The 123,647-nt window shown below is 42.6% G+C and overlaps 1 protein-coding gene across 7 annotated transcripts; it reads right to left on the reverse strand.

Moving 5' to 3' along the window:
- Nucleotides 1–18,959: 18,959 nt before the first annotated feature.
- On the reverse strand, nt 18,960–119,464 carry GATA3 (GATA binding protein 3). Of its 7 annotated transcripts, none has more exons than XM_067469315.1 (6): nt 119,230–119,464; nt 86,365–86,959; nt 74,660–75,202; nt 33,344–33,489; nt 22,640–22,765; nt 18,960–20,395 (listed from the first exon to the last, which is right to left on the reverse strand). In XM_067469315.1, exons 2-6 carry the CDS (start codon nt 86,603–86,605, stop codon nt 20,111–20,113), a joined length of 1,341 nt encoding a protein of 446 aa, XP_067325416.1. In that variant the 5' UTR covers nt 86,606–86,959; nt 119,230–119,464; the 3' UTR covers nt 18,960–20,110. The 7 variants fall into 7 exon arrangements, with proteins under 7 accessions (XP_067325416.1, XP_067325417.1, XP_067325420.1 ...); XM_067469316.1 differs by lacking the exon at nt 119,230–119,464 and adding an exon at nt 110,565–110,951; XM_067469319.1 differs by lacking the exon at nt 119,230–119,464 and adding an exon at nt 87,212–88,040 and having other exon boundaries at nt 33,344–33,486; nt 74,660–75,199.
- Nucleotides 119,465–123,647: the final 4,183 nt, after the last annotated feature.

Below are 123,647 nucleotides of genomic sequence, written 5' to 3' on the forward strand. Positions count from 1 at the left end.
TGCAATATGAAAGAAAGAGAGTAAAAAACATCTTCTCACAACTCTTGATTCAACATGAGTTGTTTCCAAGCCAAACTTTGCAAACATTGCCTTCAGTTAAGTTGAGAACATTGCAATTCAGCAAAAAAAAATCAGTCAGGAATTTTTGAAAAACTATCTTCAGCATGTGCCAAGTCCCTACAGACCTGGTGAGGAGCAGAGCTAAGAAAGTCTCCATTGATCCTCATCACCTCTTGGTGCCAGGCCAAGGTGTTTTGGTCCCAAAAATAAAGCTCACGTGCCTCTCCCATACCCTAACTTTGAGCCAACATTTTTAAAAACAGCTTGAAATAGTCATTGGTGCCAATCCTTACTTGAATCTCCTCCTTTCCGAACATGATTCCATCTTTAATAGGTTGACCAAGAACTCGGATCATGCTTCACAGGGTACATCTATACCAGCGTTCCTCAACCTAGAGGTCAGGACCTTTGGGAGGGTCATGGGGGGGGGGGTCAAAGGGGTCACCTAAGATCATCAGAAAGCACAGTATTTTTTGTTGGTCATGGGTGTTCTGTGTGGGAAGTTTGGCGCAATTCTAGCGTTGGTGGGGTTCAGAATGCTCTTTGATTGTAGGTGAACTATAAATCCCAGCAACTACAACTCCCAAATGTCAAGGTCCATTTTCCCCGAACCTGACCAGTTCACATTTAGGCATGTTTAGCATTAGGGCTGGGTGGTTTTGTTTGTTAATTTCGTAATTCGTTATTAATTCGTTATATTTTTTTTTATAACGAAGCGATATTGAACCATTCAGGAGCAACTAAAAATCGAAACGAATTTTTAAAATTTATTTCGTAATTGTTTCGTAATTGTTTCGAAATTGTTTTGTTATTGTTTCGTAATTATTTCCGTATGTCTGGTGCAAGTTTTATGGTTGTTGTTTGTTTTATCAGTGATAAAAAATAAATTATCACACCAACAGTCAACAACAGAGGGAGAGGGAAGCTTCAGAAGTTCCCCCTGTCCCATTTGGAGGGTTTTTAGCATATTGCGCAATCGCGTCCGCCATTAACGAATCGATTCGTTATTGTTTCGAAATTGTTTCGTAATTTACGAAATTTCGTAAATATCGAACTTTTTTAAAGAAAAATTCGGAATTCTTTTAAAAAACAAAACGCAAAAACCCCCTAAAAACGAATCGAGTTTAGAAACAAATTTTTCCGTGGTTGCCCAGCCCTATTTAGCATTCATGCCAAGTTTGGTCCAGATCCGCCATTGTTTGAGTCGACAGTGCTCTCTGGATGTAGGTGAACTACAACTCAAGGTCAGTGACCACTAAACCCTTCCAGTATTTTCTGTTGGTCATGGGAGTTCTGTGTGCCAAGTTTGGTTCAATTCCATCATTGGTGGAGTTCAGAATGTTATTTGGTTGTAGGTTAGTTAACTACAACTCCCAAAGCAACTACAACTCCCAAATGAAAAAGAAATCCCTCCTTCCCCAACCCCACCAGTATTCAAATTTGAGCATATTGGATATTTGTGCCAAATTTGGTCCAGTGAATGAAAGCACATACTGCATATCAGATATTTACATTATGATTCATAACAGTAGCAAAATTACAGTTGTGAAATAACACCTAAAATAATTTTATGGTTGGGGGTCACCACAACATGAGGAACTGTATTAAGGGGTCGTGGCATTAGGAAGGTTGAGAAACACTGATCTACACTATAGAATTACAGCAGTTTGATACACTTTAGCAACTATGGGTCAATGTTATGTAATCATGAAAGTTGTAGTACTTCCAGAGAAGATAGTACTTCCAGAGAAGATTAAAAACCCTGAAAAACAATAGCTCCAATGATTCCAAAGTATTGCACCATGGCAGTCAGAGTGGTGTCAAACTTCATTAATGTCATAATGTAGATATACTCATAAAAATGGATGTGGAAAAGATATAAAAATTTCCATGAAGGAAGAAAATACAACAATTCACAATGTGAATTCCAACAAAGCACAGGAAACTCGATCACACTAACATGCCTTCAAACTGTCCTGATTTGATGATGACAGTTCCAATTTCCATTGTTTTTCCAGTTTTTCCATTTTAAAAAAAGCTTCCAGTTTTCTTCTTCTTCTAGTTTCCTATGCCTTAGTTCAATTACTGGAAACTGAATTCAGAAAGCAAAAGTAATTTGCACTTAGTTACCACAGTACTGGTGACTAACCATATTGTTTAACCAATGGTGTATCAGTGAATGTCCCTGATTATTGTCCTATAAGGAATATGAGGTGGATGTTCCTGCAATTTCAGGTAATCAAGTGGCACACTGAAAATACCTCAGTGTTGCCTGAAAACTGGGGAAGGTTCCTGTCCCTTGAATGGTTGTCTAGAAAAGGGAATTTCTCCATATATGGCTGAACAGGCAACACCCTCTGAAATTACCTCTGCTACACAACCTAAAGGGACAGGAGCATGCTGGAAACACTAGATGACAAATCTTTGGAATGGGATTAAAAAACTACCCCTAATGAACAATCATAGAAAGTTTCCATTTTCTGTCTTTTAATCTCAGTTAAGAACTTTCTCAAGAACCAACTTCTGGATTGGAAAGAGTTTGAGGAAATAGATTAGGGAAGAGTTAAGGATGTTTAGGGATTGTGAATACAAAACAGTTACAGCTGAATAAGTGTAGGTAACTGTTCCATATTTATTATTGTTGCATAGTCACAATTATGGCATTATTGCCACAAACATAATGTTATTTATTTATTTATTTATTTATTTATTTATTTATTTATGTCATTTTTATCCCACCCATTTCAGCCTGAAGGCGACTCAGGGCAGCGTGCAGACCGGCAACCATTAGATGCCATATATAAACATACATATGTATATACACACTCACACAAACTTTTATGGGACATCGGCTGCATGGGGAAAAGGAGGCCTAATCCATTGCTGATTGAAACATGAGTGAATGACATTTCCATCAGTTTGGCCAGGAGAGAATAACTGATATTCTCATATTGTTGACATGTGCCTTCAAGTAATTTCCAACTTATGGCAACCCTGAAATGAACATCTCACAGAGATTTCCTGACAAGATGTTTTCAGGGTGCAATGGCATCAAAAGGAGGTGCATCAGTGGTGTCATCCAAATGTGCAGTATTTAAGTCTGATTTCCATACATGGTTTTATTACACCTATAACATTAAACTCTGCGAGAAATTACTGTTTTGAACTTTGTAATGCACTGTCATTATTATCAATTGCAATCATGCTGCAAATCACATGGTTTCATTTGCACACTCTACAAGCTGCTGGGTTTTGATGGTTGCTGGTTTTGTCGAAGGTTTTGGTATTTTAGCTACAATATTGTGGTATAGTGTGGTATGGAAGGAAGTCCATAGCAGTGACGCCATGAGTTACCACACTGGGTGAGACAAACTCTAGTGATGCCACCGCCGAGGGGGATTGCCTTTGCCTTTTTTCTGAGGCTGAGAGAGTGTGACTTGTTGAGGTCACCCATGGAGTTTCCATGGCCAAGCATGGATTTGAATCATAGTCCCCATAATCCTAGTCCAATGCTCCAACTACTACTGTGCTGTCACGCGCTGGGCCTGTGAAAAGGTCTGTAGACAGGACGTGTTCTGTATGCCCAACAGGACGCCGGGGATGCCTCGGATTAGAAGCCCTATAGATTTCCCTAAACAAAGTCTTTAGAAACTTGGAAAGTTTAACAAAGTTCTTTATTAGTGCTTAGGTCTTCAATAAATCAAACAAATACTTCAAGGCTTTGAATCAACTGGTAGCTTTCTTAATCTTGTCCACAAGGGACAGGCAACTATCTTCATGAACTATATATTGTCGAAGGCTTTCATGGCTGGAATCACTAGGTTCTTGTGGGTTTTTTCGGGCTATAGAGCCATGTTCTAGAGGCATTTCTCCTGACGTTTCTTCATGAACTGTTTCTTCTCTATCAGGGAAATCCTTGGCCTCTACCTGGGCAATCTGTCTTAGGCTCTGCTGGCATGGGCCCCTACACCTGGTCCAAATTGCGTTATGGCTGCCGTGAGTGGTCCTTACCAAACAGAGTCCTTTTGTAGATTTCCAAGAGGAAAGAAGATCTTCAATTCCCAGCAAAGGTAGGCTGTAAAGCTGTGAGACTGGATTCCCCCAGCAAAAGCTATGCTTCTCTGTAGAGCTGTGGGACTGAATTCCCCCAGCAAAAGCTGGAAAAGATGAAACTTTCTATAGGTGGAACTGACTCACGCGCTGTACGAAAGGCTTCTCTGTGAGAACTGAACTAAAGGTCCCCTTTTTCCCTCCTAAACCCAGAAAAAGGGGTAGAACTAAAGAACCTAATGATGATTGATGGATGATTGGCCTTATAATTGCAAACCAAGGGAAGCCACCTTATTGCAAAATGCATGGAACTTTGAAATACATGCAAACACTCAAAGAAAGAAAAAGAAGCTGGAGCTCATGGTACAGCCGTACCAGAACAACTACACTATGTTAGCTCTCTGATAAAAAAAAAAACAAGGATTGTTCTGTCACCACTGGGCCTGTAATTGGTTGGCTTTAAAAATAGGATGTGTAACCTTTGCCCAGCGGGAAGCCAGGGACCTAAGGAGACGTTCTCAGAGGTTTCCTCTACAAAAAAATCTTCAGATGGCTTGAGAAGTACAACAAAGTCTTTTATTAAGGAACAATCAAACAGGAACTTCTTTTATCTTTAGCAAAGTAAAGCAAATAATTCCAAGCTTCTAGGGAACTGGTGAATTCCTAAACTTGCCCACAAAGGACAGTCAACGATCTTCAGTAACTTCTTCTTTAAAGGAAAAACCACTTTTTAACTTCTCCCAGACTGACTGAAATCCAACCCTCACTGATGTGTGCTCCGCTACCGGGCCGAACTGCTTCTCGGTCGCTGAGTGGACCTACCAGCAAGGCAGTGGATATTCTCCAGCTGGAGTTCTTTAGTCTTTAGGGCTGTTTCCTGGAAATTCCCAAAGCTGTGGGAATGCTTCCCTGGAGTTCTTAGGAGACTCTTCAAGCTGTTCTCCTCTGGATTTCTTTCCCTTCTGTTTCTGTTGGAATTTCTGTGACCCTGGAAATTCTTAAAGCTTGAAGCCTTTGTACAGGGGAAGTTACACACATCCTATACAAAAGCTAACCTGGCTGAGACTGACTAACAAAATGGCTCACTTCCCTTCCAAAGCCCAAAAAGGGGGCGGGACTAGGGAACCTAATGATAATTGGCAGGTGACCTGCCCTGTGACTGCAAACTTTAACAGGAAGCCACCCTTCTGCAAAATCCCAAGCCTTGGGCTGCAAACAAACACTTGATACAAAGCAAATAAAGTGGGAGCTTCTGGTATAGCTGTACCAGCACAAGGATATGTGTGTGTGTGTGTGTGAATTTCCTTGTATTAATATATTATACAAGGAGATATATATGTCTCCTTGTATAATGAATGATGAATTATATATATATATAGAGAGAGAGAGCAATGTTGTGAGGTCACTTGTCAAAAACTCTCTGATGTGGCAAGGTGACTCAAGGAGTAGACGAAAGGCCCAAGATTTGTTCTGTCAACACATTTCAATTCAGTATATTCTCTTCTTATTTGGCAATGCGTTTTTGCATGAAAGGGCTTTCTAATACCCCCAAACAGTGTGAACACATCTAGCGCACAGTTCCTCATCTGGATCAAAGGATGCCCTCTCCAGTTTAACCTTCGAGTAATTTGTTTAAACTTGTAGGGCTCTCAGAGGGCAATCTGCTTTCAAGCTCAGCAACCCTACCTGCCTTCAGTGCCACATTAACTCCTGGCATTAAATGCCCTTTCTCGCAAATCCCATCCCATAGGGTGACCTCATTTTCCTCTTGAACAAAGAAATCTTTATGCAGAGGTGGATGCCAGTGAAAAAGTGGAATGAAAACTGAAACAACTCATTAGTTAAATAATATGACCTTCCTCTCCCCGCCCTGCATTCCCATCACTTTTAATCCCAAGTCTGGGCATATAGGTTATGCTTCTGACTGACTTTTTTTGGTGTGGAATTTTGTCAACAGCTTTGGATTTCACCTTCTAATAGAAAGCAAGTAAAGTCATTCACTGAAATCCTTTACATTCCCCTAATTACACTAGAGTTGATATCGTTGTTGTGTTCTTGCAAGTCACTTCTGACTTGTGATGACTCAAAGATGCAGATTTCATGGGCAAACCCTTTCTGAACAAATTTGCCAAGAAATCTCCATTTTAGATGGACCTTGTGGTCAGAAATGATTTAGCTGCATATGCCCCATTTTTCCTCTCACAATCATTCTGTGAAATATTAAAGAAACCTGTTGAAACACAGAATGGTACCCCATACATGATTTCAATAAGACCTTCAACAAGGTCCTCCGTGACCTTCTGGCAAACAAACTAGTCCAATGTGGGCTAGGCAAAACTACGGTTAGGTAGATCTGTAATTGGTTAAGTGGACGAACCCAGAGGGTGATTCTCACCAATGCTTCCTCTTCATCCTCGAAAGAAGTGACGAGTGGAGTGCCATCAGCAGGGCTCTGTCCTCAGCCCAGTCCTGTTCAGGATCTTTATGCATGACTTAGATGAAGGGTTAGAAGGCATGATCATCAAGTTTGCAGACGGGACCAAATTGGGAGGGAGAGCCAATACTCCAGAAGACAGAAGCAGAATTCAAAATGATCTTAACAGATTAGAGAGAGATGATGGGACAAAACTAGCAAAATGAAGTTCAACGGGGACAAATACAAGATACTCCACTTAGGCAGAAAAAACGAAATGCAAAGATACAGTCACTTCTGGTTGCTTCTGGAGATGCAGAATGGGGGACAATGCCTGGCTTGAGAGCAGTAGGTGTGAAAAAGATATTGGAGACCTCATGGACAACAAGTTAAACATGAGCCAACAATGTCATGCATCAGCTTAAAAAGCCAATGGGATTTTGGGCTGTAAAATAGAAGTCTAGTGTCTAGATCCAGGGAAGTCATGTTACCCCTCCATTCTGCCTTGGTCAGACCACACCTGGAATCACATTGTGTCCAGTTGTGGCCACCACAATTGAAGGGAAATGTTGATAAGCTGGAAGTGTTCGGAAGAGGATGACTAAAATGATCAAGGGTCTGGAGAACAAGCCCTTAAAGAGCTGGGCATGTTTAGCCTGCAGAAGAGAAGACTGAGAGGAAGTATGATAACCATGTACAAATATGTGATAGGAAGTCATAGGGAGGAGGGAGCAAGCTTGTTTTCTGCTTCCCTGGAGACTAAGACACAGAACAATGACTTCAAACTACAGGAAAAGAGATTCCACCTGAACATTAGGAAGAACTTCCTAACTGTGAGAGCTGTTCAGCTGTGGAACTCTCTGCCCTGGAGTGTGGTGGAGGTTCCTTCTTTGGAGGCTTTTAAACAGAGGCTGGATAGCCATCTGTTGGGGGTGCTTTGAATGTGATTTTCCTGCTTCTTGGCAGGGAGTTGGACAGGATGGCCCATGAGATCTCTTCCAACTCTATGATTCTATGATTCGAAGTCTCTATTTGCAGAAGCCAACCAGACTGTTGAATTTTTAAACAGTTGCATTTTGAAACACAAGACAAGATCCTCTGCATGTTGGAGGGCAGTCATGGCATGTCCTGACCCACAGGATTCTGATGTTTGTTTTCAGCCTCTTGCTGCTGCCTCCCACAATCTGCTGCCCTGGGCAAGTGCTTCATTTTACCTAATGATAGGGCTGGCCTTGCTTTATGCAGGCTTTAAACTCCCTTTTCACAAGTTTTGGGCTTGACCTTTAGCCTCGAGAAATAAATACACCACAAAGACTGAGGCCGTATAGTATAGAAAACATCTTTCTCCTAACCCCCACCCTGTCTGAATGCTCCTTTTCTAATACTTCTTGCCGCTGTGCTCTGGTGTGAAAGACCGTCAGAAAAATTCCACTTGTGGTTTTTCAGAAGCTGAAGCAAACATTTGAAATATACCTCATTTTGAAGTTAACTTTGTTGGAGTCAACACTTTTTTGTTGTTATGGTATTCTTGTATTTTTAGAGAGAAAGAGCTCTGTTTTTAGGATTAGCATGCCTTGGGGGTCTTCTTCCAACCTCTCCTTGCTCAAAATGCACCAATTCTGCCTGAAGGAGGGGAGAAACAGCTTGCATGATATTTATCACCATCTCTTTCAACAACTCTCCCAGTCCTCCATTTCTGAGAGAGTACGGTTGAGGGGGAAGTCACCTGGAGGTAGTGAGATGACTACTCTGCAGATGAAAAAAGGGTGGTGGAAGGAAGCTTTGAGGACCTTACTCTTTTTGTAAGTCGGAGCATGATATGAAAATGGAGGAAAGTTAAAGCACTGAGAAGATGGGAGGGAGATGAAACAAGGGAGATAAAATAGGTTGTAGGATGGAACTTCAACTCTGAGTTCATCCAGATGACCATCTGTGTCCTACTCAGGCAGAATGTTATGTAATCTGATTAATTACAATTATATCCTATATTTCTTCCAATGAGCTCATAAGGATATGCAATATCATCCATTGGATGTCTTTCCACAGTTTTACCTACCTGTGGCTGCCACTCTCAGATGTTGATGGGTATTTCTCAGCATTCCAGCACAATTCTATGGTATGCTCCCACTTTCAAGGATCTGAGCAAATATTTGGGGAAGTGATGAGAGGAAATTAGGAGCCCAGTAGCAAGTGAGCAGGGGAGTAGAGACTCTTCACAGCTATGGGAAGCATTGATTCCAGATCTCCTTAAATGCTTTACCAAATCCCGATTTTGGACCTCAGTTGATTACTTTTTTTTTCATGTCTGGAGCAACTTGAGAAACTACAAGTGATTTCTGGTATGAGAGAATTGGTCATCTGCAAGGACGTTGCCCAGGGGGTGCCAGGATGTTTAGATGTTTTACCATCCTTGTGGGAGGCTTCTTTCATGTCCCTGCATGGGGAGCTGGAGCTGACAAAGGGAGCTCATCTGCACTCTCGTCAGATTCAAACCTCTGACCTGTCAGTCTTCAGTGCTGTCAGAACAAGGGTTTAGCCCATTGTGCCACCGGGGGGCTAAAACTTAGCAAATGTGAGTAGATCAATAGGTACCAGTCCGGTGGGAAGGTAACAGTGCTCCATGTAGTCATGGCAGCCACATGACTTTGGAGGCATCTACAGACAATGCCAGCTCTCCAAATCTAGAGAGCGGGATGAGCTCCCACTGTTAGGCCCAGCTTCTGCCAACCTAGGAGTTTGAAAACATGTAAATGTCAGTAGATCAATAGGTACCGCTCTGGCTGGAAGGTAACGGCACTCCATGCAGTCATGGCAGCCACATGACCTTGGAGGTGTCTATGGACAATGCCAGCTCTTCGGCTTAGAAATTGAGTTGAGCACCACCACCCAGAGTTGGACACAACTGGACTTAATATCAAGGGAAAACCTTTACCTTTACCTTATGTTTAATTAGGTAATTGCAGTCTGAAAATGTAATGTTTTCAGTACTATCTGCATTATCCTCCAGGTTTTTGGAATGTATCCCTCATGAATAAGGAGTCTAACTGTATCTGGTGCTCCTTCTGATCATGTTGATCTCACAAGAAGAAATCAGGCTGAGACAGGTGTGATTGGCTTCAAGTCACAATGTCATTTTCATGACACATTGAGGACTCGAACCCAATCTCTAACTATGATAGCACATTGCAAGCCTTATACCATTGACCATATCTATGCACATGAATGGAAGAAGGCAGTGATGGCCTAATCCACCCACATTCTAGGAATTCAGCTATGTACACATCATATTTTGGTAAGGGATCAACAGGTCCTTTCACACTCTGCAAAGAGTCCTTTACAGAGTGATAGCACTGTGATTCCACTTGAATCGTAGCAACATCCTGTAGAATCCTGGGGTATTTGTTGGATGAGCTACTAAATTCCATCGGCATCCCTAAACTATAAATCCCAGGGTTCCATAGAATAGAATCATGGCTGTGAAAGTGAAGTCATACTGTATCATTGTGTGATGTGCAAAGGCCCTCATGGTCATCTCTGAATAGGCTGTATTTCATTTCAAACATTCATTGTGGGCTCTGTGTGGGCTGGTGTGGTGGAGAGATGGCAATATAGCAACATATTCTATCCTAACCAATGCAGCTCATTACACTATGTGAACACTACCAAAGATATGGAACTGCATGCATGAAGGCCATTTCTGTGAGTTGAAGAGGCACACTTCCATTGATAATAATAAAAATAATATGCATAAACAGACAATGTTCTTGTAAGATCTGGAAGAGAGATTCCTCTTCAACCTCTGTGGGTTCTTTGAAACCTCTCTTCCAGATCCTACACATTTGACTCATTGGCCAGATTTCTCTTAGGAGTCCCAAAGAGATTAGATCTGGTGTCTTGGCTACTCACTCCTACACCAGTGAGCGAAGCAGGCCAGAGAAGGAGGCTCTAAAACTGCTGTCTCCCAGCTGCTCTTTGTTTAACATCTTTGCCTGCAAGAACAGGAGAAAGAAGGTGTCTTGGCTACTCACTCCTACACCAGTGAGCGAAGCAGGCCAGAGAAGGAGGCTCTAAAACTGCTGTCTCCCAGCTGCTCTTTGTTTAACATCTTTGCCTGCAAGAACAGGAGAAAGAAGGTGTCTTGGCTACTCACTCCTACACCAGTGAGCGAAGCAGGCCAGAGAAGGAGGCTCTAAAACTGCTGTCTCCCAGCTGCTCTTTGTTTAACATCTTTGCCTGCAAGAACAGGAGAAAGAACCGACTTCCGGTTAAGATGGCGGCGCGGTAGCAGCAACAAACTTTAGCTCCGGCAGAGTAAGAACTGTAACTATTTAAAATTTACTATCCGAGCCATAAAATCGCTCCCAAACTACTTTTGCCAAACCAGGGTCACGAAGGTGGCCTTGGGGAGGCAATTGAAGGAGCACAGGCAAACACAGAGCCTGAGGAGCTAGAAGAAGGAGGAGGAGGTAGAGCCGGCTAGCCGCCATTACAGCGTTGCGGGCTCACGAACTCGCTCCCTCCCGGTTCCCCGCTTCCCCGAGCTGCACTTTCATCAAGTGCTTACCTGCTCTGGCGTTGTGGCCGCTGCCTCGCGGCCGCCGGGCGGCGGAAACCGAAATCGAAACTGGGGGAAGCCGAGCGGAGGCCGACGAACTGCTGGGGTTTTCTATCGGCCTTTGTGTCTCCTGTGGCCCGGCGTAGCCGGGCGGAGTTTTTCCTGCGGCCTTTTCCACGCCACCGGCGGGCGCTGCTTGCTGGCCTCGCTTTGGGGGCGGTTTGGGGCCCTCCGTCGGCCTTTGTGTCTTCGTGTGTCTCCGCACAGCCGGGCGGAGTCCTTCTCTGCGGCCTTTCCACACTGCCGGCCTTTCCACACTCCTTGGGACCTACTGACGGCTCCGTGTCCTTGGCTGCACCCCAACCGCCTCTGCGCTCCCATCGTTGAGAGGCCTCGGCTTGGCCCCGGCGGGCGCCGGCGGACACTTCACGGCCTGCAGCTCCGGCGGCTCGGCGCCCCTAGGGTTCGATCAGGAGAGGCCTTGCTGCCTTCTGCGGTGCTTGCTGCTGGCGCTGGGGCTGGCTACAGCGGGACGCCACAGCCGGCCGCATTGACTCCAGCACGAGCCGGCCCTGTGCTGACCGAATTGTGTTACCATCATTGTGTTACCATCATCAGACTGAGTGCCTGCGTCGACCGAGCGTGTACCATCTCGCAGTGTATCCCACCAAACCCGGAAGACTGAGTGGGCCACCCTTGCTGGTTAACCATTTCATCTTTCAGCACCTCATTGTTTAAATTCTTGTAAGATATCAGCAATTATATGACTAGCACTTTAATTTACTATATCATTGGACTACTATCTCACGAGTTTTAGCACCTTAGTCCTTCTTAACTGTATCATCTAGCTCTGAGCGTGCTAATTACTCTGACGGTGCTAATTCCCCCGTTCGGATTGATTATTATTGCAACCTATGTGTGACCATCTTAAAATGTGCTGACCGTTCCTGATGATTGCTAATTAATTAATCTTGATTCCATGATCAATTGGTTACTTCGTGCACTTTATTAACTGCTGTGATCTTGCACTTTATACCATTAGCACTTTAAACTATTTCTTGTGCACTTAGCCACTATAGCACTTTAAATTCGATTGTTACAGCTAGTGCTGAATCAGGCCTCCATGACGCACTTTAATTAATATCCAGGGTCACTTAGCCTTCGCATTTTATTGCTGCTCTACTGTGTTGCTGCTCTATTGTGTTGCTCTGTTGTGTTGCTGCTCTTCACTGCTGCTTTATTGTACTGCAAAAACATCATCTGTATCCCAACAGCACAATCCCTTGTTCCCAACTGTGCTTAATAACTACGACCGATGCTATTACCTACTTCTTGGCACCTGTTAATCTGGTTGCTAATTGTATATGTAGGTAAGAAGAAATGGAATAGCACGAGGGATCCCGAATATGACCTAACGGGACTGAAGAATGCGTGGAGGGCAAAGCTATGGCAAACTGAGACTGTAACATGGCATGTACACCGCAATGATCCCTGGTTTATTGGTATAAGTACCAAATGCGTCATGGAGGAGGGAGAGGCTTCCGTTAACCGAGGAGCCCCCATAGAAGTCGTGGTGGGGAAGGGGAGATACGGGAAAAGGAGACCTTTAATTCGGCCTAGGGAACGTGGAACAACTCTAGTAATTCCAAATCGATCTCCTGATATGGTAAGTAGGTGTAACCAGGATGGCGGTCCCTCAGGATTGAAAGTGGTGCTGTTGAACGCCAGATCTGTCAATGGCAAAACAACTTTCATCCAGGACTTAATCCTGGATGAGCGGGCAGATCTGGCGTGCATCACAGAGACCTGGCTGGACGAAGCTGGAGGTGTAAACTTGACCCAGCTTTGTCCACCCGGGTTCTCTGTGCAGCATCAACCGAGATCCGGAGGGCGGGGAGGCGGGGTTGCAGTAGTCTATAGAGATTCCATTTCTCTGACCAGGACCCCCATCCCACAGTCAACAAATTTTGAATGCGTCCACCTGAGGGTGGGTGACCGGGACAGTTTAGGGATTCTGTTAGTGTACCGTCCACCTCGCTGCACTACAGTCTCCCTACCTGAGCTAGCGGGGGTAGTCTCGGACCTGGCATTGGAGTCCCAACGGCTGCTTGTGCTGGGGGACTTCAATGTCCACGCCGAGGCTGCCCTAACGGGAGCAGCTCAGGACTTCATGTCTACCATGGCGACCATGGGTCTGTCCCAACAAGTATCTGGCCCCACCCACAGTGCTGGACATACATTGGACTTGGTTTTCTGTCAGGGATGGGAGGAAGGTGGCGGTGTTGAGGAGTTATCCATCTCTCCGTTGCCATGGACCGACCACCACCTGGTCAGCTTTAGACTTACTGCACCCCCTAACCTCCGCAGAGGTGGAGGACCTATTAAATTGGTCCGCCCTAGGAGGCTTATGGATCCGGAGGGATTCCTGATGGCTCTTGGGGAGTTCCCCGCCACCTCGGTTGGTGATCCTGTTGATGCCCTGGTCGCTCTCTGGAATGGGGAGATGACTAGAGCAATAGACACGATCGCTCCAGAACGTCCCCTCTCAAGTAGCCGAGCTAAACCAGCCCCTTGGTTTACTGAGGAGCTGGCGGTGTTGAAGCGAAAGAAGAGGGAACTAGAGAGCGTGTGGCGTTCGGATCCAAGCGAGCCAAACCGAACACGGTTTGTGGCCTTTTTAAGGTCATATGCCGCGGCAATAAGAGCCGCTAAGAAAACCTTCTACGCGGCCACTATTGCGTCTGCAAAGAACCGTCCGGCTGAACTGTTCCGAGTTGTCAGAGGCCTTTTAAAACCCACCATTCAGGATGGGTGTCCTGATGACTCGGCTGCTCGCTGTGAAGCTTTTGCTCGGTTCTTTACAGACAAAGTCGCTTTGATCCGCTCTGGACTGGACGCCGCATTAACGGCAGTCTCTGAGGATGTAACACGAGCATCTGCTTGTCCGATTTTGATGGATTCATTTCAATTGGTTCAAACTGAGGATGTGGACAAGGTACTTGGAGGAATGAGAGCTACCACATGCATCCTAGACCCCTGCCCATCCTGGCTTCTAAAGGAGGCCAGAGGAGGATTGGCCGAGTGGGTTAAGGTGGTGGTTAATGCCTCCCTTCGGGAAGGCATTTTTCCAGCCAGCTTAAAGCAAGCTGTGATAAAACCGCTGTTGAAGAAGCCATCACTGGACCCCACTCAATTGGTAAACTATCGGCCTGTTTCCAATCTTCCCTTTTTGGGCAAAGTCATGGAACGTGTGGTGGCCTCACAACTCCAGGCATTCTTGGTAGACACGGATTATCTAGATTCGGCACAGTCTGGCTTTAGGCCGGGACATGGTACCGAGACAGCCTTGGTCGCCTTAGTGGATGATCTCCGTCGGGAGCTCGACAGGGGGAGTGTGTCCCTGTTGGTGCTACTCGACCTCTCAGCGGCCTTCGATACCGTCGACCACGGTATCCTTCTGGGACGCCTCGCGGGAATGGGTCTCGGAGGTACTGCTCTGCAGTGGCTCCGGTCATTCCTCGAGGGTCGGTCTCAGAAGGTGTCACTGGGGGACTCCTGCTCTACCCCACAACCTTTGTCTTGTGGGGTTCCTCAGGGTTCAATCCTGTCCCCCATGTTGTCTAACATCTACATGAAGCCGCTGGGCGAGATCATCCGGAGTTTCGGGGTGCGGTGTCATCTGTACGCAGATGATGTCCAACTCTGTCACTCCTTTCCACCTGCTACTAAGGAGGCTGTCGAAGTCCTGAACCGGTGCTTGGCCGCTGTGACGGTCTGGATGGGGGCGAACAAATTGAAATTGAATCCAGACAAGACAGAGGTGCTCCTGGTCAGTCGCAAGGCCGAACAGGGTATAGGGTTACAGCCTGTGTTAGACGGGGTCGCACTCCCCCTGAAGACACAGGTTCGCAGTTTGGGTGTGATCCTGGACTCATCGCTGAGCCTGGAGCCCCAGGTTTCGGCGGTGACCAGGGGAGCATTCGCACAGTTAAGACTCGTGCGCCAACTGCGACCGTACCTTGGGAAGTCTGACTTGGCCACGGTAGTCCACGCTCTGGTTACATCCCGCCTTGATTACTGCAACGCTCTCTACGTGGGGTTGCCTTTGAAGACGGCCCGGAAGCTTCAATTAGTCCAACGGGCGGCAGCCATGGTATTAACAGGGGCTGGGCGCAGGGAGCATACAACTCCTCTGCTGTACCAGCTCCACTGGCTACCGATCAGCTACCGAGCCCAATTCAAAGTGCTGGTTTTGACCTTTAAAGCCCTAAACGGTTCTGGCCCTACATACCTATCCGAACGTATCTCGGCCTATCAGCCCACCAGGACCCTAAGATCTTCAGGAGAAGCCCTTCTCTCTATCCCACCTGCTTCACAGGTGCGGCTTGTGGGAACGAGAGATAGGGCCTTTTCTGTGGTGGCCCCCCGGCTTTGGAATGCCCTCCCTACTGAACTAAGATCAGCCACATCGCTAATGGCATTTCGGAAGAAACTAAAAACTTGGATGTTTGTGCAAGTCTTCAATTGATTTTTGATGTGATGTTGTTTGACCATGGACTAGCAATCAAGGATAATGAATTGGACTACGATTTAAACGATGAGATGTCTCGATCTGTATTGGTGGCCCAATACTATGTATGTTTGTATGTTTTCTTAATTTTAATCTATATGTTTAAAGTGAATTGTATATTTTAACATGTTGTAAACCGCAATGAGTCGCCGCATAGGCTGAGATATTGGCGGTATACAAGCGTACCAAATAAATAAATAAATAAATCTGTGTCATCAGTAGGACTGACATCAATGTTGATTCGCCATTCAACAATGGATTTACCCTAAGTGGGACTAACTCATAGGACACAGAATGCATGAAATATGTCTGAAAAGGACTTCCTTCATTATCTTCAGATCAGTGCATTGTTTGTTAGAAGTATGTGCCAACCAACTGGCCATTTTTTACGTCAGCTCCAGTAGTTGCCAATCTGCTACCAAGCACAATTCAATATGCTGGCTTTAGCCTATAAAGCCTTAAACGGTTCTGGCCCAGCTTATCTGTCCAAACATAGCTCCCTCTATGAACCACTGTGGAGTTTAAGATCATCTGGGGAGACCCTGCTCTCAGTCCTGCCTCCCTTGCAGGTGTGATTGGCGGAGATGAGAGACAGGGCTTTCTCAGTGGTGGCCCCTAGGCTATGGAAGTCCCTCCCCAGGGATATTAGATCAACTCCCTCCCTCCTGACCTTCCACAAGAGAGTGAAAATGTGGCTTTGTAACCAACCCTTTAGAGAACTTGTGTAATAGATAGACTTGGAACAATGTGCAATGACCATTGGAATGACCCGGATTACGCTCATGGATTATGTGTTTAACTCTGAATGTATTGTTTTTAAAATGTTTAATTGTTTTAATGTACTTTTTAATTCTATTTTAATTTTTATTTACGTATACATTGTGTTTTAGAGCATTGAATTGTTACCTGTATGTTAAGCCGCCTTGAGTCCCTTCCGGGGTGAGAAAGGCGGGATAGAAATGTCGTAAATAATAATAATAATAATAATAATAATAATAATAATAATAATACAGCCTTATGATGTTTTACCATTAAGATAGCCATTTAGACTGCAATATGCATGACTTAGCATTGGGTACTACTCATTCTGAACATGGCACTATGCTATTCTGAGTCATTTAGTGTCACTGTTCCAGATGGACCATATTTCCATCAAAGCTCACTCGGCATAGCCAGTTGGGGAGATGGGGAAAGCAAAGCATCTGGTGATATCCCTATAGGGCAGTGGTTGTCAACCTGGGGTCCCCAGATGTTTTTGGCCTACAACTCCCAGAAATCCCAGCCAGTTTACCAGCTGTTAGGATTTCTGGGAGTTGAAGGCCAAAAACATCTGGGGACCCCAGGTTGAGAATCACTGCTGTAGGGAGATGTGAAAAGCTTACATCACTGAAATTTGTCAGGGTCCACCAAATGTCATAAACAAGACCATATTTCTTGACACATTAAATTTTGGATAACTAATGGGCATCCCGAAATGATGGGGAAAGAAATATCACAAGGCTGCAATCCATGTGGCGGCTCGTGTTGATGCATCATGCTTTGTTGTATGCACTTAACATTGTCTTAGGCTACTTTGGTTTCATATGAATCTTTAACCTTCAAATAAATTGTTCAGAATTTTCTTTTTTTCATGTTTGGAAAGTAAGAATGAAGACTTTTTAACAAAATTATAACTATAACTAACTACTCATGGCTTAGAATGATATTGTTGTGCTACTAAGTGTCTTCATGATGACTCCAACCCTTTCCTAGGATTGGTGACCCTCTCCTAGAAGTGTTTTGGGGTTTTTTGGCCAAACTTTCTTTAGAAGAGGTTTGCCTCTGCCTTCATCTCAAGCTAAGAGAATATGTCCAAAGTCACCCAGTGGGTTTCCATGGCTAAGCAGGCTTTTGAACCCTTCTCTTCCACAGCCTTAATCCATCCCTCATATCACTATATTGTCTTTGCTTTGAAGTATAACTGTAATTAGGTCCTTTAAAGAAGCAGTTTTCTCAGGTCTTAACCAATTAATGATGCCCTGAAATTTTTTCACCTAGGAGCAAATGCTGTCTTGAATCTATTCACACAGAGCAAGCATGGGCAAAATTCAGCCCTCCAAGTGTTTTGGACTTCAACTCCCACAATTCCTAACAACCTACTAGTTCTTTAGAATTATGGAAGTTGAAGTCCAAAATGCCTGGAGGGCTGAAGTTTGCCCATGCCTGGCATAGAAAATCCAAGCTCCAATGCATAGTTCCAACCAGAGTAGGTAACAGTAGATCCAATCAACTGCTGATTGGTAAACTAACACACAGTTATGTAGAAGGCTCAAAAATCAACTAAAATCTGAGTTGACTCATTGTTGGATCAAAGTGAATACTTGTCGAAAAAGGACTCATCTCCTTCTCTATGCAGAGTGGGAAAAGGCAAGAGCTTATTCCTATTTGAGGGAACCTAAAAGAAGCCCCAACTCCCTTTACTATAGCTATGGTGGCACCACCTCTGACTTTTTGGAATTAGATGGGAAAATGGCTTTGGTGGCCAAAGGTGGCTGTAACCCAGAGACAGCATTGGTGCTTTCCCCTCTCCACAGAATGACCCTCAACTTATCCATGGGTCAGATCAAAACCTTCCCTCAACTTATATATGAGGTCAACTTATACATGAGTATATATGGTATATAAACCCAGTACTTCAATGCGCCCCCGATGGTGCGGCAGGTTAAACTACTGAGCTTGAAAGGTCAGTGGTTCTAATTTGGGGAGTGGGGTGAGCTCCCATTGTTAGCCCCAACTTTTGCCAACCTAGCAGTTTGAAAACATGGAAATGTGAGATCCATAGGTACCACTCTGGAAGGAAGGTATCGGTGCTCGATGCAATAATGCTGGCCATATGACCTTAGAGGCATCTAGGGACAATGCCGGCTCTTTGACTTAGAAATTGAAATGAGCACCACCCCCCAGAGTTGGACACGACTAGAGTTAATGTCAAAGGGAAAACCTTTACCTTTACTTTACGATTTACTTCAGTGAGTTGAAATAAAACATTAGGAACATTAGGAAGAACTTCCTGACTGTTAGAGCTGTTCAGCAATGGAACTCTCTGCCCGAGAGTGTGGTGGAGGCTCCTTCCTTAGAGGCATTTAAACAGAGGCTGGATGACCATTGGTTGGGGGTGCTTTGAATGCAATGTTCCTGCTTCTTGGTAGGGGGTTGGACTGGATGGCCCATGAGGTCTCTTCCAACTCTGTGATTCTATGAGTTTACTGTAATTGATACTAGCAACTGGATTGAAGTCCCAGAGTTCCCATCCTTCCCAAAGTACAGGCCGACATCAAATCAACAGAATTTAATCTAGTTTATTCTCCAAAAAAAAGGAGGAAAAATATGAAAACAAAACCAAAAGCGCAGTTCTTAACACTAGCCGTAAGTAAATTTTTTACAACCATTCAGTCTGTATCATAGGATGAAATAAATCTACATCTTGTCTTATTTTGGTGCTTTGAGTTATACATACAAACAACAATTACAAGAACTTGTTCACAATGCGTAAAGGCCCGGACAAACTCATCGTGGCAAGAAGCAGAATGTCACATCAATTGCCCTGAAACCGTTCCAAAAAGATCCCCCTTAATTCAGAGGCCCATAACCTGGAATGAATGATTTGCCTACAACTTGGATTAATTTATTTTTAATGCATCAAAACAACTTGAGCCAGTAAGTGGAGAAAGAGAGAAAGAGAAAGAGAGAGAAGCAAAACAAAATAAAATAAAAACCAAAAAAACCCACAACTGGCAGTTTGTCCATTTGCCGGTTTGACCTCATTCCTCTTGGATTGTACCGTGAATTGTTCATCTCAGCATTTCATTTGTGGTGCTTTGACCAAAACCTCCGAGCTCTTTCTTTCTTTCTTTTTTTCCTTCTTTCCTTCTTTCTTTCTTTTTCTATACAGTGAACCAGATGTCAAAGTCTTCTCCAAAAATGTACATGATTACTTACAATATAAGTTATACAGTGTTCTGCATCGACCTGCTTGGGACTGGGGATTTCGGGGGGGAAACAAGGATGCCAGGGTGTCTGATTGTGTCATCTTCACAGCACTAGAAACCCAGTTCAAGAGTGACTTTGTGTCGGAATGGTTTATTCACAAATGGGATCCCAAATCAGTGGTGGGAAGAACACATAGACCTTTGAGAATACAGCAAACAGTTGCCTTTCCTTGAGACTGTTCATTTTAATGACTTCAACTTTTAACATTTTCTCCTTTTTGTTCCTTTTTTTTTTACTCTTCCTTAGTATATTATTATTATTATTATTCTGCATCCATTTCCCAAGGGCTTTGAAAGTTCCAAAGATGCTCTCTTCGCCAGCAACGAAGGCAAGTCTATCAAAAACCGTACCCCTCCTTTTGAGAACTTTAAAGAAAAGCAAGTCGAGCGGGGAAGTCTCTTTCTTTCTTTCTCTCTCTCTCCCAGGCGCACTCTTAGCCCATGGCGGTGACCATACTGGACGGGTGGTGAGGTCCGAACGACAGGCTGGAAGGCGGGTGCATCGGGGTCGGCGTGGTGAGCATGTGACCCGAATGGCTGAAGGGCGAAATGTGGCTGATGGAGGACATGTGTCTCGAGAGGGCGGCCGGGTTGAAGGAGCTGCTCTTGGGGAAATCGTCCAAGCTGTCGTGGACCTTTTTGCACTTTTTCGACTTGCTAGACATTTTTCGGTTTCGGGTCTGGATGCCTTCCTTCTTCATAGTCAGGGGTCTGTTAATCTAAACAACAAGTCAATTAATTTTTTTGTGGGGTCATCGCATCACACAACCCTGCTTTCCCAAAACAAACACTCATTTGACAAACATAGCAAGACCTGACCCAGACTTTCTCCTAGCAAAGTGTGGCCAAGTTGAAAAATGGAATAGCAATGTCTATTCAGTCCATGAATTTAAGTCTGAATAGTGGGTTGTTCTGGAATACCCTCCTGAAAGATATTAGATTCGCCCCCACCCTTGAATCTTTCCGACCCAGACTAAAAACATGGATTTTGAGCAGCCTTTTGTCCTCGAGTAGGCTGAAATGGGCCCATATGAGGTTGACACTCTGGCACTTTAGTTTGAATTGATGGAAGCTAGTTTTAACTACTGATAAAACTGAACATGAGGAGGAACTTCCTGATTGTGAGAGCCATTCAGCAGTGGAAGTAAGAGATCAGAACCTTGCAGTGTAACTTTTGGGAGACACCATCAGCCAGAATTCCTCATGGCCATGGTATCTGGAGTAACTAGTGTCCAAAAACTATTTTCCATGCTCTAACTCAGGCCTGCCCAACCTGTGGCACCAGAACCAACCAGAACCCTAACTAATCAGCTTGTTCAATGGTCAGGTATTCTGGGAACTGAAATCCAAAACACCTGAAGTCCAAAAAAATCTCCAGCTTCCTCCATTCTCCAAATGGATTACACTGCAGATTCTATCATCCCTAGCCAATGAGTGGTGTCTGCCTCAGATAATGGATGCTGTTCTCCAAGACAGCTGGAAGTCCCCAGGTTGAGGAGTTGCTTAATCTAACCCAGATAATGATGGGGAGTTTTTGTTTTTTGTTTTTTTGCAAAGGAAATTAAAACCAAGAGGATGTGGTTTCTTAATATATGTTTCATTCTAAACTCGAACTTGCCTGAAATTGGCTGAGTAGTTATGGGACATCATAGGCCAGTACAGAGACTATCCCAATAGCTATTAACTCTGGTTTTCAACTGGTTTTCAACTGGTGAATCATGTGTTTCACAAGAGTGGCACTCCTTTGTTTTGCTGTTCATGTAGTCCTATTTCTTTTAATGACAAAAGTGAGAACGCTTCTGTCCTCCAGCTTCCATTAGACTGAACATCTCAGCAGCTTTCACCAACATAAAAAAGGCGATCAATGCTGGGACATGTAGTCCAAAAAGATCCAGAAGACCATGGGTTCTCCTTCCTTTGTCATGAGAAAACAGTATACTTTCCAACATTTCACAGACAAAAATTGGCCATGTATGACCAAGCAAGATCAAAATGTGGTCTAGATGGCAGAAGTTGTTAATGATGAAGAATACACCAACTCGTTAATATAATTTGCTTGGCTACATGTATCCCAGTTTTCCTGTGAAATAATGGAGCATATGGAACAGAGTCCATAGGAGGGAATATATATGTATGTATGTATGTATGTTTCAATCCATGGCAAAGAATCTCTTCATCTCAAGAAAACCATCATGGAAAACACAGCAGACATTGGGGAGATTTTTCTGTGTTTCCTTAACTCGCCGTCGAGAGGAAACTGAGCAGGGAAACAAGGAGAGGGTAGCTAAACCATGCTTAAGTCAGAAATTATTAAATGCATTTAGAATAGCTACCCCCATTTAACCTCAAATGGCCGTGGAAGGGGTTTAAATGGGAATTTCTGCAGCTCAGAAAGTGTGACATAAAAATGGGAAAAAGTACAAGGGACATCAAAGCAGAGCTATTCAAATTAGTGACTGCCTGAGTCATCCAGTGGTATTATTCCAATGGAGCAAGGAGTGAAAATGTCCTTAAAAGGTCTTTTCAATTCATTACAGTTCTATAATCCAATGTGACACTATTCTAGTCTTGTTTGATAGGTTCCTTCTGTAATGCCTTGGCTACCTTTACATTGCTATACCAGGTTATGAGATGGAACTCTATCAGATACTCGTACCATATATACGAAAGCCAAACTCTGAGACCCAATTCTGATGGAACTGAAAAAGTTGCAATAGGACTGGAGGATGAGGTATGAGTTTCGTCCAGGTGAGGTGATACTCATCACCAATTTACACCTATTAGCAAAACTTCATTTAGGATGAATTAGAGTTCAATGAGGTGGATTGAAGTATTGTTGCATTTGGGGAGCCCAAAGGGGATGCTGCCCAGATGTGCTCTGCAATTAATTCAATTTTGCCATTGCACTTGTGCATTTAATTTAACCTCAGAGGCGTTAATGAGAAAGTGATCATCGCACTTACATTGTGGAGCTTGTAGTACAGCCCACAGGCATTGCACACTGGGTCGCCATTAGCGTTCCTCCGCCAGAGGGTCGTGGTGGTGGTCTGGCAGTTTGCGCATGATGTCCCTGCCCTTCTTGCAGCTGACTGGAGAGAAAAGAGAGAACACAAACACATCACAAAACCATCGGAAGTGGATGCTTCAAGAGCAGGAGCAGGAAAACTACAACCATCCCAAAGATGCATTGCAATTACAGTATAATTATGGACAACTTCTCATGTCCTTAAAAAAGGGATCAGAGCTGGATATAACCTAACTTAAAGCAGACCCATTGAACTTCCTGGGATTCAACTCAAATCCCATTGAATTCTCTATCTCTAGGTTGGATATCTCCAGATCCAACCTAGTCTTATGCAACAAGCAATATAAGATCTAAGTTAAGTGAAGCCAATGAAAGTGGCATTTTTTCAGCAGAAGTCCCACTGATTAAATTAATTAAAATTAAAAACATTGATATATTAATTGTTATTTTAACATGACACAAGTTTTTATCATTGATGCTACCATAATGTAACAAATAAGAGGAAATCTCCCTATTATTTTTCAATTTATATGAGAAAACACAAGCAGGCTAATAAAAAAATTAGAGTCAAGGAACATAAGAAGCAACAAGAGAAATGGTAGTCCCTCTAAACGTGTGCAGAGTGGTTTTCTTACATCAAAGGATCCCTATAGAAAGTCCAGGGGTGAAAAATATCCAGCGTCCATGTTAGAAAATGCCAAGTGTGAACTGTTATCTTTCTGTCTCTTGTTATAAAAAAAGCCAATTTTTATGCCTCAGTACAATCTTTGTTGAGTTATGAGCCAGTCATGTTGGACTGGAGATCCCATGATCTCCAATAACCATAGAAATTGGGCTTTGTTGTGAATGATGCAAGTCAAGTGGAGAGTATCCACCAGAAAGTGACCAAGAATCACACTGGAGGCCCTAAAGGTGTGTGCTCTCTACAAATCTCTAGGTCCTAGGAAAATCCTGCAAATCTCTTGGGAAGACAAGCGGACAAACGTCAGAGTGCTGGAAGAAGCAAAGACCACCAGCACTGAAGCGATGGTCCTCCAACATCAACTCCGCTGGGCCACCACGTTGTCCGGATGCCTGACCACCGTTTCCCAAAGCAGTTGCTCTACTCTGAACTTAAGAATGGAAAATGGAATGTTGGTGGGCAGGAAAAGAGATTTAAAGATGGCCTCAAAGCCAACCTTAAAAACTCTGGCATAGACACTGAGAACTGGGAAGCCCTGGCCCTTGAGCGCTCCAGCTGGAGGTCAGCTATGACCAGCAGTACTGCAGAATTCGAGGAGGCACGAATGGAGGGTGAAAGAGAGAAACGTGCCAGGAGGAAGGCGCGTCAAGCCAACCCCGACCGGGACCGCCTTCCACCTGGAAACCAATGCCCACACTGCGGAAGAAGATGCAGAGCAAGAATAGGGCTCCACAGCCACATGCGGACCCAGAAGGAAACCCATAATGGAAGACCATCTTACTCGTCCAACAAGGGATCGCCTAAGTAAGTAAGACGTAAGGTCCTCTAGTACAACTGTATGGTCAACTGCTGCCAGAAATTGACCAGAGAGTTGTGCTGGGGGAGCTAGAGATTTCTAGAGGGAACATATTAATCAAAGCATCAAATAATAAAATCTGATAAGTGAAACCCATAAATGTGAAGGACTGACTGTAGTGTTTTTGTAAATTCTAAAAACACTTCTCATTAATTCCGCCAATATATTTTTTATTTTAGAAAAAAATCACTGCTCAAAAAGTTTTTAAAACCCTGCACTTTAATGTCCATTTTAGAGATAGGTTGCCAAAGGAGAAGGAAAAGGCCCACTGAAACGTCAGGAGAGAATGCTTCTGGAAAAGGCCATACAGCCCAGAAAACTCACAGCAACCCAATTATTATTATTTTTTGTCGTGTCAGGAGTGACCTGAGAAACTGCAAGTTGCTTCTGGTGTGAGAAGCAACCCAAATGAAAAGGCTAGCCAACTGCTTGGAGATGAGAACAAGAGGCATTTAGCTAACAGCTGATGCCCTTGGCCACTACCTTATTGGAACTTGCTTTCGCTCACTAACAAAATATTGACTCTATTGCATCATATTCCAGAAGGGAAATTGTATTTAAGTGACAAGCTTCTTTGTTGGCCTGCTATCTGCCTGCCAGCTTTTCAGCTTGGTTTAAAAGCCAATTTAATGCTCTAGCCATGCCAAGGGAACATGGTGCTATATCTACCAGAGGTTTGGTTCAGCCTTGGTTTATCCAATTTTAATGCCACTTAGAAGATGCCAAGGATGGATTCTGAATAAATGGACCCGGCTGTAAATACTACAGTGTGTTGAAAATATACTCCATTCCCTTTGCCAGCCTATTTCCTCCTCCTCCTCACTTTCCAATGGTATTCTGCAGATTCTGATCATAGACAGTGTAAATTTGGCTCTTTGAGGCATTGTCTCCTTTCTAGGGTTTTCTTTTTCTTAAAAGGTTGAGGTTCTCCTGAGAGTGTTGATATATCTCTCATCCTTTATTGGCACAATCCTGGTATTTCAGGAATGGAGGTTATTGAAATATATAAGTTGTCAACAACTACTGTGGATCAAATTCTGCTATGATGAATTCCCCCCCCCCCCCCAAAAGTTAAAGGTTTGCCCCACAAAGCTTCTGTTCTGAGTGCATGGCTTGCAAGTCCAGTATATTTTTACTTGACAAGCTGAATGTATCATGTAAGTAAAGTACGTGCCTTCAAGTCATGTAGTAATAACCCCATGAATTGCATGAGACATTCTGAGGCAAAGAGTACTCAGAGGTGGTTTTGCCATTGCCTTCCTCTAAAGTGTTCCCTAGCAGTCTGCCTTCCAAGTACTAACTAGACCTGATCCAGCTTAGCTTTCAAGATCTGACAGGATCTGGCACTTTCAAGGTATTTTAGGCCCAAGGTATATTAGCAACATTTCATACCCTGGAAAAGTTTAGATGCATATGCATGCCCCACACAATTTTGGCATTCCGCATGGAAATTCAACAATCCTCCAAGTCATATGCGTGTGATTGGTCCTCAAATATCTATTGCATAACCACCTACTGTCCTGATTTGCCAGGGACTGCCCTGATTAATTCTCTGCCGTCGTGTTTTTTCAGCTGCTTTTAAAATGTCAAAGCTTCTGTCTTCTCCTTCCACCTTCCCAGTTTGTTCAAAGTCTACTTCAGTTGCCACAAACTTAGTTCAACTTATTGTGGGTGTTACGTTCCAGGATCACCCGCAAAAAGTGAAAATCCACAAAGTAGGGATGCTATATATGTATATTGAGTTCCAAGGGTGAGGCAGAAGTGAGGAGAGATTTAAAGGCACAGCACACCTTTTTTTGCTAGCTATCTCTGCTTTGCTTTGCAATCTTTCTTGATTGCTTTGCAATCTCTCTGTGAAACCCCTTCTCACACTCCATTGTTGCCAGGAGGCGAGATTAGAACACCGCTCTGGGCAACGGCAACCATTCATAAACTAGGAGGCAAAAACCTGCGAAACAGCAAATCTGCGAAAAGTGAACCGCCAAGTAGCAAGGGAACACTGTAGTTTGCATTCAGTCAACTCAAGGAGGGAGAGGAGAGGATGGAGCATTGTCCTTCTCAGTAGGCTCAGCACAAGCAACCAGGGCAGCTCCTATTAGCTTGTTCTTCCTCATTACTTTTGCCATCTTGACTGAACAGTAATGTTGTTTGCTTGCAAAGAACCTGATTTTGTTCTGTAAAATGTCAAGAACAGAGGACTGTTCCTTAATACCCTAGATAGGATCCCTGCATTATAAGGATTGTCTGCTTTAAGAATATCAGCTAAGGCTATCTTTCCATTTGAAGTCCATTCAACAAAAGTGAGTTACTCACTACTTTGTCATGAAATTGAGGGTACAGTTAATTTCCAGTGGTTTATGATAATTCCTTTTGATCACATTGCATCAATGGTATTGACACAACCAATATTCTCTACAGCAGTGTTTCTGAAACTCTGCTCCTCCAGGTGTTTTGGACTTCAGCTCCCAGAAATCCCAGCCAGCTTATCTGATGTTAGGAACTATGAGAGCTGAATCCCAGAACACCTGGAGGAGCACAGTGCTATATAGCAGTGGTTCTCAACCTGAGGTCCCCAGATGTTTTGGCCTACAACTCCCAGAAATCCCAGCCAGTTTACCAGCTGTTAGGATCTCTGGGAGTTGAAGGCCAAAAACATCTGGGGACCCCAGGTTGAGAACCACTGCTCTATAGACTAGATCTGAAGAACAAATGATCCACCAAGCTTAAAGCACACACCAGCAGCAGTCATGTACAGAAGCCCATGGATTCAATAACCTTATGGTTTTGCTGTATACATGGGCTGAAAAAAGTAAAAATCAAAGGAGCAAAGTGGGGGTTGGAAAGAGAAGTTTGATAAACACAGCAATTAGCAATGATTGGTGAACTTTGAAGGCAGAGTCAGTGTACTCATGGAAACACAACTACAGCACCTTTCCCTATGTCACTTAGGCAGTATTGGTCTACCAGAGTGGTTTTAGTCTTTAAGCATCAACTCCCATAAGCCTCCACCAGCCTGAGCAATTGTCAGGGATTCTGGAAACTGAATCTGAAACTAACAGGAGAACCAAACTAATGGTCGGAGTGCTCTATTTTGTGTAGAAGTTGCTTTTCTAGTTCTTGGGCAGAGATATTTCCCACCAACTCCTTACTTTATCCTCTTAACTAGAGATGCCAGAAATGTAAGGTGTGGAGGGACCTGCATATTTATTTGCTTGCGGCTCGCTCACTTACCCAATGGTTGCCAGATGTCACTGTGCCAGCTGAAATTTCACAGAATTACTGTGCCCAAGTCTCGGAGAGGGAGACATATCTCAAGGCGAGTGGCACTAGACGAGTGCAATGTTTGATTTTTATACGCTTGTTGGCTGTAAAGTCTAGGCACCCATCTCCACCCATTCTCCGCTGGTGCCAATGCTCTGCAGCTCAGCACAAAGGTGTCTCTATGCGCGTTCCATTTGTGAAGCACCGGGACACCAAAGGCTAGGACCAAGGTGATGAGACTGGGAAGGGAGCCAGTGGCTGCCCTTTGGAACAAGGTGGAGTGCCGGTATTTTGGCTCATGAGCCTGGCGTCAGTATTACTGGGTCTGGGGTGAAACTCCCCAAGAGCTAAGAGTGAGACCCTGCAGCAATGTAGGGGGGAAATGTCGCTGTGTCATGTGTGATGCACAGACAACTAAACATGATGTAATTGCTGAAGCACATGGATGCATAAAGCAACCCATGGACAGCATGTGGATCCTGGACCCCACTTCTGTGCCCCTAAAGTCCCCCAACTCCCCTTTTAAAAATCATACAGAAAGCCCCCTAAATGAAGAAATGTACATAAAAATACTCCCACCCAAACCCTATAAACACCCAGAACTCTCACTATTCCCAAATTCCTCAATTTTCTTCTGAAGTCCCTCTCAAAATGGTAGCAGGAAGTGATACCACGTTGCCATTTTGAGAGAGACTACAGAAGAAAAGTGAGTATCTGGGCTTGCTTATAGGATTGTGGAGGGATCTAGAGGGAGGGCAATTAACTTTGGCCCAAATGTGCCCGCAAGGAAAGCTAGCAAGCATGTCGGTTACTGAAAATGTTTTGCTTGCCTTTTCTCATCTACAAGTTGTCCTGCTACCTGAGTAGTTAGTTTTATCCAAAATCTAGGTCCATCTACCTTGACTGCCCTGATCTAACCTGTCTCCCAATCTTTGCCTGCCACTCTATGACACCATAAGCACCGGGATTGTGGTGCAACTGGCTGAGTGTCAGCTGCATTAAGATCACTCTGACCAAAAGGTCATGAGTTCGAAGCCAGCCCGGGTTGGAGTGGGTTTCCAACCAATTCTGTGTAGCCTGTTGTCGACCTTTGCAACCCGAAAGACAGTTGCATCTGTCAAGTAGGAAAATTAGGTACCACCTAAAAGTGTGGGGAGGCTAAATTAACTGATTTATGAGGCCATAAAGAAGACTCCAGCAAAGCATTCCAGCGGGGAAGCATGCGGGGAATGCGGAAGTACTTCATCATCATTGCAGATGGACGATGAAAGCGACAGCTCCCCTGGCAGCCAGAAAAAGTTAAATAGCCTCTGTGTATGTCTGTATATGTTTGTATGTCAAAAACTGGCATTGAATGTTTGCCATATATGTGTACACTGTAATCCGCCCTGAATCCCCTGCGGGGTGAGAAGGGCGGAATATAAAAGCTGTAAATAAATAAATTAAATTAATAAATAAGGACCTAACCCCTAATCTTAAGATCAGGCTGCAAAATCTAAAGAAATGGGAAGCTGCTGACCTAGCAACCGTGTTCTTTGTCTGCCTACACATAGACACAATGCTCTTGAGTGCTCATGTGTTGTGAAGGTCAAGCTGTAAATAAAAAAATTCTAAAACTCAAAAACCAACTGCTGTTACTTTGTTGGTCTCAACAACAGTACACCATGACGAATGAATGTAGTCAAGCAACAAACAAACAGCCCATATGGAGCTATTTTATTCCAAGTCAGAGGATCAGTCTTATCTTCCTTAAGTCCTCACCCTCACGAATGTTATTTTAAAAAATAACAAGGAATCTTATTTAAAAGGGACATGTTCAAGAAATGGGCAAGGGGGGAAATCACCAGAGGAACTCGAGTGAATAGCCGGCACATATTTAGAGAAAGTTGGAAAAGCTAAGGTGTGGACTGAGCGCGGGCTTGGTGAAGAGGCTAAAAGCCATAAAAGAGGCAAAAGAAGAACAAGAAAATGATATAGCCATGGCACAGAGGTAGGAGATAAATTCTATCAGAAAAAAGGCAGAACTACTTAACACCTTCTTTGCCTCTGTCTTCTTCCCAATGTAAAACAGTATTCAGCTTGGGAGAAAAGGAGCAGATGATGCAGCAAGGGAAATGCAGCACAGAATAGATAGAGAGGAACAATGGCTTCAAACTACAAGAGAGGAGATTCCATCTGAACATGAGGAAGAACTTCCTGACTGTGAGAGCCGTTCAGCAGTGGAACTCTCTGCCCCAGAGTGTGGTGGAGGCTCCTTCTTTGGAAGCTTTTAAACAGGGGCTGGATGGCCATCTGTCAGGGGTGATTTGAATGCAATATTCCTGCTTCTTGGCAGAATGGGTTGGACTGGATGGCCCATGAGGTCTCTTCCAACTCTTTGATTCTATGATTCTATGAGAGGCAGTACAGGAATATCTGGCTACTCTAAATGAACATGTGAAAGGGATTTATGAGTCTTAGTAAATCACAAGCTGAACATGCATCTACACTGTAATATGGCATTAGTAAAATAATGTTCCATATTGTTGTTGTTGGTTATTCGTTCAGTTGCTTCCGCCTCTTTGTGACCTCATGGACCACTCCATGCCAGAGCTCCCTGTCTGCCGTCGCCACCCCCAGCTCCTTCAGAGTCAAGTGTGTCCCTTCAAGGATATAATCCATCCATCTTTCCCTTGTTTTCCTTTTTCCGCAGCATAATCTTCTCCAAGCTTTCCTGTCTTCTCATTAAGTGGCCAATGTACTTCATCTTTGCCTCTAATATCCTTCCCTCCAGTGAGCAGTTGGGCTTTATTTCCTGATTTGATCTTCTCATGGTCTATGTTCCATATACAATTGCAAAATCAAGTTTTGCTTTTTGGAACATATTTTCAAATCATGGATAGTTGAATCCATAAATACAAAATTCATGGGGACAGAGGGCCAAGAGTACTACAGAAGGCTGAAGGGCGACAGGTCTATAAGTGGACCACGCTGAGTTGTATTCCATCCCAACTTCCCTCCAGAGTCCTCAATGCCCGCTCCTACCCTCAACTTCATTTAAAGTTCTTTCCCTGAACAGCCTTGTAAGCCATCCAAAAACATTTAGAGAAACAGATGTAGAAACAAACAAATGTCCCATTCCCTTAGGGCCAAACAACATGGTACACGCAGTCATGTGTAAATCTCCTCCAACTTTTTAACTAATACAAAACATCTGTGGAGGGGGGAAATTGGTGTTTTTAAGGAGAGCAGTAGTAAGGGGAGGGGGTTCTTAACCCTTTCCCCCTCAGGCTGTTGTTCTTCTCATTTTTGTCCCCCAAAGCAAGCTATTTTTCCCATTGATGGGGAAAGATCGTGAGGTCCCTGTATTGTTTTCCCTTGTATTTAAAGAAACCGAGAAAAGCGGAAAGGGTCAGCAGTGAACATAGGAAAAGGCTGGTTCTTCTCTTGTTCTAAAAACATGGTCCTTGCCTCTGATGTACAGGTGAAAGAGAGAGGCACAGATTTTCTCTACATAAAAAACTTCATTACTATTCTAAATAAATTGTGTACATTATACATCTGTAATCGGGCAGATACTGCAATGTTCCGATATGGCATCATTTTAATCTGCAGCTATTGGTGTTTTTTTATTGAGTATTTCTATTTAAACTAGAAGAGGTTTAATGCTGTTTTTATGTAAATTGACAATGTTGTGTGTTATATGTATTTTACTGTATTTTATGTATTCTGTTTGCACTTCTACGTGCTTTGTAATCCACCACGAATCCCTTTTGGGAGATGGTGGCGGGGTATAAATAAAGTATTATTATTATTATTATTATTATTATTATTATTATTATCTGTGTGTTTTTGAATTGTGTCATAAATGGCTTGCTCTTATTTATTTTATTATAGTGTGAGCTATCTGAGTGTGACTTACACAGGAATCTTGTAACATGTTGAAACTGAGTGTTGGCGGATTCAGTACATAAGATCCAACTGAGCTTGACATGTTGGGGAAAAACAGGATGTATATTTCACTCTCCACATTTGCAGGTTTATCTTTTGTTGATTTAGTTATTTGCAGATATGATTAATATGATCTTTCTTGGAATCTCTTGGGTGGAAACTAGAGATTCCTAAAGAACATCTATTTACTCTACTTTTTACATCATTGGCCTATCTAGACCACCGAAACCTAGAAACCTCCAGAATCAATAATTCACTTTTTGTCCCCCTGTGTTTCCAAAGCTACTTGATTTTAGGGGGTGTTTTGCTTTGTTTTGGGGAAAGGGGATATTCTGGGCAGCCTATGTACTCTTCAATGAGTCTCAGCTCTAGAAACCTGGTCATTAGGCATGACACACTTTTTAAAAGAATGTCCTGCATTTCTGCATAACTGAAATAAACACGTATCAAGGGATAAAACTCACTGTAACATTATTAGACACCAAATATACCCTATATACCAGGCATGGGCAAACTTCAGCCCTCCAGGTGTTTTGGACTTCAGCTTCCACCATTCCTAACAGTCAGTAGGAATGGTGGGAGTTGAAGTCCAAAACATCTGTAGGGTTGAAGTTTGCCTATACCTAATATATACTAATGGATAGATTGACTTCATGTATAACGTGAGGACAAGTTTGGGAGCCAAAGTGATGGGTTTTGATAAGTCAAGAGTCATTCCATGGAGAGCAGTAAGTACCAATGCTGCCTTGAGGGACCAACCATTCCTGGTTGCCAGAGGCATTTTTCCATCCAAGCATTCAAAAAGGCCAGAAGCAGCATGGTGAAAAGAGAGGTCAGCACTTCCTTTAGGTTCTCCCAGGATGGACTGAGCTCTTGCCTATTGCCACTTTACTCAGAGAAAGGTATTATTCCTCTTACAGTAAGAGTTCAGGTCCAGTACCCACATTAACACATGAATAAGTTGATCCAGGTTTCTTGGGTTGGTATTTCGAGTAAAAATTCTAGACTTAGGATAATTCCAAAGACCTGCATCTTTGGGAAGCCTTTGAGAAATCTATACCATCCAACATTTCACAGATAGAAGCTAGGACATTTGTAGCAAAATAACATCACCATGAGGTCAGGATGGCTAAAGTTATTAATGAGGAGGAACACACAAGCTAAGAGAAGCTGCAGCAGTTTGCTTTTGCCTACTGGGAAGGGCAAGATTTCCCCCACATACATGCACACTCTTTCCACTTGGGAGTTGAGTATCAACTACTTTTGCTCTATGTATTTAGTTTGCAATTTATGTTTGCCTCTTTGTTTGGAGAAGGAGACAGAAACTGGGACATTTTAAAAGCAGACGAAAAAGTGAGATGACAGGTGATCTCATCAGAACTATCCCTCTCAAATCTGGATATTTGGGATCAAATGGAAGGCAGCTCCAATGGAAAACAATGCAGCATTTTTAAAATCTGTTTACACTTCCATCTTTAGGAGGGGGGAAAAACAATGCCCAGACATGCCACCATTTTGCAAGGAATCCCATTATTATTTTGTTTCCATGCCTGCTGCATGCTTTTCCCTCCCCGCTCCCACATTCTTCAACCACCAACAACCCCAAAAATCCATTCAAGAAAATTATCCCTTACTTTTTTAACTTAAAAAATACTTTCAAAAGATATATAGAGAGACATAGAAATGGTACATAACTTGGCAGGCATAGTGAAAAAGGGGGGGTGACCTCTCTCAAAAACCCTCTTCTGTACAGACAGATAAGACTTTGGGCGGGTGGGCCCAGTTCTACTCCCTCCAGAAAGTTCTCCATCTTGGGCTGAGGAAATTCAAAAAACACAACATGACAGGGAGGGAGAAAAGAAAAAGGAAAAAAATAAGAAGTTAGTACAGTCGTGAGATTCGGAGTCACTTACCAGCCTTCTCTTGGGTTTTATCAGGGGGCGGTTCTGCCCGTTCATTTTATGATACAGTCCACAGGCGTTACAGAGATAATGCCCAGTGCCATCTCTCCGCCATAGCGGGGTCGAGGTAGCGCCACAGTTTACACACTCCCTGCCTTCTGGAAACAAGAGGGGACAGAGTTGATTGATGGATAGCAAGGGAAGGAATGGGGAGAAGGACATTGGAAGAGGAACCAATGGTTTCCCCCATCTAGCTCACCATTTGTAACATATCTCCCATCTAGTTCATCATTTCTCACCATTTGTACCACATCTTTCATCTAGTTCAACTTGTGAACCATATAGCCCTTCTCGCTCACCATTTGTACCATATTATCCATCTATCTCACCATTTGTACCATATCTCCCATCTAGTTCACCATTTGTATCATATCTCACCATTTGTACCACATCTTTCATCTAGTTCACCTTGTGTGCCATATCGTCCATCCAGCTTACCATTTGTACCATATCCCCCATCTAGGTTGCCATTTGTACCATGTCCCCTCTACATCACCATTTGTAATGTATCTCCCATTTGTACCATATCTCCCAATTTGTATCATATCTCACCATTTGTACCACATCTTTCATCTAGTTCACCTTGTGTACCATATAGTCCATCCAGCTCACAATTTGTACCATATCTCCCATCTAGGTTGCCATTTGTACTATGTCCCCTCTACATCACCATTTGTACTGTATCTCCCATTGTACCATATCCCCCAATTTGTATCATATCTCACCATTTGTACCACATCTTTCATCTAGTTCACCTTGTGTACCATATCGTCCATCCAGATCACCATTTGTACCATATCTCCCATCTAGGTTGCCATTTGTACCATGTCCCCTCTACATCACCATTTGTATGGTATCTTCGATCTAGCTCACCATTTACACCCTATCTCCACTCCAGCTCACCTTTTGTACCATATTTTCCATTTAGCACACCATTTGTAACACCATATCTCCCATCTAGTTCACCATTTATACTGTATCTCCCATCTAGCTCTCTGTATATAACCATATCCTCCCGTCTACCTCACCACTTGTACCATATCTCCCTAGACAAGTCTATTTGAGTTTTGCTGAATTCAATTTCTTATTACTATATAATTGATATAATATCAAACTACATATAAGATCAACTACTTATAAAAAGAAAAAAGGAATAATAAAACAGAGAACATACACATTTACTACTACAGTAATACTACCTAGAGCATATATACGTAAACAATTCTTTACTACATACATCTACATAAACAAATTATCTAGGATCTACATAAACAAACAACCACATTACAATTAAACCATATCTACATAAACACATTAACAAACACTGGAATTAGTAAACAAACACAGGGATATAGAGGACTTCCAACTTGCAGATTTGGTTATTTGTCGATTTCATTAAAATTTCCACCAAAAGTTGTCCATAGAATCACACCAGATATTCTCAGAGAGGTGTTCTCTAAGGGGTTTTTTTTTAAAGGCATTTAAAATACATTTTCAAACTATGAATAGTTGGATCCGAAGATACAGAATCCATGGATAAGCATGACTGGCTTTCCTTGTTTTAACATATGATGGGGTCCCTTTGGATCCAACTTGGAATAAAAGTGGGATATAAATGAAAAGTTTCTGAGACCAAAAGTCTCACATTGAGAGAAAGGCAGGATAGTTAATAAATATATGCCACCAGAAGGGAAATGGAGCCAAATAAACTCAATCAGTCTAGGGAAAATCTTGAACTAAACCTTTTCCAAGTTCAGAGTCGCCTCTAAAAAGAAAATTTTGATTTATTTTCAGCAGAACCTTCTGCCAGTTGGCTGAGATGACCATTAAGTTGAATGGGACTCGCCCCCATGGAAGTGAGGACCAGAGCTAAGCCTGCTTTACATTTCGTGGATTTAGCCATTCACTCTGTGTTCATTTGCAGGTTGATGAAACTACGGATTGCAACCACATTTGGTCATACTTTGCATAATGCCTTTGGAATGAATGGGGACTGTATGGGATAAGTCACACTGATTTCTATGGATCTGCTCAAAACATGGCTAAATCTGGATCCAATCCAATAAGTGGGGAATATAATGATTTCTCTGACTGGGGACATTTTTAGAGACAAATATACATATCATCCTGATCCGTTTCTTGGAAAAGATCAATGCTCCTGTCTGAGGGTGAAATCAGGAACACCTCTTGCAAAAGGTTGCCCATTTTCCTGTAAATGATCTACCTTTATTAACATGGAAAATTGACTATTTGGACTACAACTCTCATATTGCCTGGATGCTATTCTCCCAAAAAGTAATATTTCGGAGTTAGTATAGATGTCATGTGGAAAAGACAATGAATTGTTGTTATTGTTGGGATTCAGGCGGTTTACACATTTAAAATCATGCCAAAAGCAACATTAAAACTGAATTAAACCTCAGCTCATAATAAAAACATACATGAAAAGATCTTTAAATTAGTAAACAATACAATACAGAATGCCAAGTTTTTAAACTTTGTGTTTTCTCAAATACATTGGTTTGCTCCCGATATGATAAATATATAAATATATAAATAAATACAATATCTAAAGTTCCCAAGCAATTGCGGGCAGCATTTTAATCAATCAGAAGTAATCTATTAATAATAACCAACTGATCACTTAAATATCTCAGGTCTATAAAATGCTATCAGGTTCAACGAAAGAGAGTTTTTGATTGATCCAAAAATTCACATTGAATTTATTCATATCTATTTCCCTTCCTAATCTTCTTTATCATTCAAGGATTAGATCTATAAATGTGATATAAAACACATACAGTCAAGATAATAATACTAATAATAATACTAATACTAATAATACTAATAGGTTGATATGGTTGATAACATATAGAAATTCAGGGATAGCATATTTGTTGGAAATCAACACGATGTTGTAGGGGTTTTAGTGTTGTATTATGACTCTGGAGACCAAGGAGACTCTAAATTTATTGAGAACCATTCCTCTTAGCCATAGATGGTTGGAACTTGGGCAAGTCACATACTCTAAGCCCCAGAGAAACCTGTGGTAGGTTTGCCTTAGAGTCCCATTGCACTGAGTTTCTATGAAGTAAATACAACCGAAATATTAATACATACAGTTTTGTTCACTAACTAAACGGTTCTGGCCCTGCTTACCTGTCTGAACATATCTCTCCTTATGAACCATCTAGGACCCTAAGATCTTCTGGGGAGGCCCTGCTCTCGGTCCCACCTTCTTCGCAGATTTGGTTGGTGGGAATGAGGGACAGGGCCTTCTCAGTGGTGGCCCCTCAGCTGGGACATCAGATCAGCCCCCACTCTCTTAACATTTCGTAAAAAAGTTAAAACCTGGCTTTTTGAGCAAGCTTTCCAAAATGCAGTGTAGCAGACAAACTCTGATCTTCGGAACGACTGGACAATGCGATTGGATAATTATTTTAGTGATGAGACGATGAGGATCTATATTTTTATCAGTTTTATTACTTTATTGAATGTTATTTATGCTAAATGTTTTAATTGTTTTTTATGTTATTGCGGGCATTGGATCGTGCCATTTGTAAACTGCCCTGAGTCACCCTCGGGCTGAGAATGGCGGTGTATAAATATGGTAAATAAATAAAATAAATAAATAAATTGAAAAAGAAAGAGGTATGGGGCTAATAATTAATCCCTCCACGACAGATTGCTGGTGCTTTTTGTATCAATATCGATGCATTTCTTTTCCAATTATTTCAACACTTTGGGAAACCCTTCTAAAGCTTGGACTAGAATTACTTCAGTGTCTCATCATCACTCAAGCTACCCCTGTTCTAATGTTTCATAAGAAAGGTACGTTAAATAATGGGCCTAAATACCAGAAAGGCATTGGATCCCATATGATGAACAGTTGAAAGATAAGAAGTTGTATGGTTACTACAAGGGAACCATATTCTATTTATAACGGATTGGCTCATGAGTAGTAAAACAACTAAAATCATTAATAATTTAAGATGATTGTGACCAATTTAAGACCCATAGATTTCAAGGAGTCTTCTCTAGCCACAGTTCAGTCTGGACCCAGCCCAATGTTTTATGTATTAGTTCCTTAGTGCATGAAAAGTTCATTAGTTTCTTCTCTCTTTCTCTCTCTCTCTCTCTCTCTCTCTATATATATATAGGACTGCATTTCTTTATGCTCCAGTTATATCTATATAATGTCTAAAATATTATAGATACTCTATATCTATAATAATAGTTATATTATCAATAGTTCAAAATATATCTTGGGAGCTTCAGTCAGAAAGGGCAGATTGTGGATTAATAATAATAATAATAATAATAATAATAATAATAATAACTTTATTTATACCCCGCTACCATCTCCCCAAGGGACTCGGTGCAGCTTACATGAGGCCAAGCCCACAGTACATCAGTAAACAAAGGCAATAACAAAAACAATCAATACAAAACAATTAATATAAATCACATAAACAAAAAATAATAAATATTAACAGTAACACACAAGCATTTAAAAACCTATGGCCGGGCCAAATGTAATAATTTAAGATTTAAAAAATAATGCTGGGCATGAACAAGGTAGGATATAACTGGGATAGGGTTTTTCAAAGAGAGATGAGGGGACGCAGTCAGTCCCAAATCAGTGGTAAAGTGCATTTTGAGGGCATATTGCTGAGAGTTTTTCTTATTCTGGGAAGGCACACTGGAACAACCATGTTTTCAGGCTCCTCCTAAAGACTGCCAGAGTTGGGGCATGTCTGATGTCCTTAGGAAGTGAGTTCCAGAGTTAGGGGGCCACCACCGAGAAGGCCCTCTCCCTCATCCCCACCAATCCTGCCTGCGAAGGAGGTGGGAGCATGAACAGGGCCTCTCCAGATGATCGAAGAGATCGTGTGGGTTCGTACACAGAAATGCGGTCACGTAGGTAGTCGGGTCCCAAACCATTCTGGGCTTTGTAGGTAAGAACCTGCACCTTGAACTGGGACCAGGAAATGAACGGCAGCCAGTGGAGCTCCTTAAACAGGATTTGTATGATGCATGTTCATCCACAAGAATTAAGATATGTCTGTATTAAAAAGGCAATGGGAATTACCATGTACGACAGGTGATTCTATCATATTTGAGCCTGAATCCTATTGTTAGTTCACAGTAGAGTAGGCCCACCAATTCAAAGGATTTTACTTAAGCGTTGACATATTATTATTCATCAATTGATTCAATGCTTTTAGTTTGGTTGAGACTAAGTAATAGAATTCTGGTCCTGGCTTTTCTGAATGTCTAATTTTCAAGACTTTGTATATGTTTGAACTTTGATTCACATGCCTTAACAAAATTTGTCAACACAAGAGACATCCTTGTGAACATTTGTGTGCATTTTATGAACATTTCCAAATAAATCTGTTTTCTGTATGTAATATTTCACTTTTAGCTATCATTACTGTAATATCATAATGCTCTCTGCACCTCTCCCACTAATTAAATACCTTTTTTGTGCAATTAAAAATACTTTCAATTGCAAACTAGATTGCAAAATTCTCAAAAGTGAGAGTTTGTGCGTACAACTGTAGTCCAGGTCATCTGGTCCGAATTGGGTTAAAGCCACACAGAAATCCAGATCTAATTAATTTCTCCTTCCTCCTTTCCTTACTCAGAGATGCATCAGCTTGAGACCAGGATGTGAGCCTGAGCCCAGAAGAATGACAAATCTAAATACACACACCACAAAATGCTCAATGAGGCGTGTGTGCACACATCGGCACCAAAAACAACCGCAAGCCACGTACATGGATTTTAACAAAAGGCAGCAGACAGGAAATAGGGACTGGACAAATTTGGGAGGAGTATTAATTTGAGGCAACAGTTCCCAGAGTCTCGAGTTAAGGACCTGGTATTTTGAGAATGGCAGTACAGACGGTGGAGGCTCCTTCTTTGGAAGCTTTTAAACAGAGGCTGGATGGCCATCTGTCAGGGGTGATTTGAATGCAATATTCCTGCTTCTTGGCAGAATGGGGTTGGACTGGATGGCCCATGAGGTCTCTTCCAACTCTTTGATTCTATGATTCTAAGGTAACTTTTGGACACAACAGAAAGCAAGGGAAGCCATTGATATGCTACTGGAAAAGAGGAGAGAAGACAACATGGTTTACATAGAAATGGCAAGCGCAAGAGGGAGGAATTATCCAGCTAAAGTGTATTGATTTTTGATACGCCTAAAGTGCTGTGGACAGTCAGCCCTCCGTGTCCACCAGTTCTGCGCCAAGGGATTCCACCGTCCAGGGCTTGAAAATATTTTCCAAAGTTCCCGAAAGCAAACCTTGATTTTGCCATTTTATGTAAGAAATATCATTTTACTGTGCCATTGTATGTAATAAGACTTGAGTATCCATAACTTTTGGTATCTACAGAGGTCCTAAAACCGAACCGCTGTGGACACCAAGGCTCCACTGCATTTGCATTGTACTAGAAATGGTAACTGCACATTCCCCTGGTAATCTGCTTTCTTATTGTGGGGAAATAGTCTTGTTTAATGTCAGTGGATCAGTAGGTGCCGATTTGGTTTGATTCTAAAGTTAATGGAGCTTTCCAAGGTCCTGGATCTATTTGGGGAGTGAAGCTCAGCACAAAGAATGGCTCCTTTAAAGTTTGGATTAAAACCCAAAATGGATTTACCACTCCAATGACGGGGAAGCCATGGAAGAGGCCTTCTTTTTATTCATTTTTATTGTAAGTTATCTCAAGCAAAAGTTTAGCTTTCCTGCCATTTTTATTACAGTTTGAGCATTCCTTATCCAGAATTCCAAAATCCAAACTATTCCAAAACTCCAAATTCCCTTTGGAAATAGATCACTTTTTGCTTTCTGATGGTTCAGCATACACAAATGTTACTTTACCCATAACATTATTACAAAATATTTTTTGAAATTACCTTCAGACTATATGTGGGGGAATTATATGAAACATAAATGAATTCTGTGTTCAGACTTTGGTCCCATCTCCAAGATATCTCATTATCATATGCAAATATAAGACAACCCAAAATATGAAAAAAATGCAAAATCCCAAAACTCTTCCGGCCCCAAGTATTTTGAATCAGGGATATTCAATTTGTACTATAAAGAAGTTTTAACTATTCAAAGACTGCAGCATATGCCAAAGCCAGAGCCAAATAAGGTCTAGGCAGTTTTTTAAAGTGAAATTTGAAAAGTGCTTTTTGGCCTCGCATATATTATTGGAGCCACATGGCGATGTTGTTAATGTATGCAGGATGCAGAAGAATGCATACATTCTAATAATGTAAATGTCATATTTGCATTATAGATCAAATGATGTGTGAAAATGCCTGGGGTCAAACCAGGTTAACAGATGGCAGTATTCAATGGCTTCCATTCATTTATGAGCATAATTATGAAAATATATGTGAGTGAACGGTTTTCCCCAACCTGGTGGCCTCCAAATTATGTCGAACTGCACCCCCCATCATCCACATGCTGACTGTGGATAACAGAAGTCAAGACCAGCACATCTGGAACACATCAGTTCAAGGGAGGAAGTATTATGATTGTTACATCCGGAGTGATATTTTAATTGGAAAGGCACTAGAATACATATTAATACCATAATATTAAAAAGTGATTGACTTTCCTCTGGACAGATACCTTCTAAACTAATAAAATTCTCATCATGTACAGCTAGAATAACATCTTATCCAGAGGAAATCCTACTCATTTGCCTAAGAATATGTAGGATTGTAACCTAAATATGAAAATATCAAGGTCACTAGAGCAGCGTTTCATGTCCCTGGGGGAGTCATGAGGGGGTGTCAGAGGGGTCACCAAAGACCATCAGAAAACACAGTATTTTCTATTGGTTATGGCAGTTCTGTGTGAGAAGTTTGGTCCAATTCTATCGTTGGTAGGGTTCAGAATGCTCTTTGGTTGTAGGTGAACTATAAATCCCAGCAACTACAACTCCCAAATGCCAAGATCTATTTGCCTCAACCTCCACCAGTGTTCACATTTGGGCATATTGAGTATTTGTGACAAGTTTGGTCCAGATCCATCATTGTTTGAGTCCACAAGGCTCTCTGGATGTAGGTGAACTACAACTCCAAAACTCAAGGTCAATGCCCACTAAACCCTTCCAGGATTTTCTGTTGGTAATGGGAGTTGTGAGTGCCAAGTTTGGTTCAATTCCATCCTTGGTGAAGTTCAGAATCCTCTTTGACTGTAGGTGAACTATAAAACCCAGCAACTACAACTCCCAAATGACAAAATCAATCCCCTCCACTCCACCCCACCAGTATTCAGTATCGGGTATTTGTGCCAAATTTGGTCCAGTGAATGAAAATACAGACTGCATATCAGATATTTACATCAGATTCATAACAGTAGCAAAACTACTGTCATGAAGTAGCAACGAAAATAATTTTAGGGTTGGGGGTCACCACAATATGAGGAACTGTGTTATGGTGTTGTGGCATTAGGAAGGTTGAGAGGCAGAACCTAATTTGCCAAAGGTTTCACAAGCATCTATTCTGAATTCTGCGGCTCAAAATCACAGTAATAGAAATAAATATAAGAATATTGCTTCTGAATGCATGCAATGTTCTCATGGTTCACTGCCCAATATCAAGAAACTCCGAAACAACTGGAATAACGGGGAAAACTCTCTAAAGGTAAATTTATGAGGGCAAATGTATGGGATAGTAAGGCACACTGAAAACAGATTGTCATCTTTCCCCCTATCATGCCACCAGACTTGCCATAACTATCCAGTGGATTGCTAAAATGTCCTGGGTTCACTTACATCATGCCCAATGAAAGAAAGAAACACAAACACTTTAACACTTTATGATTGATGAGACATCCTACCGAAGCTTCCATGAAAGGTTAACATTTTTGCTCTGGGTTTTCATTTGAATTACAGAAGGCTGCAGCAATTTGCTTTTCCCTGAGTCTACTGGGAAGGGCAAAATCCCATTCCTTTCTCTCTTTTTCCACTGCTGAATTGAGTGTGAATACCTTTTTGAGCTCAGTGTCCATCTATACTGTAGAATTGACGCAGTTTCACCTTAATGGACTCAGTGCCATTGAATCCTGGGAGCTGCAGTTTTACAAGGTCTTCTACGAAAGAGTGCTGGTGCTACAACTCTCACAATTCCATTGCTACAGCCATTAAAGTGTCCACAGTGAAGTGATGTATAGAATCATACCTTTATGATTCTATACATGGAAAATGTACCATTAGGGACTAGGTAGAAGGTAGTCCCCTGACATTAAGTCCAGTCATGTCTGACTCTGGGGTGTGGTGCTCATCTCCATTTCTAAGCCAAAGAGCCAGCGTTGTCCATAGACACCTCCAAGGTCATGTGGCCGGCATGACTGCATGGAGCACCGTTACCTTCCCGCCGGAGCGGTACCTATTTATCTACTCACATTTGCATGTTTTCGAACTGCTAGGTTGGCAGAAGCTAGGGCTGACAGCGGAAGCTCACGCCGCTCCCCGGAATCAAACCTGCGACCTTTCGATCAACAAGCTCAGCAGCTCAGTGCTTTAACCCACTGCGCCACCGGGGGCTCCTACCATTAGGGACTACAAATCCCAAAATGCTCCAAGCAACAAGTCCACCTGTCAAAAAGAAAAATCATCTGCTCATCGGGTACATTATCCAGCTTAAGCTACAGTTGTTTCATAAGTGGAAGGACACTCAAATAGGTGGGCTTATAACTGAACTCATGTTTATATTATCCAGCTATTTTTGTATACTCATAGGAAATGGAAATGGAAACATGAATAGTGTCCAGTACTAGCCTTTCCTTCTAAGAATAAGTGATAGTTTTTGTTTCAAAATTCTTTTAAGTTTTCTCAGTCTTGGGAAGGGGGAACTGATTCAAAAGAGGGTTGTAACATGAAAGTATATTTATATTTCACCGATTTCATGTATCGGTTAATAGACTTCTTGTTTTTTGAGGGGGAAAAACCTTCACTATTGGGCCAAAGAAAACGACATGGAAATTACTGACATTTAGAAGACTTTTTGACAGATGTCAAGCCAAAGACCCATTGGGGCACCATTGTTTTCATAGCAACAATAACAGAACAGCGCACAAATACGGCAAAGCATAATTCAGACAGTGGTACAGGGAAGGCTCCTATTTTGGAAACAACCCCTTCCTAGGTTGGAGGAAACATTTACAACATATTGGTTAAGGGAGAAAAAAAACCTTTCTTGAACTGTTAGGATTGCTACTTGGCAACTCAAAGAAGCTTTTCCATGAAAAGGCATTGAGGAAACTGGCAAAGGTATGAAAAATGGAATATAGAGGCAAAAATGCTAACAGTGACAGAAAAGGCAGCCTCATATTGCATTATTTAACTCACTTTGCAGCAACTGAAGCAAGCTGAAGATAAAGGAGGAAAGGGGGGTGAAAAGAAAGATACCGGGACATTTTAAGCATCTGAAAAAACTGGGATGACAGAAGATTAATCAGGACTATCTCTGCCAAATAAGGACAACTGGAGGTTGTGGATGGAGTAGAGATACCTTGTTGCATAGGTAGCTAAGCATTTGCAGTGTCCTGAAAAATCCCTGCTGCTTCAACCAGCTTCTTGCATCTCCTTCCATTAAGACTCTCTTCTTAGCCACCTCACTACAAGGATGGGTATTGCCAGGGGCGGCTCAACCATTACGCAAAGTAAGCATTTGCAATATAGTTGATTTTCCCAGGGGCGCTCTTGAGGTGCTCTTGGGGGAAAATAGACCTTGACATATGTGAGTTGTAGTTACTGGGATGTATAGTTCACCTACAATCAAAGAGCATTCTGAACTCCACCAATGATGGAATTGGACCAAATATGGCACACAGAACTCCCACGACGAACATAAAATATATATCAGTGATTGGTTGGGGGGGGGGGCAAAATACTGTTTGCTTACCGTTGAAAATTACCTAGGGCCGCCTCTGGGTATTGCCTTTCCTAATATTACATCTAGCTTTCAATGGCAAATGGCTCTGCAACCTCCAACTCCATGTAACATGTAACCAAGTTAACAAACAAGATAGGTGCTCCACACACAGTGGTGTACTCTACCATAAACCAGCTTGATTTAATATGATATTCTTCCTACCTCACTGTTGTGGGGAATAACCACATGTTTCCAGATGGAATATTCATTTGACAGACCATCTCAGATGTGTGATGAGAAGGATTTTGATGGATAAGCCAAGTACTCTACTAGTACTACTCCATAAAGTCATCCCCTACTGTTCTCTAAAGTAATGCTGCAGGTACCCATGACACATAGGGCATAGCGAAGGAGTGGGTTACATTTTAAGCCACCAACTGGAACTAAATACAAAACTATAGTTCATACCAGAGGACGCAGTATTGCACAATGAAAGACAATCATAAGCCCAATTAAATCCATAGAATTAAACATCCTGCATTCCAGATTAGCGTCCTGCTTCTTTTCGCAGTCGACTCCAAGATTAAGGTGTTTTGAGTCAACTGAGTGGCTTGGAATTCAGTGCAAGAAGGCATGTGGAAAATGGCATTTGAGTGGAAAAAATCAGACTATCTTTGGACTAGGCTGTATCTAGTTCAGCTTTCCTCAAACTAATTTGCCTGTTTCTTTTTTCAAAGCCGCTGAAGTTGGCGATCTCTGTCATGTTTTGAGCTGGTAAATTCCATGAACTCACTGAGCAGCGTGTGAAATTGTCTTCGCATGTAGAGTCTACAGGACAGAAAGCTAGGATTCTATTTGCAATCTGTCCTTTGGGGAAAAAAACAACAACATGCATTACCTCTCCTGAATATTTTCACTTTATGCTCCATTATGGAATGCATTCCAAAATATTTCCAAATAAAAGCATTACGTTGATATTTGTCTTTTCATGTTCCAATCTCTACTCCTTTTTTTTCCACTTCTCGGATCACCTCTTCCTTTCCAAGAATTCTTGAAGGAAATCCACATTCTACAGTATTTGGGGCCTTAACATTTGAATATTTATCTTTTTCCCCTTCATCATTGCGGCACAACCCCCCCCCCCCCCCCCCAAAGAAACAAGATACAGTTGTATATCTGATTCCTACTCATTCTCTTCCTTGAAGGAGTATACAACTTCAAAGAAGACTAAGTCTCATTGTCTCAGTATCCAAAAATGTAATAAAAGGATCACTTAAGGATTGCCATAAGTTGGAAATGTCTTGAAGGCACACAACAACAAAACTATATTCTAGAACAGCATTTCTCAACCTGGGGGTTGGGAACACGAGGGGGTGTCAGAAAAGTCACCAAAGACCACCAAAAAACACAGCATTTTCTGTTGGTAATGGGGGTTCTGTGTGGGAAGGTTGGCACAATTCTATTATTGGTGGGGTTCAGAATGCTCTTTGATTGTATGTGAACTATAAATCCCAGCAACTATGACTCCCAAATGTCAAGTTTCTTTTCCCCCAAACTCTACTAATGTTTGTATTTGGGCATAATGAACATTTGTGCCAAGTTTGGTCCACATCCATCATTGTTTGAGTCCACAGTGCTCTCTGGATATAGGTGAACTAGAACTCCAAAACTCAAGGTCGATTCAATTCCATTGTTGGTGGAGTTCAGAATGCTCTTTGATTGTAGGTGAACTATAAATCCCAGCAACTACAACTCCCAAATGACAAAATCAATGCCCCTCCCTCAACCCCATCAGTATTCAAATTTGGACGTATCAGGTATTTGTGCCAAATTTGGTCCAATGAATCATAGAATCATAGAATCATAGAATCAAAGAGTTGGAAGAGACCTCATGGGCCATCCAGTCCAACCCCCTGCCAAGAAGCAGGAATATTGCATTCAAATCACCCCTGACAGATGGATGAAAACACATTCTTCATATCAGATATTTACATTACAATTCATAACAGTTAGCTAAATTACAGTTATGAAGTAGCAATGAAAATAATTTTATGGTTGGGGGTCACTACAACGTTAGGAAATATATTAAGGGTTTGTGGCATTAGGAAGGTTGAGAATCACTGCCATAAGAGCTGTAACATTAAAAACACAAGATTCCCCCTCCTCCCCACCACTATCATACACATTGCAGCATTAGGAAGGTTGAGAACCACTGTTTTAGAGTAACGGTAGCCAATATGTGGCCTTCCAGATGCTATCTAAAATCCCCAGCCATGATAGCCAACTGTGAGGAATAATTGGAGATTTAGGTTCACAACATCTGGAAAGCACAGATTTTAGCCATCCCTATTCTAGAGCAAGATGTAATTTGAACGTAATTGAGATCCCACCATTACCCTAGAATTATATTACAAACCAGCACTCAACAAATCAGCACTACCTTGAGTAGCACAAGTCCAAAGGGCAAGCATCACCATATCAGAATGCCTCTTTTGTTTGAACATTGTTTCTTTGGCCCATATATGCACCATTATTCTACTTTCCCTCCAACATATGATTATATTTTTCATCAATTATCGCAAACAGATCGTAGATGTATTGAAAGTTCATGCATGAAGCTTTGAGATTTGAAACCTGGGCCTTCTTGGTCCTAATCTGATGCCCTAATTACTTTATCACTCTGGAATTCATTGACTGTGGATTTCTCACTCAATGTACATGAGTTTATGAAGTTCTCTACCACAAGAGACAGTAGCAGCCATTAGTTTAGTTCCCTTATTAAAACAATATTAAAGTAATATCACAGATAATAGGTCAATCACAGCTTGTTAGTAAGAGTAGCTAAATGCAACCTTGGTGTTCAGAGCCAACACACCTCACAAAACCAAGTGCTGGGGAAAGACGGAAGTAAACAAGAATAAGATGCTCTCCAAATTCCTTATCACTATTCTCAGATGTGTCTAGCTAGCCACTATTAGAAACATAACATTGGACTGATTCATGGATCCCATTCTATTTTCCCTATCCTTAGCCCATGTCATAGAATCAAAGAGTTGGAAGAGACCTCATGGGCCATCCAGTCCAACCCCCTGCCAAGAAGCAGGAATATTGCATTCAAATCACCCCTGACAGATGGCCATCCAGCCTCTGCTTAAAAGCTTCCAAAGAAGGCGCCTCCACCACACTCCGAGGCAGAGAGAAAGTCAACCCAGCTCTTTTGGGGACTAAGTAGACCTTATGGTTCAGTCCAGCAGGACTCTTCTATAGAGGGGAAAGTCCCAGTTGCACAAGATGGAGGACAAGATGGTGAATCAAATAATCAGCATTATTATAAAGAGCATGTCACACTATGAAACATGCTTCCTATATCAAAATAGAGTGATCATGACAATGAAAATGCATGAGCAGTGCCAGACTCCTGCCTTCAAAGAACCAGAAACCAGCCTCATGCTACAAAGTGAATAGCCAGTGCTGCTTCAACACAATAGTTACTATATCTATCACAGTACTCAGATGCACATATCAACTACATTGATTATTCTCTGTGAGCCCCCGGTGGCGCAGTGGGTTAAACCCCTGTGCCGGCAGGACTAAAGACCAACAGGTCACAGGTTCGAATCCGGGGAGAGGCGGATGAGCTCCCTCTATCAGCTCCAGCTCCTCATGCGGGGACATGAGAAAAGCCTCCCACAAGGATGATAAAAACATCAATTCATCCGGGCATCTCCTGAGCAACGTCCTTGCAGACGGCCAATTCTCTCACACCAGAAGCGAATTGCAGTTGCTCAAGTCGTTCCTGACATGACAAAAAATATATATTCTCTGTGTACTTCCTCGGGTGTGCTCTTTCTACAGGCTTACTCAAGGCAGAACATATTTACTCCTTTTTTTTATTATTTCTACAACAACCTGATTGGACTGACTGTGCTTCTATACTATAAAATGAATGCAGTTTGATACCACTTTAACTGCCATGGCTTAATGCTATGGAATTCTGGGAGTTGTAGTTTTGCCAGGCCAAAGAGTGTTGGTGCCTCGCCAAACTATAAATCCCAGGATTCCATAGCATTGAGCCATCGCAGTTAAAGTGATGTCATACTCCATTGATTTGAAATATTTGGGTGCACTCATAGAGAGCAACTGACCTCTTTATGGATGAGTAAGGTGATTGAAATCATGAAGAAGAATAGCCCTGTTGGCTCGGGAATTCAGTGGAATATGTATATATGAACAGCACTTTCCCGAGCTCTGAATCCCCATAAACAATCTCTGTGATGTGTATGATAGTGATGGGGAAGAGGGGGAATCTTGTGTTTTTAATGTTACAGCCCTTATGGCAGTGGTTCTCAACCTTCCTAAGGCCACAACCCCTTTACGTTGTGGTGACCCCCAACCATAACATTATAATCATTGCAACTTCGTAACTGTAATGTTGCTACTGTTATGAATTGTAATGTAAATATCTGAAATATATGATGTATTTCCATTCACTTGACCCAATTTGACACAAATACCCGATAAAAATCAAATTTGAATACTGGTGGAATTTAGGAGGGGGATTGATTTTGTCATTTGGAAGTTGTGGTTGCTGGGATTTATAGCTAATCTCCCATCAAAGAGCATTCTGAACTCCAGCAACGATGGAATGGAACCAAACTTGTCACACAGAACTCCCATGACCATCAGAAAATACTGGATGGGTTTGATGGACATTAACCTTGGGTTTTGAAGTTGTAGTTTACCTACATCTAGAGAGCACTGTGGACTCAAACAATGATAGATCTGAACCAATCTTGGCATGAATACTCAATATGCCCAAATGTGAACACTGGTGGAGTTTGGGAAAAACAGACCTTGACATTTGGGAATTGTAGCTGCTGGGATTTATAGTTCACCTACAATCAAGGAGGACTCTGAATCCCACCAATGATAGAATTGTGCCAAACTTCCCACACAGAACCCCATGACCTGTGAAAATACTGTGTTTTCTGATGGTCTTTGGTGATCCCTCTGACATCCCCTCGTGACCCCCCTAGGGGTCCCGACCCCCATGTTGAGAAACACAGCATTATGGGATAGTTCAGCCATGGGAAAACTTGGGCCTTCCAGGTGTTTTTGACTTCAACTCCCACATTGTGGGGAGTTGAAGTCCAAAACACCTGGAGAGCCCAAGTTTGCCCACGCCTGGGATATTTACAATAGCTATTCTAGCCTATCCTTGCTTTTCTCTGCCCCTCCCTTACCTCCCACAACACTACCTGCAGGCTTTTCAAAGCATACTGAACAGCTCAATGGTGCTTTTTAGATGTAAAGTTGTCAAATTAAAATTTCATGATTGTCTGAAAGGCAGTCTGGATTGTGACAGGTCTCCTTCTCTTGTGATCACAAACAGCCGCACTGTCTCTGTCTCGAGAAGCCACAGAATGTGGTTTTGCAGTCAGGTAGAATCTCCGCCATCCTTGTCCTAAAGTACAAGAGACTTGTCTAAAACCTTTCCCCTATCAACATTTTGTCAAACAATGGCTAACCATAAATAAGTAAAATCAGCAAAGGAGTATGAGTAGTCAACACCTTGGCTCTGAGTATACTTGTTTTAAGACTTGCCATTTTCAAATGTGAAGTTATATTTTCTAACCTATTTTATTGAGATGGAGGTACTTTCTATAGTTTTGTTTCCTCACTCCCTTTCCCACACTTTTAATTATTATTTTTCTGGCTAAATGGGCTTCCTATTTGGGGCCTTAACACGACTCAGTATTCTGTCCAACAAACTGGGGTTATATCCACGAAAGCTCTTGTGAAACTAAAGAACAGTTAGTCTTAAAGGTGCTGACGCTGTTTTTCCCTCCCACTTACTTCCTCCTTTTTACACCGCAAGAGATAACTATTTCTTTGAAAAGCTCATCACAGCATTTTGGACAAGCCACTTCTCCCATCCCCAACCACCTTCTCTGAAATCGAACGGAGAAAGCAGACTTATGTGTGTATGCATGTGCCTTCAGGTTACCAGTTGGGAACTTATAACAACCCCATTGATTTCATAGGATTTTCTTAGGCAAGGAATACTCAAGAGGTGGTTTTGCTAGTTACATACTCTGAAATATTGCCTACAGCAGCTTGGGTTCATTGGAAATCACCTATCCAAGTGTGAACCTACTTAGCTTCTGAGATTGGGCAGGATGTGGTGCCTTTAGGGCAGGCATGGGCAAACTTTGGCCCTCCAAGTATTCTGGACCAACTCCCACAATTGCTAACAGCCTATTGACTGGGTTGTAGGTTTTCTTGGGCTATATGGCCATGGTCTAGAAGCATTCTCTCCTGATGCTTCGCCTGCATCTATGGCAAGCATCCTCAGAGGTAGTGAGGTCCTCACTACCTCTGAGGATGCTTGCCATAGATGCAGGCGAAAAGTCAGGAGAGAATGCCTCTAGACCATGGCCATATAGCCCAAAAAAACCTACAACAACCCAGTGATTCCGGCCATGAAAGCCTTCAACAAAGCCTACTGGCTGTTAGGAATTATGGGAGGTGAGGTCCAAAACACGTGAAGGGCTAAAGTCTGCCCATGACTACTTTTGGGTATTTCAGCTTTAAATAAGTAGACTTACAATGAGAATCTTTATTGTATGGCCATGTTTCAGAAGCATTCTCTCTGGATGTTTTGCCTGCATCTATTGATGGCATCCTCAGAGGTTATGAGACCTCACATCCTCTGAGGATGCTTGCCATAGATGCAGGTGAAATGTCAGGAGAGAATACTTCTGGAACATGACCATAAAGCCCAGAAAACTCACAACTACCCAGTGATTCCGGCCATGAAAGCTTTCGGCAATACACAGATTCTGAACTGTCAATACTGAAGGGGAGCTCTGGTTCTCTAGGGTTTCAGGCAGAAATTTTTCTATGTTATTCTCTGATGGTCACTTATCCAAGTCCTATCTCGGTTCAATCCTGCTTAGCTTCCAAAACCAGATGACATCCCATGACTTCGGCATCATATAGTGGCACAACATAAATATCCCTAGAGCTTGAAACATTTATTTTTCAACCTATTTAACATGATTCATTAAAAAGAATACCTTAGTAATGTGTTAACTTTTTAACTTACTTTTTCTCAAAACAATGGGTCAAACAACCACAAAAGGCCATGGTTTATGATTAATGAGCAAACACTAACACAGACTAAATGGGAGTCAGGAAGGAACACAGTATCTAGTTGCAAAGATACTTTTCAAATGGGTTGCTGTGAGTTTTCTGGGCTGTATGGCCATGTTCCAGAAGCATTCTCTGCTGAAGCTTTTGGAACATGGCCATACAGCCCAGAAAACTCACAGCAACCCAGTGATTCTGGCCATGAAAGCCTTTGACAACACATATTTTGGAAGTCATTCTATTCATTCTAAAGTTGTTCTAGTCCCGCTTCTACTTGCTTCTTTGAGTCCCATTTGTGGGAGAAAATTAGGATAAAAGTAAATAATATTAATAATACTCCCCGTTCTCTTAGCCAAAAGAGTAGTGTTAAAAGCACAGGTTGAGTAAGCCTTATCCAGAATTACAAAATACTCCAAAATCCATAATTGTCCACATGGGTGGCTGAGATAGTAATATCTTTGCTTTCTTATGGTTCAATGTGTCATGCACAACATTATTAAAAACATGGTATATAAAAATTACCTGCAGGCTAAGTGTATAAAGGTGTGTATGAAACATAAATGTATTTCGTGTTAAGACTTGGGTCCCATCCCTAAGATAGCTCATTATGTATACGCAAGTATTCCAAAATCTGAGGGGGGAAATCCAGAATACGGAACACTTCCCAGCCCAAGCATTTTGGAGAAGGGAAACTCAATATTGTTCGTTGTAAACTCTTACTTTCCAAACTTCTTATTCCTGGCAGAGTTGCTGTTAGAATTAAAAAAAGGGGAGAGTGGAGGGGAACAAATGCAATCAAAATAAGAGAAAATATCTAAGTCGCATCTCACATTAATAAAACATGATGCACTTTTGAAATGTATCAAAATCTGCTTCCCCACTTCTCTTGAAAAGATGGGCCAGTTTGCGGGAAGTATCTTAGCATACAGGAGCCCCTGATGATGCAGCATGTTAAACCGCTGAGCTGCTGAACTTGCTGACCGAAAGGTTGGCAGTCCGAATCTGGGGAGGAGGATGAGCTCCTGCTGTTAGCCCCAGCTTCTGACAACCTAGCAGTTCAAAAACATGCAAATCTGAGTAGATCAATATATACCACTCTAGTGGGAAGGTAACTGCACTCCATGCAGTCATGCTGGCCACATGACCTTGGAGGCGTCTATGAACAATGCCAGCTCTTTGGCTTAGAAATGGAGATGAGCACCACCCCCAGAGTCAGATGCAACTAGACTTAATGTCAAGGGAAAACCTTTACCTATACTAGCACACAGAGAGAGATTTTCACAGTAAGGTGATCATGCTAACAGGTCAAGCCAATTGGTGCAAACAAAATATATGCACACACAAAATTCTACCCATGAACCACCAGTTTCAGTTAATACAGCCATTGTGTTTACCTATCCTAGTGGAAGGGGGATCTCTGTTTGGGGGAAAGGTGAGCAAAATGGCTAACAAAGTAACTGGGTTGGAAGTAGACCAGTTGCATTAGTCCCAGTGCCTTGGGAAAGAAATTGTCAAGTTTCCTTAACGATGAAACCAAAATCCATGTTACACAACCTTCCACAATCACTATGTTGATCTCCTGTTTGACCTAAATAAACAACCCAGAAGCATCCTCCTCAGATCCAGCCTCGATCCAGTTTGATCCAACCCCTTCCTCCACCCAATTAATACCAGCACTTATTAATATGAGCACATGATCCAGTTTCCTTGCATGCTAAGCTTGTATGTAGGACTCACTTTACATAACTGGTCAAGTTTAATACACGTGGCTCTCCAACCATTGATAAGGTTGTAGCTCCTAGCATTGTTCACCATGGCTGAGGCTGGTAGGACCCGAAATCCAGCAACTTCCTAGAGCAGTGTTCTTCAACCTTCCTAATGCCATGACCCCTTAATACAGTTCCTCATGTTGTGGTGACCCCTAACCATAAAATTATTTTTGTTGCTACTTCATAACTGTTATTTTGCTATTGTTATGAACCATAATGTAAAAATCTGATATGCAGGATGCATTTTCATTCACTGGACCAAATTTGACACAAATACCCTATACACACAAATTTGGTGGGGCTGTGGGGAGGGGATTCATTTTGTCATTTGGGAGTTGTAGTTGCTTGGATTTATAGTTAACCTATCATCAAAGAGCATTCTGAACTTCACCAATGATGGAATTGAACCAAACTTGGCTCACAGAACTCCCATGATCAACAGAAAATGCTGGAAGGGTTTGGTGGGTCATTGACCTTGAGTTTTGAAGTTGTAGTTCACCTACATTCAGAGAGCACAGTGGACTAAAACAATGATGGATCTGGACCGACTTGGCATGAATATGCCCAAATGTGAACACTGGTGGAGTTTGGGGAAAATAAATCTTGACTTTTCGGAGTTGTAGTTCACCTGGGAGTTGTAGTTCATCTGGGAGTTGTAGTTCACCTATCACCAAAGAGCTTTCTGAACCCCACCAATGATAGAACTGGGCCAAACTTCCTACACAAAAACCCCTTGAACAACAGAAAATACTGTGTTTTCTTATGGTCTTTGGTGACCCTCCCCAAAGGGTCCCGACCCCCAGGTTGAGAAACACTGTCCTAGAGGGTAATTTTTTTTCCTACATCTGATTTAATGGATGGTTTCACTTTGAGAACCATGTTCTTGGACATTCTTGGTAACCTCGTGTTCCTTTTTCAGCTTGAACAGCATGTTCAGTTGGGTAACCCATGTTCCCTCCTCTGTGGTGGGACATCCTTTTCAAAGACAAATTGTGACCCGGCATTTCGGAATGAGTTCTAAAGGAATCTTGCGACTTTTGAGCTTGCCAATGCAAAACTAAAATAGACATTGGAATTTAATTTGCACTGTCATAAACACCCACTTCTCTTCTATCAGAAAAGACTATTCATCAATCATGCATCATTGCCAGAATAAGAAATACTAGAGCAGAACTTGGAAATGTTCCTTTTTTGATCTGCCACTCCTATTGCTTGTGGTGCTCAGTGGTTCTCACCCTGCGGGTCCTCATACGTTTTGGCCTTCAACTCCCTGAAATCCTAACAGCTGGTAAACTGGGATTTCAGGGAGTTGTAGGCCAAAACACCTGGGGACCCACAGGTTGAGAACCACTGTGCTAGGGGATTGTGGAAGTTGCAGTCCCTAAAAAAAGAACTATTTCCAAAATGTATAACTGGCCATTTTGTATTTATAGAATTAGACACCCAGTCTTTGATTTGAAAGAATTAAAGGGTGCATAAAGAGCCTTCCATTTCTGCATTTTGCCATCAAGTCCTCTTGATTGTAATTCTAAGTTATCTGCACATACCACTGACCATGCAGTCATGTTTCTCTGGGCATTTTAGGTCCTTCAGTGCAACTCCATGGCCAATTTCTAACAAATTAAATTAAGTCATGCTCGCAGTGGTTCTTAACCTGGGGTCCCCAGATGTTTATGGCCTACAACTCCCAGAAATCCTAACCAGTTTACCAGCTCTTAGGATTTCTGGGAGTTGAAGGCTAAAAACATCTGGGGATCCCAGGTTGAGAACCACTGTAGAGGATCCCTAGTAACAATTCTATGGTCAACTTCTGGAAAAAGTAGACCATCGTGTCATGCTGGAGAAACAGAAGTGTTTCCTCAGGTTAAAAAAAATACTGATTTTTTAAAAAATTGTGGTTTTTCCATTCTCATGCCAGTCCTGGAGCCCTCTCTCCTGTGAAAGTAGAGAACCCATTGTAATATATAGACAGGACCTAACATGGCTTAGTAGTCTGACCATTGGAGTACGACCAGAGAATTGGGTTCAAATCCCTGCTGGAACACCATGCTAGGTCTTAATAAACCATGCTGTAGGGTCTTAATAAACTGGAAACTACCTGTAGGCACACAATAACAATGTATTGTTGAAGGCTTTCATGGCTGGAATCACTGGGTTGTTGTAGGTTTTATTTGGGCTGTACAGCCATGTTCAAGAAGCATTCTCTCCTGACGTTTTGCCTGCATCTGTGGCAGGCATCCTCAGAGGTTGTGAGGTCCACCTCACAACCTCTGAGGATGCCTGTGACAAATGCACGTGAAACTTGCAGTTTCTCAAGTCGCTCCTGACACAGAAAAAAAAACCTAATTTGACATCTGGAAATAAATTGTGGGGGAAGAGAATTATTTATGTTGTCCTGAGCTTATCTCAAATGTGACAGAATATCTTCCCAATTATATTCGTTTGATTTCACTTGGTGACCGTCAGACCTCTTTTCCATGGATTCTGGATTTGTAGTTGGATGAATTTGCTGCTCAAATGCTCTGATGCACCACCATGAACGACAGCGGAGAATTCTAAGTCGCCTACTAAACTAGAGATCCGAAGTGGGATGAAACAGCTATACGCTGTGTTCATATAATTAACTACAACATATACCTGGCAGCTTTCAGCAGCATTGATTCTGCTTTCCATAAATAACTTATGTTTGCTGGCAAGTTCCTAAAAACAGGCACTCCGTTTCGGGTTCACCAGAATAAAAATAACGTTTGGGGAAGACAAGGGGCCTCCCTGTGCAATAGAGACACTCAGGCCCATTTTTACCTCTGGGAAAGATAGTCCCCAGGGAAGTTAGCATTGTTTCCAAATCCTGAAAGACCTGTTTGGCTGGAGACAAGACTCTGTGTGAATGCACAAAAGGGAAGTGAAACCCCTTTCTAACCATGTCAACCTCTCTTTAAAGCTATTGCTTTCCCCTCCCCCCCCCCCCCCCCGATATCACAAGGACCATCCAGTGCAAGAACACACAATCAAAGCATTCCTGACAGATGGTCATCCATCCTCTGCTTTAAAAGCTTCAGAATTCCACTGCAGAACAGTTCTAACCATCACCAAGTTCTTCCTACTGTTTAGGTGGAATTTTTTAAGCATTACAGGAGCAAGAATAGATTTTTAATGCAGTGGGGCTTTTTCCATCCCCAGAACCAAGAGGTCTTTCTTCCCTCCAAAGGTGCTCCAAAAGGAAAGCACCAAGTAAATATACAATATTAGAAATGTTTCACTATATCAGTGTTTCTCAATCAGTGGGTTGGGACCCCTGGAGGGGGTCATGAGGGGGTGTCAGAGGGATCACCAAAGACCTTCAGAAAACACAGTATATTTTGTTGGTCAAGGAGGTTGTGTGTGGAAAGTCTGGCCCAATTCTATCGTTGGTGTGATTCAGAATGCTCTTTGATTGTAGGTGAACTGTAAATCCCAGCAATTACAACTCCCAAATGCCAAGGTCTATATTCCCCAAACTCCCCAAACTCCACCAGTGTGGAGCATATTCAGGATTCGTGCCAAGTTTGGCCCAGATCTATCATTGTTTGAGTCCACAGTGCTCTCTGGATAAAGGTGAACTACAATTCCTAGGTCAATACCCAACAAACCCTTCCAGTATTTTCTGTTGGTCATGGGACTTCTGAGTACCAAGTTTGGTTCAATTTCATTATTGGTGAAATTCAGAATGCTCCTTGATTGTAGGTAACTATAAATCCCAGCAACTACAAATCCCAAATGACAATCTCCAACCTGACCAGTATTCAAATGTGGGCATATCCTGTTCCATTCTGTTGAATGGAAGCCAATCCTTGTTCACTACATGTAAGTTTCTGCTGCTTATGAACTGTGCATCTAGCACTCTGCTATATTTTTGGTGGAATCACCCCCAGAAAGGGTTATTTTGAGCCTAACAGCTCCTGATTCCCAATAACTACAACTCCCAAATGACAACATCAGTAACCCCCCCCCCCCCCCCCCCGCCACAACCCCACCAGTATTCAAATTTGGGCATATCGGGTTTTTGTGCCAAATTTTGTCCTGTGAATGAAAATACATCCTGCTTATCTGATATTTACATTACGATTCATAACAGTAGCAAAATTACAGTGATGAAGAAGCAATGAAAATAATGTTATGGTCGGGGGTCACCACAATATGAGGAACTGGTTTAAGGAGTCTCGGCATTAGGAAGGTTGAGAAACATTGCTTTAGATGGCTCCACAGGCTCCAAGCTAGGCAAGCAAAACTGCGGTGGGACCTCTTTGATGTCCCTGTGGGTTATTTTAAAAGACCTGACAATGATGAAACCGTTATGCAAAGCCCACAATCTTCTCTAGGTCTGTCTGAAATGCAGCTTTGTTGGGTTTGTGTTTTTTGCCATTCACCATTTCCTCTCATCCCACTCGACTCTAAGGAGTCACAGCAAAGAGAGAGGAGAACCTCAAAGAGCCACGAAAACGGTCCAAGGAACCTCCGCTGATCCTTTCCAGAAAATTTGGCTCTGGCCATGTTCGGTTTTTTCCATCCCGGTCCTTTCACCTCCGGCTTGGCTCGCGGCTCCTGCTCGGCCCAGCTCTCCTCAACTAAACAATGTTATGTCTGGCAATGGCTTTGTTTGGAACGTTTTCAGAGAACGAGACAGGGAAGATCTAGACCTAATCTGTTTTGAAAAATTCAGAGGAGGATTTTTTTATCCTTCTCCTCAAACCGAAAGACTGCTTTCTCCAAAGGCATTCAGGGGGAAAAAAATATGGGAAAGCCCTGGCTCTTTTTGTACCCACTGTCTTTATTTACAAAGGGTTTGCAGGGAACTCCTTGAGAATGGAAATAATTTAACTCATAAGGTTTGTTTAATTGCACAAAAACTTGTTGTGTGGCCTCCAAGTTGTGTTACCTGCTTAATGTCTGTGGTGGAGGCTCCTTCTTTGGAGGCTTTTAAACAGAGGCTGGATGGCCATCTGTCGGGGGTGCTTTGAATGCTATTTTCCTGCTTCTTGGCAGGGGGTTGGACTGGCTTGCCCACGAGGTCTTCTCCAACTCAATGATTCTATCATTCTATGACCAGGCATGGACAAACTTTGGACTTCAACTCCCACAATTCCTAACAGTCATAGGCTGTTAAGGTCATGCCAATGCTGTGTTAACAGATGACTTGAGGGTCCAGACACACATAAACACACACACTGTAACACCCCAAATCTTCCAAGTCTAGTCTAGTCACAACTTTGAAACAACAAGTCAAATTTAACTAGTTATTTGGTTTATTCAATTATGCTGCAATTAACACACAAGGAGCATGTTAAATCCAAAATATTTTTAAAGTACTTATTATGTGCCCATAAATCATTCCCTCCAATAGAATGAACATGTCACTTTGTTGATCGTGGGTTCTTATGATCGAAAGTGGGGGAGAAAATTAGTCATATGTAATACTTGTTGTTACATGCCTTTTCAAGTCAACTTATGGAGACCCGAAGGCACTCCTGTGAGGCAGGTGTCATGGCAAAGTAATTGTTTTTACCCTTCCTACAGCATGGACCATCTAAACAGCACTCAAAGCCTTCTTCAGTCGGGCGTTTTTCAGGTAATCTTATCATTACTAGAGAGTGCATAATAAATGCCAGAGAAGGCAACTTTATAAAAAGAGATACTGAAGAGTCTGATGGCACCATGGACTCCTTAAAAAGGCCAACAATCTCTTTTTTCTACTGCCTTCAGCTTTAGAGTATTATCATGTCCAATGAATCATGCCATGGTAGGTCCATAGAATTGAAATTGAAATTTGTGTTAAACGGGGTTACACTTCCCCTGAAGACACAGGTTCACAGCTTGGGAGTCCTCCTGGACTCATCGCAGAGCCTGGAACCTCAGGTTTCAGCGATGGTCAATGGAGCATTTGCACAACTAAATCTTGTGTGCCCATACCTTGGGAAGTTAGAGTTGGCCATGGTGGTCTACTCTTGTTACATCCCGAATGGACTACTGCAATGGGCTCTATGTAGAGTTGTCTTTAAAGACTGTTCAGAAGCTCCAAGTGGTCCAATGGGTAGTAGACAGATTTCTAACCGGAGAAGCATACAGGGAGCATACAACTCCCCTCTTGGGTCAGTTCCACTGGCTGCCTGTCAGCTACCAAGCACAATTCAAAGTGCTGGTTTTAGTCTATAATGCCCTAAACGGTTCTGGCCCAGCATTCTTGTCCAAATGTATCTCCCTCTATGAACCAACTCAGAGATTAAGATCATCTGGGGATGCTCTGCTCTCAGTCCCGCCTCTTTTGCAAGAGCAACATGGGGCCAAGAGACAGAGCCTTCTCAGTGGTGGCCCCTCGGCTATGAAACTCCTTCCCTAGCAAAATCAGGTCAGCCCCCTCCTTCCTGACCTTCAGAAAGCATGTAAAAACATGGCTTTGGAACCAAGCCTTGTGCAATAAGTGTTGATGGAAAATGTGCAATGACAATTGGAATGGCTTTTTGATCTTGGATTGCATGATTTTAATAATGTGTTTTAATCTATATACAATTTTAAATTCATGTTTTAATGTATATGTATATGTTGTATATACGGCATCGAACTGTTGCCTGTCTAAGACCACTCTGAGTCCACTTCAGGGTTGAGAAGGGCAGGGTATAAATACTGTAAATAAGTAAATAAATAGGATAACTGTTTCAATTTAGCCATTTTGGATTACAGGGAAAGTTTTGGATTTTGCTTGTGAACCTTTGTTTTTTCTAAGCAAACCATAGTATCCAGCACTACATTTCAAACACATCGATGTGCCTCCTATCAGCTTTTGTCATTGCCCAACTTTCATACACATACTCCGAAATAGTAAACATCACTGCATAGATGAGCCTAACACATCTCTATTATGAACTATTAATGCAACATATTACCTTTTCAGCCTTTGTGGCATTAACAAAGGCATTCATTTTCTTAGTTCCAACTATCGACATTCAAGGGTTAATTTTCTGCAGTCTAATTTTTTTTATCATTGAATAGGGAAAGCATTTTGTTACAGAGGTTCTGAAACAACTGAGCATCGGAAATGCTTGTTGCGCCGTTGCCAGAGCTGGTATTAAGGTCTTATATTATCAAGGCCTATTGAACAACCAACCCATTAGCATACAGTACAACCCCTCTATCTGCAGGAGCTACATTCACAGGCTTTATATGGACACATGAAAATATCAATAGCCAGCCCTATTGAAATGAAGAACTGCTGCCCAAGAATACTATAGAGTTGTGCTGAAGGTATAGAAAATGCCTAGAAGGGACATATTTGGGCAGACATGAGGAAATGAACCTGGGTACGGATTCTGTGGATGTTGAGGTTGTACTCTACAGCTTGCTTGAAGGTCCGTATCTCCCACTATAAACCTATTCAAGCTCTAAGATCCTCATTCGCACACCCACAATTAAACAAGACATATGTACATAGGCATGAACATGTACACAGACATGTGCACACAAGTATGTATCATTTCACTTATGTTTGTGTGCTGATATCTGCAAATCGGTTTTAAAACGTATACTTTTTATCATGTCGGAAGCAACTTGAGAAACTGCAAGTCGCTTCTGGTGTGAGAGAATAGGCCGTCTGCAGAGACATTGCCCAGGGAACACCTGGATGTGGGAGGCTTCTCTCATGAGGAAGAACTTCCTGACTGTGAGAGCCGTTCAGCGGTGGAACTCTCTGCCCCGGAGTGTGGTGGAGGCTCCTTCTTTGGAAGCTTTTAAACAGAGGCTGGATGGCCATCTGTCAGGGGTGATTTGAATGCAATATTCCTGCTTCTTGGCAGGGAGTTGGACTGGATGGCCCATGAGGTCTCTTCCAACTCTTTGATCCTATGATTCTATGATTCTATGTCCCTGCATGGGAAGCTGGGGCTGACAGATGGGAGCTCACCCCATCTTGCAAATTTGAACCTCTGACCTTCAGGTCAGCAGTTCAGCTGGCACAAGGTTTTAACCCATTGCACCCCCACAGCTCTTCAAAATCTGGCTCTTAACCACATGAAAATGAGCTCAGATTTGCTCCATCACAGAGAGATGTTTCAAAATCTCCTTTGATGCTTTTATGTGATAATATGTGACCCGGTATCATTGAATCCTAGAGCTGAAAGACACTGCAACTCTAGAGTTGAAAGACACTGCAGTTCTTGGGGTTGGATCCAGTCCAACCCCAAGAATACACAATCACAACAGAGTATAAAAGGGACCCTATAGCATCTTAGAATCAAACTGAGAGAATGAAGTTGCTAAGCACAAACTTTCGTAGACTGAGTCTACTTCCTCGGCTGCCTCAGATGTCTTTGAATTCTACCCCTATGTGACGGAATAAAATTAGTTTTGAAATCAGTAATGAAATTTGTGAAAGACCTGGGTGTGGTACAACTGGCTTACTGTGTTTTGAGCACCCTGCACCCACAAATATATTAAAAACCACTACAATATTGCAAAAAGTGTTTCCATTGCAGGCCCATGCATTTATTAACTGCTTTGTGCCCCATGTAGGAGAAAAAAGATGGGAAAGGAGTTGACTATATCTATATCCAAGTTTGGTCCCCAAAAGAAAGAAAGGTGAGCAAGGAACAAAAGCTAGAGCAGGAACAAAAAACCTCTGGCCCTCTGGGCTTTCTCCGATAGCCATGTCTCCTTCCCAAAGACACCACTGTCTGGTGGTTTCCCTGCTTTTGTTTGCAACCCCCACCCCGCTGTGAAAGGTTAAAATGTCTGCCCTGGGTTTAGTTTCTGACCATAAGACCTTCAAGCACAAGATCAGGTATTTTGAAGTCTGCTTTTTGGCTTGGGGGTTGCTCCAGCCAGACTGATATAAAGCCCCTCCAGTCTAACTTATCTGAAAATGCTAAGTTAGATAAGGTGTTGAAGCTTTGCAGGAGAAGAAGGACCAGCCTTGCTAGTCTGCTTTCCCCCCCACAAGGCAATGGAAGAAATTTCGAGTATCAGGAGCTCTGAGCAGAGAACAAAAGGAAGATATTTGTCCAAAGAAGGCTCTCCTGGAAACATGAGAGCACCAACTCCTAAGAATAAATCACCATGAGATCTACTTCCACATCCCTCACTCAAGAAGTCTGAAATCCAAAATACTCCAGCCTTTGCTTTCTGAAGTTTCCACGTACACTCACTTTGTTTCATGCACAACATTCTTAAAGCTGTGTGTGTAAAGAGCATGCGAAATGTCAATGACTTTCATGTTTAGACTTGAGCCCCATCTTCTAGAAATGTCATTATGGTTGTATATGCAAATACTGGTATTGCAAAATCCAAAACACTTCTGGTCTGAAGCATTTCCGATAAAGAATACTCGACCTATTGTCAAAGGCTTTCCTCGCTGGAATCACTGGGTTTTTGTAGGTTTTTCGGGCTGTATGGTCATGTTCTAGAGGCATTCTCTCCTGATGTTTTGCCTGCATCTGTGGCAAGCATCCTCAGAGGTTGTGAGATACTTGATCTGCACGATAACCTTTAGACCAGTGGTCCTCAATCTGTGGGTCCCCAGGTGTTTTGGCCTACAACTCCCAGAAATCCCAGCCAGTTTAACAGCTGTTAGGATTTCTGGGAGTTGAAGGCCAAAACATCTGGGGACACAAAGCTTGAGAACTACTGCTCTAGACCTAATACCATCCCCCGACATCCTTGGGCAGTCTAGATGGTCCCACCACCAATGACCACTCTATAAAAAGGGTCTAAGACAGGTATAGGCAAAATTTGGCCCTCCAGATGTTTTGGACTTCATCTCCCACAATTCCTAACAGCCTAGTTTGTCCATGCCTGGTCTAAGAGGTACAATTTTAATGTCTCACAGTTCTGCTAGAGTGGGTATGGTCCTACATCAGTGGCATTGGATGAAATGACAGCAGTGGCTAACTAGACGTTTTGGAGAAATCTTCCCACATAATGATATTTCACTTGTTTATTTACAAAATGTTGGATATGTACATTTTATCAAAAAATGATGCCCTTCTTTGTTCGCTTTTGTGGATGCTGTTAAGTGTTGTACAGTTCTTCTTTTTTGGCAATGTATAACCACCCACCCTACCTGCTTATGGAAGCTAACCCAAGACATTTCACTGTCTGAGGTGAAGGCTAAAGTCGCTCTCTACAAACACATAGACTACATGGAAAAACTAACTAGAGCACCAAGTTTGTCTTGTTCCACCCTGGCAAGGGGATGGCATCTTCCTCCACTCCTGAAGGAAGGCAACTATCTTAGGGGACCACACTACCCTCTGAGATGTCACCCATTGCTCCTCACTCTACAACATCTACAGCATTTGCAGTGGTATCAATGAATCCACAAATGAGGCTGGCCCCATCTCATCCCTCTCTGCTTTTGACACAGTAGGACTAGTGCTGTCTTGCTTAGCTTCACTGTAGGGTCATGAATGTTCTGACTCTGACAGTAAGGCTCTTAGCTTAATGGTAGGACCGTGCCTGATTTCACTTTGTCTTGTAGTAGGGCTAATGATAGCTCTTTTAACTCCATAGGAGGACTAGACCTGTGGTCTCATCCTCAGAGTAGGGCTGGGCCAGGCATGAGCAAACTTCAGCCCTCCAGGTGTTTGGACTTCAACACCCACAATTCTTAACAGCCTACCGGTTGTTAGGAATTGTGTGAGTTGAAGTCCAAGACACCAGGAGGGCCAAAATTTGTCCATGCCTGGGCTGGACCTTCTTTCTCATAACAGAACTGAGCCTAGTCTCCTTTTGCCTTACGGTAGAACTAATGCTAGATCATGGAGCCTCACAGTAAACCTAGTCCTGCCCTTAGCCTTACATTAGGACCTCCCCTGTCGCATTTTGACTTGTAGTTGGGCTAGTGATATTTCACTGAGCTTCTCAGTAAGGCCCATCTCCACAGCAGGATTGGGCTTGCCCTTTCATATCCTCATGATAGAACCAAACCTGGTCTCCTTCTGTCTTGTGGTAGGATGAGTGCTATCTCACCAGGCTTCATACTAGGTCCAAACCTGGTGTTAGTCTCACAGTAGGATGTGCCCTATCTCCTTTGCCTTATGGCAGCTGTTCCCAAGCTTTGGTCCTCCAGGTGTTTTGGACTTCAACTCTGAGAAATCCCAGCCAGCTTACCAGGTGCTAGGAATTGTGGGAGCAGAAATACGAAACACGTGGAGGACCAAAGATTGGGAACAACTGACTTATGGGAAGGCAAATACTATCTCACTTATCTGGAGCCCCCGGTGGCGCAATGGGTTAAACCCCTGTGCCGGCAGGACTGAAGACCGACAGGTCGCAGGTTCAAATCCGGGGAGAAGCGGATGAGCTCCCTCTATCAGCTCCAGCTCCTCATGCGGGGACATGAGAGAAGCCTCCCACAAGGATGATAAAAACATCAAATCATCCGGGTGTCCCCTGGGCAACGGCCTTGCAGACGGCCAATTCTCTCATGCCAGAAGCGACTTGCAGTTTCTCAAGTCGCTCCCGACACGACAAAACAAACAAAAAAATCTCACTTAGCTTCATGGTAGGTCATCCAGACCCAGCCTTAGACTCACAGTATGACCCATCCCGGTCTCCTTTTGCTTTACAAGACTGCGAATAATATCTCACAGTAGGGCAATGTTTCTCAACCTGGGGATCGGGACCCCTGGAGGGGTCGCGAGGGGGTGTTAGAGGGGTCACCAAAGACCACCAGAAAACACAGTATTTTCTGTTGGTCATGGAGGTTCTGTGTGGGAAGTTTGGCCCAATTCAATCCTTGGTAGGGTTCGAATGCTCTTTGATTGTAGGTGAACTATAAATCCCAGCAACTACAACTCCCAAATGTCAAGGTCTATTTTCCCCAAACTCTACTAGTGTTTACATTTGGGTATACTTAGAATTTGTGCCAAGTTTGGTCCAGATCCATCATTGTTTGAGTCTACAGTTCTCTCTGAATGTAGGTAAACTACAACTCCCAAAACTCAAGGTCAGTGCCCATCAAACCCTTCCAGTATTTTCTGTTGATCATGGGAATTCTGTGTGCCAAGTTTGATTCAGTTCCATCGTTGGTGGAGTTCAGAATGCTCTTTGATTGTAGTTGAACTATAAATCCCAGCAACTACAACTACCAAATGTCAAGGTCTATTTCCCCCAAACTCTACTAGTGTTTACATTCGGGTATACTTAGAATTCGTGCCAAGTTTGGCCCAGATCCATCATTGTTTGAGTCTACAGTTCTCTCTGAATGTAGGTAAACTACAACTCCCAAAACTCAAGGTCAGTGCATACCAAACCCTTCCAGTATTTTCTGTTGGTCATGGGAATTCTGTGTGCCAAGTTTGATTAAGTTCCATCGTTGGTGGAGTTCAGAATGCTCTTTGATTGTAGGTGAACTATAAATCCCAGCAACTACAACTCCCAAATGTCAAGGTCTATTTCCCTCAAACTCTACTAGTGTTTACATTTGGGTATACTTAGAATTCGTGCCAAGTTTGGTCCAGATCCATCATTGTTTGAGTCTACAGTTCTCTCTGAATGTAGTATGTAGGAGCTCTGTGTGCCAAGTTTGATTCAGTTCCATCACTGGTGGAGTTCAGAATGCTCTTTGATTGTAGGTGAACTATAAATCCCGCAATTACAACTCCCCCAGGACAAAATCAATACCCTCCCCCAATCTGTTACTATTCATAACAGCAGCAAAATGAGTTATGAAGTAGCAACGAAACTAATTGTATGGTTGGGGGTCACCATAACATGAGGAAGCGTATTAAGGGGTCGTGGCATTAGGAAGGTTGAGAAGCACTTCAGTAGGTCCAGGGTCAACCTCTCTTGGGCTAGCTCTGTCTTGCCCAGCCTTGCAGTGGAGCTAAGCCCTGTTTTGCTTATAGCTTTATCCTTCAGCCTATGTCAAGCCTGCTTGCAACACCACGTTCCTCTCTTTCCTGCCTGACATTAAAGGAAAGGGGGTTGTGACCGAAAAAGAAGGAGGCAGTAGCAGCGCCAACCTAAAACCGGCTTGCAGCAGGCCTATGTTTTCACTCTCTTGTGCGTCTTCTGCACCTCCTCCCACTCTCTCTGTGTCTCTCCTTTTCCTCCCCATTCTCGCTCTGTCTTTCTCAACCCGTCTGCTTGCCTGTACAGAAAGAGGCCGTTCTACGTTTACTTTTTTTTTTTTGTCACTGTTAACCGCATCCGGACTCTATTAAAGTTCCTGGCGCTGGATAAACAATGTAACTGTCGCGTGCAGCAGTCTGAAAATAATTGGATTAGCTAAAACGTATCAGCTAAATAGAGACAGTCCCTGATCAGACAGTCAGGGTAAATGTCACCCTGGAAAAACCCTGAAAACTGATCTGACTCATGCTGGATAACTCCACTTGTAGCAGCCTCAATAAGGGAGAGAAACAAAAAGAGTGTGTGCAGATATATATGTATCTTTTACCAATTTAGATCCCTTTCAAATTAGCAAACTGACAGATCCTAAAGATGGACATTATGATTTATTAAAAATGGAACATAGAAGCTACCACCAGAATATTTCCAATGGCCAAGTGACCAACTCTTGTGCTTTGAGTAACTATTTGAGATGTTGAAATGTTGCACTGCATGGAGTGAGCTTCTAATACTGTAGAGCAACGTTTCTCAACCTAGGGGTTGGGATGCATGGGGGGGGGGGGTCATAAGTGGGTGTCAGAAGGGTTCCCAAAGACCATCAGAAAACATAGTATTTTCCGTATTGTCGAAGGCTTTCATGGCCGGAATCACTGGGTTGTTGTAGGTTTTTTCGGGCTATATGACCATGTTCTAGAGGCATTTTCTCCTGACGTTTCGCCTGCATCTATGGCAAGCATCCTCAGAGCATCCAACTCACTACCTCTGAGGATGCTTGCCATAGATGCAGGCGAAATGTCAGGAGAAAATGCCCGGAATCACTGGGTTGTTGTAGGTTTTTTCGGGCTATATGACCATGTTCTAGAGGCATTTTCTCCTGATGTTTCGCCTGCATCTATGGCAAGCATCCTCAAAGCATCCAACTCACTACCTCTGAGGATGCTTGCCATAGATGCAGGTGAAACGTCAGGAGAAAATGCCTCTAGAACATGGCCATATAGCCCGAAAAAACCTACAACAACCCATAGTATTTTCTGCTGGTCAGGGGGGTTGTGTGGAAAGTTTGGCCCAATTCTATCCTTGGTAGGGTTCACAATGCTCTCTGATTGTGGGTGAACTATAAACCCCAGCAATTACAACTCCCAAATATCAAGGTCTATTTTCCCAAATTCCACCAGTGTTCACATTTGGGCATATTCAGGATTCCTGCCAAGTTTGGCCCAGATCTATCATTGTTTGAGTCTGCAGTGCTCTCTGGATGTAGGTGAACTACAACTCCAAAACTCAAGGTCAATGCCCACCAAATGCTTCCAGTATTTTCTGTTGGTCAATTCTATCATGGTTCAATTCTATCATTGGTGGAGTTCAGAATGCTCTTTGATTGTATGTGAACTATAAATCCCAGCAACTACAACTGCCAAATGACAAAATCAATCCCCCCCCCCCTCCACTTCAGTGAGTGAAAATACATCCTGCATTTCAGATATTTACATTACGATTCATAACAATTGCAAAATTAGAGTTGTGACATACCAACAAAAATAATTTTATGATTTGGGGGTCACCACAACATGAGGAGCTGTATTAAGGGGTCGCGGCATTAGGAAGGTTGAGAAACACTGCTGTAGAAGAAGAGTCTGTGAAAAGCACAGGTGCACCAGAGGACTAAAACATTGGTAACAGCTTATTATGCCCATTGAAATCAATAATACTAATCACAGAAATCAGGAGCTACTTTATATTAAAAAGGGCTGGATCCATCAATATCAGACATGGGCAAACTTGGGCCCCTTCAGGAGTTTTGGACTCCAATTCCCACCATTCCTAACAGCCTCAGGCCCATTCCTTAAGCAGCTGAGGGAGAAAAGGAAAGGGCCTGAGGCTGTTAGGAATTGTGGGAGTTGGAGTCCAAAACTCCTAGAGGGCCAAAGTTTGCCCATGCCTGATCTATATTCTATTATTCTATGACTCTCCAGCATTTCATACAGCATTCATTCCTCTGGTGCATCAGAGCTTGGATGTGGAACTTACTACATCAGGGCAGGAAAATACGCCCCTCTCCCGATGTTGTTATACTACAAATCCCAGCAGCCTTAGCCAGAATAGCCATTGGCAGGGGATTGGGCAAGTTATGATCTCACATCATCTGAAAGACTGCACATTTCCCAGCCATTTTCGACACAGACACAAAGCATTTCACCTCTCCCTCAAAACATATGAAGGAAGGAGGAAGTCTCTCCTTCATTTATTGGGGCTGATGTCGAAACAGAGAGTTTTTGGATTGGCTATAAATGCAAATGATTCTAAACTGGAATCAACTGCATTTAGAAAGGTGAAGTCCCAAACACAAGTATGTGAAAGTGGCTTTTGGAATGAATACTTCCGGTAGCGAAATCGCTTCTCACCAAATAGCATGCGGATCGTAAAATATTTGGAAGATAGGTCCATTTCAGGAAGCCAAAACTAGTTCTCCGCCTTGCCATCCAACCCAAAGTCTCCAACTTAATTTAAAATAAGGAGATTGCTCGAACCTGGGAAAATAATTGCAGGAAGTACAAAGACACTATTGACTAAGGGAAGTGGCGCTGGTTCTATCCATTGCTCTTTTCTTTGCACAGGAAAGTACCAGTAAATAACATTTCCAGAACACATTAGGTTTTTGTGGTCCCCCACGACACCGCACAGATGCGCACACACACACACACATACACCCATTGAATTGGCTCTCCAGAAAAATTCAAGTCACTGGAATAAAAGATAGCGTTTCCGAGCTTAACAAACACCAAAAACAAGGAGAGAAAACTAAATGTATGTTGTGGTTTTGTTGCCCTGTTTATAATAGATAATCCGCTGGGGAAAGAACTATAAGATGGCAAAAAGGGTATGGAAGAGTCAAGGTTAAAGTTCAACCTGTCAGGTCAATTCAAGTTAAAGCTGCTGTTTTTGAATCCCTAAATAAATCCCGGGATGTACTACAGACAGCAAACACCTGAGGAATCTGCTCTACTTTTGTACAAGGGAATTATCCTTTCAGATTGCCAGCTGACTGGGAAATAAAGGGGCTTGACCTGCTCTTGTACCTTTAAATGGTTCTGCAGAAACAGGCCAGAGAGGTTTTGTTGGGACAGAAGCATTATTCCCTGCAAGCATTTGTGGCTCAAGCCATGGCTAAAGACAGCGCCATGGAACTGAGTTAAAGAGGTGGCAACCCTGCACAGAGAGTGACTGAGCAATGATGTGTGTATGTGATTGAAACATTCCTATCTCTTCAAGTGAATATTTGTTGCACGCTGTCGACTGAGGCTTCCTACTATGTGTGTGTCCTGTACCATCCAAATACCTCTATTTGGCAGGGATGGTCCCTTTTAATCCTCTGCCATCCCATTTTTCAAGCTGCTTTTAAAATGTCCCAGCTCCTCACCCTGCGTTCCTCCTGTGTCCTGAGCTGACTTCAATTGCAAAGTAATTTATACCCAGTTAATTCAGTGGCAGGGAATGAAGAAAGGAGAGAATTTTGCCCTTCCCAATAGTCTTCTCGACCTCCGAAGAGGGACTCAGGTCGGCTAACAGGGCCTTCTTGGTGGTGGCCCCTCGGCTCTGGAATTCTCTCCTGTTGGAGATTAGATCTGCCTTTTCCGTCCTGACTTTCAGAAAGCTGGTAAAATCTTGGCTTTGGAATATAGCATTTGCAGAATGATGATCGAGTCAATAACAGCTGACCACACCGGCGGATGGTGATGAATTTGTGATTTTATTCTGACGACCTGGCTTTTGTAATTGTATGATATTGTATGATCTGTATTTTAATGTATTTCGTATTAATGTATTATGATGCTATTATGTTTACTATATTTGTGTTGAATTTTCTGCTGTTAGCCGGCCTGAGTCCCTCTTCGGAGGTCGAGAAGACCGGGTTATAAAAGCTCTAAATAAATAAATAAATAGTAAGCTGCTGCAATCTGTCCAAGCTCCAATCTGTCCAAGCTCCTGAATATTTCATATTAGGAGGGTTTTTATGAGGTTTCGTGTAAATTTGTTTATGTTAATTTTCATTGTTACCTTTATATCAGTGGGAGTCAGGGCTGCAGGGGGGGTCACAAGGGGGTCAGAGGGGCCGCCAAAGACCATCAGAAAACACAGTATTTTCTGTTGGTCATGAGGGTTCTGTGTGGGAAGCTTGGCCCAATTCGATCATTGGTGGGGTTCAGAATGCTCTTTGATTGTAGGTGAACTATAAATCCCAGCAATTACAACTCCCAAATGTCAAGGTTTATTTTCCCCAAACTCCACCAGTGTTCACATTTGGGCATATTGAGTATTTGTGCCAAGTTTGGTCCAGATCCATCATTATTTGAGTCCACACTGCTCTCTGGAGGTAGGTGAACTACAACTCCAGAACTCAAAATCAGTGCCCACCAAACCCTTCCAGCATTTTCTGTTGGTCATGGGAGTCCTGAGTACCAAGGTTGGTTCAATTCCTTAAAAAGGTAAAGGTAGTCCCCTGACATTAAGTCCAGTCATGTCTGACTCTGGGGTGTGGTGCTCATCTCCATTTCTAAGCCAAAGAGTCAGCGTTGTCCGTAGACACCTCCAATGTCATGTGGTCGGCATGACTGCATGGAGCGCTGTTACCTTCCCGCCGGAGCGGTACCTATTGATCTACTCACATTTGCATGTTTTCAAACTGCTAGGTTGGCAGAAGCTAGGGCTGACAGCGGAAGCTCACGCCACTCCCTGGAATCGAACCTGTGACCTTTCGATCAACAAGCTCAGCAGCTCAGTGCTTTAACCCACTACGCCACCGGGGGCTCCTTAGTTGATGGATTTCAGTATGCTCTTTAATAGTAGGTGAACTATAAATCCCAGCAATTACAATTCCCAAATGACAAAATCAATCCCCCACCAACCCCACCAGTATTCAAATTTGGGCTTATCGGCTATTTGTGCCAAATTTGCTCCAGATAATGAAAATACATCTTGTATACCATATATTTACATTACAATTCATAACAGTAGCAAAATTACTGTTATGAAGTAACAACGAAAATAATGTTATGGTTGGGGGTCACCACAACATGAGGAACTGTATTACGGGGTTGCGGCATTATGCAGGCTGAGAACCACTGCTTTATATGATCATGTATATGTATTTTATTGTATTTTGTGTATTTGTTGCACTACTAGTACTTTTGTCAGCCGCCCTGATTCCCTTTTAGGAGATGGTGGCGGGATGTAAACAAAGTTTTTATTTATTTATTTAATAACCTATTTTTTGACCACACTCTGATGTTGTTTGACCACATCGATCCCAGTTTTCATGTGTCAAATGTTAGAGGCTGTTGCCAGGCATGTAGCCGGGGGGGGGGGGGGGGGAGGGCTCGGGGGGCTTCAGCCCCCCCCCCCCGAAATTCTCATGGTGGTTTGCGAAAAGGCCTTACTGGTGCATTATTTAAACTGTTATGTTTATTCATATCATGATCTGATCACCATACTCAATATATCCCATATGCATGGGGGTATTGGGGTAATGATACAAAAAGTTTGCTAAGGTAGACCCTCTTTCACTCAGACTCAGCCCCCCCCCCCCCCGAAACTCAGCCCCCCCCCCCCCCGGAACCCCCTCCCGAAAAAAATTCACACCCCCCCCCCCCCCCCCGAAACAAAATCCTGGCTACGGGCTTGGCTGTTGCCATCTATGAAACAGAGGAGGCAGATGTGATGGTGTGTGATGGGGCTATATCACATATTTATAAAGGAGCGACATCACGAGTTGGTAATGTTAAGGTCCAGGCTTCTACACCCGGAACTATAGAAGCTATACTTCTCATTTCTTGGAATTCGAACTTTTCCCCACTCCGCGAGATGAATTTACCACATCAGGGTGTGGTGAATTCATGCCGCAGATTTGTCTATATGGAATTTGATACCCCTTTCCTCTCCACCCCGCCTTGTGAACTTCAAGGTTGCCCTGCTTGTTGAATGTGTGGGGCAAGAGGGGCCTGGAGGTGATGTTTAAAGTTAAATTTGATTCAACTCTCTGCTCCCATCTCCCAAGAGGCAAAATAAAATTGGAAAGGAAGGGAGTGACCTATAGGATATGGAAAACACGGCTAATGAGGACCACCTTTTCCAAAACTTTCTGAGAGCAAAGCAGGGCCATGTGTGTGTGTGTGTGTGTGCCTAAGAGAGCAAATTTGGATAGGCAGTAATAAAAAGGAGAAACGCGAAACCTTTGTCCGGTGCCTTTACACAGACCAAACTCCCAATTAATTTCACGTTCCTCCCCATACGTAGCTTTGCAATGGTGGCTTAAGCCAATGCCCACTTGAGAGTTAAGCTCCCATGAAATCGCAGCCATGTTCGAGGTCACAGCTGTGCCACCCTGTAAAAACCATTTCTCAAAAGTAAAAAAAAAAAAAATCATCTCCAACCCACAAGGCCTGCTTTTCTGCCTTCCTCCCGAGCAAACATGTTCAGAATCAAGTTACGAGACTTTGTAAACTTGTAGGACAACCTGCGTCATCCATCAGAGCTGTCAGTCAGTTTGAACAAGGTTTCTAAGCACACGGATGAACCCTTCGACATTTCATTTCACAAGTGAAAACTGGGACACGGGTGGCCACATGACATCAGAATATGGTCGAAAAGGCAAAAGTTGTAAATGAGGAAAAATAGGCAAGTAAGAAGAGGCTGCAACAGTTTGCTTTGGCCTGAACCTTTTAGGAAGGAGAAGATTCTGCTCCTTTTGCCCTTCTCCCACAACCAACTTACAAATTGAAAGCTACTTTTTGACTTTGGATTTAGCTTATATTAATTGGAGCCCACGGTAACACAGCAGGTTAAACTCCTGAGCCGCTAAACTTGCTGTCCAAAAGGTTGGAGGTTTGAATCTGTGGAGCGGGGTGAGCTCCCACTGTTAGTCCCAGCTTTTGCCAACCTAACAATTTGAAAACATGCAAATGTGAGTAGATCAATAGGTACCGCTTTCACAAAAAAGGTAACAGTATTCCATGCAGTCATGCTGGCCACATAACCTTGGAGGCACCTATGGACAACGCTGGCTCTTCGGCTTAGAAATGGAGATGAGCACCACCTCCTTGAATTGGACATGACTAGACTTAATGTCAGGAGAAACTTTTACCTTTACCTAATTGAAGTAAATTGTGAGCAAAGGGGATAAATGGGAAGATGAGAAAGAAGCTGGGACACTTCAAAAGCAACTGAAAAAGTGAAACAGCAGAGGGTTAATTGGGATTCTCTCTGGCATATATGGAAAGTTGGAAGTTATGCACTTAAACTGAGAATTCAGCTGAAATTAAGGGAGTTAAATTCTACAAGAAGGTAATTTAATGAGCAAAAATTATCAACCACTTCCTATGTGCTCACACAAACACACGCAAAGCAACTAATGTAATAAATACAAGAAGGTAACACCAAGAGGACATGAAAACCAACATTGAGTATTGAGATGTGTGGGTGGGGATCCCCAAGTTTCCTTATTATATGAGCACTTGTGAAAAAACAGAGGGCCCTTCCACACAGCTATATAACACAAAATATCAAGGCAGAAGATTCCTCAATATCTGCTTTGAACTGGGTTATCTGAGTCCACACTGCCATATATTCCAGTTCAAAGCAGATAATGTAGGATTTTATTCAGCTGTGTGGAAGGGGCCCAAGTCTTCTTCTCCACAGTGAGTAGAAAGTGTAAATCTTGTGCAGGTACCCCCAAATTATTCACAATCTTCCACCTCTTTCCATTTCCTGGATCTTTGCAAAACATCTCTTGTTCTCTTCACTGGGAGAACGTTGCTGCAAAGCACACATCATTTCCTCCAGTTCCTCTCTTTGAAAATCAGCAAGTATAAATGGAAAGGACTGGGAAGGGACTGTGAAGCTCTAGTAAATAGCCTGGGATCACTGGATACTCTAATATTGTTCAGGCTAAGCCCCTGGGGCTGTACCATGTCAGTGTGGGAGACCAAGTGGAGCCCCTCTAAGCTTGTTCAGTTCTTTCTAAATGGCAGAGCTAGAATAAAATCGGCACTGTGGAACACATTGTCCCTGTATTTTGAGCGGAAAGATTCTGTGCCCTCTCTTTGATTTCTTGGTGGCCTTTGTATTATTGAGTTTGATCCCTGTTGGAAAAGAAAACATGCCTTTCTCTTTGCTTTTTCTAATAATCCGTAGAGCACCCTAGCTGGGCCAAGCATGCTTTTGGCCTGGATTTCTACTCAAAACCCAGTCGCTCAACCAAATTATCCCCCTCCAGACCTCTTTTGCTCACATCCTAGAGTTAACTCATTTCCAAAGGAAAATAACGAAGAATCCATTAAGGACCCCTACCTGTGCTGGAACGTGCTTTAGGTCTGGATTTGCACCCGAAGCCGGTCGGCGATCCTCCTAGGAGGCTGCTAGGAGGGAAAAGTCCAGAGCCATATTCAGGGACGTAGGATGGGTAGGTGGTGATGGGGTGATGAGCTGAGGAAGAGGCGGCTCCTAGCGAAGCCATGCTGCTCCGGGAATGAGAAGACTCCAGCTTCATGGTGTCGGCCAAAGACACCTGGTACTTTATGCACTCCTTCTCCTCTTGCCGACTGGATCCCGTGGAACCCGGAGTGGAGATGGAGGGATCCGGGGAGACATCTTTGGGAGGGGTCGGCGGGAAGGTGAAGAGGTGTGGGCTGGAGTGGCCTGCCGACAAAGAGGAGGAGGAAGCCGGAGGGTAGACGGAGAGGGGTCCAGGCGAGCCGTGGTGGATGGGGGTCTTGGAGAAGGGGCTCAGGTTCCATGGGGAGGTGCCGTGGTGGTGGCTTCCCAGGGCTTTGCTCCCATCCAGCCAAGGGAGGGAACTGTGCAGCAAGGGCGGGCGGCACACCTGGCCACCTGCTAGGACAGAAGGTGAAGAAGGTCCACATTAGTTGTCTCCTCTCTTCCCAATGAGAAGATCAAGAGATTAACAGAATTCAGGTGGGGATCTAAGGGACAAACCCATTCTCTCATCCTTTGGAAGACTCAAGATCAGGGGCTACCCAAAGGGGATTTCATTTGACAGAGGGCTTCTCCTTCTCAAGTGGGAAGATCAAGAGATGAACAGTCCTCAGGCAGGGATCTAACAGACAACCCCATTCTCTCATCCTTTGGAAGACTCAAGATCAGGGGCTACCCAAAGGGGATTTCATTTGCCAGCTGACTTCTCCTTCTCCAATGGAAGATCAAGAGAGGAACAGACTTCAGGCAGGGATCTAATGGACAACCTCAGCGGCTGAAGGGGGAAAGGAAAGGGCCTGAGACTGTTAAGAGTTGTGGGAGTTGAAGTCCAAGTTTGCCCATGCCTATTTTGGAGCATCCAAATGCTGGGTTCCTTGCCTCCATGAGCCACTGCCACCATTGATATTATCAATATTGCTAATATTATTATTGCAACTACTATACTTGGGGCAGACATATATCAGTAGTAAATATGCTACATTTTGTTTTGTTTTGCTTTGCTTTGAAGGTTTTTTTGGATTTCAGTTTGAAGGTTATCTACTCCCGTTTGTTTTTAATATACTGACTCGGTTAAAGTCGCCCACAGAAAAATGATTTGCTTTTTTGATAAATATGCTTAGATCAGCGAGGTATTCAAAAATGAAACTGACTTTTTTTCAAACTATCATTGCATACAGAAGTCAGATGGATTGATCATCGGTTGCTATTTTGCACAAATTAAATTCAGATAAACAGGATGGGTATTATTGTAAAGCAGTGTTTCATAATATTTTCTGTTGGTCATTAGGGTTCTGTGTGGGAAGTTTGGCCCAATTCTATCGTTGGTGGGGTTCAGAATGTTCTTTGATTGTAGGTGAACTATAAATCCCAGCAACTACAACTCCCAAAAGTTAAGATCTATTTTCCCCAACCTCCACCAGTGTTCACATTTGGGCATATTGAGTATTTGCACCAAGTTTGATCCAGATCCATCATTGTTTGAGTCCAAAGTGCTCTTTGGATGTAGGTGAACTACAACTCCAAAACTCAAGGTCAATGCCCACCAAACACTTCCAGTATTTTCTGTTGGTCATGGGAGTTCTGTGTGCCAAGTTTGGTTCAATTCTATCATTGCTGGGGTTCAGAATGCTCTTTGATTGTAGGTGACCCATAAATCCCAGCAACTACAACTCCCAAATGACAAAATCAATCCGTCCCCAACCCTACCAGTATTCAAAGTTGGGCATATTGGGTATTTGTGCCAAATTTGGTCCAGTGAATGAAAATACATCCTGCATATCAGATATTTACATGACGATTCATAACAGTAGCAAAATTACAGTTGTGAAGTAGCAAGGAAAATTACTTTATGGTTGGGGGTCACCAACCATTAAGGGGTTGCAGCATTAGGAAAATTGAGAAACACTGTTGTAAAGTATCATGGTCTGAGTGCTGGACTATGCCTCAAGAACAAGGTTTGAATCCTCACTCAGCCAGGAAACATTCTCTGTCTCAGAAAACCCTATAGTAAGGTCACCGTAAGTCAGAAAGGATTTGAAGGCATGCAAAAATAGAAACATGTCTAAGTCCCTGCCAACACTCAAGTCTCATATTTCTTACGTCGGAAGTGTGTCTTACTGGAATAAAAGAAAATTAAGTCATATTTATATGTTTTAAGGTTCGGGGTCTCATGTAAATACCTGGCCATAAGCCCTACTTAAACCTCACCTAAACTTCAATGGGGAAAGACATTATTTCAATTTCCCTGGAATATTCCGATGGAATATATTCCTGCGGCAAACCAAACATTTCAAAGCACATTTTCCTAGTTCCAACAGACCTCACTACCTCTGAGGATGCTTGCCATAGATGCAGGTGAAACGTCAGGAGAGAATGCCTCTAGAACATGGCCACATAGCCCAAAAAAACCTACAACAACCCATTTCAAAGCACACTTCGAATATTTGATATTTCAGACTAATCTACTTCAATGGGACTTCCTTCACACTAGATATGCTTAGAACTTTGCTTGGAATTTAAACCTTTGGTCCTGTTATGTTTGACACAGAAACATAACCCATTCAGTGGGTTGCTGTGAGTTTTCTGAGCTGTATGTCTATGTTCCAGAAGCATTCTCTCCTGGTGTTTCACCCACATCTATGGCAGGCAGAGGTTGCAAGGTATATTGGGAACTAGACAAGGGAGGTTTATATATCTGTTGAAGGTCCAGGGAAAACGCACAAAAACCCAGTGATTCTGGCTATGAAAGCCTTCAACAGCACATAATCCATTCAAGTTTAATGGGTCCGATTTCGCTCAGAATTGCAACCTCACTTAGACATAACTGCTGCTGAAATAAGCTTTTCCTACACCTCTTTAAGAATACATTTACTTGAGGATATGATCCTCATATATTCTTGGATGTTTTAAGGCTTCTTTGTACCATAGGTTTGAAGCAAAATCGTAAACATTTGGAAGTTAGGACCGGAATGAACACCTCCCTTTTAGTAGTCGTGCCAACTTTTCAGCTAGATCAGGTAGCTGTGCTTTTTTAACAGCAGTGTATTCTGTAAGATCTTTACAAGAAGGCATTCTTGGGACATATTGCCCAGTTTGTAAGGAAGCAAACTCCATTTGCCAATCTCAACCAATCTGGTTGAAGGCAGAAGAGCACTCCAGATCACTATTCTTTCTGATCAGTTGGCAACCTAACTTTCCCAAAGGAGGGGACTACAGACTCTGTCTGCTTCAGAGAGGCTTTCCTTTCATCTGAGGTCTCTTTTACACTTATATCAGTGCGATCCCATATTAACATATAATAACATGTGTAGATTTAAGGGGACTTGAGTTCTCTAACTTTTAAATGCCCCAAGAAACTGCTATCATTGTATGGGGACAAAGTGATTTTCATATCTATGTAAAAATGACAGATTTTTTTCAAGACTCTGGACTAGAAGTGGATGCTGGTGGGATGCTGGGAGTTGTTGTCCTTTCTTTCAAATACCTGTTTTCAGTAGATCCACCCAACTTTTTAAAAACTGAGAATGATAAAAGTGACTCAAACTCAGGGCCCTTCCGCACAGCCATATAACCCAGAACATCAAGGGAGAAAATCCCACAATATCTGCTTTGAACTGGATTATCTGAGTCCACACTGCCATATATTCCAGTTCAAAGCAGGAAATGTGGGATTTTATTCAGCTGTGTCAAGGGGGCTCAGAGCTTAGTAAAACCCTGTAATTACTTGGCTCTTTCAGCCAGCTTGGTCAGTGGCCCCTGCCCTCATTTGTCTGAGGGAAACTGGGAGTTGTAGTCCCAAAAAAGAGCAGTATTCCCAATTCTGAATCCCATTCCCCTTCCCCAAAAAACATCCTAATTGCAGGTGCCCCACAAATTCAAATAGTTATATATCATGACTGTAGATAAATAGATAGATAGACATAAATACATAGAAGGCTAGAAGGATAGATAGATAGATAGATAGATGGATGGATGGATGGATGGAAGGAAGGATGGAAGGAAGGAAGGATGGAAGGATGGAAGGAAGGAAGGATGGAAGGATGGAAGGATGGAAGGATGGAAGGATGGATAGAAGAACAGAAGGATCGAAAGCTAAATGGATATATGGATTGGATAGAAGGAAGGAAGGATGGATGGATAGATAGATAGATAGATAGACAGATAGAGGGATAGAAGGATAGATAGATAGATAGATAGATAGATGGATGGATGGATGGATGGATGGATGGATGGATGGATGGATAGATAGATAGATAGATAGATAGATAGATCAAAAGATAGATGGATGGATGGATGGATGGATGGATGGGTAGATAGATAGATAGATAGATAGATAGATAGAGGAATAAGAAGGATAGATAGATAGATAGATAGATAGATAGATAGATAGATGGATGGATGGATGGATGGATGGATGGATGGATGGATGGATAGAAGGATAGATAGAAGGATAGATAGAAGGATAGATAGAAGGATAGAAAGATCGAAAGATAGATGGACAAAAGGAAGGAGGGAAGGATAGATAGATAATCAGCCCTGGTTAAATCTCTACACACACACACACAAATATCTATCCATTTGTTCATCTATCTATCTATCTATCTATCTAGCCATCTCCTGGTTAATTCCTCTGGTGTGAAACCCCTTTTGTGACCGGAAGTGGGAGCCAAGCCCAATTGTCGGGAGATGAAAGGGATTGCGTCCAGCTTGGAGGGGGCGGGTGACCCATCTCTTGCCCTGTGTCGCAAGGCCTCGAATAGCAGAATAGCAGCCGGGCAAGGCGAGGACGGGCTGGGGATGAAGGCTGCGCTCTTGCTCAATGCCTCCAACTCGGGCAGGAACTCCCGGCTTTTAACTTCCCAAGAAAACTTCTCTCCCTCTCCAAAGAATAGGTTTTTCCCAGCTGCTATTATTTCTCTGTAGCGACTTCTGTCTCCAAGGGTGCATCTACACGAGGAATGGGCAAACTTGAGCCCTCCAGGTGTTTTGGACTCCAACTCCCACCATTCCTTACAGCCTCAGGCCCTTTCCTTTCCCCCCCCCCCCCCTCAGCCTCTTAAGCGGACGAAGAGGAGGAGAAGGAGAGAAGGAAGAAGGAGAGAAGAACAGAGAGAAAGAGAAGGAAGGAAAGGAGGGAAAGATAAAGCAGGAGAGAAAGAGGCGGAAAGAATAGGACAAAGGGGGCTGGGAAAGACGAGAGAGAAGAGAAGGAAGGAGGAGAGAAAAGAAGAGAAAGAGAAAAGAAGAAAGGAGAGAGAGAAAGGAGGAGAAAGATGGAAATAAAGGGAGAAAAGGAGAGAAGAGGAGAAAGGAGGAGAGAAAGAAGAAGAGAATGGAGAGGAAGAGAAGGAAAGGAGAGAGAGATAAGGAGAGGAAAAGGAGGAGAGAAAGAGGTGGAAAGAATAGGAGAAAAGGAGCTGGGAAAGAAGAGAGAGAAGAGGAGGACGGTGGGGAGAAAGAAGGAAAGAAAGAGAAGGGAAGAAAGGAGAGAGAGATAAAGAAGGAGAGAAAGAGAAGGAAAGAAAGGGAGAAAGAGGGAGAGGGGAAAGGATGAGAGAATGAAGGAGAGGAGAATGGAGAGAAAGAGAAGGGAAGAAAGGAGGGAAAGATAAAGAAGGAGAGAAAAAGAGAAAGGAGGAGAGAAAGAGGCGGGAAGAATAGGAGAAAGGGGGCTGGGAAAGAAGAGAGAGAAGAGAAAGAAGGAGAGAAAGAGAAGGGAAGAAAGGAGAGAGATAAGGAAGGAGAGAAGGGAAGAAAAGGAGAAAAAGAGAGAGGGGAAAGGATGAGAGAAAGAAGGAGAGGAGAATGAAGAGAAAGAGAAGGGAAGAAATAAGGGAGAGATAAAGGAGAGAAAAAGAGAAAGGAGGAGAGAAAGAGGCGGAAAGAATAGGAGAAAGGGGCTGGGAAAGAAGAGATAGAAGAGGAGGAAGAAGGAGAGAAAGAGAAGGGAAGAAAAGAGGGAGAAAGGAGGAGTGGAGAAAGAAAGACAGAAAAAGAAGGAAAGAAAGGGAGAAAGAAGGAGAGGAGAAAGGATGAGAGAAAGAAGGAAAAGAGAAGTGAGAGAAAGATAAAGGTAGAAAGGAGAGAGAAAGGAGGTGAGGAGAGAATGGAAGGGCCTGAGGCTGTTAGGAATGGTGGGAGCTGAAGTCCAAAACACCTGGAGGGCCCAAGTTTACCCATGCCTGGTCTACACTATAGAATGAATACAGTTTGCCACCACTTCGGTCTGCCATGGCTCAGTGCTCTGCCACCCTGAGATGCGTAATCTTGCAAAATCTTGAGCCTTCTCTTCCCAAGAGTGCTGGGGTCCCTCACCAAACTACAATCCCCAGGATTCAAAGCAGTTCAAGAGGTGCCCAACTACATCCATTCTACAATGCACAGACCCTTTTGTTTTCCGCTTGGGAATCTATTCTTCAGCTGAGCTCCATGCCAAGGAAACAACCCTCTCGTCTCTTCTTTCTTTCTTTTTTTCCCACCCTGACATCTTTCACAATTCCAGCAGCCCCGAGGCCAAGACGTGACGCCTCTTTTTCCCCGAGTTATATTTTCAAACGGTCGCAATGTTAATATCCTGGGCTTTTTCCCCCCTCTTCTTTCTCCCTTCATTCTCCAATTGGCGAAACATTCTCTCCTTCCCTGCCTCTCCCACTAAGGTTTCCCAATCACTCTCCAAAGAGGCCATTGTGACTTTTCGCCGGTGATATTGTGAAGGGGAAGAACTCGAAATGACCGTTTTGTTGTCATTTCAAAAAGAAAACTCAAGGCGTGGAGGGGAAAAACAGTTTCCACGAAAAACAGTTTCCACGCGCTCCACGGCGGCTACGAAGGCAAAGCCCTTCAATCCGAAAATATGACTCCCTTAAGGAAAATCGCACCGGATTGCGCTAGAGAATGAATCCACTTTAAATCCGGTTTCTGCCTCCTGCAGAATTCTGGGGTTTGTGGTTGAGTGAGGCTCTTCAAGGCTCCTCCCTAAACTACAAACCCCAGAATTCTGCAAGAGGCAACAACCGGATTTAAAGTGGGTTTTTTCTCTAGTGTGATGACGCTGCACAACAATAGAAGGAGTTTTAATGCGCTTTCCTGTACTCGGATCTGGGCCCTTTACGTTTCCACCCGTGTTTTTATATTTACAGCAGCGAGTTGGAGGCGGCAACCTTTCCTTCCCCGGCTTGAACTGGTTTCCTCGAGAGTAAACCTCCTTGAGCCTCCCTTTGAGTCATTTTGGAGGATTGGCAACTCTTTTTAATGAATGGCCTCGCTTTGCAAAGTTTCCCAAATCCAAGATTTAGGATTTGCCTCCCTCCCTACACTCTTCTCTTCCAAACACACACACACTCGTATATTTTCACAATATATGAAACTGGGAGCTACACAACCCTGCACTGGGAGGCCCACGAATACATACATCGGATTGTGTATCGCCCTGTTTCATATATTTGGTTGTATATCTCTCAAATAGTTCTTTTGGCATTTCCCAAATCCAAGATTTAGGATTTGCCTCCCTACACTCTTCTCTTCCAAACACACACACACTCGTATATTTTCACAATATATGAAATAGGGAGCTACACAACCCTGCACTGGGAAGCCCACGAATACATACATCAGATTGTGTATCGCCCTGTCTCATATTTGGTTGTATATCCCTCAAATTCATATACATATATACACACAAAATACATTATACATATCTCACACAAGCAAATATGAATCTGGGAGATACACAGCCCAATATATTATATTATATTATATTATATTATATTATATTATATTATATTATATTACTAGCCATCCCCTGCCACACGTTGCTGTGGCTCAGTCTGTGTATATGTGTTTTGGGTGTACATATATATATATTTGTGTGTATGTAGCACATATTTTCACAATATATGAAATAGGGAGCTACACAACCCTACACTGGGAGGCCCACGAATACACACATCGGATTGTGTATCACCCTGTCTCATATTTGGTTGTATAGCTCTCAAATTCATATACATATATACACACAAAATACATTATACATATTGCACACAACCAAATATAAAACTGGGAGATACACAGCTCAATATATTATATTATATTACTAGCCATCCCCTGCCACACTTTGCTGTGGCTCAGTTTGTGTATATGTGTATTGTATGTACATAAATATTTGTGTGTATGTGGTTTTGCGCATGTGTTGTAACGTATTTATATATATATATATATATAGCTGTGTTTTTCAGTGTTTTTATGAGTGATGGTCACTCGTTGGCCTGAGAGGTGTATTGTGTCCAAATTTGGTGTCAATTCGTCCAGTAGTTTTTGATTTATGTGAATCCCACAAACAAACATTACATTTTTATTTATGTAGATATTATATTGTATTGTATTGTATGCGTGCACTTCCCAATTTAGGGTTGGATATTTCAAATGTTGCCTATGTATGTAACTAAATACATACAGGGTTGTGTATCTCCCTGTTTGATATTTAATTAATTAATTATGTAATTAATTAATTAATTAATTTGAACTGGATTATCTGAGGCTCCTTCCACACAGCTGAATAAAATCCCACATTTTCTGCTCTGAACTGGGATATATGGCAGTGTGGACTCAGGGCCTTTCCACACAGCCCTATATATATTCCGGAATATCAAGGCAGAAAATCCTACAATATCTGCTTTGAACTGGGTTATCTGAATCATAGAATCAAAGAGTTGGAAGAGACCTCATGGGCCATCCAGTCCAACTCCATTCTGCCAAGAAGCAGAATTGCATTCAAATCACAAATAAGGTGGGATTTTCTGACTTGATATTCTGGGACAAAGGCCTAAATACTCTGGAGCTGAGAATCATAAAATCCATCCTTTGGGTAAGTCTACCAGTGTTTGGGGGTCCTTTGATGGGAACTCAGACCTCCATTCTGACTGAAGCAACCCCATGGACTGAGAGAGGATTTAAAAAGTCTATCTCAGGACACTCCCTTGATCACCCCCCCCCTTTTAAATTTTACTAAACCTAGTTTGTGTTTTATGAGGTCTTACATATTATTGGTTTTACTGTTCTAATACAATTTACTGTTATATGTTTTTCAATGTGTTACTTTGTAACCTTTGTAAGTCCCCGGGAGTGCCTTGGAGGAAATGAAGGATATAATAATAATAATAATAATAATAATAATAATAATAATAATAGGTTAGAACTGCAAGCCTAACAGCCAACCTGAGCCGCCCCCAAAGCCTTTTTCTTCCCAGATCTTAACAGGGTCCGGCTGAGGTGGCCAGGAGCAGGGGAAACATAGCACACGCTCCCCTGTCCGTCCACACACATTTTAGTCACGCTCTGGTTCTCATTCCCGGGCCTTTCTCTCGGTATGAGCAGTTTATCAAATCGGCAAGAGCTGAGATTAGCAAAGCAGGGCAGGATGGATAGAAAAGGGCCAGGGAAAAAGATTCCAGGCACGGACAAACATGGGCCCTCCATGTGTTTTGGACTTCAACTCCTACAATTCCTAGCAGCCTCGGGCTCTTTCCTTTCCCCCCTCAGACGCTTAATTATTATTATATGTATATTTAGCCAGGTTGGGATAAACTAAGTCTAACATAGATGATGGATAAAGTGTGTGTGTGTGTATATATATATCCAGATTGTGTGCATCTATTTCATTTTTAATATATATGTATTTTACCAGGATTGAGATATAACTAGGGCTGTGCTAGATAGATCATAGATAGATAGCTCTCAATCCTAGTTATACTTCAACCCTGATTAAATATACACAAATTCAAACAGTCATATATATCACAACTCTAGAGAGAGAGGTAGGGGAACTCTGGTTAAATCTCCAGACTGTTTAATACACACACACAAAATATCTAGTATCTAGCCATCTGATAGATAGGTAGATAAATAGATAGCAACCCTGATTAAATCTCTAGACTGTTTAATATATACATACACACAAATATCTAGTACCTATCCATCTGATTGACAGATAGATAGATAGCAACCCTGATTAAAATTCTATAGACTATTTAATATATGCACATACACAAATATCTAGTATGATCCATCTGATAGATAGATAGCAACCCTGGTTAAAACTCTATACTGTCTAATATATACACATACAAAAATATCTAGGATCTATCCACCAGATAGATAGGTAGATAGATAGCAACCCTGGTAAAATCTCTGGATTGTTTAATATATATACACACACAAACATCTAGTATCTATCCATCTGATAGATAGATAGATAGATAGATAGATAGATAGATAGATAGATAGCAACCCGGTTAAAACTCTATACTGTTTAATATATACACAAGCACAAATATCTAGGCTCTATCCATCTGATAGACAGATAAAAAGAAAAAATATAGAAAGAAAGAAAGAAAGAAAGAAAGAAAGAAAGAAAGAAAGAAAGAAAGAAAGCAACAACCTGGTTAAATCTCTAGATTGTTTAATATATACACATGCACAAATATCTAGGCTCTATCCATCTGATAGATAGAAAGAAAGATAGAAAGATAGAAAGATGATAGAAAGATAGCAACCCTGGTTAAATCTCTAGATTGTTTAATGTATATACACACACAAATATATAGTATCTATCCATCTGATTGATAGATAGCAACTCTGGTTAAAACTATACTGTTTAATATATACACATGAACAAATATCTAGGCTCTATCTATCTGATAGGCAGATAGAAAGAAAAATAGATAGATAGATAGATAGATAGATAGATAGAAAGATAGCAACCCTGGTTAAATCTCTAGATTGTTTAATATATATACACACACAAATATCAAGTTATCTATCCATCTGATAGATAGATACCTGATTAAATCACTAGGCTGTTAATACACATATACCTAATACACATACACAAATACCTAGTGTCTATCGATCTGATAGATAGACTGAAAGATAGATAAATAGCAACCATGGTTAAATCTCTAGATTTGTTTTTATACACACTCACACACACACACATACACACAAATATCTAGTGTCTGTCCATCTGATAGATAGATAAACTGAAATAGCAACCCTGGTTAAATCTCTAGATTGTTTTTATACACACACACACACACAGATATCTAGTGTCTATCCATCTGATAGACAGACTGAAAGATAGACAGAAAGGTAGTTAGATAGATAAATAGCAACCCTGGTTAGATCTCTAGATTGTTTAATATATATATACACACACACACATACACACACACACACATACACACACACTGTATATATAGTATTTATCCATCTGACAGATAGATTGATAGAAACCCTGGTTGAATCTCTAGACTCTGAGGCTGTGGGAGTTGAAGTCCAAAACACCCGGAGAACCCAAGTCTGCCTGTGCCTGACTTAAACCTTCGGAAGACCTGTTCAATATGCCGGGGTCTCCTTCACAGGAGGTTTTGAAACAGAGCCTTGGATGGTGTGTCCCTGCCTGAGAAGGGGTCGGACTGGAGGGTGGCCCTTGGGGTTCCTTTCAACCTTAGGAGGGTGGCCCTGGGGGTCCCTTTGGAGCCTCAGGGTGCCATGCTTGGACTCACCGTGATGGGCGGGCGGGTACCTCTGGACGGTGGCGCGGACGGAGTTGCTGTAGTACGGCGGGACGTGGTTGCCTTGCCCGTCGATGTTAAAAAGTACATCCACTTCGTCGGGGAGCGGGTACTGCGAGGGGTCCATGTAGGAGTGGCCCAGGCCCGGGTGGTGGGCCTCCGGGTGCTGCCCGTTGAGCACGGCCGCGTGGTGGTGGCTCACCCAGCGGGGCTGCTCCGCGCTCACCTCCATCGCCTCCCTTTCCTCGGGGAGGAAAAGCAAGCCCCCAAAAGCCCAGGAAAGAGAGGCAAGGAGGGGAAAGAGAGAAAGAAAGAAAGAAAGAAAGAAAGAAAGAAAGAAAGAAAGAAAGAAAGAAAGGGGGGCTACAAGACCAGGAAAGGAGGAGGAGGAGGAAGAAGAAGGAGCGCCAAAGAGTCCGGAAGATTTGGCACAGAGAAAGGAGAGAGAGAGAGATCAGGAGGAAAGACGTTTCTTAAGAAGGGAGGAAAGAAAAGGAGGAAGGGGGGAAAGGAGAAGGAAGGAACCCCGGTCCTGAGTCTTGGCTTCCTTTTGAGGAGACGCCTCTTCTCTTGGCCTTTGCCTCACCTGCGAAGGTAGGAGAGAAAACAAAAGCGCAAAGAGGGAAAGAAAGAAAGAAAAAAGGGGGAAGTTTGGGTTACAATAATGATGAAGAGGAGGAGAATAATAGCAACCAACTAAACGAGGAAACGGTTTGGAAGGAGCTTTTGGGGTTACAATAATGAGTAGGATGATAACAAAACAATTTCGGAAGGCGCAACTGTTTGGAGAGGGAAAGTCCTTTTCGCTCTCCAAAGCTGGAGAGTTTGGCCCACTTACCTCTCCAAAAAGAAGCAGTTCCGGCTCTTCTTTCTCTTTCGATCTAAAGGCAACGGCTTCGGCATGAACTCGGGGTCCCAAAGCCCCGCCTGACTGCCTCCGATTTGGGGTGCAATCCCCCCCAAAAGGGAACAACACAGAGAGAACTCCTTCGGGGCTGAAGGCGCCTCAAGGAACAGCTCTGCGTAATCCTTCCGCTATCAATATTAATCGCTGATTAATTAATCATTGGCAGAATGGTAAGCTGGGGACGGGTTTGGGGGGTTTGAGGGGGCCCTCTCTCCTCTCCGCCCCCCTTTTGGGGGAGTTAAACCCCCTTCTCTACCCTCTTCCCCCTCCCTCCCAAAGTCTCCAACTTTGGCGCACTTTACGCAGCAGAGTTTATGTATCTCGGAGCATTTTGGAGCAAGACAAGAGGAGAAAAAGGGAAAGGAAGAGGAAGGGGAAGAGAGGAAGGGGATCAAAGGGCGGAAAGGCAGCAAGGGGAGCCTCCCAGCCCCCCGAAAAGACTCAGAAGAGGCGGAAGAGACTCAGAAGAGGAGAAAAGAGGCGCCCCGCCGCTGCGGAAAGCACTCGCTCGCTTGGGGATTGCTCCTCTCCTCCTCCGCCGCTGTGGCTCAGTCCTGTCTTCCTTTGCTGGCTCCCTCCTTCTCTACCCCCTCCTTCCCCTTCTTTCTTTTTTCCTCCTTTCCTCTTTCCTTTCTTTTCTTTCTTTTTTTTTTTTAAAGGGAAGGCATTCTTTCTGAAAGAACCAGGATGGCGCCAGCCGGCTCAGGCTTCACAGACGGCTGTGGCGAGACACAACTTTAAGGAGGTTCCAGTGTCATCAGAGAAGGTGGGGGGGGGGGGGAGTTTGAGAAGGAGGGAGGGAGGGAGTGAGAAAGGGGGAGGAGCCTTTCCTCCAAAGGGGAGGGGCAAGCGCACGGACGCCCACGCGTGGGGAGGGGGGGAGGGGGTGCGCGCATTTCGCTCTCATTGAGGAAGGAAAGGAGGCAGTTCTTCCTTTAAGCCCCTCCATTTCCAAAAGTCAAAACCCATCACCATTCCTGCCACATATATACCAAGCCCTGCCTTGTTTCTTATACTTTTTTTCAGAGCTGGGGAAAGAATGCTAGTATTGTTGGGTTGCTGTGAGTTTTCCGGGCTATCTGGTCATCTTCCAGAAGCATTCTCTCCTGACGTTCCGCCTGCATCTATGGCAGGAATTCCTCAGAGGTTGTGAAACTTCTGGAACATGGCCACAGGTAAAGGGAAGGTTTCTCCTTGACATTAAGACTTTGTGAAACTACAGTTAGGCAGTTAATATCACACTACAGTGTAGATTAATAATAATAATAATAATAATAATAATAATAATAATAATATACGAAATAATATACGAAATCCAGCATATAGATCTCGTTTGCTGTGACATACTGTGTTTTTGTGTCACTATAATAATAATAATAATAATAATAATAATAATAGGTTAAGTTGAAGGTTTCCCCCTGTCATTAGGTCCAGTCTGACTCTGAGGGTTGCTGCTCATCTCCATTTCTAAGCCGAAGAGTAGACACATCCAAGGTCTATGGCAGGCATCCTCAGAGGTTGTGAGGTCTGTTGGAAACTCGGGAAATGACTGGCAGTAAGCAGCCAGACCTTGACACTGCTGGGCTATTCAATGCTAATCAAGGTTGAAACATTCTCAGAAGCCTCCAACAGACAAGAGTTCTTTCTCCCACCCTGGACATGATTCCACAGATATATAAACCCCATTTTCCTAGTTTCCAACTGACCTCTCAACCTCTGAGGAGGACTGCCATAGATGCAGGTGAAATATCAGGAAAGAATGCTTCTGGAACATGGCCATACAGCCCAGAAAACTCACAGCAACCCAGTGATTCTGGACATGAAAGTATAACCCAGAATATCAAGGCAGAAAATCCTGCAATATCTGCTTTGAACTGGGATATCTGAGTCCACACTGCCATATATCCCAGTTCAAAGCAGAAAATGTGGGATTTTATTCAGCTGTGTGGAAGGAGCCTCAGAGATTGTGAGGTATGTTGGAAACTAGGAAAATGGGGTTTATATATCTGTGGAATAATGTCCAGGGTGGGAGAAAGAACTCTTGTCTGATTGAGGCAAGTATGAATGTTGCTATTGCCCACCTTGATTAGCATTGAATGGCCTTGCTGCTTCAAAACTTGGCTATTTTCTGTCTTGGGGATCCTTTGTTGGGATGTGTTAGCTGGCCCTGATTGATTCGTGTCTAGAATTCTCCTTTTTATGAGTTTTGCTCTTTATTTACTGTCCTGATTTTAGTGTTTTTTAAGTACTGGTAGCCATATTTGGTTCCTTTTCATGGTTTCCTCCTTTCTGTTGAAATGGTCCACATGCTTATGGATTTCAATGGCTTCTCTGTGTAGTCTGACATGGTGGTTGTTAGAGTGGTCCAGCATTTCTGTGTTCTCAAATAATATGCTGTGTCCAGGACCACTCTAACACCATCATGTCAGACGACACAGACATTGAAATCCACAAGAAGCATGTGGACAATTTCAACAGAAAGGAGGAAACCATGAACATGAACCAAATCTGGCTACCAGTATTTAAAAAACTCCAAAATCAGGCCAGTAACTAAAGAGCAACACTCAAAAGACAGGGGAATTCAGGACAAAAATTAATCAGAGGCAGCTAACACCTCCCAACAAAGGATTGTCCCAGGCAGGAAGCAGCCAGACCTTGAAGCTGAAAGGCCAGTCAGTGCTAATCAAGGTGTCCAAGTGGACAGTAAATAAAGAGCAACACTCAAAAGACAGGGGAATTCCAGACAAGAATCAATCAGAGCCAGCTAACACCTCCCAACAAAGGATTGCCCCAGGCAGGAAGCAAGCTAAAAGGCCATTCAGTGCTAATCAAGGTGTCCAATTGCAACATTCACACCTGCTTCAAACAGAAGAGAGTTCTTTCTCCCACCCTGGATATATAAACCCCACTTTCCTAGTTTCTAACAGACCTCACAACCTCTGAGGATGCCTGCCATAGATGTAGGCGATACGTCAGGAGAGAATGCTTCCGGAACATGGAAAAACTCCATGTTCTGGCCATGAAAGCCTTCGACAATCTGCTGTTGTTGTTGTTGTTTTTGCTCAAAAGTGTAAGTGCCTCACCAAACTACAAACCCCAAGATTCTCTAGCATTGAGCCCTAGCATTAAAAGTGGTGTCAAACTGCATTAATTCTACAATCTCCCCCTTTCCAAACCTTGGGGTTCCTTCCACACAGCCCTATCACCCAGAATATCAATGTATATATATTAATATATACATTAAATAGAAGGAAGAGTTTGAAAAGGACGGAGTGGATACTCCCCCAGCCAATCAGGAGAGAGAGAAAGCCCTGGGCTCCCCAAATCCTTCCCTGATTGGCTGAGTCCTTGCCATTGGGACTCATTTACTCCTCTCTCTATCTCTCTTCTGTCCATTGAGCCATTGCATCCCCTAGTGGCCTATTCCCAGCCAAGAGTGCATCTACACTGCAGAATTAATGCAGTTTGGCAGCACTTCAACTGCCAGGACTCGGTGCAATGGAATCCTGGGAGTTGAAGTTTGGTGAGGCACCAACACTGTTTGGAAAGGAAGGCTAAAGACTCTGCAAAACTATAACTCGCAGGCTTCCAAAGCATTGAGCCCTGGTGTCAAGTGGAGATTGAATCCCAAGAATTTAAGGGAATGGAAGCAAGATTTAATACTTTTTTAAGACTTCTATTTTTCAGGTGTCGTTTTCTAATCTTTTTTGTTGCAATCCTGGTACTTTCTTTATATAGTTCTGTTTTGTGACTACTTTAGCTATATTGGTAATGAGTGATTGTCTAAAAAAAAGATTATTTTCTTCTGTAATTGAATTCCACCACCACCACCACCCATCAATACTGCTTTTGTGGTTGTCTATACAATAATTAATTGCATTTACTCAGAAGTAACTCGGGATGGATCTTAGCATGTAGAATCAACGCAGTTTGGCACCACAATAACCATGCTGTGGCAATTCAGGAAATTGCAGTTTTCAAAGGTCTTTAGACTTCTCTGCTCAAAAAAAAGTGTTGGTGCCCCCAACAAACTACAAATCCCAGGATCCCATAACACAAAAGCGCTGATGCCCTAGCAAACGACAAATCCCAGGATTTCATAACAGAAAAGCTTTGATGCCCTAACAAACTACATATTCAAGGATTCCCTAACAAAAAAGCGTTGATGCCCCAGCAAACTACAAATCCCAGGATTCCATAACAAAAAAGCGTTGATGCCCTAGCAAACTACAAATTCCAGGATTCCATAACACAAAAGCGTTGATGCCCCCAACAAACTACAAATCCCAGGATTCCATAACACAAAAGGGTTGATGCCCCCAACAAACTACAAATCCCAGGATTCCATAACAGAAAAGAGTTGGTGCCCCCAACAAACTAAAAATCCCAGGATTCAATAACACAAAAGTGTTGATGTCCCAACAAACTACAAATCCCAGGATTCCATAACACAAAAACGTTGATGCCCCCAACAAACTACAAATCCCAGGATTCCATAACACAAAGCGTTGATTCCCTAACAAACTACAAATCCCAGGATTCCATAACATAAAAGCATTGATGCCCCCAGCAAACTTCAAATCCCAGGATTCCATAACACAAAAGCGTTGATGCCCCAACAAACTACAAATCCCAGGGTTTCAGAACAGAAAAGTGTTGATGCCCCAACAAACTACAAATCCCAGGATTCCATAACACAAAAGCGTTAATGCCCTAACAAACTACACATCCCAGAATTCCATAACACAAAAGTGTTGATGCCCCAACAGACTACAAATCCCAGGATTCCATAACAAAAACGTTGATGCCCCAACAAACTACAAATCCCAGGATTCCATAGCACAAAAGCGTTGATCCCCCAGGAAACTACAAATCCCAGGATTCCATAACAATGACCCAGGGCAATTAAACTGCATTAATTCCATGGTTTGGAGGCACCCTTCTCTCTGTAGCCAGGGCTACTCCGAATTGAGTTCATAATGGGCGCTTAGCTGCAATGTATCCCATTGAAGGAAAAGGGATTTATTGACATCCAAGTTTTTTGAAACTGTCCTGAATTTGAAAGCTTGGCTGTTTCAACTCAAGGGACCGTTTGCAAATAAAAAAGGCATTAAACTTCAACGGAACTCAAGCTCAAGCAGGAAAAAAACAGGAGCAAGGAAGTATGCAGGAGTAATAACAACATGAAATGCGTTGCTTTCTCTCCTGAAAGAGGATTCCATTTTTTTCCATTCCCAAGCTGGCAACTCTTGCCTTCCTTCTGCATTTCCCTACATCCATTTACACTCATTTTTGGCCAATTTAGCCAGTCTTTCCTTCATAGAATCCCCCTCGAAACTCCACTCTTTGGAAATATTACATCTAGGCTTTTCTTTGCCTGTCAATATTGTCGGAAAATCGGAGAGAGGGGATTCAAAGCCGCACTTTCCCCATTTCTACTCCTTTTCAGTACAAAACAGAGAGAGTGCTGTGAGTTTACAGGGCTGTATATGGCCATGTTCCAGAAGCATTCTCTCCTGACGTTTCGCCTGCATCTATGGCAGGCCTTCCTCAGAGTTTGTGAAACTTCTAGAACAAGGCCATAGGTAGAGGGAAGGTTTTCCCCTGACATTAAGAACTTTGCAAAACTACAATGCACTAAGTACGGCAGTTAGTGTCACACTCCAGTGTAGATAATAATAATAATAATAATAATAATAATAATAATAATAATAATATACGAAATAATATACGAAATCTAGCAATCTCATTTTCTGTGACATACATTAAGACTTTGTAAAACTACAGTGCACTAAGTACAGCAATCAGTGTCACACTACAGTGTAGATAATAATAATAATAATAATAATAATAATAATATACGAAATAATATACGAAATCCAGCAATCTCATTTTCTGTGACATACATTAAGACTTTGTAAAACTACAGTGCACTAAGTAGGGCAGTTAGTGTCACACTACAGTGTAGATAATATTAATAATAATAATAATAATAATAATAATAATAATAATATACGAAATAATATACGAAATCCAGCATATAGATCTCGTTTACTGTGACAATAATAATAATAATATGCGAAATAATATACGAAATCCAGCCTATCTCATTTTCTGTGACATACTGTGTTTTGTTTCAATAGTAATAATAATAATAATAGGTTAGTTAAAGGTTTCCCCCTGACATTAAGACTTTGCAAAACTACAATGCACTAAGTAGGTCACTTAGTGTCACACTACAGTGTAGATAATAATAATAATAATAATAATAATAATAATAATCGAAATAATATACGAAATCCAGCATATAGATCCCATTTGCTGTGACATACTGTGTTTTTGTGTCAATAATAATAATAATAATAATAATAATAATAATAGGTTAAGTTAAATGTTTTCCCCTGACATTAAGACTTTGCAAAACTATAATGCACTAAGTAGGGCACTTAGTGTCACACTACAGTGTAGATAATAATAATAATAATAATAATAATAATAATAATACGAAATAATATACGAAATCCAGCATATAGATCTCGTTTGCTGTGACATACTGTGTTTTTGTGCCAATAATAATAATAATAATAATAATAGGTTAAATTAAAGGTTTTCCCCTGACATTAAGACCTTGTAAAACTACAATGTACTAAGTACGACAGTGTAGATAATAATAATAATAATAATAATATACGAATCAATATACGAAATAATATATGAAATCCATCATATAGATCTCTCTCCTTTGCCGTGACATACTGTGTTTTTGTGTCAGTAAAATACTACTACTACTACTACTAATAATAATAATAATAATAGGTTAAGTTAAAGGTTTTCCCCTGACATTAAGACTTTGTAAAACTACAGTGCACTAAGTACAGCAGTTAGTGTCACACTACAATGTAAATAATAATAATAATAATAATAATAACAATAATATACGAAATAATATACAAAACCCAGCATATAGATCTCGTTTGCTGAGACATTAATAATAATAATAATAATAATAATAATAATAATATACGAGATAATATACGAAATCCAGCAAATAGATCTCGTTTGCAGTGACATACTGTGTTTTTGTCAGTAAAATAATAATAATAATAATAATAATAATAATAATAATAATAATAATAATAGGTTAAGTTAAAGGCATTAAATCCAGGCGTGTCTGACTCTGGGAGGTGGTGCTCATCTCCATTTCTAAGCTGAAAAGCCGGCTTTGTCAGTAGACACCTCCAAGGTCATGTGGCCGGTATGACTACATGGAGCGCTGGTACCTATGGATCTACTCACATTTGCATGTTTTCAAACTGCTAGGTCGGCAGAAGCTGGGGCTAACAACGGGAGCTCACCCCACTCCCCGGATTCGAACCCAGCCGGCGTTGTCCGTAGACACCTCCAAGGTCATGTGGCCGGCATGATTACATGGAGCGCCCTTACCTTCCCACTAGAGCGGTAGCTATTGATCTACTCACATTTGTATGTTTTCAAACTGCTAGGTTGGCAGAAGCTGGGGCTAACAGCGGGAGCTCACCCCACTCCCCGGTTTCGAACCGAGCCGGCGTTGTCCGTAAACACCTCCAAGTTCATGTGGCCGGCATAACTGCATGGAGCGCCGTTACCTTTCCACTAGAGCGGTAGTTATGGATCAACTCACATTTGTATGTTTTCGAACTGCTAGGTTGGCAGAAGCTGGGGCTAACAGCGGGAGCTCACCCCCACTCCTCGAATTCGAACCTGCAGCAAGTTCAGCAAGTCAGTGCTTTAACCTACTGCGCCACCGGGGTCCATACAGCCCCAAAAACTCACAACAACCCTGTGATTCCGGCCATGAAAGCCTTGGGCAATACATAAAACAGAGAGATATTGATCCCAACTAAAGCGGATTATTGGAGTGGGGATTCCTGTTAGGATTCCTCTTATGATGGAGGAGGAATACCAACGAGTATTGCAGTGATGTTGAACCCGGGTCGCCTCTGCTTCTTCCCAGACGCAAAGTAAACAGTTCCCAACCAGAGATGGTTGTCTGCATCGGGTTTGCACAGGATTAAATGGAGATAGATTGCGGTCCAATAGGTAAGACAAAACACCTAGGCATGGGATGTGTATTGTTATTGTTTTGTCTCAACGTTGTTCCCTGAGGGGAAATTCCTTTGCTTTGAGTTCTAGGGAGAGTAGCGCCTTCCAAAAGAGACTTTTTGCATATGTAGAGGATTCCCTTCAGAATTTCCATACCAAACATTGACATCTTTTGTTGTCTTTATAAAGGATGCCTTGATTAGATTTATATTCCACCTTTCTCTCTCTCTCTCTCTCTCTCTCTCAAAAACTATAGACTGGATGGATTTCGCACACAAAAAAATCACATTTTTCGTATTGTTTTGGGAATATTGTAAGAATCATTGAAGTGTTGGAATGGGGTCATTCCAAACCAATGGGTGACCTTAAGCAAGTCACACACTCTCAGCCTCAGAGGAAGGCAATGACCTCTAGAATCATAGAATGGGCCATCCAGTCCAACCCCATTCTGCCAAGAAGCAGGAAAATCACATTCAAAGCACCCCAGACAGATGGCCATCCAGCCTCTGTTGAAAAGCCTCCAAAGAAGGAGCCTCCACCACACTCCGGGGCAGGGAGTTCCACTGCTGAACGGCTCTCACAGTCCCCCTTTTAAAGTATCTTACCAAGGAAACCTTAGCATGATCATAAATGCCCACAGGCTTAAATTGCAAGGTCGCATATTATAATTATTATAATATAATTATAATTATTATTGATGACTAGCTGTACCCACCAGGTGTTGCTGTGGCCAACCTCTCCTTCTTTCTCTCCTTTCTTTCTTTCTTTCTTTCTCTCTCTCTCTCTCTCTCTCTCTTCTTCCTTCCCCTTTTCATTTCCTTCTCTCATTCTCTTACCCTTCTTCCTCTCCTCGGGTTTTCCTACCCTACCTATTCTTGGACTGCAACTCCCAGCAGTCCTCTTGATAGATCTATCCATCTACCTACCCACCTATCTCTATCTAATCCAGTGGTTCTCAACCTGGGGTCCCCAGATGTTTTTGGCCTACAACTCCCAGAAATCCCAGCCAGTTTACCAGCTGTTAGGATTTCTGGGAGTTGAAGGCCAAAAACATCTGGGGACCCCAGGTTGAGAACCACCAATCCAATCTATCTATCTGGAGGATTGCTGGGAGTTGCAGTCCAGGAATAGGAAAATTGGAAATATGCAGGGATTGGGATGCTCTCAAAGAAATCCAAGGAGAAGAAAGCATGCATCTTGGAAGCAGTGCATTTGGATCATCCTCCTCTCCTAAAGGGCCTGGTCTAGGAGATGCTGGGAGCTGTAGTCCGGAAGATATGCTATTGTGTGTTTTGTTTGGTGGGAAGTCGTTTTTGTACATGCGCTGGAGCATCTTTTTGCTATTTTTTGGCTCTTTAAGTCCCTTTCGCCATGTTTTTCAGGGTTTTTATGAGTGATGGTCACTCATTGGCCTGATAGGTGTATTGTATCCAAATTTGGTGTCAATTTGTCCTGTGGTTTTTGAATTATATTAATCCCATAATCTAACATTGCATTTTTATTTGTATAGACTAGCCGTCCCCTGCCATGCATTGCTGTGGCCCAGTCTGCGTATATGTGTGTATGTGTGTGCATATATTTGTGTATATGTGTATATATGTGTTTGTGTATATATATGTGGTTTTGTGCATGCGTTGTAATGTATTTCTGTGGGGATTTTTTGGCTTTTAAAGTTTCTTCTGCGGTGTTTTTCAGTTTTTTTATGAGTGATGGTCACTCATTGGCCTGAGAGGTGTATTATGTCCAAATTTGGTGTCAATTCATCCAGTGGTTTTTGAGTTATGTTAATCCCACAAACGAACATTACTTTTTTATTTATATAGATGATGTTTTTGATGATCATGGTGCAGTTGACACTAACAATGGGATACAGGCCCATGTCACATCCTCAGGACCAAAATGGAAATGAAACTACCAATACAATACAATACAATACAATACAATACAATACAATACAATACAATACAATACAATACATATAGTGTGTGTGTTTGTGTGTGTGTGTGTGTAGATAGATGATAGATAGATAGATAGATAGATAGATAGATAGATAGATAGATAGATAGATAGACAGACAGACTGACAGACAGACAGACAGACAGACAGACAGACAGACAGACAGACAGACAGAGATATATATCTTGTAAGGTGCTCTGAGTCCCCTTTGGGTGAGAAGGGCAGCATATAAATGTCATAAATAAATAAATACAGTCAATAACACCTTTACAATTGGGCCTTCTCAGGGGGCCTTCTCGGTGGTGGCCCCTCAGCTATGGAACTCCTTCCTCAGTGATATTAGAGCAGATCCCTCCCTCCTGGCCTTCAGAAGGAAAGTGAAAACCTGGGGTCAAGCCTTTGGAGATTAACTACAGTGCAGTAATATATATGTAATATGTGCAATGGTGCTTGCAACAGCCTAGGATGACGATTGTGGATGGTGTGATTTTAATAGTGATTATAATGTTATATGTTTTAATGTGCATTTTAATTCTAATTTTAAATTTTAACTTCAATGTATTTCATTGTCTGTTGCCTACAGGTATCAAATAGTTGCCATATGTCAAGCCGCCTTGAATCCCCTTCAGGATAGAGAAAGAAAGGAGGGTTACAAATAGAGTAAATAAATCTATATAAATAAAAATGTAATGTTTGTTTGTGGGATTAACATAACTCAAAAACCATTGGACGAATTGACACCAAATTTGGACACAATACACCTATCAGGCCAATGAGTGACCATCACTCATAAAAACACTGAAAAACACAGCAGAAAAGACTTAAAAGCCAACCCCCCCCCTCCCAAAAAATACATTACAATGCATGTGCAAAGCCACATATATATATACACAAACACACATATATACACAAATATATATACACACATATCTACACACACAAACACATATACACAGACTGGGTCATGGCAACGCATGGCAGGGACGGCTAATAAATAAATACAATTGTTGTGCTGTTATGACAGCAGTTTGAATCTCTGCTCATCTCATTGAGCGACCTTAGCCAAGTCACACTCTCTCAGAGAAAGGCAAGCCTTCAAGTTGCCTGTTGACTTCTGATCACCCTTGAATTTCCGAGGCTTTCCTTAGGCAAGGAATTCTCAGAGTTAGTTTGCCCTCTTCCTCCCTCTGAAAGGCAGCCTGGTATTTATTCCTTGGTGGTCTCCTATCCAAGTACTACAGTAGACTCTCAGTTAACTGGAACCCATGGGAATTCGTATTGGAAAAATGTAGTTTTTGGTTACTATTTAAAATACGCATATTATACCATACCATACATTCTGTGCGCCCTCCCACATAGCCCTATATCCCAGAATATCAAGGCAGAAAATCACGTAATATCTGCTTTGAACTGGGTTATCAGAGTCCACACTCACATAATGTAGGATTTTCTGCCTTGATATTCTGGGATATAGGGCTGTGCGGAAAGGTCCTGTATTGACTTAATATTATGATAATTAGAAGCCAAACTTAACTCAAACTCAAAAATTATTTTATTCTCATTTTTACTTTGATTTTTTTTCCTGTTTGCTTGAGAGTGCTGGTTGTTTGAGTTCAAGTTACTTTTCTTCATTTCTGAGGGCCCTTCCACGCAGCCCTATAATCCAGAATAGCAAAGCACAATACCTGCTTTGAACTGGGTTATCTTGAGTCCACATTGCCATATATTCCAGTTCAAAGCAGATAACTGTGGGATTTTATTCAGCTGTGTATAAGGGGCCTCAGACAGGATCTGATGCTTTTAGGGGAGGCCAGGGTTGCCAATCTCCACACAAGCCGTCAAAATCCACTGGGTGACCTTGGGTCAGCCATATCCCCAGCTTCAGAGCTTGGGGAAGGTCCACTCTCTCAGCCTCAGAGGGTAGCCAAGGAAAGCCCTTCCCAGAAATCTGGCCATGTCAACATCAAAAGTCAGAAATGATTCAGCTAGTTTAGCATTTCTCAACCTGGGGGTCGGGGTCGGGGAGGGGGGGTCACAAGGGGGTGTCAGAGAGGTCACCAAAGACCATCAGAAAACACAGTCTTTTCTGTTAGTCATGGGGGTTCTGTGTGGGAAGTTTGGCCCAATTCTGTTGGTGGGGTTCAGAATGCTCTTTGATTGTCGGTGAATTATGAATCTTAGTAACTACAACTCCCAAATGTCAAGGTCTATTTTTCCTCATACTCCACCAGTGTTCACATTTGGACATATTGAGTATTCAAGCCAAGTTTGGTCCATCAGACCCATCATTATTTGAGTCCACAGTGCTTTCTGGATGTCGGTGAACTACAACTCCAAAATCCTTCCGGTATTTTCTGTTCGTCATGGGAGTTCTGTGTGCCAAGTTTAGTTCAATTCCATCATTTGTGGAGTTCAGAATGCTTTTTGATTGTAGGCAGGGGCGGCTCAACCCATTAAACAAAGTAAGCATTTGCAGTATAGTTGATTTTGCCCAGGGGCGCTCTTGACACACTCTTGGGGGAAAATAGACCTTGACATATGCGAGTTGTAGTTACTGGGATGTACAGTTCACCTACAATCAAAGAGCATTCTGAACTCCACCAATGATGGAATTGAATCAAATATGGCACACAGAACTCCCATGATGAACAGAAAATATATCTCAATGATTGGTTGGGGGGGGGGGGGGGGCGCCAAAATACTGTCTGCTTACTGTTGAAAATTACCTAGGGCCGCCTCTGATTGTAGGGGAACTATAAATCCCAGCAATTACAACTCCCAAATGGCAAAATCAACACCCCCCCCCAAAAAAAAACCCCCACCAGTATTCAAATTTGGGCGTATTGGGTATCTGTACCAAATTTGGACCACTGAAAATACATCCTGCATATCAGATATTTACATGATGATTCCTAACAGTAGCAAAATTACAGTTATGAAGTAGCAACGAAAATAATTTTATGGTTGGGGGTCACCACAACATGAGGAATGGTATTAAGGGGTTGTGGCATTAGGAAGGTTGAGAACCACTGAGTTACTTTGTCCTTCCTCGCCCCTCTTCCTCCCCCTTCCTCTCTTTGGTCACTCTGGGTTTGGGATAATAATGGGCCTGAGGTCAAAGCCCCTGGCGCCAAGGTGGCCAGGTGAAAGGACACACCTTGGCAACCTGTCTGTCCAGTTGAGGCTGCATGAGAAGCCAGGCGCAGCCCCCTCTCTCCTCAAGACCCCAGCACTATACCCTGAAACTAAACTGCTGCGCCCACCCACCCCCCTCTAATGCAGTTATAAATATTACAGCAGATTCTCAATTAACCAATCAGCCGGCACCCATCAGGGTTGGTAGATGCCAGATAAGTCTAGCTTCTGCTTACTTGAGAGTTACTATTAACAATAGGCTTAACTAGCACTCTACTCCATGCTATGCCATACCATAAACTTTGTGATTATTAACATTGAAATAGAGCAATTAAAAGCAAATTAAGGCAAACCCAATGCAAAGCACATTTACTGCTTTATACTGTTACTAGCCATCCCCTGCCATGCGTTGCTGTGGCCTAGTCTGTGTATATGTGTTTTGTGACTGTATATGTGTGTATATGTGTATTATTTATGTGTGTTAGCACACATATGTGTGTGTGTGTGGTTTTGCACATGTGTTGTAATGTTATTTTTAATTTTTGGCTTTTAAAGTCCCTTCTGCTGAGTTTTTCAGTGTTTTTATGAGTGATGGTCACTCATTGGCCTGATAGGTGTATTGTGTCCAAATTTGGTGTCAATTGGTCCAGTGGTTTTTGAGTTATGTTAATCCCACAAATGAACATTACATTTTTATTTATATAGATTGTGTCTATCTATCTATCTATCTATCTATCTATCTATCTATATTTGCTGCTTGCTTGAAAGCTCTGGTTGCTTGAGATCCTGTTAACTGAGAGTCTCTACTGTCATACTGTGCACAACCGTATACTGCTTTATAGGAAGTTGGCATTCTCAGCTCCAAAATGGCTTTAGATTTGCTCCATTAAGTACACTCCTTTCCTCCACAATTTCCATTTTGAGACAATGCCTTCTTCTAATGCTGCATTTACCCTGTAATATGTAATAAGCCTGTAATATGTAATAATATTAATATGTAATATGTAATAAGCCTGTAATATGGCTTATAGAATCCTGGGAGTTGTGGTTTGGAGAGGCACCGGCAGAGTGCCTTGTAAAGACCTTGTAAATCTACAACTCCCAGGATTCCACACCCTAGTGTTCAGACATTGCAGTTCACAAAAGTGCTTTTGAAAGGATTTTTTGTGTTCCCCATCAGCACATAAAAAGGTTCAATGCTATGGAACCATGAGAGTTGTACTTTTACAAGGCCTTTATTTAGTGTTCTCTGCCAAAGTATGCACCAAACTACAAATCTCAGGAACTTAGAGCATTAAGTCATGGCTCACCTACAATCAAAGAGCATTCTGAACTCCACCAATGATGGAATTGAACCAAATATGGCACACAGAACTCCCCAAGGAACAGAAAATATATATCAGTGATTGGTTTGGGGGGGGGGGGGGGGAGCAAAATACTGTTTGCTTACAGTTGAAAATTACCTAGGGCTGCCTCTGATGGCAATTGGTGTTAAACTGCAATAATTCTACTATGTAGAGGCATAATTAGGTTTGCAATCTTAATCCTGATAGGTGAAGAAGGGAAGTAGGCTGCAGTTATTGATCATGGCTAGCAAGCACTCTGCACATACTCAAGAGAATGGTTAAAGCAAATGAAAATACATTTTAGCAATAGCCATATATATTTCTGGAGAACTCTAATAAAATATAGCACCTCATGAGCTCCCTATTTGGGAAAAATCCATTGTCTAGAAGGCACAAAGTCCTAAATGTTCCATAGAGATCATCTATCCGAACCTGCTTTCCTATAGAAATCCATTCTCTATCCAACTTTTGCTTTAGGAAAAGTTTCCTTAAGGTTTCCCATTCCATAACTATAGTTTAATGGGATAATTTTGGGTTTTTGACTATCTTCTACTAAAGAGATCTAGTCCACTTTCCAGAGAAAATCCAGTTTGGTGTTTCTTTTCATTGTGTAGCCTAAAACTCAGTGAACTGAAGCTGGGATGTACACAACTCTCCAGAAGTTGTGGTACTACAATTCCTTCTGGATAAGATTCATGGGTGTTGTAGTGCAACCAAGCCCTGGTCCATGCAAAAGTACACCAGAGCTTCATAAATGATGCTTTTGTGAGATAAATATACCTCTCAGAGGCCCCAAAACTACTGTTGGGGATGCTGGGATCTGTAATCATCCCAGAAGAAGCTTTCCAAGGCTATGGAACAGTGAGATCTAGTTAAAATATAACATTATTCCGTCATGTGGCCACTACACCTTCCATCATCCCCAGTTGCAGGAAAACCAGACTGCTGGTTTAGTTCTCTAGTCCCTCCAATGAATTCATTATTAAATCTCCAGCAATTCCAGTGGAAATTCCCTTCCACTTAAAAGATTATTTATTTTTTTGCCTAATGATGCGACTTGTCTCCCCCACATACACTTTCCTCCCTCTTTAGTTTTTGTGGGTTTTAATGGGATTTTAATCCCTCTGAGAGAGGATAAAACTACACTCTTTGACCCTACCTTCACTGCCAGGGCTCAATGCGATGGAATCCTGGGAGTTGTAGTTTTACAAGGTCTTTACCCTTTCTCTGGGAAGGAGTGCTGGAACCTCAGCAAACTACAACTTCCAGCATTCCGTCACATTGAGCCCTGACAGTGAAAGTAGGGTCATTCTTCAGTGTGGATGCACTCCAAGTCTCATTGAAGCACATATAGGGTTTCTCTTCTCTTATTGGGAATTGTTATTCCATAGCCTTTGTGGCTCTGTTGAGAAATAGAAATCCATTCATTTAAGTGGGACCTGATCCAGAGAAAGCATAGGAGGAGCAGGCATTATTGACATGGATACTTAAAGAAAGTTTTCCAAACTACAATTTTCCATCTCCTTAACATTATTATTATTATTATTATTATTATTATTAATATTAATATTATCATTAATATTAATATTATTTTCCATCTCCTTTATTATATTATTATTATTATTATTATTATTATTATTATTATTATTTGAAACACAACAAGATGAGTCCACAGCAGACACTCTTCTGGCTGTTGTATTGTGAAATGTCATTATTATTATTATTATTAATAATAATATTAATATTATTTGAAACACGACAAGATGAGTCCACAGCAAACAAGATCACTCTGCTAGCTGTTTATTATTATTATTATCATCATCATCATCATCATTAATATTATTTTCCATCTCCTATATATTATTATTATTATTATTATTATTATTTGAAACACAACAAGATGAGTCCACAGCAAACAAGATCACTCTGCTGGTTGTTTATTATTATTATTATTATTATTATTATTATTATTATTATTTCCATTTTACCATACACTGTCTATATCCCACTGTAAGTGCCAACAACAGTATATTAATTGTATCATATCATATTATATATATATATATATATATATATATATATATATCTTATCATATTAATTATATTATATATATTATTAAATAGATATAATATATTAAATTAAATTAATATGTAATTAAATTATATTATATATATAATACATATTATATAATTAAATATATTATTATAATATTATATTATATTATATTATATTATATTATATTATATTATATTATATTATATTATATTATATTATATATAATCCTTTTCTCGTTATACTATACATGGCCTGTATCCCACAGTATGTTGTTGTTGTTATTCCATACACAGTGCCCACTCCTCAAATCAATGGAAGTTTTACCCTTGCAATGTACCAAGGAATCCATTCCTTTTTGGGAACTAATTTCTGTAAAACCGGGTTGTTGTAGGTTTTTTCGGGCTATATGGCCATGTTCTAAAGGTATTTTCTCCTGACGTTTCGCCTGCATCTATGGCAAGCATCCTCAGAGGTAGTGAGGTCTGTTGGAACTAGGAAAATGGGTTTATATATCTGTGGAATTCTGTAAAACCCTTTGATTGAATCCTATTTGTAAGAACTGGGTTTGATGAGAGAGAGAGAGATGTAGGTCAAACCAGCTGGATTGTACTCCGGATTCCTTTAATCTGGGATTATAAACCCTCGCAGCGGCACTTCGGTTTGAAAAGCAAGCATTTTCCTGCCCTTCTGGTGCGTCTACACTGCCGAATGAATTCGGTTTGACACCACTTTCTCTGCCACGGCTCAAGGCGAGGTAAACCTTGGATCTGTTTGGCGCGGCACCAACTCTCTTTGGCAGAAAAGGCTCCAAACTCTGTCAAACTACATCCGCATTAATTCGATAGTGTAGATGCACCCACTGATCTTCCATAGGTGACCACTCTCAGAAGAATCCTCTGTACTGGGGATTTGGGGGCTTGTACTCCCAAGTAAGGAGATTCCCCAAGTTTTCCAGCTCAGTCTATCTTCTATTATTGTTATTGTTGTTATTATCACTATTATTATCTTAGTTTTTAGGCCTGTTCGGACGCTATTTGGAGTTCTGAGCCAGAAAATGGCATTGGATGGACAGCAAGCAGCTCTAGTTTCTTAGATATGGTTCTTCTGCTTTTTCTTTGGGTGGGTAGATGACATCTTATGTTCTGTATCTCAAAACCTAAAGCTGATAAGAGGAAATTAGTGCCTTTTTTTTGGAATCAAGCAGGTCAACAACACCTAGAAACAGGGTGTTGAGGCACCAAAATGTGTGTTGGCCAGTGATTATTATTATTATTATTATTATTATTATTATTATTATTTGATACATAACAAGATCACTATGCTGGTTGTTGTGTTGGATCACACTTTGGACACTTCCCAAGTATCTAGAACTGTGTGATATATCGGTGAATAATATGTGCAGATCCCAGCAGGGTGGCCTTTTGCAGATGACAGATGGTAATTTTGTCAGTGCCAATTGTTCTTAAGTGCAGGCCAAGGTCTTGAGGCACTGCACCCAGTGTGCCAATCACCACTGGGACCACCTTGATTGGCTTGTGCCTTTGCAGTTCGATCTTTAAATCCTCATATCGTGTAAACTAGTAATAATGACAGATGGTAATTTTGTCAGGCCAATTGTTTTTAAGTGCAGGTCAAGGTCTTGAGGCACTGCACCCAGTGTGCCAATCACCACTGGGACCAGCTTGACTGGCTTGTGCCTTTGCAGTTCGATCTTTAAATCCTCATATCGTGTAAACTAATAATAATGACAGATGGTAATTTTGTCAGGCCAATTGTTTTTAAGTGCAGGCCAAGGTCTTGAGGCACTGCACCCAGTGTGCCAATCACCACTGGGACCACCTTGACTGGCTTGCGCTTTTGCAGATCGACCTTTAAATCCTCATATCGTATAAACTAATAATAATAATAATAATAATAATAATAATAATAATGTCTTGATTTTTAGGCCTATTCTAGGGTTATTTGGAGCTCTGAGCCAGAAAATGGCATTGGATAAACGGCATCAACTCTAGTTTCTTAGATATGGCTCTTCTGCTTTCTCTAGGGGCCAGTATTTATTATTTATTTACTTATTTTTACTTATTTTATTTACAGTATAATGGCATTGGATAGAAAGCAAACAGCTCTAGTTTCTTAGATATGGTTCTTCTGCTTTTTCTAGGGGACAGTATTTATTATTTACTTACTTACTTACTTACTTACTTTATTTACAGTATGTATATACCGCTTTTCTCACTTCTGAAGGGACTCAATTTACACAGAGATAATGGCAAAATGCAATGCCTTTCATACTTAAACCAAATCACAAATCCACACCATATAATAGTACATGACATATTCATATTCTAGATGTCAAAATTGGTGCCATTTTTTGGAATCAAGCAGGTCAACAACATCCAGAAATAGGGCTAATTTTTGAGGCACCCAAATGTGTATTGGCCTGTGAATAATAATAATAATAATTATTATTATTATTATTTATTGCATTATTATTATTATTATTATTATTATTATTATTATTATTATTATTAGAAACACAACAAGATGAGTCCACAGCAGACAAGATCACTCTGCTATTATTATTATTATTATTATTATTATTATTATTATTATTATTATTGGAATATTATCACCATCCCCATCCCGTTTTCCCCTCTCAAAGCGAGACTCAAGGGGGAAGATGAATGACAAGACTTCCCCAAAGAGGACCCCACTTAAACCCACCAAAACCCCTCATTCCTTTGAAGGCGGGATGGAATTGCAGCCCACGGAAAGGGGTTTTCCAAGGGAAAGAAAGAAAGAGAGAGGCGCAGGGAAAGCTGTGTCAACAGCCCGGGGCTCCACTTCGGAGGGTGACAAAGGGGACACGGCCTGGGGCAGGAGGAGGAGGTGAAGGAAGAAGGGTTGGTGGTCTACAAAGTGGGTGAGGAGTGGGTTGAGGTGGGGGAGAAGGGCTTGGGAGTTTGTTCTGCGCGCTGTAAGCCCCGTCTGCCTCCAGTTTTCTCGGCTGGATTTGCCCAGAGAGGGATTCCTCTGGGGCTGAGAGAGTGTGACTTTGCTAAGGTCACCCTATGGGTTTCCAGGGTCGCTCTCAGTATCTAAGGCTTCGTGGACAATATATAAAGAATGTCTGTAGAGAAGGAGATGCCTGGAGAAAGAGGTTGCGTCTTACACTAGGCATGGGCAAACGACTCTCCTTCTTCCTTCTCTTCTCCCTTCTTTCTCTGCCTCTTTTCTCCTATTCTTTCCGTCTCTTTCTCCCCTCCATTCTCTTCTCTCCTTCTTTCTCCCTCCTTTGTTTCCTTCTCTTTCTCTCCTTTCTCCTCATTTCTCCTTCTTTCTCTCCCTCTTTTCTCATCTTTTTCCGTCTCTTTCTCCCTTCCATTCTCCTCTTCTCCCTTCTTCCTTTCGTTCCTTCTCCTTCTTTCTTTTCTTCTCTTCTTCTCTCTCTTCCTCTTTTCTCATCTTTCTTCGTCTCTTTCTTCCTCCCATTCCCCTCTTGTCACCTTCTTTCTCTCTCCTTTCTTCCTTTATCTTTCTTTCCGTTCGCTTTTTCTTTCTCTCGTCCTTTCTCCTTTCCTTCTTTCTCCCTTTCTCTCCTTCTCTTTCTCTCCTCCTTTCTCCTCCCTTCCTTTCTATCACCTTTCTTCCCTTCTTTTTCTCTCCGTTCTCCTCTCCTTTTTTCTCTCCTCCTTCCTCCTCTTCTCTCTCGTCTTTCCCTGCCTCCTTTCTTCTATTCTTTCCGCCTTTTCTCTCCTCTTTTCTGTTTTACTCTTCTTCTTTCTCCCTCCCTCCTTTATTTCCTTCTCTTTCTCTCCTTTCTTTTCTCCTCCTTTATCTCTCTCTCGCTCCTGTCTTCCCCTCTCTTTCTCTCCTTTCTTTTCTCCTTTCTCTCTCTCCTGTCTTCCCTTCTCTTTCTCTCCGTTCTCCTCTTCTTCCTACTCTTCTTCTCCTCTTCCTCCGCTTAAGCGGCTGAGGGGGGAAAGGCAAGGGCCTGAGGTTTTTAGGAATGATGGGAGTTGAAGTCCAAAACACCTGGAGGGCCAAAATTTGCCCATGCCTGATCTGCTCTCAAGCTACATCTCCATCGCCATGTAGTGCATCTTGCAACTGCATTTATAGCCAGTGATGTCGTTTTCTCCCACACAGGATGGAGACCCGGCTCCACACTCCAGCTTTCAATGGGAAAGATTCGACTCTGACCGGCTTGATTCGGTTTAGGTCTAGCCTCCCTCCCGCTTCCCCCAAAGAACCTCTCCTTGTCTTCTGATCCATTTCAAAGCAAAAGCTCCCTTCCTCCTGCGAAAGCTTCTATTCGGAGAGATCAATCCGGGTTTTCTTTTTTCCTACCCTTCCCTGAAACAATCCACACACCCCATTACTCGACCCTCCTTCCTGGAAGGCTGAAATTGAGGCTGTTTGGGAAGGCGCCTTGAGGGAAAGGGAAAGGTTCGATCCTAGACCGCTTTGGGGCGAAGATGGATGGATGGCTAGATGGATGGATGGAGGCGCCTCCACTTGGGTTTGGCTCAATGGGTTGGAGCGAAGCCTGCCAAGCCACCCCGAGTGTTTGCTTCGGGACCATTTAGAGAAATCGATACAAGGAGGATTCAAACCGCCCTCCTCAGCCATTCAGGAGGAGAGACCCTTCGCCTTGGAGCCTTCTTTGCAGAGAGACAGAGAGAAAGGGAGAAAGGAGGGAGAGAAAGAAGCTGAAAGAATAGGAAAAACGAGGCAGGGAAAGAAGGGAGGGAAGGGGAGGAAGGAAGGAGGAGAGAAAGAAGGAGAGGAGAACGGAGAGAAAGAGAAGGAAGGAAAGAAAGGAGAGGGAGACGAGAGAGGAAGAGAGAAAGAGATGGAAAAAGAAGGGGAGAAGATGAGAAAGAAAGGGAGAAAGAAAGAAGACAACGGGGGGAGAGATATAAAAGGAAAAATAGAAGAGAAAGAAGGAGAGAAGAGGAGAAAGGAGGAGAGAAAGAGACGGAAAGGATGAGAAAAGAGAGAGAGGAAGAGGGGGGAAGATGAGAAAGAAAAGGAAAAAGAAAGAAGACAACGGGGAGAGAGATAAAAAGGAAGGAAGAAATGAGAGAGAAAGAAGGAGAGAAGGGGAGAAAGAAGGAGAGGAGAACGGAGGGAAAGAGAAGGAAGGAAAAAAAGGAGAGGGAGAGGAGAAAGGAGGAGAGAAAGAGATGGAAAAGATGAGGAAAGAGGGAGAGAAAGGAGAGACGATGAGAAAGAAGGAGAGAAAGAAAGAAACAACGGGTGGAGAGAGATTAAAAAGGGAAGAAATGAGAGAGAGAGGAAGGGAGGAAGGAGGAGAGAAAGAAGGAGAGGAGAACGGAGGGAAAGAGAAGGAAGGAAGGAAAGGAGAGGGAGAGGAGAAAAGAGGAGAGAAAGAGACGGAAAGGATGAGAAAAGAGGGAGAGAAGATGAGAAAGAAGGGGAGAAATAAACAAGACAAAGTGGAGAGAGATAAAGAAAGGAAGAAATGAGAGAGAAATAAGGAGAGAACGAAGGCGAGAAGATGAGAAAGAACGGGGCAGAACGGAGCGAAAGAGAAGGAAATAAAGGAAGAAAGGAGAGAGAAAGAAGGGGAGGATGGCGAGGAGAAAGAGTCGGAAATAATAGAAGAAAAGGGGCAGAGAAAGAAAGAAAAAAGAGAAGAGGAGGAGGAAGGAGAGAAAGACAGAAAAAGATGTGAAAATGGGAAGAGAAAAGAAAAAGAGGAGAGGAGAGCAGAGGGAGAGAAAGAGAAGGAAAGAAAGGGAAAATGGAAGGGGAGAAAAGAGGAGAGAATAGGAGAAAGGGGGAGAGAAAGAGAAGCAAAGAATGGAAGAAAGCGGACAGAGAAAGGAGAGAAAGAAGGAGAAGAGAACGGAGAGAAAGATAAGGAGAGAAAAAGATGGAAAGAAAGAGACGAAAAAGGGAGAATGGAGGGAGAGAAAGTAGGGGAGGGAGAGAGAGAAGGAGAGAACGGAAATATACAGCGAAGAAAGAAAGGAAAGGAAGAAACACGGCGAGGTTTGAGGATTTTCCCAACGCGGCGCCATCCCGGGGCTTTACTCACGAGGAAACCCCCTTCGCCTTACAGCCTAACCGATCCTGGTTCGAGGCTTTGCGGTTGATTCGTGTGGAAAATGCATCCCGCCTGTCCTTTCTCGCATCTCCCCGCAATGGCTTTGGAGAGGGTCTCTTTCCCCCTTCCCGAGGTCCAAAAACCATCGAGGAGACCCTGCTTCACCCGTTGACCCGGCAAGAGCTGGCTCTACACTGCCGGATAATGCGGTTCAAACGGCGATGTGGACCCTGGTCTACCCATTTATTTCCAAAAGCGAGGGTCACCCTAACTCTACCCATTAAATCTGCGTTTCGTAAAGCAGTCTGCTGCACGGAAACCTTGGTTGCGCACGGCAAATCTACGAGTCTACACAGCGACCACATCACGCCATTTCGAATTAAATTATATGTCCGTGTAGAGCCACGCCTGGGCCACTTTTCCCCCGGTTTATCCATTCACAACGCTTTTGGGGAGAGTTCACAAACGCCTCGAAGGAGAGACCCCATTTCTCATTTCACTGGAGACTGAAGCTTCAGAGAGACGCGGTCTGCCTATCCATAACGCCCCAAAAAACCACCCCAATCTAAACATTCAGGCTTCACAACAAACCAGATCAACAACCTTCCTAAAGACCCGGATCTTCCGACTCACCATGCAAAAAAAGGAAGCTTTGGAGGGGTCCAAACAGAAGCCAAAGCCGGGCAAAAGGAAAGAGGGAGCGCGCTCTTCTGAGGCTTTCTTTCCAGCCCGAAGGACTGCTTCGTTTCCCGAGTAATCTCAGGGCGAGATCGGCTCTGTCTTCAGACCTCACCCACTCCCTCTCTTTTCTTGGTCGGAGGCGTTTTACGAGGAGGAGGAGGAGACTCGGTGCTTCCAACCTGGGCATCAATCTCCCCAGCTTCCGAATTAACAAATATCTCCCTCTCAAAGAGTGGAAACGAGGCGAAGGAGTGATTGGAAGTCACCCTTCTGAGCAGGTTTCCAAGTCGAATGCGCAAAAGAGAGCTGCCGGGAGCAGCGAAGTCTTTTCTTTCTTTCCTCACTCCCTCCCCGTTGGTTTTGGATTGAAATAAAATAATTTCAAAGAAAGAGGGCTAGTTTGCACAGCTAGGAAGCAAAGCATCCAAGCTGCGAGAAGACGGGGCAGCCACTGTTTTTCAAACAACACCCTGGTCGTGTCTAACTGGGTGGGGATGATTCGAGTCCATTGTAAACTGAACCCAAAGGGCGCTTCAAATGACAAGGACTTAAAACATGGAGGCTCTATTTCCAACCTGCCAGGTTTATTTTTTTTATTTTTCTTTCAATAGTCGGAATCTTCACATTATTAATTTTTTTTACATTTTATATTCTTTTGGAAACAAACCTTGTGTTCTTTCCCTCTGGTAGGCCACAGGTCTCTCTCTGTTTCCATCTATCTATCAGGTTGCTGTGAGTTTTCCGGGCTGTATAGTTATGTTCCAGAAGCATTCTCTCCTGACGTTTCGCTCACATCTACGGCAGGCATCCTCAGAGGTTGTGGGGCCCCTCAACCTCTGAGGATGCCTGGCATAGATGTGGGCGAAACGTCAGGAGATAATGCTTCTGGAACATTGCCATACAACCCGGAAAACTCACAGCAACCCCAGAAGCATTCTCTCCTGACGTTTCGCTCACATCTACGGCAGGCATCCTCAGAGGTTGTGGGGCCCTTCAACCTCTGAGGATGCCTGGCATAGATGTGGGCGAAATGTCAAGAGAGAATGCTTCTGGAACATGGCCAGACAGCCCGGAAAACTCACAGCAACCTAGTTATTCCGATCAGGAAAGCTTTCAACAACACATATCTATCCATCCTTCTATCTATCTATCTATCTATCTTTCTATCTGTATCTATCCTCCTGTCTCTCTATCTATCTTTCTATCCTTCTATATATCTATCTATCCTTCTATCTTTCTAAATATCTATTTCTCCTTCTATCCTTCTATCATTCTGTATATCCATCTATTCTTCTATCTATCCTTCTATCTAGCTATCTACCCTTCTATCTACTCTTCTATCCTTCTATCTGTCTGTCTGTCTATCTATCTATCTATCTATCTATCTGAATATCTATCTCATCTTCTATCCTTCTCTATATCTATCTAGTATATATCTATTTATCTATCCTTCTCTATCTATCTATCTATCTATCTATCTATCTAGTATCTATCTATCTATCTATCTATCTATCTATCTATCTATCCAACCTCCTATCTACCTATTTATCGATCTATCTGAATATCTATCTCTCCTTCTATCCTTCTATCTATCTATCCTTCTATCTATCTATCTATTTATCGATCTATCTGAATATCGATCTTTCCTATCCTTCTACATATATCTATCTATCCTTCTATCTATCTGAATATCTATTTCTCCTTCTATCCTTCTCTATATGTATCTACTATCCATCTATCTATTTATTTATCTATCTTTCTATATATTTATCTATTCTTCTATCTCCTCTCTATCCTTCTATCTATCTATCTATCTATCTACCTATCTACCTATTTATCGATCAATCTGAATATCTATCTCTCCTTCTATCCTTCTATCTATCTATTCTTCTATCTATCTATCTATCAGTTTATATATCTGTTCTTCTATCCTTCTATATATCTATCTATCCTTCTATCTGTCTGTCTGTCTATCTATCTATCTATTTTCCCCAAGATCCTTTTTTCAATACATCCATTCATGAAATGAATGGGGAGGGCAAGATTTGGATCAGTTTTCTGGTTTTTAAATGCACCATTTTCAACCCACTCTTCCTCCAGATGGCTTTGGATCTGAGAAACTAATGTTTAAAACAAAGCAAACTTTTTAAGAAGCCACATTGGAATGATATTCTTAGACCAAAATTATGTAAACTTTGAAAACTGACAGGCCTAGTCCTCTTTCTAAATCAGACCTGGGCAAACTTGAGCCCTCCAGGTGTTTTGGACTTCAATTCCCACAATTCCTAACAGCCTCCCGGGAGGCTGTTAGGAATTGTGGGAATTGAAGTCCAAAACACCTAGAGGGCCCAAGTTTGCCCAGGCCTGGTCTAGATAGATAGAAAGATATGTCTTTGTTGTGCTCCAGTGGATAATAATGTCTTCCATTTAAAATCTTGACTGTGTAACACAACTATGGTGCAGACACTGTAGAAATAATGCAGTTTGGGACTGCTTTAGCTGCCATTGCTCTGGAATCATAGTATTTTAGTATTTAGTATTCTCTACCAAATAGTTCTGGTGTCTCACCAAACTCCCAGGATTCCATAGCATTCAGTCACAGCAGTTAGAGTAGTGCCAAACTGTATTAATTCCGTGGTGCAGACGCACCTGTGTGTGAGAGGAAACAATCCATCCATCAAAATCAACAAATTCAATATCCATCTCTTGCCTTTGCCATGTAGGAGGTCTCCCCATTCAAGGTGCTTCTACACTGTAGAACTAATGCAGTTTCACACCACTTACTTGGCCTGCTATGGCATCCTGGGAAGTTGTAGTTTTACAAGGTCTTTCTGCTCCTCTACCAAAAAAACAGTGTCAAACTACAACTCATAGGAGTCTATCACATAGACCCACAGCAATTCAAGTGGAGCCAAACTCTACAACTCATAGGATGCCAAAGCATGGATCCAAATGGAGTCAAACTGCATTAATTCTACTGTGTAGATGCACTCCAAGACAAGCCATTTGAAGCCCCAAGAAGTCCTAACTTACAAGGTTAGAAAGAGAGAAACCATAAGAGCTTTGGGTGCAAAAACATATTCAGATGGTGTATGGAGACATATTATTTATGTATTTTCAAATTGAACAGAAAAGTGTGAGTCCAATTTATTTTTGGAGAACACAAACAATTTAGCAGCAAGTTTATCCATTGTCACTTCTCTTTAACTAGATAGCACAGTGCTGTGAAATTCTGGGACGTGTAGTTTGACAAGGGTCTTATTTTAGCTTTTTCTGATGCCTCACCACACTAGAACTCCATAGCATTCCAGAACATCCAGGAAATGCAGTGAAAGTGGTGTCAAACTGCATTCCTGCTACAGCTGGAGAATGATGCACCCCAAGTTCACATTTGATCTAATGTCATGTGAATGGATCTCTGCAAAACAAAACGGGATCCAATTACGACCTGTGCCTAAGGACGCTTCTACACTGCCATATAATCCAGATTATCAAATCAGATGATCCAGATTATCTGCCTTGAACCGGATTATATGAGTCAACACTGCCAAATTGGCTTGACTCTGGGGGTGGTGACGGCCGACAAGGAGCTCTGGCGTAGGCTGGTCCATGAATAGTCGGAAGCGGCTGAATGACTGCCATATAATCCAGATTATCTGATTTGAACGGAATTATATGAGTCTACACTGCCATATTGGCTTAACTCTGAAGGAGCTGGGGGTGGTGACTGCCGACAGGGAGCTCTGGCTTGGGTTGACCGATTGAATGAATAAACAACAAACAAACACTGCCATATAATCTAGATTATCAGTGACTGAATGAATAAACAACAAACAAACACTGCCATATAATCCAGATTATCTGCTTCGAACCGGATTATATGAGTCTACATTGCCATATAATCCAGTTCAAAGCAGATAATCTAGATTTTATATGGCGGTATATAAAGGGCCAGAGAGAGCCGTGAATTCGGAATAATGAGAGGTGCTGGAGTGCTTCCCTCCAAACTTTAAGGCCTGTCAATCATCATATGTAAGCATGGCCCTAGAACAGTTCCAGCAACTCTCCTTATGCTTCTACCCAAACGTTCTGTCAAACTCCCCTTGAACAGATGCAGGCGAAACGTCAGAAGAGAATGCTTCTGGAACATGGCTATACAGCCCCGAAAACTCACAACAACTCAGTGATTCCGGCCATGAAAGCCTCCGACAATAACATCCCTCTAGCATGGTCTTGGGTCAATGTTATGGGGCCCCTATGAGTTGTACTTTGGCAGAAAAGACCCTGGAAAACTACAATGTTATTGGGGCCCCTATGGCACCTTTTGGCAGAGAAGACTCTGGAAATCTACAATGTTATGGGGCCCCTATGAATTGTTCTTTGGCAGATAAGACCTTGGAAATCTACAGTGTTATGGGGCCCCTATGGCACCTTGTGGGCAGAGAAGACCCTGGAAAACTACATTGTTATGGGCCCCCTATGGCACCCTTTGGCAGAGAAGACCCTGAAAAACTACAATGTTATGGGGCCCCTATGGCACCTTTTGGGCAGAGAAGACCCTGGAAAACTACATTGTTATGGGGCCCCTATGGCACCTCTTGGGCAGAGAAGACCCTGGAAAACTACATTGTTATGGGCCCCATATGGCACCCTTTGGCAGAGAAGACCCTGAAAAACTACAATGTTATGGGCCCCATATGGCACCCTTTGGCAGAGAATTCCTTGGAAAACTACAATGTTATGGGCTCCATATGGCACCCTTTGGCAGAGAATTCCTTGGAAAACTACAATGTTATGGGCCCCATATGGCACCCTTTGGCAGAGAATTCCTTGGAAAACTACAATGTTATGGGCTCCATATGGCACCCTTTGGCAGAGAAAGGGTGCCATATACTTTGGCACCCATTGGCAGAGTAGACCCTGGAAAACTACAACTCCCAGGACCCCATCGCATTGAGCCATGGCAGTTCTTCAAGCAGGGTCAAACTACATTCATCCTACAGTGTAGAGAGATGCCCCTTCTTCCTCTTCCTACAGAACACGCATCTCTTTCTTTACACACCTAAACACGGGTATGTTTTGTTGTGTGATGAGATTGAATTTACTCTAAAATCCGCTTTTCTACGGACTGGAGCCGGTTTATACGCAGATCCCGATCAAGCTCCTGTCTCCACGGGATTGTGGATCGGGCCCCTCGGAGTGCTGATGCTTTGACTCCTGAACCGTTACAAAAGGTTGGACCCGGGAGCATCCACACTGCGGAATTTTAATGCGGTTTCGGACCACTTCAGCTGCGATGGGACACTAGGAGATGAAGCTTTGCAATGCCTTCGTTGCTCAAGAGTGTCAGTGCCTCCCCAAACTACAGCTCCCATTCAGCCCTGATAGTCTGAGTTTGGTGTCAAACCGCATTATTACCTCGACAGTGTAGATGCCCCCCCTGCTGGCTTTGAAAACCCGAATCAGGCCTGTCAAGAACTCCCCGATGCTGCCCCAAAACTATACACATTTTGGTTTGATTCAAAGGGAAAGAAGAAGAAGGAGAACGAGAATCCCCAGAAAAACAAAACAAAACACATTGTTTACTATTTAATCCGGATTCATTTTAAAGGAATTATGTAGTATTTCTCTCTCTCTTGGAAGTGTTTTATTTCCAAGGAAAAGCACCCCAATATTGAATTTTCCAGTATTAAAACATCCCTGCGATTTCAACAGACCTTCCTTCCTAAATTCGGATCGGGGCCGCCCGGGTTTGCACGTGTAGACGCTTCCCTAACGCGTGTTAAGAAGGTGCAAACAAGAGAGGCATCTACAGTGTAGATTTAATGCATTATTGGTCTGTTAAAACACCCTGGGATTAATTTGGTGAGGCACCGACACTCTCAAGTCCCTTCTACACAGTTAAATAAAACCCGACATTATCTGCTCTGAACCGGAATATATGCCAGTGTGGACTCAGATAACCCGGTTCAAAGAAGATATTGTGGGATTTTCTGCCTTGATACTCTGGCTTATATTGCTGTGTGGAAGGGACCTCATTGTCTCATCACACCCACTTTAAATCCGGTTTCAGCCTCCTCCAGAATTCTGGGATTTGTAGTTTGGTGAGACCAAAAACCCCTCTGGTTGAACTGCAAGCCCCAAAATTTTGCAGGAGGCACAAACTGAATTTAAAGTGGATTCATGCTCTAGTGTGACCAGGTCCAGAAACTACAAACCCCAGGATTTCAGGGCAGTCAAAAAATGGTGTGGAACTGTGTTAATTTTGCAGTGTAGATGCCCCTAAGGATGATTGGGCAGGAGGGAGAGAAGCGAATAAAGTTGCACACAAAACTCCAAAGGAAAGGGTCCAAGGACCCCACGAGAGTTCACCCCACGCGAGGCGGGTTTCCATCCACGGTCTAGCCACGGAATAAATCTGGAGTCAACTCGGATAGAATCCATTCCTCGCCCATCAAAGGTTCCCCGAGATTCGCGCACAGATACATCCCACGCACTAACACGCGTGTCCAAGAACTATCGCCTTTCAAAAGGATTGAAAAGACACACGTTGTAATTTCAACAGAAATTACAACCGGGGGTAAAAATCCAACCCTTTGACAAAGGACTTTTCCCCTCGGAATTCTTCTCGCGTGTTTTATTTCACCAAGGCAAAAAGGTCTTTCTTTCTCTCCCTCCCTCCCCTCCGCCTGTTTATTTTTCCTCTCTTTCCTCCCTGAGTTTTCTTTCCAGGGAATCTCGCTTCCGGGAGAAATGCCTTCAGCACATGCCTATGCCTGTTCCACAGCGTGGATCCTTCCCGAATCCCACTCATCCCTGAAACCCTTTGATTCGGTTCGGAACTCACCTCTTTACCGCCCGACTTCTCCTTTTCTGAAGGCTCCCAATCCCCAGAAGTGAGTTTGAATTCAAAAATTCTGACGCACATTCGAGACAAACGACGCCTGTCAGTTATCGTCTCTCCCCCTCCCCTTATTTTTTTCCACCTGGATCCACGCGCAATTTTAACAAACCCACTCAGGGCGCGAGGGTTTCACTGAGCTTTCTCTTTTTCTGCTCCTCCTCCCCTTTATATTGATATGATCGGTCCAAATCTGTCGCAAAATAAAATCCACGCGTGGGGGGAGCGGATACGCGATCCTGCATGGAGGATTTACGGTAGTTTTTATTAAACGGGAAAGCGAGCCCTTTGAGGCCTAGGAGGTCCAATTCTATAACAAAATAAGATCCACGCGTGGGGGGGGGAATCCACGGTCCTGCGTGGAGGATCCACGGTGGGTTTGTATTAAACGGGAGAACGAGCCCTTTGAGGCCCGTTATCGCAAAATAAGATCCACGCGTGGGGGAAAGCAAATCCTGTGTGGAGGATCCACTGTGGTTTTTATTAAACGGGAAAGCGAGCCCTTTAAGGCCCAGGAGGTCCAATTCTATCGCAAAATAAGATCCACGCCTGGGGGGAGCGGATCCGCGATCCTGCATGGAGGATTTACGGTAGTTTTTATCAAACGGGAAAGCGAGCCCTTTGAGGCCCAGGAGGTCCAATTCTATCGCAAAATATGACCCACGCGTGGGGGGAAGCAAATCCGCGGTCCTGCGTAGAGGATCCACTGTGGTTTTGTTTTAAACGGGAAAGCGAACCCTTTGAGGCCCATAAGGTCCAATTCTGTCGTAAAATAAGATTCACGCGTGGGGGGGGGGGGAGCAAATCCGCGGTCCTATGTGGAGGATCCACGGTGGTTTTGTATTAAACGGGAAAGCGAGCCCTTTGAGGTCCAATGTTATCGCAAAATAAGATCCACGCGTGGAGGGGAAAGCAAATCCGCGGTCCTGCGTGGAGGATCCACGGTGGTTTTGTATCATAATGACAAAAATGAAGTGTTGGGGGAAAATGATGGAAGGGAACTAACTGCAAAGATGGAGGCGAACAAAGGCGAACCTGGCACTGGGAACCGAGGGAGGAACAAAAAAGAGGTCAGGCTTGATCTGAATTCTTTTCCATCCCGTTAAATAAACTATAGATCCGTCTTATTTCGTTACTGTGAGTCCCATCCCGTTGTTAACCTCAGGGCGGGTTAAGAAAGAGTCTGTTTTGTGGTTGCATTTATTCAAGAATCTATTTCTTTTGCAGCCACAAGGCGTGTTTTTTTTTTAAGGGGACACAAAAAATGACAATCCGGGATACAAATGACAACCCTGTGATTGACTGTGAGGAAAAGATAAAGGATAGAGGGAAAGTGGAATATAATTGAGGTCACGCGTGGGTTCCAAGTGACATTTCGGAAGGGTTTTTCCACGCCGCTATTTCTCCCCATTTCACCATAAATGTTGACAATGGGTCAATTTCAAGCCGCTTTTCTTGTCTATTTCCTTCCTCCAACCTGGGGCAGGCGCTGAGCTACTGCAAAGCCCATCATCCCCTCAGCTGTCAAGTTTATCCTTATTTATGACTAGTTCCCAGTGGAAGATTTCTCTCTCTAATCTCCCTCCAAGGTCAAGGAATATATTCCCTCCTATTTATGATCCGGAACCCTACAAACGAATGAGGATCAAAAAAATTCGCGTGGATTGGTCCCGCGTGGGTTTGGCGCAAAAGGAAAGAGGTGGAAGCAGGACTAACCTGTCCAGAGGTGAGATCCTCTCGGGTGGGGATCCTTTCGGGTGGATTCAACAATGACAGAAGCCCGGCTCTGGAGCTGCGCCTCTCCTCGCCACGCGCATCATCATCGTGGGAGATGCCAGCCTCCTGCAGGCGCCCCACTCGCCCAGCTCCTCCTCCTCCTCTTCTTCCTCCTCCTCTTCCTCACTCTCTCTCCTGCAGATGGGAGCCCTTCCGGGTTGAAAGCGGGAGAAGGAAGAGAGGGAGGGATGATGGACAGGTCTAGAGGGGCGAGTGGCAGGTGGGAGGGGGGACACGCGTGACGTCAGGAGACCAACCCGGTGCAGGGAAGGGAAGGCGGGAGAGGCGTCAAGCTCCCTAAAAAGAAGAGATATATATTTATATATATTTACAAAGGGCCATGTGGTCCCAGGAATGGGCTCCGAGCCGAAGCTTTCGAGGAAATGTCAATGGCAACAACCGGGAGGAAAGCCGCCTCCTCTTCCTCCTCCTTTCCGGTTGGGAGGGGAAATGGGCCCATTGTTAGTCCCCCAAAGAGAGAATTGAATGGAGAGGTTTCCTTGCATCAGTCAAGACATACATACATAGGGGATGCCAGCCTCCTCTCTTCTCCTCTCCTTCCTTCCCTCCTTCCCGTTTATTTATTTTCTTTCTTTCTTCCTTTCTCTCCTTCCTTCCTTCCCTTTTCTTCCTCTCTTGCTTCCCTTTTATTATCTTGATTTCCCTCTTCCTTCCTTCTCATTATCTTTCAGCCTTCCTTCCTTCTTTCCTTCCCATTTAACCCTCCTTTTCCTTCTTTCCTCCCTTCCTTCTTTCCTTTATTTTCTCTTTATTTATTTATCCCTTCCTTCCTTTCCTTCCTTTCTTTTCCACTTACATTTTTTCTTTCCTGTCTTTCTTTCCTTCCTTCCTCCTCTTCCATTTTCTCCTTCCTTCCTTCCTTCCTTCCTTCCTTCCTATCCTTCCCATCTTCCTCTCTTCCTTCCCTTCCATTTTCTTTATTTCCCTCTTCCTTCTTTCAGCCTTCTTTCCTTCCCATTTAACCCCCTTTTTCCTTCCTTCCTTCTTTCCTTCCTTCTTTCCTTCCTTCTTTCCTTTATTTTCTCTTTATTTATTTCTTCCTTTTTTCCTTTTTTCTTTCTTTTCCACTTACCTTTTCTCTTTCCTGTCTTTCTTTCTTTCTTTCTTCCTTCCTTCTCTCCAATTTTCTCCTTCCTATTTCTTCATTTCTATTTTGTTTCTTTCCCACTTCCTTCCTTTTATTTCTTCATTCTTTCATTCTTCCCTCTCTTCTCCTCCCCATTTTCTTTCTTTCAGTCTTCCTTCCTTCCCATCTTCTCTCTTTTTTGCTTCTTTCCTTTCTATTTTCTTTTTTTCCTCTTCCTTTCTTTTCCACTTACCTTCTTTTTTATTTTCTTTCTTTCCTTCTTTCTTTCTATATATCTTTTCTCTTTCCTTCTATTTTATACTTCCTTCCTATTTCTTTCCTTTATATTTTCATTCTTGCTTTCACTCTTTCCTTTCTTTTTCTTTCTGTCTCTCTCTCTTTCTTTCTTTCAATCTCCCCTCTTTCTATCTTTTCTTCCCATTTTCCCCCCTTCCTTTCTTTCCGTTTTCTTTATTTCCTTCTTTTGTCTTTTCCATTTTCTTTATTTCAGTCCTTCCTTCCTTCCTATCTTATCTCTTTTCCCTTCTTTATTTTCTATTTTCTATTTCTCTTTCTTCCCTTTCTTCCTCTCTACTTACTTTCCTTTCCTTCTTTTCCTTTCTTCTTTCTTCTTTCAATCTCTTCTTCCCATTTTCCTCCCTTTCCATTTTCTTTCTTTCAGTCTTCCATCCTTCCCATCTTATCCCTTTTTCCTTCCTTCCTTTCCTTCCTTCTTTCCTTTGTATTTCCTTTCTTTCCTTTCTTCTTTCTTTCATTCTTCCCTCATTCTTTCTTGCCTTCCTATGTTCTCCTTCCTTCCTATTCCTTCCTTCCTTTCTATTTTTTCTTTCCCTCTTCTTTCTTTCCTCCCTCCCTTTGTATTTACTTTCTTTTTCCTTTCTTTCCTTTCTTCTCTTTCATTCTTCCCTTTTCCTTTCTTTCCTTCGCATTTTCTCTTTCCTTCCTATTCCTTCCTTCCTTTCTTTTCTTTCCCTCTTCTTTTCTTTCCTTCCTTCCTTTGTATTTACTTTCTTTTTCCTTTCTTTCCTTTCTTCTTTCTTTCATTCTTCCCTTTTTCTTTCTTGCCTTCCCATGTTCTCCTTCCTTCCTTCCTTCCTTCCTTCCTTCCTTCCTTCCTATTCCTTCCTTCCTTTCTATTTTTTCTTTCCCTCTTCCTTTCCTTCCTTCCTTCCTTTGCATTTACATTCTTTTTCCTTTCTTTCCTTTCTTCTTTCTTTCATTCTTCCCTCATTCGTTCTTGCCTTTCTATGTTCTCCTTCCTTCCTATTCCTTCCTTCCTTTCTATTTTTTCTTTCCCTCTTCCTTTCTTTCCTTCCTTCCTTTGCATTTACATTCTTTTTCCCTCCTTCCTTCCTTCCTTCCTTTGTATTTACTTTCTTTTTCCTTTCATTCTTCCCTCTTTCTTTCTTACCTTCCCATGTTCTCCTTCCTTCCTATTCCTTCCTTCCTTCCTATTTCCTTTCTTTCCAGCCTCCCACAAAACACCCAGCAGGCCTCCCGCCATCGTCTTCCGACTGCAAGACCCCTTCAATCCATGTAAACAAATGCAAGAAATCAATGGGGCAGGTCTCCCCTAAAGTGGATTAACCTAGAAACCAGGCCACGGGGGGGGGGGGAGGCCCCCAATCTAGACAAAACAACCTGGACCAGAGAGACAAAACAGGCCGAAGCCGGCCCAAAAGGAGAAAACTGGAGTGAAATCGGTTTCTTTGGGATCCTTGGGCTGCGTGGGTGGAAAAGGAACCCCAAACTGCCTCTTCTCAAAATATAATAATGTCAGCTTCCAATTGGGACCCATTTAGACATTGTCACGGGTGGGACACGGTCTCGCGTGGGAGGGTCTGGGCATTCTGCCGGCAATGGCTTCTGTCCCTCTGTCCCTCCCCCGATGTCCAACCTCCCTCCCCGTGGGTGGCCTCCTGCCCACTGGAAATCTCGCGTGGGGGCGGGGAAATGCGCACATCCCTCCACTCGGGGGAAATTTCGCTACAATGCACGTCAGTCACTCAACGGCGGTGATCCGAAACCAAACCAAAACCGCATTTTTAAATTTAATTAGGTGGGGAATCCCACCTTTTAATTCCTCAGAAGCCGGGCGCGTGTTAACCCCTTCTTCTCCCCCGGGGCTGCCTTCCCACTCCTCGTTCTCTCGTGGCGGCATTCCCACCCTCCTTGTTGCCATCGCAGGCGCCCCAGGCCCCTCCGCCCCTTCTCCCACGCGACGCGCGTGCTTCTGTGTAGGCGTCGAAATGCATCTCTCCGATAGAGACACAGACTGTGCAACCCTATCTGCATGCAGAGTGGAGCCCTATTGCCGAAACTGGGTGGGAGGAGGAGGAGGAGGAGGAGGGAGTGGGGCCTGCCTGCCGAGGCGTCAAGCCTTCCACCCGAGGGCCTTGCACCAGCCCGGTTCCACGGAGAGCCATCTCCTCGGGATCCCTTGCCAAGAGGAGCTCCAAGGCGCCCAAGGTGTGCCAAGTTCATATATATACATAAATGCGCCTCTTATGCATTCAAACCGTCATCTATACATACATATATATTCATGATATCCTATAAAGATAGCGTCACGCGCGTGAGGCGCAGACACGCGCGTCATCTTCTGATTCAAATTATTCCATCATTTCAGTCCTGGAGGGAAAGGAGGTTTTCTGAGGTCCATTTGCCACACAGGAGTTTTTTCTTTCCCTCACGCATTTCCTTTACTTTCCTTCCTTCTTTCGTTCGTTCCTTCTTCCCTCCTCCCTTCCTCCCTCCCTCCCTTCCTTTCCTTCCTCCTTCCCTTCCTTCTTTCCTTCATTCCTCCCTTCTTTCCTTCTTCCTTTCTTTCTTTCCTTCCTTGCTTCCTCCTTCCTTCTTTTTTCTTCCTTCTTTCCTCCCTTCCTTCTTTCTTCCCTCCCTCCCTTCTTTCTTTCCTTCCTTCTTTCTTTCCTTCCTCCTTGCTTCTTCCCTTCTTCCCTTCCTTCTTTCCTCCCTCCCTCCCTTCTTCCTTCCTTCCTTCTTTCCACCCTCCCTTCCTTCTGTCTTCCCTTCCTTCCTTGTTTCCTTCTTCCTAACTTTCTTTCTTTCCTTTCTTCCTTCCTTCCGTCTTCCCTTCTTTTCGTCTTCCTTCCTTCTGTCCTTCCTTCTTCCTTCCTTCTTTCCTCCCTCCCTTCTTTCCATCTTCCTTCTTTCCTCCCTCCCTCCCTTCTTTCCATCTTCCTTTCTTTCCTTCTTCCTTTCTTTCCTTCCTTGCTTCCTCTTTCTTTCA

This window comes from Anolis sagrei, chromosome 5 (assembly GCF_037176765.1).
Source record: "Anolis sagrei isolate rAnoSag1 chromosome 5, rAnoSag1.mat, whole genome shotgun sequence".
In the NCBI taxonomy this organism is placed as follows: Eukaryota; Metazoa; Chordata; class Lepidosauria; order Squamata; family Dactyloidae; genus Anolis; species Anolis sagrei.

Bases quoted from the DNA above. Each gene is read 5' to 3' on its own strand.
- GATA3 (XM_067469315.1), bottom strand. From the start codon at position 86,605: ATGGAGGTGAGCGCGGAGCAGCCCCGCTGGGTGAGCCACCACCACGCG. The intron at 33,490-74,659 runs GTAGGGGTCCTT...TCTTGTTTCCAG, and splicing joins TAAAGCACGTTCCAGCACAG to AAGGCAGGGAGTGTGTAAAC. The intron at 20,396-22,639 runs GTAAGTGCGATG...CTTGTTGTTTAG, and splicing joins TGTACTACAAGCTCCACAAT to ATTAACAGACCCCTGACTAT.